This window comes from Haemorhous mexicanus, chromosome 3 (assembly GCF_027477595.1).
Source record: "Haemorhous mexicanus isolate bHaeMex1 chromosome 3, bHaeMex1.pri, whole genome shotgun sequence".
Taxonomy (NCBI): domain Eukaryota; kingdom Metazoa; phylum Chordata; class Aves; order Passeriformes; family Fringillidae; genus Haemorhous; species Haemorhous mexicanus.
In genome coordinates, this window is record NC_082343.1 from 62,389,665 (window position 1) to 62,519,211 (window position 129,547).

Consider the following 129,547-nt stretch of genomic DNA (forward strand, 5'->3'; position numbering starts at 1 on the left):
CTGCTTCCACTCTTTGATTTTAAATGGTTGATGCAATAAATGAGCAGCAATTAGACTCTGTAGGTTTTCATTCTTCAGCAGTCCCTAACCAGCCATGTAGCACACTGCACAACCAGCCTGGTCCCCAGGCGCTGAGGGAGGTCACTCTTCTGGGGCACACTGCATCCTTACCACATGGGCTGCAGTGCCTTCCCTTCAGGAAGAGGGCACACCACAGAGGCTGCCTCTCCAGGGCCAGAGCAGGGCTTTCTTCTTGTCAGACTTTACACTTGTGTCCCCTGTCCCATCTGAGGAGATGGTGCTTTCCAGCTATAGCAGCTCCCCCTGGGGCCCTTCTCTCTTTCTACCTCCTCATTCTTCTCATTCACAGCTGTCTCCAGCCACCTTGAAGGTGAGAAAAATTGCTGAAAATGTGGGAAAATATAAAACTGTAGCAGACATCCTTGAGGAAAAAGGCCTCTGAAAGCTGTAGATGTGACTTGACCATTGTTAATTCTCTGTATTGAAAACTCAAATTTAAAGTGAAGGGTTTTAAAGGAGCTTCTGGTTAAGATCTTCAGGTTGGCCTGAGCCATATATTTTTCTTTTTGGATCATGATAAAGGCAAGAGTAATCTGGTGAATAGGAGTAATCCTGATTCAGACTCCAGTAGAAATTAACCAGGTAATAAAGCTGGAGATGCCTGATTAGAGATATTCTTGCCTTCTTGCCCTTTTTCTGAAAGTGAATAGACCTTCATGTATATAAATTAGGGTTTGGGGGGCGGGGGGTGAGGGGTTTTTTTGTTTGGTTTTGCTTTTGGGGTTTTGGGGGTTTTTTTGGTTGGTTGGTTGTTTCTGGTTTGGTTTGGTTGTTTTTTTGTATGATCGTTTTCCTATGGTGCCCTGGAAACCTGCAGTTTGTGAAGAAATGACCTTTGTCCCTTAAGTAAGAAGATCCTTTTTCTGTCTCAGTCACAGCTGTGATTCCTTCCCTGCTACTCCCTCTGTCAGCATCCTCTTCCAGCATACCTGGATGTTCCAAACTCCTGCCTAGTACATGCCCTTCTCTCTCGGGCATTTCTGCTGTGAAAGGGCAGCAAAGGCTGCACTACCCAGCAGTAATGACACTGCAAGTGCTGGGCAGCTGCTGCTGGTCCCCAGCACAGCCAATGCTAGAGAAAAAGCAATGCTGTAGCTCGGGTTTCCCTCGTGCCACCACGAGCCATGTGGGAGGATGAAGTGATGCAGCGGCACAAGGGGCTGGTGTAGCTGAGAGCCCCAGGCCTGCAGTGTGCAGAGGAACAGGGGTAACACAACCAGACAGGTCTGTCCTGGGAAACACAACCTCGGGTTCATGTTCCAGCAGCGCCTTGGCAAAGTGCACTGAATAAAGGTCACAGAAATATCTAATAGAAAAGCAGGCTGGTTCTGGGCACAGGGAGAATGGACAAACACAGAGGAAGCTTTGAAAAGAAGGACAATAGAATGGATAGGAGCACTCTTTGAGTGATAAATGTGACTACCCTTGTAGCCAAGATGTACAAGTAGTGACGATTTCAACCCAGATGGACAGAGCTGTGCAGCAGTGCTTTCTTGTGCTGCATCAATGAACTGGCAAGGCATCAGCTGGAATCAGTCTGTGAGAGCAAGGCCAGGCCACCCCTGGCTACAGCAGCCACCCTCTCATAAAAGGGCTCTTTCCACATTTTTTGCTTAAGTGATCAGGCTGTAATGCTAATAAATGCCATCTGAGTACTGCCTTGTGAATTTAAGAGTTTTCAGACGTTAGAAAGAAAGATCCACCCATTCTGCAGGGTCTGTGAGAAAACTAGTGTGCATTGGAAGAGATATATATTTCATGCAAATAAATGGCGTATTCAGAACTTAAGAGTCCCACGCACCATTTGGTTTTGCAAAATCATAACTAATATACGCAACAAAATATTCCTGATATATGAATATGGGTGACTGATAGGAAAACTTTAGGATCTCATAATCCCCAGGTCAGAGCACAGATCTGCATTTTGACTAGAAGTCTTCAGAAAGTAGTATTTGGAAATGTCCTCCAGATTTTGGAAAGCTTAATTGGTAACAAGTGACAGGACAACAGGAAATGGCCCCAAGTTGTGCAGGGAAGGTTTAGATTGGACATTAGGCAAAATTTCTTCACTGAAAGGGAGGTCAGGCATTGGAAAGACTAACCAGGGAAGTGGTTGAGTCACCAGCCCCAGAGATATTTAAAAGACATTTAGATGTGGTACTTGGGGACATGATTCAGTGGTGGACTTGGCAGTGCTGGGTTAACGCTTGGATTCAATAATTTTAGAGGTCCTTTCCAAACTTAGCAATTCCATGATTCTGTGATCAGTGAGCTGTTAGCTCACCCACGATTATTCAGATAAGGATTTCTTCATACATTATTTTTATGCTAGTACTGCTATCCTGTGGGCACACAGCTTGTGGAAATTGGGAGTGGGGCTGCAGCCGAGCCACATCCCCAATGGGCTACAGCTGTGAACAGCATTGACAGCAATGAGCCATGGAATGCCCAGGTGTGCTGACCAGTCACCAAAGGGAACAGAGGGCACACAGGTGCAGTGCATGAGCAATGAGGGGTACAAAAGGTTGGGCTAAAGAACAAGAAAGTGCAGATGCTTGCAGCCTTCTGAGGTGGTGTGGTGGTACTCTGTATGGGCAGACACGTGAAGCCTTCTGATGAGGTATGGTGTTACTCTGCATGGGTTGAAGCTTCCTGAAATCGTATGCTGGTGCTCTTTGTACCGCGGCTGTCTCAACTGCAGTGCTCTCCCACACCATTGTTCTTGTTACTGCTTTGAGGAAGTATGGAGGAGACTTTTACAGTCTGAAGATTTAATTTTTTGTGCTGCAAAGTATTTGGTGGAAGACCAAAGGGTCTTTGTGTTTAAGTCTCAGAAGCCCAGTGCATACTGTGGTTGTGGTATGACTGCATCTTTGCAACACATTCCCAGAGTGTCCAGGGAAAAAGAGTTATTTCATAGCTGGGAGGGTGACATGGCATTGGGACTGACTTAACTGGGAGTAACAAGCCCATGGTGGTGGGCAGTGCCCCCAACATTTTCCACAGCAAGTACAAATGAATTTTCTTACTTGGGTAGATGAAAGCTTTGCCACCCAAACTTGGGGTCTTGGCCCCATATCACTGCTTGCTTTATGTCACAGTCAGTCACATGTACTCTTATCAGGGAAAAGATGTTCCTTGGCTCCCAAGCTGAGACATTCCAACACACTCAGCTGCCACAGCCTCCTTAGAGCTACCACCAAGATGGTTTTCCTTGCAGTAGGAGCCACTGAATTAGTAACAGCAGGAATCCTGTCAGAGCAAACTCTTTTAATTGACATGTTTATGGCGCTGTAATGATGGCGGTAAGGCAGAAATAATCTGACCTATCCTGACTAATTCAATCATATGAAGCCTTTAGAAAACTGACCCAACTGATCTAATCATGCTGTGGGAGTAGAGTAATGAACCATCAGAGCTTTCTGCATCTCTTTTTCCCCTACTCCCAGTTTCTAACAGGGATGCTGGATCTGGCTTTTTGTTCCTGTTCCTGGCATCCCCTCTTCACTTACCAGGACAGCAGGCATCTCTGCTCTGCCTACTGGATACAGGGACTCTGGCATGTCTCTTCTCCAGCCTTTGAACCTTACACATTTTTCAGAGGCACAAAAACTATTTACCTGGAAGAATGGGCAGCATGGTTGGAGATCTTCAATAGCAGGATTTCTCTGAGGAAGTTCCAAACATTTTCTCTGCCCTTGGTGTCAGCTGCTCACAAAAAGAGTTGGGGGCACTCCTGGCAAAATGCATTTTCCTTTCACATTCAGGATAGAAACATGTTAGTGAATATTTACAAAAGTATGACTGCTGTGTGTTTAGATTGTGTTTTACTCATGACAACTGAAAAAGCTTCCCTTCCTGAATAGACACTCTTTAAGACAGTTGCATGTGCTACTCAGCTGTACAATTGTGTGGTCATTGGGCAAGCCTTGCATAGATTGTCTAATATGTAAAATAGACTGGGGAAACAAATCCAAAGGAATACATTTACACAGTGTCCCTGTAACTTAATCATGCTTGCAATATCTTTCTTCCAATGCCTGAAGCAATGGTTTGGTGTAACAGATATGTGCATGTTCAAAGATCTGCTCTCCTTTGAAGTTGTGAGGAAATATGTCCTCAAAATGTATCAATTGAGTTGTAAAAAGCCTGATCAACTTTTACTGCCAATAGGATCTCTTCATTTTATCAGTCCTCACATTTGGGTCCAATTTCTTATTATCAAATAAACAGGCTGAATTAATGAATGATGAAATAACACATGCTGGTTTAGATCTCTGCACTAAAGCAAAACCCCCGCCAACATCAGTCCGGAGCAGAGACTGAAACAAAACTGAGACAGTGTACTGAGGGTTTGTGTTAATGGATGAATACATATCTTATTTATCTGTGTGTTCTGGGCTGATAGGTCACAAACAGTCTCTGTGACTGAACAAATGAGCCATAAGGTGAAATTTGTCTGCATGCTGCTCTGGACCTGCCCCAGGTTTGGTAAGGCTGAAGTCCTCAGAGTGGTCTGTGTCTGTAAGCACACACCTCCCTGTGTGCTCTGGTGGGTGGTATACATTAGCTATAAATAATCTTACTGTTTTTAAACTATCTTTTGCTTTAAAAGAAAATGGATGATAAATAGCAGTAGCATCACTTCTGCTTGGTCTACCATGCACTGGTTGTGTTGCTCAAAGGGACACAAATGCCACTGATGGCATGCAATAAGATGAGTGATCTTAAAATTCCTGTCTGTTGTTAGTGTTTCCATCTCATACCAAAAACTAGAGGGACTTACTAAAAAAAAAAGTGTGCAGATACATGTGAATCCCATTAACAACTAATCAACCATTTCATTTCTGTGAATAATAAAAAAAATCCTGCATGTTTATTCCATGTTTTGTTCTATACTTGGAAATATTTCAAGCTGCTTGTATCCTATTAGGATGTCACTAGTAACTCCTAAGGAAGTTAAGAAAATTCAGGGAATAAATTAAAAGCAGTAGATACAATCCACATTTAAAAAGAGTTTGTTGAGAAGGCGTTTCTGTATTAAGAGAAGTTTCAGATGCTGTGGAACAGTGATAATATAGTGCCAATAGTTTTAAAAATAATATAATTGTGAATAATGCAATGCAATATATATAGAGCAGCCTGCCACAAATCCTAGGAAAAGTAATAATTAGAAATAAAAATGGAGAGTCACTTCTGATAGGATTTGTTCAGCTCATTTCAGTTACCAGGTGATAACTGTGGTACTAATAGTGGCATGATTGCAGCATGAATGTATCTTTCCAAGTGGAAAATAAAAGATATAAAAAGATTCCCTAAGCTATCAGAGGAAAAAAAAAAAGGGGGAAAAAAAACCTTCCTGGAATGCAAATCCAGAGAAATCCAATCAGCAATTAGGATCATATTCTTACCACCAAGAGCACTTAGTGGGACAAGCTGCTTACAGAAATGAAGAAATCTCTTGTTTCCCAGAGGAAGCTGAATGCATTTGTAGGAGAACAGTGCAGGAACCCACAGTGCATGCTGGCCATGCAAAACGAGTGTGACTGCATGGGGCAGGGAGACAGAGCCAGTGACAGCAGCCCTGTCACACCACACTGCTGGGCATAGGCAAGACCCATCCACTCTCTGGAAAGAGGAAAATCACTGCTCCCTAAAATCTGATCTGCTGCCTTTCAGCATAGGTGCTTTAGTCCAGGTGGGGGCTTAAATGTAAAAGCTTTGAGATGTCTGACAGGTGCTATTTTGGTGATCTGCAGCCTGCTTCAGGCTGCAGATCACCAAACAATTTCCCTTTTCTCAGGGACTGTGCACCCAAAAGCAGGGCATGGACATCCTGGTACTCCTGTCACCTACAACTGCCCATGTGACAGATTCATATACCTCAGATGTCCTTGCAAAATTAAACTGGTTTTGTCTGGGTAATCCTTCCAGCATGTCAGTGAGGCAGGACTGGATGCACTGAGTATTCTGGCTTTGTTTTCTCTTGGTTATGATCCATTTTCTGTAATTGTCCAGGGGTTTAATTTAATGCAATGAATCTGAAACCTAGACAATGGCTACGATTCTCTGCTCTTCTTTCCAGCACATAATACTTGCTGGCTTTGATCTCTTGCAGCAGGTTTTAAATAAGCTACAATTTGTTGGGAATGGCTTCTGTAGGTGTCCTTTTTATCCATCCATTACCTGTGTGCAAGCTGCTCTGCCTCAGTTCAGCACTCCTGCAAAGCCAGTGCTTGCATGCAGTAACTGCAGCATTGTGCTGTCACTGCTGTTTCAGCCTGTGTGAAAACACCTCATTTCCAAGCTGCCCTTTAGCTCTGGCTCTTCAAAATGTGATGATTTGGGTTCTTTGCTTGTTTGGTTCTAGTTTTGTCATCCCACTTCTGACAGGCTGCCTTGTGCACTGGATGGAAGTGGGAAAGCACAACTTGCACAGTCTGTAGCTCCTGGGTGTCCAGTGGCACTTTACCCTGGAGTCCAGGGGCTCATCCCATGCCAAATGAGCTGTGGTGATTTTTTTTTCTGCCTTGCCTTGGCCAGCCCTTATCCACAGGGGATTTGAGCTCCTGTTTTGAAGAGTGAAGTGAGGACAAAAGAAAGCTGAGGAGCCCTGAGCAGCCCAGCTCTGGGCAGGGGAGCTGAAGGAAAGGGTTTGTTCTGCAGAAACCTGAACTCTCAAAGCAGCAAGGATCATGCTGTTTTTTCTCAGGATGTAATTAAATCTTCCTCATTTGTGCAAGCTAGAGTAGAGAGAATTGTATTTGTTTTAAATATTAGAAATGCAGAGGACTGTGGCTGTATGCTGTCCTTTTTGCTGCCATCATCTGGATGCCTTTAAGTATGCCAAGGAGCAACCCCCAGGGCCCCGGAGACCACCAGGTGCTTGGGTTCTTGGGCACTACTGGAATGTCTTTTTAAATGATAGATGGCACAAAGGGGCTCTGCAGGGAGGTGGTGAGTCTGCAACATGGGGCAGGGCTGGAGGGCCCCCAGCCAGCTCAGGAATTGCTGTGGCTCATGAGACACTCAACTTCCCTGAAGGAAGATGAAGAACTTGACCCAAGACCAGCTCAGTGACTTTGTTCCCACAGGCAAGGGCTTTGCACCATATTAAAACCATTTCTGACCAAGTCTGTATTGAAATGGGGTATCCCAGCCAGGGGGAAGGGTCTCCTGCCTCCAGGAAGCCTACTGCCCTCCCAACATGGTGTCAAAACCCCAGTGTGTGGGCAGGGAAAGGAGATGTCCATCAGAGCTGGGTTCAGGGTAAGGACACACCCCAAGCACCCCAGGATGCTCTCTTGTGTCACTGGGGCAAAGCTGACCCAAAAGGGGCAGGTGCTGGGGTGCCTTCCCCGAGGCTTTCACTGTTTCTAACCTTGCTCTGGTAACTCCTCTTCCTTTTCCCCACCAAGTGTTCAGCCCTCATCACTGTCTGAGATGAAGCAGGACACTGTAGCTCTGTGCCACAAAATTTGTCCTAGGCTTTGCCACTGATGGCAGCAGGGAGAGGGTTTTTTCGGTGGCAGGAGGGAGCCTGGGGCACCTGCATGTGCTCACAGGTGGACAAAGCCCAGCTCTGCCTGAACCACAACAGGTGGTAGGGCTGAGGAATAAGAAGTCCATGGAAACAAACTTCATGGACAAATGTGAAGTTCTGGGAAGTGGTGGGCAACAGCCAGAAACAAAAAAAAGATGGACAGTTTCCAATATTGATATTTACCCTCAGGGATATATTACATGACATTGGGGTTTCCATGCTGGATCGTGGGACTTCAGCAGGAGGATTTTCCTGCTGGAGATTGAGTCAGAAATTCAGCTGACATTTTCCAGTAGCATCAAGAAAGGCCTTTGCAATGGAGACCTTCACTATCAGAGCTTTTTAAACGTCTGTCCTATTACTTTTCAGGTTAAAAGAAAGTTTGTAACCATTTAACTTTCAATATCTGATCTTTCATACCATAAGTCAATGTCCATGCTTTATTCCTATTTTTACTTACAAATCACATGGCTGAGTCATTCTGGCAGAAGGATTCAGCACTGATGAAGTGGCATGCTGCCACTTCCAATGACTTTAGTCCTGTTCTGTGTAGGCTGGGGAACATGAAAACACACAGAGCTGGAAATTTAGCGTGGTTTTTCTTGACTAGGAAACTCAGCTGGCCTCTGTCCCTAAGGTTTAGTGCCCCTCTCAAATTATATGTTGTGAGACCTCACAGCTGGTCACTGCTCCAGTAACTCACCTAAAGACCCTTGAATGCAAGCATAAACAATTTCAAAACCAACACATTTAAAAGACATGGCATGAATTTGTTAGGATTTATTTTTAAAAAAAAAAGTGAAAGGAGTTTTTTATTTTTTCCTCTGTGCTAGTGAGTATTTAAACAACACCTTCTCCTAGACCTATAGATCTCCAGGCTGTTTCAAAAGTTAAAAACCCCAATAAAACAAAATCAATGTCATAAAAAATATTGAAGTGAGATTTTGAATTTGAAAATTGAAAACCAAATCCTACCCTCTGATGACTGCAGAATGGGAGCAAAACACAAGGCAGAGGCATCCCCCCATGGCAATCCCAGCTGCCTCCAGAGGGTGTGAACCAGAGGGTCCCTTTTCCCATGGGTCAGAAAATGTCCTAGGACAGAAGGCACCAGCTGGAAAAATGGGATGGGAGTGCTGTGGCTTTACAGCATAACAGAAAGCTTGTTTTAAATTAATATATCATAGTGATTTATTAATTTAGAACCGAACAAGGCAGGTCAGGGTTTTCCCATGGCTGCTCTCTCGCCTGACTCCAGTGAGGTCACCTGGCAATGGCAGACTCTTCTGTGAGACCTCAGAGATCCCAGTGTCCCAGTTAATGGCACCCACAGTGTGTGAGGGTGCTGTGCTTCCCAGCATATGCTGGACAGCAGCCTTAGAGGGCATGCTGCAGTATTTGTCAGAAATGCCTGCAGCTTAGTGAGGAAAGCCTCCCACTTCTCAGCCCAGTACTCAGTCTTACAGATGCTGGGAGGGAGGAGAATTGATTGACTAAGCATTCAGAGTAGATCTTCCAGGGCCAGGTAAAGTTGCTTCAAATTTTGCTTTAAATAAAATATTAAATAAAAATGCTGCTTTAAGAACAACCAGGTAAGATTAGTATCAAATAGCATCAAAATGCCAAAAACCAGTAAGGGGGTTTTGTTGAACAGCAAATAGCAACAGGAAATGTGCCTTTCTGTGCACAGCAGGGAGGAAGAGGAACTGATCAATAGGGGACTAATGAAAGTACCAAACAATTGGATTGCCTCTGGCATTGCAAACGGCAGGGCAGCTGTAGAGGAGTGTACATATAAACTCAATTTACAAGGTCAGAAGAGGACTCATGCAGCCTGCAAAGAAGTGGCATCAGATCACACTTAGGAGATTAAGAATATTTTAGCTGAACAAAGCTGCCCAGATGGAAAAACTTACAGAGATTACATGTTTGTTTCTTGGTATTTTCAGCATTTTTCTGAGGGAAGAAAAATGCTTTCTTTTCCAAGAAAAGAAAGGTATGAGCAGCTTCTCCTTAAAGGAAGGTTTCTGCTTCAGATTTTAATTTCAAAAGAACAACTAATGCTGAACAAATATTATGGGATTTTTAGCACTTGTTATTTTTTCTCTTTTTCATGTTTTGTTCTGTTTCACAGGTGCTGCTGCAACTGAAACTGCTGCATAGTTGAGTTAAATTGTTCCCAAAGTAGTTTCAGTCCAAACGGAAGCAGGAAATCCAAGTAATCATACGGAAGACTTTGTTCTAACCTAGGGACAAGGTTAAGGTGCTTTTCCAGTTGTGTATCTAAACACCTACTGATATCTCTAAGTGGATTTACCAGGATTACTTACTGCTGGCAGTTGAGATAGCTGCAGGCATGAGACTGTTTCATTTGCACTGAATTTACTTTAAATATTAAGATGACGGATTCTGTGAATTGAAGTTCAAGCATTTGTACCCTTGTAAATGAGTTTTGTGCTGTGGACTGTGTCTAAATATACAAGAAATTTTTTGCCTGGGTACATCTGGTTGTCATTTTGGAAAACATGATCCTAAAAGTAAATTTTCAGGTAGTTTTGTTCTGATTTAGAATAAACTCAAGTCAATAAAACTACATTGGTATATCCCAAAGATCTTCCCCAGTGCTGAGTTCTACATTTGAAAATGAAGACTTAAATTGGATTCTTGAATCTGTTACTCTTGCCACATCCCCCAGAAGGCTGATGGGACATTGAGTCTTTCAAGTCTGCTTTCCATAGTGCTAAAATCACAGGCACCACTGCCAGTACACTTAGCAGGTTTGGGCTTTAGCCATGGGTTGAACAGGGTTCTGATTCCATCAGCAGCAGAAGGGAAAGTGCTGTAACGACTCCTTGAAGGACTAAATAACTTGCACATTAAAGAAATGGAACCTCTGAAGAGAAAATCAATCTGGTATTTGATGCTTGATATTTAGTCTATTTTATAAAATATCATTACTGTAACTGAGTTTTAGAGATCACTGCAACTAAGATATGAAGGTTACACAGGAATGAAAAAATTTCCTGCTTGAAAACTGGAATGTAAGTCCAGATGGTGCAGAATGGATTTAGCATTACAGGAAATTGAAAGCATCTTTCTTTTTGAAGGCCAGAAACAAAGTTTCTGGTATAAAATATTATTACCTTCAGCATGCAGGGTTTTTCTTTTTGTGAAATTATTTCTCTCTCAGAACCTTATTTCCTACCCCTCAAATTGATCAAATCTAAATTCAGTAAAGAGTAAAGAATTGTTGAAATACTTGGAAGTTCTCCCATCCCCACCTTCTGATGATGAATGGCTGTCTGGGTTTGTGCCATAGTTTCTCCTGCACAAGCCTTGGTGGAAGTATGGAAGGAGAGAGCCATGCAATTCTACCTCTGCTGGGATCTCGGTTTTCTCCTCTGAGGTGAGCCCATTCTTGGGAGCACTCATTAGCCAAGTTGTTCATCTGAAAGAGAAGAAGGGCCCTTTTTCTTTTTGGTTGCGAGGCTTTGTATGGTCCAAGTTTCTTCTGGTAACTGTTGAATTGAGAAGTAGGCAGTTGCACATGAACTCAACTCTTTGAGCTTCTCCTGTAGGAAAGTAGCTTATCCATGCCAGATTTATCACACTTGTATTGATGAAGGATCTAGCACAGTTTTTACAGCACATTTTGGCACAGGGACCACTAAAATCTTCCAGCTGAAAGGGCACTCTACAGTCCACTAAGGTCACTGGCAGCAGGTGCATGTTCTTACTACTTCCTGCCATGACATTATAAGTAGTGTGGCAAATCCAAAGGTCTTGGAATTGAAAGCAACAGATACAAATGAAAGGTGCTGCTCATCTGCAGGTGGATGAGGTGCTAAGTCTGCACTGCTTTTCCTCCAAAATGAAGCAAGGCAGCACAACAGACCTGGTGAAGTCTGGCTACCAGAATGTGAGTAATTTCTGCATGACTCAGTTCCAGGATGGTTTGAAATGACCACACAGTACACCACTGCTTAAAATTAGTACAGATCCCAAGGATTTGAAAGTGGTAAATGTGGCATCAATATTTAATGAAACCCCAGGGGAAATTTTGAGAATTACAAGGAGAAAAATGTGCCTTATACACTGAGCAGATTAATGGGAAAACATCAGAAAATAGATAAATATGTCGTATATGGAATGAATCAACCTGGCTTTTAGAGTAAAAGCTGTCAGATCTATTTGAAGATACTAACAAACATACAATTAAAGATGAGCTAATCATAAAATCATTTTAACAATTTCTCTTCTCAAAGTGCATTAAAGAAATTAAGCAATTATGATTATAAAATTAATAGAGTAATAGGAAATGTAGAATTCCATAGATGTTTGTCAGTCGTCATGAAAATAATGTGAAGAATTAGGAGACACTTTTTGCTGATGATACTGAATTGATCACAGTAGTCAAAGCTAAGTCTACCAAGACCTGTAGAAATATTTTGTGAGAATATCAATAAATAATGCAATGGCTGAATAAATTCAATATTGATAAATACAAATCAACACAAAACCTACCTTAATTACACATTCACAATAACTGTCTGTCAATGAGCTATTGCTACCCAGGGGAAAGATCTTGCAATCATTGTGAATATTTCTCTGAAAATTTCACCTTAGTTCAGGGCAATGACCAAAAAGCTAAACTGAATGTTATGAATTATTAGTAAAGAAATAGAAAATATAAAAGGAAGCATCATCATGCCAGACTACATGTAACTCTGGAATGATAATATTGTCTTCAGTCACATCAGTCCAGAAGGTCTGTCCTAGGGCACAAGAGGTGTAAAAATGGCCAGCAGGGATAAAAATGCATAAATATAAAATGGTTTCCAAATGAGAAGAAAATATACTCTCAAATAGAAGAGAAATAGCAAATGGGTGTTCTGTGTTGGTAAGGAGGTTTAAATTCAGCTAATGTGCAAGGGATGAGAATAATTCCCTGTGCCAGGGATGGGAAGGATACTGCTGAAGCATCAAAGTCCCCTTGGGCTTTAAAAGAGCAATCTGCACATATTATCACCTTCAGTAGGCTCTTGTGAATTTACCAAGCCTACGATTGTATTTTTGTTGGTAATCCAATCTCAGCTTGATAACAATGCTTTTCCTGTATATGATCAAATGAATAGTACAGCAATTTTCCAAAGCCTAAGGAGTAAGGATAACAAAGGTCACATGTTTTGCAAACTGGCCAAATGAAACATTTATAAAATTCCATATTTTAAAAGACAGAGCTTTGCAGCTGGGGCTTCCCTAAAGTGGCTGTGGTTTTGGTATCAACCCACAGTGGATTTCCTGTCATCCATTCATCCCCCAAGCCATGTAAAGATTTTCCACCAACAAGATCCTTCTGCAGTAGATTCCACAGGTTGATTATCCGCTGTATTCTAAACCCTTCTTCTGCTTGTGCCCTGTCAGCTTCCTCTAATGTTCCTTATTGCAACACAATATTTTGAAATGATCCAGGCTGTTGAAGCACAGAGTAGTAACACAGACCCAACCTGCTGGCATGTCTTCAAGAAGGACCATAATTTAATAAAGGATAATAAGGAAAGGAGCATAACAGAAAAGCAATATGAATGATGCAGTCTTTCCAGTTAGCAGCTCTGGTGCACTAAAAAGAACCAGCCTTTCTCCTAGCTCTGGCAATGCTACTTCACTCCCAAATCCCAAAGTGGAAAAAAAAAAGTGTAATTTCAATTGTAATTATTATTCAGGCAACGTTTCATCCTGATCTAATAGCACACTAAAAAAGTTTTCTTTCAAAATAATTCTTTGTTTTCTGCAATCACAATCTATCATGCATCTATGTGGTCCAAAGTATTGCATTAGACTCTCTGGTCTAGTTGAAATACACTTGCCCTGGGAGGGTGTAAATTACCCAGATTGCCTGCCTGTGAAGAGGTGATCTTGTCCAAGGCACCACATCTATGCCAGGCACAGGCACATGGCTGTTCTTCAGTTAGAGGTTATGGTGCCTCAGCTGGAGGCAAATTGTCTCAGGGGATGAGGATTTGCCATGTCCTGTCTCAAAAAAGAGAGACAGAGTTGCCCACCAACCTGTTTCTGGGAACATCTCCCTGACCTTGGCAGCCAAACATTTCGGATTTGGCACAGCAATACAAGGACAGCTGTCAGTTTGAGTATCAAAGAGCTTGGCTCTTTGAGGAAGGCTTGCTACAGGATGCTAAGAACCACAGTGCAGTATGATCCTGGCCATTTCCTGTGCACACAGTGGGTACAGATTCTTGGCCTAGCAGGGCATAAGAGCAATCCAAGCCACTCTAATTTTGCAGCCCAGCTCTGCTTCTGTGAGAGCTGGGACTGTACCAAATAGCACTCAAAGTATTGTTGTGGAATAGGACTGAGTTTTTCTTTTGCTCATTAATTCACTTACAACTTCAACTGTCTTTTATTATCATCTTATATCTCTTCTCTGTTCTTCGGAAATAATTTTCATTTTTGCTAATCAGGCTAGTAATCACAGCCTTCACTTCCAGATGCAACTTCCCACTCACAAAATCCCTTAAGGGTTGATTGCTGGAAACTGGGAGGATGTGCCAGGGAACGAAACACTCAGCTGAAGCAGCCACTGCTCCTACAAGCAGGAGCATGGCTCTTTGTGCCATCTCAGCTCTTACAGTCACATGAGTAAAGCGGGGGAGAAATTTTTGGTTTAAAGTGATATGCTAATGCATGTAAACTACAGCCATGTGTACTAGCTGTCAAGGAGACAGGTTTCCTATTCTCATTTGGAAACACAGAATATTCTGAGCTGGAGGGGGCCCACAAGGGAAACAGTCAAAAACAGACAAAAAATGTTGAGTTTCTCTAATGCTTTTTTGGTCATAAAAACTTGGCTGAATATCCATGCATAATTTTTTGCATGATTTTTGATCCCATAAAAAGCAACACTGTGACTTGTGGAATGAATTTGTAAGTGTGCTTGCAGGTTTATTTTGCCATTATTTAACAGTGTTTATCCCAGAGGCTCAGAACAAGGTTTCTAAAGCTATTCAGTATTGGCCTTAGTATACTTTCATTTCTGTTAATGCAAATGTGATACCCTCGTTATATTTTTCCCATAGACTGCTGGGGAAATTTACCTCACTTGGGTAGCAAGGGCATTTTCCATTTTTAAACACACTCTAAAGTAGTATGATTAAAAACAAGGCTATTTTAGACATCATGCCAGCAGCCCACTCTATAAACAACCGCCTAATAAATATTTACTGGTTCAGTTTTGGGATTCTACTTCTTCCTCTGTCCTTTCAATGGAGAAATCTGGGTGATGAAAGACCCTCATGATGATTACTTAGGTTTCAAATCAGATTCTCTAGATCTGGTATTTCCTAGCCCAGGTTCGCTCAGCTCCTGGGTGTGCTGCCACTCTGAGCTTCTTTTTGTCTCCAATAAAGAGCCTGATGGTGTTCACATGAATGAGCAAAACTCTTCTTGTCCTGTAACTTACATGACATAGACTTCTGCAGCAGGAGAACAAAGTGCATGCAAGTGCTTCGTGCATAACCTGGTGTGTCTGCTTGTACAATTAATGAAACTTTGAGATAGCGGCTAAATCCACTCTAATTCCTTTTGAAATCTTCTTAATTTATTTGTGTGGTTTCCAGGCTAAGTTTTGAAAGGATTATAAAGTTTCTTTACTATCAGGAGAGTTTAACACAGGTGCTGCAACATATTCACACCAGACTGTGCTAGGTCTATGTTGGGCTTGTGTTTATTTTTAAACTGGTCTCACACAAGCCTCTAAATCTAAACAACATGGTTAGTGAAGGATGAATTTCACAAACAGTCGAACTGAGCATTCCCATGTGGCATAGCCCCCACCAAAGAAGCACTGCAGAATGACTTCCAAGTAAACCAGAGGAAGGAGAAGACTACGCGCAATAAGAAGATTTTTTCCGTGTGTTTAGTGTCCATTGCCACAGGGTTGCATTTGATTTTGTCCCTAGGCTTCCTGTGCCTCTGTGACTAATCCTCTGGGGACAGCTGTGGCTAAAGCAAACTTCTCTTTGGATTTCTCTGGAGTGAGGGAAGGAGACAGTGTGAGGAAAATGTCCAATATTTTGGCAGAGCCAAGGTCTCTGAGATTACATTCTAGAATAATGATTAACAAATGTTAATAATTTCTAACACTTCTCTGAAACCTCCTTAATCTAATTCTTGCAAGGACCAGTTTGAGTCTGGAATACCAATAGTAACATTAATCCACCCATGCATAAGCTAATGTAGTATTTGGATGGAAATGTCTGCTGGTGTGGAGAACAGCCCACATGACAGATGTGGATGTGGTGAGGCTGCTAGGCATGTTGTGTCTCTCCCAGCCTGGGAACAAGATCTCATGCGGACAGCTGCCCTGTGCAGCTCTGATGGAGGCTGGATGAAGGATGTGAGATGGGGTGGCAAGAGGTCAGCAATGTGTCACTGGCTCACACATCTGGTGGACCAGTACTGCTGGAGGGGGTGGCAGGTGGCAGCTCAGCACCATGGAGACTTTGATCCAGAGGACTATGGAGACTGACTTTTCTCCTCCTAACTCATGGCCACCCAACCAGCAGAGAGATTTTGGGAGGGGGAGCATATTAAAGCTTAGATTAGTAGTTTGTAAAACCCCATTTTTTAATGTGTTAGGTAATAAACGGTCATTTTATGCTTTTGAGTTGTGCATGTCCAGTTTGTGGAGTCTCTTTATGCCTGGTTAAAGATGTTAAACAAACTGAGCTGAAAGAGAGGCCATAACACATTTTGAGCCAAGACCTGATCATGTTCACTTTCCCAGCCCAGGTTTTCACGTGCTGGTGGTATAGGCTGCTGCCCCTGTTTGGTAGAGCACATTGCCCTACCCAGAGATCAGACTCCCCATACACAGTCTTTTAGCCTCTCTTCATGACCCTGGTGACTTCACTGACTACAGAGAAGATCCCTTCCCTTTGATCCCATGGCCTCCAGCCTCTGTTACTCCATCACACTCACCAGTGTAAATTATGAATGTATATAAATTATTAATTCATGTGGATGATCCAGAAACACTACAGCAGTAAAAAACCCAGAGACTTAGTAAGTAACTATGAAGGAGCATCTCTGCAGTTATGAGAGATGAAAAGTGGTCTTCCAAGAGTCTGAGGTTACAGGATGGCAACAAGACAAAACAAGACAAATTGATCTGTGGCTTCTCTGTACTTATCTTTTCTGTAACTAAATCCATCACTAAATCCAGTGATGTTCCATAATGTCCATGTTATTTTCAAAGCAGCACACCCCTATATACTGAAAGTGCAAGAGCTGTCTAGTATATAACTAAGAAAGTTAATTTCCAGTCTCTCAAAAAATGCATTACTTCATTTCCTTTTTTATAATCTTAACATACAAATTAAGTGGGTGCTCTCTGTCTTTTGGTGCCTTTCCTGTATCTCTAGAAAAAGTATTACCATGTCTACATGGAAAATTGTAGAATAAAAATGTAACAGGCAGGTCACTGACAATGTTATCTTGATGAGCAATGAATCTACTTTTCTATGTTTTCTGCATCTACCACTAAAAGCAGTTTCAGTTATGTTTCCTTGATTAACACTTACTTTAAGTGCAATGGAACTATACAGGTTAGACTTGTCCCTGCACTTGAAGTTTTACTGGGATGGATGGAGGGATGGATGGAGGGAGGGAGGGAGGGATGGATGGATGGATGGATGGATGGATGGATGGATGAAATTAAGAATATCTGTACTTACTAAAAAGTAAGGTTTTTTTGGTTTTTCCTTTTTGCACCTTCACTTGTCTTCACTTTTGACACACCTTCCTTGCCTGTGCAAAGTTATTAATTTAGGATGTTGCTTTTGCCATTCTCCACCCATTCCCTTAGTTAACAATCATTCTGCAAACAACGGGATCCATCCCAGTCCAGTGATACACCTAATTTTAGAGCACTGGTAAAGAAGGCTTTATCATGTTATCATATTTACTTGATGAATCTGCCTGGTTTGGCTGTGGATCTTTTTTGTTAATTAACCTATATAAGTTTGCTGATGTTTGTATTGAAATTTCCTGTACTTGGCAAGAACAAGGCTTAATGTTGCAGACATCACCTCAAGCCATTTGCAAACATTCAGTCATCCATTTGTTTCTGGAGGAGGGAGGTTTGTTGCCCACTCTGCTCAGCTGGCCTCAGAATTAAAAATCATTTGCAATTAATTTCCTGTAGCTCTCTGCACATTTAAGGATTTGACTACTTATTCCACTTGACAGAAGTTGGATAAAGTAAGTGGTGTTTTAGCTTCATGAAAATTGTTCCAAGTCATGGTCATGTAATAGTTTAATTTGTGAAAACCTTCTGAAGTTTTGATTCTTCTGTAAGTTTTCACATAGTGACAAGGGGTAATTTCTGAAAGTGAAGACAGTTCAGAGGACCTACACAGTGATAAATGGAGCTTCAAATGCACACTTTGTTCCTTTGCTTCTTCCTGCTCCTCTAGAGATCATCTCCCTGAACTCTGCCTTGACTTTACCTTGACTTAGCCTCTATCCTGCAATATTTCTTGTAACCCTTCACTTCAGCACTCTGCTAGAGTGACCACATGCTCATTCAGCCCTCTTCCTTGGATGTATCTGGTTGGAAAATGGGACTGGGAAAAGGGACATTTGCCTGTACAGTACAGCAGAGTGACAAACACGAGTGTTCATTATTTGACTGACCAGATGCAGAGAACACTATTGTTTTGCCTCATTACATCCTCTGTTCTTCTAAACATTTGGACTGACTAGGTTTTTTGGGGTTTTTTTTCAAACTGGCAGCTACCTTTCAATTTTATCATTACTTGCTCGTATTTCTTCTTTGTTTTGTTTTTCTGTTATGTTTTGTTTTGCTGAGTTATGACCAAAGTTAAATCATATCAGCATGTTTTCTTCTTATCTTCTGAGTGTTTCAGAGCCTGAAGTTCTCTGTATGGCTAAGAAATGGAAAAAAATAATTAAAGTAAAACGTATCTGGAAATGAAATGTTTTCTCTGAGTTTTAATTCAAATTGCCATTTTGCTAAAAATTCCCACTAGAATCTCTAGAGTCAATCTTGACCTCAAATCATCTCTGCCTTTCTTATATGAAAGAGAACCAATTTTTATTTCAGATAAGCTTCTACTGAAATCCCCATGTGTAATTTTTTAATTATCTTCTCTTAACAACCATAATTCTGCATTTTGGATTGGTTTAATCCTTAATCACCATGAGAAAAAAGGGGCTTTATTTTCCAGCAACGAGAAGAGTTCCTTGAAGAAACAGTTCCACATCCCAGTCTCTGCTAATGCATTTTTCATCCAAGAGTCACTAAACAAAGAACATAAACAGCAGTGGGACCAGAGACCACAAACCAGCAGTCAAACTCCAGTCTCTTGCTGCAGAATTATTTGCTTATCAATGCCAGAGCGCCCTTTTTGCTATGCCAGGAATGGCAGGCATATCACTTTTTGTTTTCCCTTGTACTGTTCTAATTATTGCTCCACTATGAGTGTGTTTTATTCCTCAGCCCAGGCGTCTCTTGGGACTGATTTTCATTCAGTACAAATGTTCTCATTATAAAGGCTTAACATGAGGAGAATATAAATGAGAAGATGAGTGCATGCTAAGAAGTTGCTTATACAGAAACTATTGATAAAAGGAACAGCAGAGTAAAACACAGGTCAGCATTAACATGCTCCTACTTCCATGGTTCAAACAGTTTCCATTCCCATAAGAATAGTGTGACTCCTTGCCTCTGAAACCAGGCCAGGAAAAACTTCGTTTAAGTGAAAAAAAAAAAGTGTGAAGCATTTCTATAGAAGATTATGGTACAGCACTAAAGAGCTCTTTGGAAGCATATGCACCTTCATCAGTCTCAGAGATTACCCCCTGTCACTATGTGAACACTTACAGAAGAATCAAAATTCCAAAAGGTTTTCACAAATTAAATTATTACATGACCATGACTTGACACAATTTTCATGAAACTAAAACACCACTTACTTTATCCAGCTGCTCACTAATCATGCAGTTGACCCACTCACCATGTCATTTCTGGGAGCTGCTTTTGTCCAGTGGTTTTGGGCTGGATCAGACTGTAGTCACTGCTAGATGAAGACTTCAGTGAACAGTCATGTAAGCCCTCCTTCAACCTCTGGCCCATTGAGTGAGACCAGAGGTGTCTCTGCAAAGACATCAATCTCCTTGGGATTTCAGAAACACTTCTTCCCCTCCTCCAAAGGGATGGAAACAGCTGAAAGCCACAGTAGCAGTTCAGCCTCTCATTTTTTCAGGCCCAGACAATATACCACTAACAGCTGAACAGTGGCAGAGGGTGTTCACTGATAAAATATTGTTTTGAAAAAGATTGCTAAAAGCAGAGTGAAGCAACCCTCAGGTGTTTGGCTACCAGGCTCCACCTGAGACAAAGAGATTTTTTCCTGCCTTCCACTAGGCTGCAGCCAGCTCTACAGGTAGTATTTCATCTGCAGTGAAAAAGTTTCAGTTTACACTTCATTCCACAAGCATATTCTTGGACATAACTGGAAAAAAGTTAAATGTGTGTTTTAACTAAATTTCAACTTAAAAGTTCCACTGAGGGCAGCAGCCCTGCTCTTCTCATTTTCTTGCTTGCTGACTACATAAAAATGTAGGATATCTCTCAAGACCTTTAAAAAGTCAGAATTCTAACAAGAATATGTGAGTCATGTCTAGACTGACATAAAAATGAAACGGTGTAATTCTTGTCACCAGAATGAAGCATGGCTCACACTCTGATCCATGACACGTTCACATGGTCTTTAGGCTAAAATAGCACACACAGAAGTGTGCACAGTTATAATCAGAAACTTCTATAAATATGTAATATGAAGCTTCTTGAATCCTAACCTACAGACTGTATAACCTTACCAAGAAGTAGTATTTTACCAAACAATTCAGTAGGACACCAATAGACATAGGGCATTATCCAGCGTGGGTCCCAATACCTGTATTTCTGGATAGAGCATTCAAATCTGACCTTAAGCTCCAATCCATTTCAGCTTTAGGTCACCTTAATTCAACTCAGAAACACCACTTAGCTTCGTTCTCACAAAGGCCTTGATGCACACTCAGCTGGTGCATTACCCCTCAGCTACCAGACTGAGCATCCTTATGCCACATGCACCTGTGCTTGGAGACGTGGGTTTCCACAACAGTCTGCCTTCCTTCATCAGAGAACTGGTGACTGTTAGTCAGGACTTACATGGATTTACTGTCCCTCTGGTTACTCGGTCAGCTCTTAAACTGCTCTCATGCACAGCCCAACAGTATAGGGAATTAACAGCAGGGGTTGCTCAGATATCCAGTGCATGCCTTCCACAATTCTTCTGGTCTATGCTTGGACCAAGCCTAGATATCAAGAAGTTCCTCAGTAAGTCATGGGCAGTTCCAGCTAGATCAGTCCTTGAAGCTGAGCTACTGCTTTTAAATCTGTCACAGACAGCTCTACAATCAGCAGTGTAGAAATACTCTTTGAGTATGAGCAAACTGGAAGGTAGAACTGAAAACAAAACTGGAAGGTAGAACTGAAAACAAAACATGGACAAACTTGCACCATCTGCTTTGAAATGCCAACACTTTCCTAGAATAACCTGTGCATCACTACCTTAAGACATTCCTCAGAAGAAGAGCTTATTTAAGAAACAGAATTGTTGTCTGAAAATGATTTGTAAGTGTGAGGAAGGCAACATTGCTCTGGTGGGTGTAGCTATGAGCTTCACACCTATATTAGGGTCAGTCTTTATGTATCTGCATTCTTCAGTGCTCATCTCACAGCTCCATATAAGAGATTTATCCTTCAGTTTGACAGCCAGGCTTCACTGCCAGTGGAAAAAAAACTTTGACAAAGCAAGAAGGGTAAGAAAATGAATCCAGATGCAAGGGTTTCCCCCCCTATTTTTTGAGTAAATTAACAGTCGTTCTTGTCAAAACCAGAAGTAAAGGCAATTTTAAGAGACCATGAATGGTTCAGAAACAAAAGCCCTGTTGATTTTCCTGTCTCAAAACATCTAAAAATTAAAGATAGGTTTGGTTTGCTTAAACACACATATCCAGAGTCTTTTTAGAGGCTCTGGAGAGTCCCCTATCCCACAGTTCTTGATCCAGTAGAACGTCCCCTTTATGGTTTGTGCCATATCTAGCAGACACACTCCAGTACATTTCAGATGATGCCTTTGCTCAAGCCCTCAACCCTCCCAAACATTTTTCAGAGCTGCTATTCTCGATGCCATCCATAGGAACTGAATGAGCAGGCTCTCAAATAATGAGGTCAACTATCAAAGTGCCTGGACATAAATTCAGTGATTAATTTCCACAGTTTTACTTGAAAAATGAGAATAATGATTGTTACAAGCTGAATTATATAAAAAGGCCCTTAATCATGGAAATGACTTGTATAGAGGAATGGGAGATGACAATCCATGATTCAGATATAATACAATAAATTGTTTTCCTGTTTTCACAGCTGACTGTCTGGTTTTGTGTTCTTATGTGCAAGTGTGATTTAAATTGCTTGATAGCCTCTAAAAAGCCACCTCCCAATAATCTCCAGGAATGATTTCAGACTGAGTTGTTGTTTTTTTTTAATCTATCATTCTAGAGCATTTTGACACTACTCTTTTAACTCACACTTCAAGAGTGGACCTCTAGGAAGTTGTAACCAGTATTTATTTCTAAACCTGCCCTACCCAGACCATAAATTAATCCCAAGAGTTTCAAAGATTTTTCCTTGAAAACAACAATGACTTGGGCCTAGTTTATATGCATGATTTCAGCAGCCAAGCGCCAGAGAAGCATGTTGGCACAACACCCTGAAGTCAACTTAATGGTGTGATTCACTGGAGCACTATTTCTCTCCCGTAACTCTGTTACCTGCAAGCACTTAATTTTATTCAAGTCCATTTGGAAACAGGTGAAAACGTACACAGAGTGCAAAGGAAAAATATTTTATTGTGAACATGGCATGTAAAAGATGGGTTTCAGAATATACTGTTATCTATCAAATGAGGAAAAAAAAGCTCTGACGTGAGATAAATGAACAGTGCTTGAGACAAATGAAGAACATGCACACAGCTGTTCTAACAGCACAATTCTGATACCAATCACAACATATTATATAGCTTTTATGACAATGCTTATAAAAATTGCAAATACTGGACCTACTCCTGCATTGCTGTCCATCATCCAAATCCTCAGTGAATCTTGCAGGTGTGTGGAGGGAACAATGAGAGCAAACTGACACCCCACCTCAGGCAGCAGAAGGTAGAGATGGAGGAACATCAAAAACAAAAGACAAAACCACTGTTCTACAAAAGTAAAAAGGCAAATATTATCCCAAGGAATATTATTATTTGCACAAGAAATCTTAATTGCAGCATCCTGACTCCATTAAAGCCAATGAGAGTATGCCATTGAGATCAGTGGAGCCTGAATTTCATACTGAAATTTAAAACATTCTTGCTTTAGTGTAAACATCAGCAGGAACTAAATGTCAGCATCTATACAAGTATTCAAGTGCTGTTTAAAAAAACAATAAAAAACATACAATGCTAACCCAAAATGCCAGTACATATACAAAAGGCAGATAATTAAAAGAGGAATTTTTTCCCCAAATATACATTTTGAAGTATTTAAAACCACCAATTTTTTAGTACTTGTACATCATTGTTAGGGAAGGAGTATATGAGAAAAAAAAAGAATTATTTACAATGATAAAGGAAGGGCACAGTGTTTGCTCACATCTATCTGAAACCAGTATTTTCTACTTTGGAGTCATGACATATACCTGCACACTCAAACAGGTTTCAATGCAGTGTTGAGAAGCGGCTATACTTCATTATTATGAAATATAACCTTTCTGTGCAAGTATTTCAGCATGATTCCTCAGGAGCCATTTATACCCATTCACATTTTCACTTAAAAAAAACCCAAACAAACCAACTGAAAAATTTCTTGCCACAATATCTTGTCTTCAAACAACCTGGTGAGATTTTCCACAATGGGAATTTACAGTCATGCATTTGGAGACTCAGAGTCAATACAACTTTTCCATTTACTGTCAGAGTTGTGCCTGTCTTCAAAGAGTTCTTTGCTAATTTTTGTGCGGATCTCAGGACTCGTTAACAGCTCCTTTATCTGATTCAGTCTGGGTAACAGGGTCTGCGTTTCTCTGCGTAAAGCTTCCTTTACTAAGTCTGCTTCATGGCTCTTTCCTAGAGGAAAACAACAATATAATACATTTTATAACAACTAATGTGATTTATAATCATTAATGTTCAGAGATAAAGAGATCATATCTGGTTTGGACAGTAGTAAGTGCTCAGTGTTTCGCCCATACTCATTTTTTATAAAAAGGTATTTCATCAAAAAATATAATTTACATCAACAAATGCTACCAAAATGTAAAGAATAGTACAGCATCACATTTAAGGGAAACTCCTGCCTTATTACATACTGTGTAATAGTATCTGCGATGAGTATCTGCAGTGGTAATTTTTAGCTTGGTATTGACTGCTGTTGACTAGGAAACAGCACGTGCTCTCACACGGAGCAAGCAGCCCTGCAGCGCTGCCAAACCCTCGGGCGCAGGGCATTGCTTCCACTTATGGCAAGGCTTCATCCACAGTCATCCACGACAATCCAAATGACAAATGCAAAATGTTCAGTTTCTCCTCAAAAGCAAGAAAGGGACTCTTGGTATCAAGAGCAAGTGAAGACTGGAGCCGCCTGCTTCACCACTCTTGCTTTTTTTCCACCGTCCATCCCTCCCAGCATTCAGCAGATTTTCAGCAGTACAAGCACTTATTAAACCAGTAGACAGTGTCCTTCAATTCAGAACAAACTTTTCATAAGAGACTCACAAAGCAGAGTGCCTGACACCCAGCACCACTTTGCAAATTTCAGCAGGGAGCGGAACATGTTTTTGTAGTTATTCTTGGTGGGATATTTGCTCCCAGGCTTTTTGCACAGGGCTCACTTGCTGTTATCATTGTCACTCTCATTCTTGCTGCCACTCGCTGCTTCCTCAGTTTTTGCAGGGCTCCCATCAGTCTGCCTGCTTTTGTTTTGTGTTTCTTCTAAATACTGCTGCACAGCCTTCAGCACTGCGTTCTCCACCAGCCTTTTGCTGAGGCTCACCAGCTCTGCATCGTCTGGCTCTGCTGCTTGCTTTTCACCTATGCATCACAACAGACAAGAGAAGGAATTCATTGCCATGCAAAGATAGTAGCTGTGATTGTATCAGAAGCTTCTGACTTGAGCTGAATTCTAAGTTATTAGCCTCTTCCTGATTGTAAAAAGTAATTTTTCCCCCCCTCAAGCTCCAAACCAAAGTGTTCCATAAAGATGTGTACATTGTATTAGATCAAAGATATTTCACTGCTCATGTTTCTTATAACACTCCAGCAAAAGTCACTGGCTAATGTTATAAGCCCTCATTCAGCAGGGAGGAGTAAGTGTGCAAATTTAATTTTTTTCTGGCCAACGATCACCAGTGACATCTGAGCAAAGATCACAGAATCACAGAATATTCTGAGTAGGAAGGGGCCCATAAGGATCATCAAATCCAACTCTTAAGTAAATGGCCCTTAAGGAAATCAAAATTGCAACCTTGGCATTATCAGCCCCATGCTCTGACCAAGTGAGCCAATCTCAGGGTCATATATAGCAGGAGGCATATTTATACTCTAGCAGCATTCCTAAATTAGGTGCCATCATTTTGTGATTTTGCTTAATAAATCTAAATCTATTTATTCATTTCTTGTAATTCAGGGGTTTCTCACAGGAAAAATTACTAAAACACTCAAAGAACAGGTTACAAATATTTTTCTAAACAAAGCATAAAACTAACAAAAAACATATAGTCCCTCCCTGCCTCTCTTCTGTCTTCTATCTTAAAGCTCTAACATCAAAAGATTCCAGCAGTCCATTCTTAAGTATCTGCTGATAAAAACAAGAAGCTGAAATTTCCCTGTTTTGCTAAAACTTCATAGGAATAACATATACAAACAACTATAGGCATAGTGAGGATTCTCTTATATCATTACATGTAATTTGAAATGGTGCTTTTCCACGAAACATTTTCCTAATAAACTATAAACCCTACTGCAGAATCCTCATTTCATGAAGAATTTGTTGCAGGAAAAGCAAATTTTATTGTCCAATTCTCACTGGTCATGCCATTTGCTATTTCACAGTCCCCTGCTTTAGGTAAATAACTGTTTCCCTCCATCTGTATTTAAAGGTCATACATTTCATGTCCTCTTCAGGCATTTGCATTCTGCGACCAGTAATAAGAGGCTGCTTAGTCACATGCATCTGGTGAAAGAGATATTATTGTATGCTCTCAGCACAAAGCTTTGTACTGTTCAATTACCTAAATTTGTCATTTTTCATACATGTAAATTTATTAAAGCTTTTCAGCACATATAGATAACAGTTATGAAAGACTTTTAGTAGTCTTCCTAGTGTACTGCACAACCTCAGAGTGATTTCACTGATAAAGCATAATTCATATGGGAATTCAAGGAGGAGAGAGAAAAGCAAACAAAACTCTTCATATTCAGAGGTAGTGCTTCTATTAGCTGTTAATATGAACAGCAGCTCTTCCAGTTCTGGGCCTCCACAGCACTGTTAATACGGGCAAGGAAGAACTATGCTCTCCCCCTGAAGAATCATCAGACTACATCTTGGTAATGCATTTCTTTACATTTTGGAGAAAGCATAGATAAATATTCTAAAGATATTAAAAGAATATCTAGGGGGATAGTTTTGATTAAAACCAAATATAAAAATACATCGTAAGAATGTAAATTTAAAGAACACATTAAAAACAGAATTATCATTTCCAAGGAAAAATATTTCAGGCTACTATGCAACAGAGGCAGAGGCACTATTCCCAAAACCAAACAGCTACATACTCCACATTCTGTGACTCACTGCTTACCATATCGCTATCTCTAAATCCTGGGTCTAAGTTAATCCTTTAACTTACAGGAAGGAGGAACTTAATTCACACTCTTCTCTCTCAGGGCACCCAAGGTATTTATGAGCAGCATCTCCTCACAGCTTTTCTGAATTGATCCCACACACTCCTTTGAACGAAGCCCTTAGATTACGGATTTCCTTTGCCTCTAGTAAAGATGCTCAAAAATGTGTTGGTTGCCCTGGTCTATTTAGTCACTAGAAAAAATAATTAAAATACTTAATGATTGTTTAAAGTAAAACTGGTTTCCAGTTGCAGAGTTTCTTGCTTTTCAGAATTGCTCATGGGTCACAGAAATCGTTACTCACACAGTGCTAATGATCTATCCATGCAACTCAGAAAAAAAAAATCAATGGGAAATATGGTGCACAGCCACTCTCACACTTGACCCTGCAGTGCTTAATATGCAGAATATGACTAATCAGTCACAGAGGCCTCCAGATACCACACAACAGTACTGATTATATTTACTCACAGGGTAATTTTAGTTGTAGTACATCATGTATTATGGTCTGAAAAAGGCCAGAGCTCTTCTCCCATGAATACTTTCTGCAGAACAGCTCTCATTTACAGATATATGTATAAAATCCATGCAGCTACTATTGCATTTATTATTTCAAAATAAGCAGGTAGCTCACTTATAAGTTCTTTCTCAACCATGAAAAAGTCAGATTTTTATAAAACTGTACTTTTATTAGTAGAATATATATAGCTACAGAAGAATGGGTTTGTGGGTTTTTTGTTTGCTTATTTTTAATATTTTGAGATATTCAAGGCTCATCAAAAGTCTAGGGTGAAGACTGTAGGATCTCCTAAGAGAACTCTGCACTCCCACTGGAAAGATATCTGACTGACATGTGAATGCAAATGCATGCACATCCTTGCATGAAGATTGTGCTTGGATTTATCCATGCAGCCACCTTGGTGAACAGGCACACGGACCTATATGATTCCCTGATGCTCTGTTTCTATTCTCACAGTCCCAAAATAGCAGTTGTGGGAGTGTCTGCAATGCCACGGTTGGCTGCCAGGGTAGCTGGGTACCATTGTATCGCTCCTACTCATGACTGCTGATAAAATGAAACAGGTCATGTAATAGCAATGAGTATTGAGCATCTATATCTACTTGACAATTTAACACACATCTATCCTGTTTACATCTCTCCTCCCATGCTGCAGCTGCTGCTCGCCTGCTTCTTTGATGAATACAACTCCTTTGCAGCAGGCAAACGCTTCTTTGAGTGCACTGTCTAACATTGTTGGAATTATTGGAATATCTGTAGAAGTCATTGCAGATATGAATGTTTTAGATTCAAAAGGGAGGTTTAAAAATTCACACTTGCTGTTTGTAATCTCTGTTCTGAAAAGTGAACAGATATACCACAGCACTGAATTTGCATCAATATTGTGACACTACTTTATTTCTGTGCCTGTGAATAAAAAAATTCCAGTCTTCTCCTCAGTGTTGTTCAGAATAAAAATGAAAAAACCTTTCATTTTGTTTATCCCAGAATTCTCTTCTATAATTTTCAAAATATGAGAACCAATTCATACTCTGTGAATGCATCTCAATGCATTCATGCTGAGCAGCGTTTTTTATTACTAAAACTGAAGCATACCAGTTGTCCTGAAATGACCATAATTTTTTACAAAGGGAACTATCAGCACTACAGAATTATTCAAAAGAGGCTTTATGATCCTACATCCTACTGCTAGCAGTTATGGACATGAACCACATGCCTGCAACCACAGCCAAGTTTGGATTCAAATTCACTGCTGTATCTTTCTACTGGACTAGATTTACTCTCCAAGTCTACCCGCCCCTACACATTACAAAATTGTGAGCTGAATTTTGAAATACTGTATTGGAACAAATCAGATATCATGGTCCTGGTACAGCATTTTCATGGCCCTAACACAGCCTGTTTAGAGTGCATATAGTAATCTCAGATTTGGAGAGAGACGGGACAGTTTGAATCTCTCTATTGTTCATATGATTAGCCCATGGATTGTGATTTTTTTGGTAACAGATTTAATTGAAGGAAGCAACAGGGGATCCCTTTTACAGGAAAAGCCAGTTTTACATCCTTTTACCAGCTATGCTCCAAGACAATGTTCTGCAATCCTTCCCTTGTGGCCTCAACACACTGGACTTTGTTCTTCCTTCCAACAACCTTTCTTGGCAATAAAACAATGATAACACGAGGAACATTATAAAAGAGACCCTTCGTATTTTGATTAGGTGACTGAGACCCGCTGAGAAATTTGGTAGCAGAGGTTCTGCACTGGGACCTAGGGAGGGCTGTGGTAACAGACATGCCTCTATCTACCTTTTGGGTTATTCCAGTAATAATTTCTAATACAGTTTTTGCAAACTCTATGAACATAAATATGAGCACGTGCCCATATCTAATCAACACAGTAAGGAGAGACAGGAAAGTCACAACTCTGAACATTTCCTTGTTAATTAAGAAGGACTTGCATGAAACGTCTCTTAAGTGGTCACTTAAGAAATTGACACAAATAAGGCACTGGGAGGAAGGTGAAGTTATAATCTCTTTATGACATGAGGGTGATGACATTTCTGTTGGTGGATGTTCCCACCTGATGTGGGACATCTAACAAACTTCTTTAGGTTTACATGTATTGCTCTGTAAATACAGGACAGTCTTACAAAGCAACACCAATCTGTCCTTCATGCTGAATACGAGGTTTCTAGTTTGCTGGAAAAGTTTTTTTTATTTAATTTGGCACACCATGGAACAAACCTGATAAAGGAGGAATTTCTGCTAAAGAGGAAATTAAGGGTGTTGCAGCTATTCAGGGAAAGTGGTGCTTTTGCCAGATTCAGTAATGACAACAGGAATACCTGCAGGTCCCTTTGAGCTGCAGACTTGGCAAACATGGCAAAAGTTTGTTTGGTTTCACACAAACCCCTGTGAAGCTCTGATATAAATTTTCTGACCACCTCTAAATGAAGAAGGAGGATATGATCTGCTAAACCTACTCATCCCACTGCAAGCACTAAGGGATGTGATGCCACAGGCAAGAGCCTCCAGAACAAACAAAATTTAAAAAGTATTATATAATACTCTAGTCCTGGCATACAGGGAGTTCTATTAAATATCTTGAGTTTATTTTTCTATTAAAAGAGACCTGTTGACAGAGAAATTCCCCAGCCCCTTTAATGCAGTTTAATGCTTAAATTGAACTAATTCATAGGAAGTGTAGTGCAACAGGCAGGAAAGATAGCAAAGTGGCTGAAGGAAACAAGATGGCTTAAAAAGCCGTGAGTTTTACTTGATTTTTCACACCAACACCCCGGTAGATAAAACAGGCCAAGTTACACAAGTGGTTTTACATAGCCACAGTAATATTCACTGTGCAGGATGGAAATGAAGGGTTGAGGCAGATTGTGATAGCAAACATCCAGGCAACATTATTCACCCTCCTTCACCATCCACAGTGCTGCCCAGTGCCAGCAGCTCTGGGGAAAGGCACCTTGGATCAGCAGGCTGATCAAAGAGAGCAGATGAGTTGCTCTGCCCTCTAGGATTTTGCCATGGGGGAAGCCTCCTGCTGTTTTCAGAGCTGAAGAGAGAGAGAGAGAGAGAGAGATCAGGCTTCCCAGTTTTCCCAGGGAAAAGCTGAACTCTGGAACACGATAGACATGGCAGTGCCTTGCCTTCAATGGTCTTCCAGAAATAATACTGAGAATGTAACACGCTATGGGTGACACACAGGCTGCTTCCCCATCAACCTCGGTCACCAGTGACCACAGACAGAGCTGGATGGTCTCGAAGGCAGAAAGACCTAGACCCTGCTAGGTCACCAAGCTGAGGGAGGTATAGGCCCAAAAACACAGCTGCTAATGAAAAGGGTATATACGAGAATTTTAATTGCCACACTCCAAATATTTTGGCAAAACCTTCAAGTCACTGCTTATGGACCTGTCAGCCACGACAATCAAACATTTTCTCATCAGCATGCCAAGGCAAGTCATTTAATAAACATTCACTTCTTGCTACTGTTTCTTTATCCTTCCCATAGTCATGGGAACTTCAGTGTCATGTCTTTAGGATTCATTTGTTACTATACAGCTTCCAAAGGGATGCTATTTTGGCTGTGACTTTTCCATGCTGCTGTCAAGCATACTAAAAAAAGCAATCTTTTTTGGCCTAAGACAGATTGTTAAGCAAGTGTTAATAAGTGAATCTTAACAAGCTGAACCTGTGTTGCTGTTCCTCCTGAGCTCAGAAAAAGGCTCCATACAAACTCATGTTATCACAGTCTCTCACATAGTACATCTCTTTCCCTGGGGAAAGCAATTATGAATGTACTTTTAAGTTATGGACAGAAAAGTCAAATTTTAATCAACATCCATTTTCACTTAATTATTTAAGTTGAAGAAGCATGAGTTGTCAAACACAGCTGCATACTGTTTGAACTGCAAAAGGAAGACGAAATCTTGAAAAAAAAAGAGATATGAGTGCAATTCAAGAGTATGTCCAACAGTGTATATAAAATACCATAATAATTTTAATTTTATTTAATAATTTCAAATACTGCATCATTATAATGAAAAAAAAAAAGGTTATCTGCAAGGTGCTTTTAACATCTCTGTAATTAGATTAGATAAAAATGCTTAATTAGATTCCGAATCTAATGGAAGAATGTTAGAGTCCCCTTTCTCAGTATGAGCATCTTAAATAGGTTTGAACTGGTAGCAAAACTGCATCCAAAGGCAGTCAAAATAGATAGGTCTAATCCTCTTCCTCCAGAATCTTCCTCTTGCAGGAACTGAATCCACTTCATAAGCTTCTTATGCAAACCACGAAATTATGTGTTTTCGAACACATGAGTAGGATTGTTGCTGTCTTTCCTTTCATGGATCAAGTCTATTAGAATCTGACCAAATCTGCCAACAGGTTTGGGAAAACTAACAAAACACGCTTAAATCAGTTTGAATTGCATTTAAAAGCACCCCCTAACATGAAGTACTTATCATGACCTTTCCTATCTGTATCCCCTTTATCTATCATAGATTTTGCCTTAAATAATATATTTAGTTTTGTTCCTTCTTCCCTCCCTTTTGTTTGCCACCTAACTTCCTAACTTTAAATGGAGGAGCTGGAATTTGCTATCAGTTTTTAAACTGATATTGTAAGATGTAGCTGTATAAACGTTCACTGCTCTACCACACAAAAGTTTGTAAACATGAAACTGACTTTTGATACTTGGAGAGTACTAGTACATAGAAGTTTAGGCCTCTCTTTAAATGCTCTGGCCTTGAACCCAGAAAACCACTGTTTGGGATCTTCTTCAGGACAAGCTCTTCCTCAACTTTTATTGCTCTTTAAAAGCCCTAAAATACCCACTTGTAAGAACATGGAATCACAGAATGATTTGGTTAGGAAGGAGCCTTAAAACTCATCAAGTCCAACTCCTGCTGTGATGGGCAGGGACACCTTTCACTAGACCAGGTTGCTCAGAGCCCCATCCAGCTTGGCATTGAACACTTCCAGTGACTGGGCATCCACAACTTCTCTGGAATCATCCCCCTCTTTCAGTTTAAACCCATTGTCCTTTCACCACATGACCTTGAAAAAAGTTCCTCTTGATTTCTAAAGAAAAATATTCCAAAGAAAAGGTAAGCAACAAATTCAGGCATGTGCTTAGTCATAATAAATTGCTCCATGTCATGGAGCTTTGATGACCGCAGACATGAAATCAGAATATCTGTAGATAAAGAGTTAAGAATGCTGAAGGTGTGATTACAGCTCACTTAATCTAATTCACAGAAATTTAAAAATTGTTGCTAGAGGATGGCAGAACAAAATCTGTGGGTAAAAAAAATCCTGAAACATTACCATGTCATAGAACTAAATTTAATGCAATCAATCCTTCACAAGAAAAAAACAGACCTTATAATCTAGAGCAAGAAAAAATTGAAATATTATGAGAGTACTAATTTTTCTCCCATCCTATGTTCTTTATGAATAGAGCAAATAACCTCGTTTACTGAACAAGCACCTAATAATCAAAATTAACATAATTCTTGAGTCTGTTTCACCATTAAAAATCAAGAATAACTGAGTCCTAATTACTGTTTTTAAACCACTGGACCTTACTTCCATATCCTTCCAATGTTAAATATCAAACATTATAAAAGCATTTTCTTTCTGAAACAACATAAAACTCCTTAAAAACCCCACTTCCCTACCTAATACAACACTTTGATGAGAGCAAATCCCTACAGCTCTAACACTGCATTCTAGGAAAATAATAACTCCCCCTCCCTTTCTTCCCCCATATTTCTACTTCCTCAAACTCAGTGAGTCAAAGACTGTTCTAGCAACACTTCAGTGAAATCAATCTGGAAAAATATGTCTGCTATGCAAAAAACTGAACTAATCATCACAATTTTTACCAATTTACTCTGTACCATAATGGATTGCTCATTACCATGCCTTAAAACTGATGGTTCTCATCTCTTTACATTTCTTTTTCCATTTGCAAATTTTCTCTCTACCTACATAGTATACAGAGTTTCACACCTTCTTCTTTAGCATCCCAATAATTCTAAATCTGTCCCATAACATCAGTAGAAAACTGCTTATTCATACCAGCTGGTCTTTTGGGCCTTTATTTCTATTAGGCTAAACAGTTCTAATTTGGAGTTTCATATATTTTCTTTGTCCTCTTATTTTAAAGCAGTATTGTTCTCAGCCTTTCCTCAATTCAAGAGTAAAAGAGTAATGGGTGGATATCCATGCCATAACCAGTTTTTGCATTTATTTTCACTCTATTCAGACCCAACTGTGTGATGAAAAGCTGGTACTTTAGTTTGCTCTGCCTTTATGTTTCCCATACAGAAAAGTTCTCCCATTTCTATATCTGGCTAGAGGGGCCAAGAGAAGTTTGTTAAGGATGAGGAGAAGAAAAGAAATAGGCAATGGTTTTCCTCAAGAGCAGGTTATGTCATTCATGATTTTGAGATTTCCTGAGACAGGAAAGCACACACAACAGTTGCTCAGCACAATGCAATGTGGTTTGAACTCCAAGAATGCAGATGTAGCTATACACTGAGGGTTACTATGTGGGGCACCAGAAGCAACCTAGAGCTTTTGAGAACTGGCCTGTCCTCATAGCCTCGGTGTAGCACCACAGGCATCCACACATTCTGCTGGAGAAGATTAAACTTGGACAGACTTTAACATATATCATGTTTTTATTGAAAGTCTAATCCTGTACTATTTTCTAATTTTATGTCTTCTTTAAAGGTTATGGTTAAAAAAAGGCAAAGGTAATAAAATGGATCTTTCAAAGTAAAATGATGCACTTCTATTGGAATGGACTTGTTAGTCACTTATGCTGAAGCAAGACTACAGGCAGTGACTCCAAGATCCGGGCTGTATTACACGTGGCCCTTCTTCCAAATGTTTCGGATCAATTGTAGCCGAGAACACACACACAATGTATGAATAAACACAGGTGGGGTCAACATAAATTAACATCTATGGCATTAAATCAGAGAATCAACTGAGCTTCAAAACACAAAAGCACTACAGCAAATTTCATTTTAACAGAGAAAGGTAAACTCTGACTTTAGAAGGGGGTTCAATCCCTAGAACTCACCTCATCACAGGCTACAGTTTGTAGAACTGCAAGACTAAACTCATCATTTTGTGCTGGAAAACCTCTCACATTGTATTAATGAGGTGTATGTGAAAAGCAAAAGAGGATGCGAGAGAGAAAGAAAGGAAAATCTTTTTGATGGCATTAGGCTATACTAGATGGTAATGGATTTTTAAGACAGAAAAAAATGTACATGTGCTGACTGTACTCAGCCACAGTAAGTGATACAGAAAACATGGCTGTCTTATATATGTTTTTGTTCAATCTTTTTGCGTTGTAGTAAAATGAAAGATTGAATAAAATGTCATTTAAAAATTATTGCTAGGATATGAAACAGAATAACACAATAATAGACCACAGGGTAGGACAATTTGCCTCTTAGCAAAAGGATACAATCTCTCTAGAGAGTGGAATGAATTATCCATGCCTGAGGATTATAACTCACAGGAAACTTAGCAAGTGCTTAGATCAAATTCACCTGAGATTGGCATACATTCAAAGGGATTAAGCCATCGGCAGAAAAGATAACGTTAATGGTGTATTCTGAGATTTGGGGACTGGGATCCAGAGGGGATACCTAGTAAGAAGTGCATTTTCCCTACACCAATTTAGGACAACCATTCAGGCAGGGTCCTGACAAAAGGAATGTCAGGCAAGAGCCTGACAAAAGTTTGGCTATGTATGCTAACATCAGAACTACAAGTCTAAAAGTACTGACTATTGTACAAGTTTGGCAGTGCCAAATTGGTCATTGGTACCGCCTATTTCTAGCTACTTAAGGCTCAAGGGCAGCCTGCACCCAGCTCATTTTTAAGACAATTTCCAGCCTCATGCTCCCCGGAATTACAGAATGGTTAGGGCTGAAAGAGACCTTAAAAGATCTAGTTCTAAGCCTTCTGCCATGGGCAGGGACATCATGCTAACTTACATAGCATATACAACCATATACCTCAAATTCCTCTAAATCCCAATCTCTTCTGTCAGTTCTCCAGCTTCTCAAAACTTATGGAAACAGAAACACTCAAGTTTTAGGAATGGCAAAATGATTTGGCATAAAACATTATTAAACCATCAGTAATCAGCTGCTGAACAAGGCATCAGTACGCCTTGCTATGATACTTTTCAAGTTATCTTATTTTCCACTTTGCCTATAATAATTTCACAAATAATAACAGACCAATGTCATCTAAAGGACAACCCCTCACTCGACCAAGGACCTGTTGTTTGTCTTGCCTTCTTTGTTTGTCTGCCCTAATCTCAAAATCTTGGTCACAATATTGCAAAATGTAGACTCTCTGCAGCCCAGCATCTGTCACTGACAGGAAGCTTTCCCTGAAATATATACAAAATGTTCTCTCTTGTTCTTATTTCACATGATGCAATAGAAGTAATCCCATGCTATCCTAACAGTTGCTTAATCATGTTAACCAGTTCCTCCTCCTGCCTTCTGGTTTTATAGCTTTTTTTTTTTTTTTCAAAATTAGCTAGCCCCTGCTCTCAGAGCTCCCCAAGATGTAGCTCTGCAGCTCCCCAGGCATTTTCTGAAGCACAGCCTAGGCTCCTAATTCACATTTTGAGCATTATATTCTTCTGGAAACACAGTACTTCCTCCAAACATCCATTTCCTCTGCTTCTCATGGAGCATCTTGAGCTTCTAGGACAAAAGTTACTCTGATCTTCCCAGGGCAGATTTAGCTAGCACTGCATGCATGCCATTTCTGCTAAAAGGTTATAGCTCTGGTGGCATACAACCTTGCTGGAGGAGAAAAGAGGTAGATTTTGGGGATTGTTTTTTCCTTCCCAGAAGTGAACGTTTCCACAGATGAAATCTGTTTTCACCCCTTTTTGAAAGAGGACCAAGTACAGCTTCCTGATTATTCCAGGTCAGTACAGAAGTGTCAAAATCGAGACTCTGATTATTAGTCCATATTCTAGTTTCGAGAGACCTTTAATGAAACAAAATAACTCATTTTCTCTTTCTTAATTATATGGCATTTTTTAATGGAGGCTATGCAGACCAATTTTGTAATTTTTTTTAAAATTCATTTTTTAATGGTTTCTGGAATTACGGTTAGAAAATGCCTGCCTGCTTCCAGGAATACCACTCTCCATTAACAAAGTCTTCAATTACCTAGCATTAAGCACCACAAATCAGACAGTACAAAGGGGAAAAAATACATTTAAAATACCAGCTAAGGAAGAAGTAGACAACTACCACATTTTGGTTGTGTAACAAACACTTTCCCACTCTCAAGTGTAGCTATTCTATTTCTGTAATACATGTTTTATCCATATGCTACAATTTCTACATTGTAAATACAATTTCTACATTGTAAGGGGATTAGGTTACAGTAGGACTTGTCATATAGCAAGACAATAGGTGGAAGAAAATGAATTGAATGGGTAGCTGTTCATATATACTAACAGAGAATGGTATTTCATCTTTAGCATATTGCACTTTCTATTTGGCTGTAATATGGATTTGCTTGTTGATCACTTTCAAACAGAGAAGGAAAATTCAGCTTGGGTTCTCTGTTGACATTTGACAAACACCTGTTCTCACAGTACCATGAAAAGCATCTCTGAAACCTGGTGTTTCATGCAGAGACACCTGCCTATGTTTACACAGGTGAGCTCTAAAATGCCATTACTTGTTGGCTCTAAGGCCAGTTAGCACAGAGTATCTCAGGTTCCACCCAGCTCTGTAAGCCTCTGAAATGCTGTGGCTGTATCCAAACTGCCTGCTGGGAAAGGACTTGGGTTGGTGTTAACTCCTAACCAGTGCCCAGGAGTTTCTGCAGCATGTTTGCCAGGCCCAGAACTATGCCAGGGTGGTGGCATGGGCAAGGCAGTCCAGGGTCCAGGTGCAGCCCCAGACACCCTGGCATGCAGTGCACTGCAGTCCAAGGCACCCAGAGCAGTCACAGAGCTGGGCTGTGTCTGTAGGTAGCAAAGCTGGGAAGTACATTGAGCCAAATTCTGCATTCGTGGAACAGTTACTTCTGTGGATTTCTCCTGGCAGAAGTTTTGAATTGTAACTCCAAAGCAGCCCAGCACAAATGAAAACAGAAGTATGAACTAAGAACAGTTTCAGAGAGTAATGCAGTAGTAGCTAGAGTAACATGTATGCCAGAGGACAGGATTTGGCTCCTGACTCCAGTAAAGCTGTGCAAACAACAGAATTTTCATTTCCTCTTTTACTACAATGAAATATGACTGCTGTAGTTCTGATTTAATCTGCAGAAGTAAGGAAATGGAAAAGCAAAATTCATAAATCTAAACATTTATACCTTCCAGTGCTTTTTATTTTTCAGGGCAGGCCTTATAGCACTTCAGAAAACCATGCAGCTCCTTCTACTGTTTGGTGTGTAAAGAGTGGCAGTGTCTATAGTGAATAGACAGAGGCACTGTGCCAGACTACACACAAATCTCAGTAAACTGAGACAGGAGCATGCAATAATGAATGAGAGCAATAGTACTTCCATAATGCAGAATAAGGTATTTGGATATTGTTCACTGGGAATACAGGGCAGCTTTTAATATTATCTGATAGCAATGACCTGTAATTTACCCTCTGAAAATCAATAAAAACATAGTGCTGTAGCCTTTGCTTATTCAAATATATCTAGAGTAAAGCAAACAAAGCTCCTCTGAGAACCCAGTCTTACTTTTGCTGTAGCAATGGTGTTACTAGGATAATCTTTAAATCATTTAAACATCTTAAAAGACTGAATATCTCACATCTAGGTGTATATGGGGTAGATACCAAACATATTTTCCACTAATGAGCAATAATGTTTAACCTGCAAGTACTTATAGAAGTATGAGAAATCCATTACACTTTCTCTTCTTTAGTTGAACATCTGCATACAGGACCATCAGGGAAATTACGCTCTTCAATTCACCCACAACATGTTTATGTACATTTACTTTTTCTTTTAGCCTTTATTTTCCCTTTTAAACCCCCAAAAAATATGGGATGGCAGCAGACACATTGCTTGGAAAAACTAGTGTAAAAGAAATTTAAAAGTGATCTTAATTTCTTTCCAGGCTCACTCTCTCTTTAAGAAATTGTGTTGGAAATCTCCTGCAAGAGCCAAGAGAGCAGACTACCAGTCTGACTTTTAATGTCCAGGGCTGCACAAACAGCATTTTACCCAAGCCCCTTCCCTTGCTATGTATGTACTTAGAAAGAGGATTCCAGATAGAGTTGGCAATTTTTTGGCTTGCCATCTGAACCAATCTTTCTGGTATTATTTATAGAAGGTCTGCTTTTAAATGGGCTGGCTGATACTTTCATCCATCTCTCAACAGCTCTGGACTCCAGGGGCTGCCAGTGGACTGTCACAGTCATGACACTTGGCAGGCCAGGTCCTTGGTTGGTATAAATCAGCACTATTTCTGCTTACTGCTGCTAAGGGTTTCACTTGACATTTTCAGTACTGCTTGATTCATGCCCCAGTTAATGTTTCACTTTCATGGTTTTACTTGTATGTTTAGCAAAAATCCTTAAACACTGTTAGCTTGTTTCTAATTGAATATTCCAACTGAAGCATCCTTTTAGACAGCTTTCAAGCACTGCAGTACCAAATGGTGTATTGTTATTGAAATTATTTTAAATTAATATAAAAATTATTAAAATTAACAATTCTGTCACTGGACATCAGAATTTTTTCTGAGATTTTACTACTACCAGAAAAATTACCTGCATAGTAATTTTTATTATGCAAAAATAAATTTTCTGGGCAAAAGCAACATGTATTCTTATTTGTTATATTGCAAATTGATAGACAATAGTTAACCGTCAGTTATTACCCACTTATAAAAGATGAAAAGCAATTATTCATTACAGTATATTTTAAAAGACTAATTCATTTCTATTTAAGCTTTTTGTCTAACTTTATGCTGGAGGTTTTCAAAACAAACTAATTGCATTTGAAAGATTTTGCCCCATGAGAAATTGCATACACTACTCTTTGGTCTGTTTGGCTTTTTTGAACCAAGAAGCAGCACAGTTTGGAATTTTAAATGCAACTTTCAGCTGTAATCTGCCACTGCAGCTGGTGGCCCAAAGTAATGCTCAGGGCTATTTGAGTATGATTGCAGCAGAATTTGCTCATATTCCAGATCATCATAAAGCTTCCTTTTTCCGACTGCCAGTGGAGTGTTTGGATATATTTTTGTGCCTTTTTCCCCCCTCTTACAAGGCAAGGGAATTACCTATGGTGGATGGAATTTAACTGGTATCTACATAACCTAAGAAATACAGGACTCAATTCTGCATCTTTTGAAGTCTTCTGACTCCCCAGACTTCTGTCAATCAATTTAACTGATGTATCATCAGTGTGCTCAGTAAGTTTCAGAAAATACTAGTGTTCCTTTGGAATCTGCTGGGTTTATTCATGTGGTTTTTTGAATGAAATACTTTCCAGAAACAATGAACAAAATGTCTGGCTAATGTCATGGCTAGAAACTTCTCCACATAAGCAACCTTCCAGTGCATGACTTCCCTACATAGATTGTCTAACCTTGTAGCCAAGTGTACTAAAATGTTATTTGGCCATAATTTTTACAATAGAGAGCAAAATCAAGAACATAAATCACAGAAATAATTAATTTTATCATTGTGCAGAAAAATAAACATTTTAAGGATGGTCTCTTTGCTTGACAGAGGATTATTTTTTTCTTTCCTTTACAGTACCATACATGCAATACCAGCAATACTGCATGGTACTCATCATCGCCTCTTACTGTGTATTTTATTTCCACTCAGAAAACTGCATAACCATAGTATAACTAATAATGCAACCACAATTCCCTCAAGCAGCAGCCTCTGTCAGCCTGACAAGCGTGCTGACTACTTCCAGCAGTGGTGACCTTTGTATGGACTCACTGGGATCACAGGCTCGCTTCCCATATCAGCAAAGAAGCCTTCAGCTTTAAACAAAACAGTTTTAATGTTGTCTCTCATCTTTGTTCAATGAAAAGTCCCATATAGAGTTATCCACTGCAGTACTAACAGGACTAAACAATGATTACCTAAAAAATCCACAGATGGCTCATACAATGCCCTTCACAGCAGAAAACCTTGCATCAGTTTTTAAATTTTCTTTCACATCTCTTAATATTTTCTGACCAGCATTTACTAACAATTATGTATTTGTCAATAAACTCATTTCTGAATTATAGCTTTGCAGATCAGAAGAGGATAGGAAAGCACACAAATATGAAGATAACCTTCCTGTGAAATACAAGCATGATAAATGCTACAGGACCTTGGAAGTTGGCCAACCAATAAGAAGTACAGGACTTTACCCTGCAGAGCAGCAGCCATATGAGGCAATACATCTGGGAGGGGTGGTAGAAGGGAGATACAGAGTCCACCTCTCAGAGCTTTGCCCTGCCAACTGTTTTTGCTGCAGTTTCTGAAAAGCACTCGGCTACAACCAGGCAGGGCTTCCTTGTTTTCTCTATCTGAGTCCAGGGTAGGTAGAGAGACACCATTTCACTATCCTGAGACTGCTACACTAAGCAGAAAGGCTGACCCATCTGACATCTACATGATTTAATGTTTCATCTACATGTACCAGTGGATCAATATGCACAGAGGCAGAACTTATTACTTGAAACATAGTAAAAACTCTTTCACTACACCAAGGGAGCAGTATACTCTGTTTGAGAAAAGATGTCTTAATTAGCTTTTCTGGTCAATGCCTCCTCTTCCCACTCTGCTAGTCCTTTCCACATGCATCAGAAACTTCAGCTCCTTGCCACTCCAGCATAGTCTGCTGGCAGTCAGGAGCACCTCCATGTGTGCACATGTTCACAAGGTATCAAAGCTGCTCAGCACTTTTCAAAACTGAGCCTGTGTATTTCTCTTGTGTATTATTCTTCACTAGATCCAGTGACACAATGGAAGAAGCTACTGTGGCTAATGTGACCCTTACCATTAGCTGCTCCAGGGTTTGTGAGAATTCCTTAATTCACTTAAAACAAAATTACCCAGGTTAGTCAGCTAATGATGGAGAAGCACTTAACCTCACTGGGGTGTTTTTGCCTTTATTAAAGGAGTGCTCACATAAAACCTGCTCTGCTATGGATCAGTCTACACAGCACAGATCACCAGCACACACTGCACACAAACAGGGATGGTGGCAGCAATGATTCCATGGGGTCTGTAATTTCTTCTGTTGGCACTTTTTAATTTAGAAGAGGAGAGGGTTTTATGGTCATTGAGCCATTACTATTTTGCTTATTTTTGTTTCTATCAACATTGATCTGTAAGAAGCCAGGTTAACCAGGATTGCATGTGATCACATATTTCTTGCTAGAACTCACTATGAAAGATGGCAGCTTGTAGCAACCTCCCACAAAATACAAGCAGGGTTATAAAATGTGTGGCCAGTTTTCACCTTGGTAGTCTTATTCAAAGATCACACAGCTTCCCCATCAGGGTAAAGAGGACTGAGATTATAGAGAGGGTGAAAACAAAAACCAGATAAGTTATGTATATCCTCCTCTGCCAGTCATTAAACTGATATAAAAGATACTCCCTCCCAATATGCTTGGGACCTAATGCAGTTCCAGAGGTATTGACAGTAAACTAATAGTAGCATGTGAATGGAAGACAGAGCACTTGGGCTCAATGTAGAAAATAAATACAATTTCAGTAACTTAGGAGGAATCTTTGTAAACACTTTTGCACAATATGATGCAACACCTGATAGCCAAAAAGGTACTTATCTTTTACACCTATGCAGAGCGATGGTTTGGCAATTAAGCTGAAGGTAAGATAGCCCTTGAACACTTAAGCTAATGGACAGTCTAGATACAACACACAGTGGCAAAGTGCCCACAAAAACATCCTGGATGGAAGCCAAAAGAAGATCTTAACCAGGCATTTTTTCCCACTGGCATCAGTGGAAGACAGGAAACAGTCTATTATAATGAGAATGGCTGCACAGTTACCTGGGCAGTTCTCGTCTTGCTACACAGTCACAATTCACTGGAGACTGGTTCTCTGCTGACACACTTTTTATGAAAAGTGATCATTAAAGTTCATTAAGGTTCCAACTCCATCAACATGGAGCCAATTTTAGTGACCCCATCTCCATTTCAAAGTCTCTCATCAGAGTCTTCTGAACTCTAGTACTATTTTTTTTAATTTTTCATCTCTTACTGGGATCAAGAGAAGTGTTGGTACCTGTCCCATCTAGCTAATCCTGGTCTTCTGCTTGCTACAGCTGAAATGAAATGAAACCTCTTCCTATCTTCTCATGAGTTATTCTTCAAATCCTTTAATACAAACAGGTTTAGTTAAGACTTTTCCTGAAGTTTCTCAGCATAGTGTAGTTATGGATCACTGTGGCCAATAGCACTCCAAATAAGGCTTTCAGCCCTAGATACATGCACATTTCATACATTAGTGTATATCATATAAAGATTAGACTTTTTGTGGAATTTACAATGTTCAGTATTTTAGAACAGCTACAAATTAACCTCAAGATTTTTTGCTTATGAAAAACAGAACTCCCTGACTTTGCTCATGTTTCCTTTCAGGAAAAGAAGTAGTTCTGTCATATCCCTAAATAAATTATGTAATAAACACTTCTGCTTTTTCCCACCATCAGTAACATAACCTAATCACAAGGCAATCACATTTGACTTGATCCATCTCCAGATTTTCTAGTTGCGATTTATTTTATACAAAATATCCTGTCAGGAAGGTGGAAGGGAGGCCAGCTTTTGCAGTGTGATAGATTATAGAGCAAGACAGTCTGCTGCATACTTGTCAAATAGCAAAACGTAGCCTATTTGAAAAAAACCCACAATTCTAAGTTTCAAAATTCCTTATACCCTAAAAAAAACTGGTATAAAAATTAAATTCAATAATTTAATGTCTTTCCACAGTCCATATATGCTGGTAGGATTTAAATTTGGGCTTACATATGTTTGTATCAAAGACAAAGGGAGAAAAAAAAAATTAATTTTCACTTTTCAGTTAAAGTCAAATGCCACCTAAAATTACTATAGATCAGACACAGAAGAAAATTTAGCAATATGTGTTCATATAATGTAGGACTATTTTATAAATGTAGTTATTAGTTTAAAAAAACCCAACCAAGAACCCCAAATATGTTGACATTTTAATTTCAAAGAGGATTGCCTAAGACATATGGAAACATCCAAAACAATTTTTAAAACTTCCCAATTGCACAGTCACCAATCTTTTTATCCTCTTTACTTCAAGATGACTTTGATTCTTCATTCTTGAAGCCACAAAAAGGCATCCACTTCTGATGGCTTTCTTAAATATCATTCCTCTGATTTAAGAGCCTGTCCTTCTATCATCCACCCCTTTGGTATCTCTTTGCACTGAAAGTGAACTTAACACCTTATTTTCTCTCCTAGATTTTTTAAAAATTTTTTCTTTTTTCTTCACTAGTGTGAAGATAATGAGTGTTCACTTAGCTAGCTGCATTACTGCGGAATTATTTTTGACAGCCACTGTCAGACCCAAGAATGGACATACATGTAAGATACTCATGATTCTACCTACATTCATGACAGTCTTCAGGCCCTAGTTGGGCTTACTGCCTCGGTCATCAAACCTAATGTTGGTTGCAGGAGGAGGAAGACTTGTGTAACTTTCAACTTTACACTGTAAGTATTGAATACTTAGTTTTGGTTTAGGTTAAATTTTCTTTCTTTTCTTCCCATAGAGAATGGAAACAATGTTAGCAATCTAATCACAAGCACTGTGAAGTTCTATGAGGAAAAAAGACAAACAACACCTAGTTGTTATTCAAAACAATGTTATGCATTTCAAGGAATGCACCTTTCCTTCAAATTGTTTGTTTTTTTCATCCACATCATGCACCCCTTTGTGTGTATCTTGTGTGAATGTATGTGTAGGAGGGAAGAAACAACATCACACAGGGAGATTGGCAAGACAGAATATAAGCACTGGAGAATGAGTATAAATAGGACTCACCAACCTCAGCTGATGAGTGTGTTTTCACATTTCAGGAAGAAGAAGGGAAAGGAATAGTGTCTTTATAGTACCACAGCAGGTATCACTACGAGCAAGCAAGAGTTAAAACCTCTCAAAACAGAAGTGAGAAGGACACAACCTGCAGGACAGGGAGCAGTCAGCATTGGACAACCTGGCAAATGTACAAGGCCTGCTTAACAACAGGAATTGACTTACTATTTGTGGTAGGCAAACCTGTCCTGCCTCTCATGACAGAAAGCCAGACAATGGAACTTTTGTACTACAGCTACATAAATGAAAAACAAATCATAATAACTTACACCAAACTGCAAATTTGACCAAGTCATTGATTTGCAAATGCAACTTTCAGTATCTTCAAAATCAATTTAAGACTTCAATAAAGTAGTTGCATTCTGTTCATTGAACTTTGCTTTACCCTCAAAAAACCAATTTCTAATTTGATACAGCTGAGTAACTTTTGATCAGGCCCAAAAGATCTGGACTACATATTGCTGGCCTGGCTGGATGTTGGAACTTGCCAGCTTGCTTGGTTCCTCTGTACAGGCTACAGAGCCCCAGACCCTGTGTTTATTTACTCACTTCCACAACTATTTACCCACTCTATGTTCAATATGCACTATGAGTATTAACATATAATAATAAAGTCATAGAATGGTTTAGGTTGGAAGGGACCTTAAAGATCATCTAGTTCCTGCCATGGACAGGGACACCTTCCATTAGACCAGGTTGTTCAAAGCCCCATCTGAACTGGCCTTGAACATTTCCAGGCAAGGAGCATCCACAGTTACTCTGGGCAACGTGTGCCAATGCCCCACCACTGTCACAATAAAGAATTTCTTCTTAATAACTGATCTAAACCTATGCTCTTTCAGATGAAGCCATTCCCTCTAGTTCTGGCACTTCATGCCCTTGTAAAAGGTTTCTCTCAATCTTTCTTGCAGACCCCTTCAGGTACTGGAAGGCTGCAATAAGTTCACACCAAAGATATCTCTTCTCCAGGCTGAACCCCCATTCTCTCCGCCTTTCCTCGTAGGACATGTTTTCCATCCTTCTCATCATCTTGGTGGCCTCCTCTGGACTCATTCTAGCAGGTCCATGTCCTTCCTGTGCTGGGATCCCAGAGCTGGATGCAGCACTGCAGGTGGGGTCTCACCAGAGCAGAGGGACAGAATCCTCTCCCTGGCCCTGCTGGCCACACTGCTTTGGATGCAGCCCAGGATACAACTGGATTTCTGGGCTGTAAGTACACATTCCTGGGTCATGTCCAGCCTCTCACCCACCAGCATCCCCAAGTCCTTCTCAGCAGGGCTGCTCTCATTCTGTTTATAATAGCTATCAAACAACAAACTGTTAAATCTCATCAAATTAAAATATGCAAAAGTGCTCACACTGCTATTCTCTGCCCTTTTAAATTAAGAATCACATTTTCTAGAATGCAAATAAGTTTCATATTCTATTTTGATTTTATGGCCAGCCTTATTTCACATCAGCAATTGTATAGTATGAGAATTTTGTATGCATTCAATATTTAACAGCCTTTTTAAACAATTTCTGGCCAGTACAACAAAGTCTCTGTTCCTTGGTTTCCCATCAAGTAGCAAATGGGCTACCACATATACAGCTATAATGACATATAACAAAGCTTATTTTGTAAAGTGCTTTCTTTTATGTCAGATTAAAAAGTGTCATGCTGTGAAGTTAAAACAAAAAACTTTAGACCAGAAATGAACTTACGATTAGATGATTGCAAAAAGCAGTTAAAAATCATTTGAGACCATTTCCAAAATGAAAAAGCACTTATTGAGCATTGACATAAGCAAATCATTACAAGGTCTAACTACAGGGTTATCATGCAGGCAATTCCTTCATGACCTCAGAAATAGAAGGAATTAATTGTTAGACTAAACACTAATCTTTATTTGAAATATATACTATTTGAAAAGCTCCTCCTTGAACGTAGACAGCCAAATTTTGAAACTCCAACTAACATCACAGGAACTTAACATGCTGAATTGAATGTCTCTATCCTTGTAGAAATGTTTCTCAGGCTTACAATGGTTACAGGACCATTCACTAACACAACAGAAAGAACAGGTTGTGAAGGTCCTACACATCTAAGTTTTAACAGTTTCTACTCATGCTTTACTTGTGTCTATCCCACAGTCAGTGGTGAGAAGAGATACTTTTTTTCCTTTCCTTCATTGCAGAATACCCTAGATCTACCCAGATCTGGGAATTGATTTCTATCAAGCATAGCAGGAAAACTGTTTACTAAGATAATATTCAGTAAATTAAATTGTATTGGTAGGCAGGACTAATAAGATTGTTTACAAAAACCATATTTAAGCCATAAAGCCTCTTGCCAGAAGATAGCACAGATATCAAACATTTCTATGGATTCAAGAGGAGACTGGAAAAAAATAATTAGAGACTCATGATTATCAAGGATGCCACCTCACTTCACAAAGTCCACAAATCTTGAACTGCTGCAGCCTTAGAATTTAGTTTTGAGGAAATATCTTCTTACACACCTGCCCTTTTTTAATGGCGTTAACACGTTAGGCATGTGTTAGGAAGGCAGATCCTAAATCTGGTCCAGACAACCACTCTTATGATCTTACCATAACCATAAAACTTGGCTAAATGTTTTCCATGGCTATACCTAAATTTGAAGAGAATAGAAAGAGATGTGAAATACCTAAGTGTCTGTGGATACAAGATGCAAGCAAGTGGCTGTTAAAACTTAATAATACAACTCAGCTTCCACTTGTCAGCACTTTGGTGTGTTTCAGTCATAAGCACCTATTAATCTCTAAGGTAAAATAGGCTAATTCTTTTTTAACAATGTAGATTGAGTTGAAGCAAAATTCAATTCACACTTGCTGTGAAATAGATCTAAACTCAAATTTTAAAAAGCACACTATGAAAGCACTGAGCTTTCACCTCACTCAACACAAAGATGTACAATGCAACAGTACCAGACAATACAATTACAACACTATTTGAAATTATGCTTCACATGAAATGAAAAAGATTCCTTACTGCATAAGAAACAAACCTTCAGCAATTCAATAACTGTCTGAGTTCACTTGAGGCACCTCAGCTAAAACAAAACTTATAGAAAAACCATAATGAAGTTCATACATTTTCATTTTCACTGCAACTGAAATGAGTCAGGTAGCACAGTGAGGTGCTGCTTACTGCACATGCTTGCACCTTTATAATGTACTTTTTGTTTCTCGTGTACCACAGCCACATGATTGTGATTTGCACCTGCATGTTTCCTAACCAGGATAATTTAGTAATAAAAAGCCTAGGTTAATTTCTAAACACAATTACTTTAGAGGTCACCATGATAATATGATAAGAAGAGGAAAAACGGATGTGAGACACATTCCCTTCGGCCTGTTCCTCGTGGCCAGCTTCAAACCGCCTCTCTGGCTGGGGCCAGATTAGACGCCCAGCAGTGCTTCCTCCCAGGGCACAGAGGGAGAAACAGATGTGGCAGAAGAGAGGGAGTGAGGCCAGATGAAAGGAAAACAATTTCCCTTCTCTCTGTTTTCTTCAGTCAATGAAGGGAAAAACCAATCAGGTTCACCGTGCTCATCCAATACTTCTCTCTTTCCTGTTTTAAGATTGCTCAGTCATGTTACTCCCCCATGAACACTGGTAAAACAGTGCCACATCTACCTTTTTCTCCTCATTTCAGACAACACCTTCTTACCTCACCCATAGCCAGATCACCTTGCTTCAGATTCCCCTCATCCTATAACTATCCATTTCTTCCTTTCCACATTCTCCAAGGGTTATGCCACACCTTTCAGTTGCTACATGCCAAAAGCAGACATCTCTCAAAAGCTTTTGTGACTTTGCACATCCATAATGACATGTCCTGAATGAGGTTTTTTTTTTGATTACACATAGTTTGAGGTCATGCTGTGCTAAATGTTATATTCAGTGTATCTTCTGGTCACTCACAAGAGCACATACAAAGAAAGCTGGTGCATGACAGGTGATGTCAGAAGAAAAGTTAAAAGGCAGTGAAGTGAGGGGACTGAGAGAAGCAGGATGCAGAATATGGTGCTTTTCTCTTTCTCTTGCTTTCTGTCAACAGAACAATTTTAAAAACTCAATTCATATTTGTTGTCTGTCTTCACCAAATCATATATTACAAGTGAGATGTGCTACTTACTTGCTCTTCATATAAAGACATTCTGTACTGGCTAGACGAAAAAATAGTTTCAAAGTATAAAATGTTCCTAGTCATTTCCCCAGTGCAAAATTTGTAACATTTACCCTCATACCATGACCTGGGAAGGAAAAACATTTTAAAATAACTGCCAACTCATCTTCTATCTGTTTTCTAGATTCTTGCACTAATGGTAGACCCATTTATTGTTTAATTGATGTATAAACTCCCACTTTATTTATGCCTAGACAGCTTCCTGAGAAACAAGAATAGAAAAGATACCAGATTAGAAAACTGGATTTTCTAGCCTACAGCTAATGAATTATGTGAATTTGGTTAAAACTGATTTCAGACACAATGTGACAGAAATTTGGCTGCATCTTCTAGAAGAAAGGTTGAAAGTATTTCACTGAGCAAGAAGTCGAGAGTAAATATTTTATTGTGTAACCAAATTTAGGACAAACATCATTTTCAGCACAGAATTTAACAGAAACAACATTCCAGTCAAATTAGCTAGCCTGACTCAATACACCAAAGGATGAAGAGATCAGAACTGCTCCCTCTGATTCAACTTATATTTACTCAGCTGAAAGCAAAACCAGACACTACCAGATCCATACATAAAGTGTGACTGTTCCTTCACTTGGTCATCTTAAAACTACACATCCAACCAACACCCAACTAGAAATCCTTTGTCATCTGTCAACATTGACATCAACAAAATCTCCATTCTTTCTATCTGTCGCTAATGAGCTTTACCATCAACATGCACATGCTAACAACGTCAAAACCTTCTCATCCCTCACTCTAAACCGCACTTGCCAAAAAGGAAAATCAAAATACTCACTTTGGCTACATTTGCTTGCAGAAATGGACTGACAGAATGCTCACAAACAAAATTAGACCCGATCACTTATCACTATTAGAAAGAAATCTTCATCTACTTGGTGAAAATATTGCTGCATTTTTCTCCACCCATTTTCTAAAAAGCAATCAGTTCATTTTCCAAAAGGAAAAACCCCGCAGGAATGCTCCCGCAGCTCCCTCCCCGCGGCGGCGGCAGCCAGCGCCGCGCACTTACTGATCTTCTCTTCCCCTCTGGAGAAGGGAAAGCAGCAGAGCTGGCCCATGGCACCGGCCGCCTCAGCCTCTCCCTCGTCCTCTCTGCTTGCACCTTAAGCAAAACCTGCAAGTCGGGCGGCGGTCCGTGCAAAAACTGCTTATTCCGCCCTGGAAGCGACCGGGAGACGGGGACCGAGCGGCGGCCCCGCCCCGCCCCGCCCCCGGCACGGCACCGCCAGCCCCCGCCCAGCCCCCGCCCAGCCCCAGCCCCAGCCCCAGCCCCAGCCCAAATCCAAGCCCCAGCCCCAGCGCCAGCCGCAGCCCGCGGGGCTGGGGATCACTGGCATCCTGCACCTGTCTCCCTGACATCCAATTTGCTTACAGACAGATCTTCCCTTTCCCGTCCTGACGTTACGGGAGGGATGGGCACTAGAAAATACAGGCAGCCGTCTGGCCGCCTTAAATAAGGCACGGGCCGGTGGGGCTGAGTGCCCCTGCCACCACTGCTCCCCTCCGCCCCACAGCCGAGTGCTGAGAAACGGGAGAAAATATAGTTAAGGACGTATTATGTCTATATATATTAGTATTTATAGTTAATATATGGGCTCTTTTTCTTTCCCCTCATAATGAAAAATGAAGTTACAAGATTAAGGAAGGAAGGAAGAAAGCTGTTCAAGCAGCTGGAGGAGCTGGTACAGCAGCCCTAGCCTGAGATGCTGAGAAACAAACGGGGATCACGGCTCTGGGTGTGGTGGGGATTTGCCGCCGACTTCAGCAGGAATAGAGCCGATCACCTTCACTCCAAGTTACTAGTCCTCCTTTCTCAACACGGTGTGTACTGCAGGTGTGGGTGCTGAAGGTCACCTAGTGGATGTATTAAATCTAGGATTCTTTAAGGTAATAAAATGCTAACAAGATGCAATCAGCTAGTGATTAAAGATAAAAAATAATCAAAGGCAGTCCTACAAGGATTAGTATTAGTCCTAACATTACTCAACACCAGTCATTATTAACTTGAAAGTAAATAAATTATAAAATCCCTAAGAGTGAAAGTTTGGCATACACCGTGAGAAAGGACAGTAAATCATCACAGCCTGTACAGCTTTGGCAAACTGAGTCTATTCTGCCCAAGTATGTCAGTCAGTAAAAAGAAATAAAAAGACATACATTTTGTTTAAGTATTCTTCCACTCACCAGAACCAAAACCACACAGCTTTCTACTTATTTTGTCCTGCGGTTCCTTTAATTTGAAGGAATCAAACATTATTGGGGTGATTACGCTTTTGGCTATCAAAGCATCTTTGCAGGGTAAATCTATGTGAATATCTCATCTTTTGCTGCAATTAGCTGTCAGCACAAGCTGTTCTGTTAAACAACAGGGAATGTACATGACATGTGGCTGAGAAGTAGCTCTCTGGTGTCCAATAAACTTGTATTGAAGCCTGACCCATGGTCAGCCATTCATAATGGCAAAATTCCCTGATGCCATGTGGCTCTTAAAACTCAAGCTCACACTGTAATTTTTGTTTCATTGTGGGAATTAATAAAATATCTTTCTCTTCTGTCTGGATGTGTATTTCTGCCAACATGTAGATTATTTAATACTTCAAGATTTCTTCATCTGTTTAGTTTACCAGAAATTTTCCAACAACTTTTGAAGTTAATGTTGTAATGGGCAGATAACACACACACATACATATAAGCAAAACTTGATCACACAAATCTTCTATCACCTGGTAAATAATGAAGGAAGGCAGGTGAAAAATTATTGGATTACAGACTAGAAAGTCTGCACGCTGTCCTGGAATAGAGTTCCATTTTCTTCCCTGGAGCTGGTACAGTGCTGTGTTTTGGATATAGGATAAGAACAATGTTGGTAACACACTGATATTTTAGTTGTCTCTGAGCAGTGTTCACTCTAAGTTAAGGACTTTTCAATTTCCTATGCTTTACCAGCGAGCAGGTGCACAAGAAGCTGGGAGGGAGTGCAGCCAGGACAGCTGACTCAAACTGGCCAAAGACATACTGCAGACTGTAGAATGTTGTGCCCTGTACCTGAAGCAGGGAGAATTGGCTGGGAGGCACCAATAGCTGCTTGGGGACAGGCTGACAACCCATTTGTCAGTGGGTTTTATTATTCTTCTTTTGTATTATTATAATAATTATTATTATTATTACTATTACTATTACTATTATTTATTATTATCATCATCAATTACTTTATTTCTGTTATTAAACTGTTCCTATCTCAACCCACAGCTTTTCATTTTTTTTATGCTTCTTTTCCCCATCTCACCATGGGTGGGGGTGGACAGGGAGTGAGTGAGCTGCTGTGTGGTACTTAGTTGCTGGCTGGGGTTAAATCACAACACAATTTCCTGTCCAGGAGATCCAGGAAAACCACGGTGTTTCATTGAGAGATCATCCATGTGCAATTGAAAAACCAGCCTTTCACAACTGCAGTCAATTTGCTTTTGAAAGTAATTTTTTTCTACATTCAGGAAGTAAAAATAAATCAGAAGAAACCAAATCCACAATCACTTTCCATTTAAAGCCCTAATCTTGCACCTAGTATCTCCTTTGGTGATGCCTGCAGTCACTGACACTTGAGCACCATTACAGATAGCCTGTGACAGCGATGGTTCTTAACATTTGATATTAACATGAAGGATGTTAAAGCATGCAAGTTTCTCTTTATCACATTGATGAAATAAAACATAAGGCTCAGATAACTTTTTTATTGTTCTTGCTTCCATTATAAAGACTAATACTTACATATGAGAAAAGAATCCAGTTACCACACAGGTGAAGGTATGAATTCTGCTGCTATTAATTTGCACTTTTAAAATGCTCTAGTTCATATTAAATGCTTTCCATAAAGCAAATAATTTAACCACTGGCAGAATTTCTTCACAAAAATGTCTACTACTTCACATTCAAACTACTATTTGATTCTAGAAATTATATGTTTATTTTCCCAAAAGTAAGAATCTCAGACAGGAAAATCCTATGAATATTTCTTATTTTTTACAGAGATATGTCAGCTTATCTCAGAAGAACAAGTGTAATATATTTAGCATATTTGTAAAGCATGGTTTTTCATAAAATTGGAATTGTCTTTAAACTACATAATATTAAAAAACTAAGTGTATAAGGCTGGTAGGTGGTAATTTTAATTCTTTTCCATTACTACTCTGTTATTAACAATAACTAGATCACCTACTGTTTAAAGAATTATTATCTTCCAGTAGCAGAAAAAAAAATCAGGACAGTATAGAAGTTTTTTAAGTAACTATAACAATTTTTACATTCTGCATTCAATGAAATTCCTTTGAGCTGTGTAGCTGCCTCACTTGAGGAGATGCTGTCAGCCTAACCCAGAGCAAAAAGAAAAGAACATGACCCATATTCTACAACATAAATGAAATAAACATAAGTGAAGACAGTCATCTAAGCATGGAGAAAGTATTTCTAAGAGTGAGCAGTATCTTCCATTCAGTTCAGGATCAAAACAAGAAGACAGACAACATTTTAGGCAGACCCCCCAGATATTCTCAACCAAAAAAAAAACTTAGAGGAAAAACCCAAACAATCAAAAATGTTCAAGTAATAAAACAAACATTAACATATATTTTTCAGTTTTATATAAGCATAATCTCCTTCTATATACACATATCACATTTATGTAGTACCTAAATGAATACAGAGCTCCTAGGGCTCTCATCTTTCCACAAGTATGTTTAACCAAGCAGTATTAAGAAGCACAAAGTCCTCTTAAACCCAAGAATCCCTCTGTTAAAACATGCAACAATCACAGTTCTTACTGATCACTTTCTAAGCAGTCCTGGCAATCCATGGATGTCAGGATGACAATAATCTATTAAGCAATTGTGGAATAGTCACAATCAGTGATAGACCACTGTCATCCATCTACAAACCATCTTTAAGCCAAAAATAACAAAATATAAAAGGATGAATGTGGGTACAAGGAAGAAACAGAGGATTCAAGGAGGGCCCTGGCTTTTTAACACTGGTCCCATCATTCTACATTCATTCTAACTTCCAGGATGAGGGTAGGGACCATCAAGTCTATTGAAACCTCCAGAGCAGGAGAGGGTCCATCTTAAATATTTTAAATATGAAATTCAGTAACAAAAGTGGGTCTGATCACATTTTCAGTGCTTTGCTAGCTCAAGGCCTGCCATTTGTTCTGTTTGGACACCTCTTGAAATTTTGGTGAGCTATACAAAATACAATTTTGATGGAAGTTACAGCAGAGCAGCAAAGCTTTCAGCTGTATCAGGCACATATGACTGGATATAAAACTATAATAACTCTAGCCACATGAGGCTTAAACAGCCAAAGCATTATTAAAAATGAACAGGCCCCAGAAGATACTGGTCTATATTTTGTTGGGAGGCAGAGAAACTGAAGGACACCTTAAGATTGAAATGGAGGGATAAAATTTTGCCAGGTAAGGAATGGCAAGTTACCATCCTTTATCAAGGATTGCTGTTCAGATTAGCCAAAAAAAAGTGGTTGAAATAAAAACAGCAAACAGAACTATCAGCCTCCCTGAGTAGAAATTATGGTTTTGAATCTTGGAAAGTCTCTCTCCTTACAGCAGATAAAGACTAAGAGAAACTAAAACGTATTCATTTTAAGCAGAGGCAATTTCAGCCTTCTTAATGCTCCTGAATACTGTTCAGCTGATCAGAAGGAACCAGCTTTTTTTAGATGATGCTTGTGGTGCAAATTATGTAAAAAGTGGGTGAGGAGGAAAAGCTGATCTGCATTTCAATTTAAAAGTATTTCTGCACTCAGAACCTAAGCTGTTCCCAAGCTTATGTATAAAAACACACTTACACATAGAGTGCAGAAGACAGTATATCACTGTAAGTTTCGTTTTGGGAGCACCTACCAAATCAGAATTACAATCCCCATTTAGAAGATAAAACAGAGATAAATAAATGATCTGTTGGACTTGCCAATATGCAAACATTTTCCTACTGTGTTTGACAGTGCAGACTATGCTCCCACTTCTTTCTGATACTTGGTTTGTAATGCATTGTATAATTTTAACAATTTTTCAATAGTGTCTTTCTGAAAATACTTCCAATTCTTTTTCTGGAGAAAAAGCTTAAATGATGAGCCTAAATTAAATTTAATGTATTTTATTTTCTTTCAATAGCTTAAGAATATTCCTAGAAATACGCATTATACAAAAAAAAAAAAAAAAGAAAAGAAAAAAAAAGAAGCAAATGAGTTGGCATTTGCATTATAAAACAGGAGTGCATATTCTTGCTATGCTTTTTAAAACCACATTAAAATCCTCCAGGGAACTCTCACCACTAATATGTGTTTTACAACACTGCCTTCTAGAGAGAGAATCTGGCTCCTACTCACTGCAAATCACTATTCCTGTGAGTTCCATTTCTGGAACACACTGTACCTTTCAGGAAAGGCTGGGATGCCAGCCACCCATGAGCCTGCCTTCTATTTTAAGTGCAACCTGAGGGCAAGGCTCAAGACCAAATCTGCAAACTGTACAAGTTGTTACCCTCAGGAACGCATTCAGAGCCACGTTTAGAACAAGCCATACAGCACTTCTGGGTGCAAGCCACAAACATGTCATGGCCCCCTTCTTTGCAGAGTGGATGTCACCACCTATAGTGTATACATCCCAAGGCAGCCGATCTACTCCTGAAGTGATTTGGCCTCACTAAGAGGATGTGTGTGAGAGGGACTTTTATACTGGCTTGCCAGTACAAGAATGTGTCCCCTTTGACATATAAAGACTTGTAGATAAGTCCCATGACAATGACTATGTGAAAAACCAGGGCAAGGTCCTCCTCACACTTCAGGGTCTTGCCAAGGCTCAGTTTATAAGCCTAAGCCTCTGAGACCTCCTAAGCATTCATTTAATTCAATATTTAGGTAGTTCCTGCAGTTTCTGTGGAAAAGAAAGATTAAATATATACAAACATGAGGACCAGAAACTGAAGGATAATTCATTATTGTGAGGGAAACGCCTTTTAAAATCCTGACTCTCTTATCTTAGTATGAATTATTAAATGCCATGTGTGCAAAAAACTGTAATAAAAGTCAAGGGAAAATTTTTGGTACTTACATATTTTTTTCATCTGAAATAAGGAAACTGAGCAGCTGAGATAATAAGGCTTGAAAAGAGTTCTGTTCCTAGTGTGCTGTCTCTCAATTCTATGGAGTGGTCAGTAGCTACAGACAGCTCTTATTGTCCAATGATGGCTTACTGAGAGTCAACCCGACTGTGAGAGGGACTTACCAAAGAAGTTTTAAGGAGAATATAAAAGATTCCTTTCACTTTCAAATTATTTACTACAGCAAGATAATGATAGGTGGTTTTCCTATGTGTGTAAAAATTAAACAAGAGTAAGATGTGGCAGTAGCAAGGGTTCAATGACTATGTTCTGACATCTACATAGCTAAATCCTAATTTCCAACAAATTATCACTATGCAGTTTGCCTGGTTTTAAGAGGACTTTTGTTTTTTCTCCAAATGATGTTTTGAATATTTTATTTTCCTGATTACATGTAGTGTTTCTAAATTATTATTTTGAAGAACTGGGAAACCCTGCTACCAAGAAAAAGAAGTTGGGGATCTACTCTTGTACATCCTTCCTTTGTTCTTCATTCAAACATGACGAATTTTTACATTTATGCACAAAGCACAGTGAGATATTTTTTGCAATGAGCATATATTTTTGATCACATTATGTTAAAATTTTCTTTCTGAAATGCTGAGTGTTGTGCATAGACTAGAAGAACAATTCTTGTTAAAAAGCCTGAAATGAGTTCTCCACTAAAAACAAGCCAATTTAATACACTTTTTTCAAAAGGAAAAAAAATTACAATTAATTGTGACTACTAATATTCTTTCCCATCAAAGACTGTCATGAAAGTCACTGAAATGCACTGACACTGTACCACAGTTCTGTGTATCCAATCTGCTACTGCCACTGACCCTAGTCAGTATTTTATTGCTGAAGTATTGTTCTTCATTACCATTCTTTACAGAAATTCTTCTCAGGTTTCGAATACTTAAATACATAAATAACTCACTGAATGTGCCCAAAATTTAGGTGGCATAAGGTTGCACAGGGAGGTCCTTACTGCAGCCCTCTTCTCACTCCCGTTGCAACACCCCTCAGTATTGCATCTTTTCCCTGATCTCCTACATCTGGTACTCCAGTACCCATTTGTTAATTTTCTGAGAAATTACAAAGTTCCTTTTCCCCTGCTTGTTAAAACTTCTGGCAAGAATGCAAGCCAAGACAGAATTAATATTTAAGGTGGTCCTTTCTGTAAAAGTTTTCCTTTATTTTAGCAGTACTTGATGGTACAAACTCAGAAAGCTCCTTAAATATGTATTTCTACAGTATGAGGAAAAATTAAATATTGAATAGACAGATGCCCTATGCTATTTGAAATTATGGAAATTGGTAGTAAAAGGGGTTTTTTCCCTGACTTTCTAGTGAGAACACATACCCTGTATTTTATGTATTTCTTCAACTTTTTGCCATATTATTCCAGAATGCCAGTGAAAATGAGGTATTTGTTTCTGTGCAAACAAGTACTTAGAATTAAAGAACAGACATGTACAGACCAATACTGGTTACTGTGTGTTACAGCTATGTTTTTGAGGCTGTATCAAAGGCTTTTAATGATTGATAGGGGGGGAAAGGAAGGTAGCATAAAGTCACTAAAGGAATCCATGTACAACTTGCATTGAAAAACCACAATTAATAAGGAAGGTTTTGATGTCATCAGCTAGACTGCACCTTAATATGGTTCACTGAAATCTGTTCATGTGTTGCCATTTGCATTAGTAAACTGTACATGGAACACAGATTAACCAATCTCTTTGGTCAGATTATAAAGAAAATAAATATTCTGAAAGAGAAAGATTAATGATTTCCTTTGAAATCACATACTTCACCTCAAAACCCTTCAGAAAATGAATTTCTAGTTTTGAATAAATTCTTAAATCCAGCCTTTTCTTCCACAGCCAACAGTCCTTCGAAAAGATCAGCTGCAGTGGAAAGAAAGTCTGTGAAAGGAGCAAGGAGCAAAAAGGATGCTCTGACCAGTGATCAAGTTCAGTCCTAATCAATCCTCAATTTTAAGAGATTGACTGGCATGTACACACAAAATCGGCAAGGAGTCAGGCCAAAGTCAATGCCCAGAGAATTCTGGTTTCCTCCATGCCAATGAGATGAGAAAGCAACTTAGTCTGCTAAGCAGTTAATTCTCCCCCAGTGCTCCTGTTTTGGCCACTGGCAGCAAGCAAAATATTCCCATCCCACACTTGCACCACACATCTGTGAGATTCCTCAGGAATATCATCTTTTTGAGCTATCTAAACCCATTCACCTCAGCAAAGAGCTCGCTATCTTGAGTTTCAAATAGAAACCAAGTATGGATCCTTCAGGCCACCCTCTTGTTTGAATTGTTTAATCTGATTAATATGCAGCACCATGGCTTTCATCTGACATGCACAATGCTACTTAAAGCAGTACATGCCAGGCAAAGCTCAAATCTATGTTCAGCTAAAACTGATAAACAAAGAACAATCTTTTGCAAACAACAAATGCACTAAACTGTTACGTTCTCTTCTGAGTATACCAGTTAAAATAAAACTTATTTCAGGAAAACTTTGCTCTCACTCCTTCCTAAAAAGACAAAAATTAGAAATTGGAAAATATTTCAGGATCTAGCTCACATATTCTTGAATATTGTGAACATTTAGTCCAGCAGTCATTTACTGACTGTAATTTTAAAAAGCTGTTTCTTTCCTTTTGCATTTTTCTTATCACTGTTTAAATTTACACTATGAAAGGAAAGGGGAAAAGACCATGGAATTTGAAATGTTCATCTCAAAAACAGGCACAAAAATGCATTCATTATTAATATATCTTTGCAGTTAGTGTAGTGAATAATCTGCATTTATCACTTCCAGTTGACCCCTTAGCATATGGTCTACCAACACATCACAAACACACCAACGGGTTGAGAGCTGGGTAACTGCTGGTGTAATTTTAACTAAAAGGCATTACACTGCCATGACTGCCTATGTGTGAATCTACCAGATTTATCATCACAAAGAGAAGTGCCAAATAGACTCTGCTAAAGGATCAGGACAGGCAGTAACACTGACTCATTTCTTACGCTATTCTGCTCCAAGATTTTCTTGAGACCAAAGCAGAAAACTCATTCTAAATGGAAAGAAAAGGAGAACTGGGAATGCCAGCCAGCTTTTGCTTTCTCAGATGACTCTGAACTCACTGTGGTTACTCATACACAGATTCTTGTTATTCCTTTCATACATTCTTTTCTAAAACCCCTAAGTAACAAAAAAATCAAGTCCTGTCCTAAAGTTAACAGACACTTAATCTAGAACCCAGCCATTCTTCTGCTACAGATCAACTGCCTCCTAATTTTGATTTAAACAAATAGTTCTGCCAGTTTTTCACTGGCCTCTAATTATAGATGAGATAAAATATTGGAACTTACTAAAATAATGTAGATGTAATTATAGGACTTACCCAAGAGACTCAGACATTAACAGAATATGCTTACAGATTTAAAATTAAAAGATATGCATTTTTTAAATAAATTGATATGTTTCTTTGTAGGTCACATAAGATTACTGACAACAATTAATCTGAATGTTATGCATACTTGGAAGAAGTAAAACGTAAGAACAAGTGAAGCAAAGATTATGCATTGTGATTTTCTATCACATCTCTATAAAAAGATATAAAAGTGATATCTACGTAATATAAGATTTGGAACTCTGAAAGTGCATAATCTCAAAGTTCTAGAAAACTATGGAGTCCAAAGTGATCTAACAGCTAGGAGCAATTTACTGGAAGGTTCTCAAAAATAAGCCAGTTAGGACTACAGCTCAAAGACTTTCTTGTATCTTCACCAAGAAACACGTTTATTGCCTTCCAATCTCAGTATTTGAGATTTATAAATATGAAAGAAGTGTGTTCTGGAATTTTAGTTTCATATATGAACACCTATTACCTATTCTATTACCTAAAAATTCTGTGCCATTTTGAGAAAAATATTTTCATTCTTAAAAAGGATTTGAAGAATTGGGAGACTGAGATACTTATTATAATAACTGAGTAAAATGTAATTAACTGAGTGGGCGTTCCCACATATTTCTATACCCCAAGGACACAGTGGTATTTATAAAGGTCATAAAAAAGGGAATGTGATTCTGCATTTGCTCTGTGAACAAGAGGATACAATATCAAATAAGTGAAATAACAAATTCTTTCTCTTTACCTCAATGTATTGAAAAGTATTTCTTTAAAAAATTTACTTGTGTAAGCAGGCATTAGATGAAGCAAAACAGTTTCTTTTTTTTGTTCTCATTCTGATTATTTCCATAAAACTTCTGTGTACTGTAAAACTCCTTGAGAAGGGAAAAAGACATTGTTTTTATCCTTAGCAATGACAAATATTTTTGGAGAGAGGAGAAATCACTGGTAATACCGCCAGTATCTGTTCTGATTTCAAAATTGCTATTTTATACTAATTGATAAAATAGGATTTTTCTATGTATTTTGATTACGATGTTAAACATTAATTTTTTAAGCGCTAAGGAACCTCTTACATAAGAATTCAAAAGCTAGCATAGCTTGAAAAATAAGCTCACATACAAAAGATAACATGCAACAGTCAAAAAAGATGCTCCTTTAAATGGACATTCATGTATGAGATTCTCTGTACTGGCTCCAAAGAAAAGGAACAATGAAACATGTACTAACAATAGTACATGTTGCATCTACAGTGAAAGCAGCTTGGATATATGTCAAGGTACCATAAAAACCCCATAGACAAAGGCTGTCCAAACCCACGTGTATAAAATTCTTTTCTGCTGTGCTTTTTTTAACCTCCTCCATGCGAGTGAACATCACCCACTGCTGGGGCTGAATTGATTGCAAGGATTTCAGCAATAAAAGAGCTCCTTAAAAGCAGTGTTTTACATCACCTTACTGTAAACATACATGCATGTGCACTATATGCAAACATACACACAGGGACATAAATATAATATGTATGTATGAATCCTATATATTGGTAATTTGTTTCTAACAAAAACTGAAAAAAGACAAGCATCAAACTGAGTATTTAGCCAGCAGTGATGCATCTGCATCCAGAAACTGAATAAATCCCACATACTCTCCTGTTGTCCAGTAGCAGAAATAGTCATGTTCAGAACTGGCTCAGATTGAACAGCCTGGGCTTAGGATCCAGAAATTGGACACTCCCTTCTCTAAATCAGTCGCAAGATTAAGAGTTCAGTGAGCATTTTAGTATTGTACTTGTGATCTCCGTAAGACTAGACACTCCAGGAAATAATCACAGGATTACAGAGTCTGATTTGGGGCAGTGGTGGGGCTCATTCTTTGACTCTGTGACATCTGAATTCTCTGCTGCTGTGATGAAGCTCCTTGAAGAACACTGGTGCATCATTAAGCTTCCATGCTAAGCTGCCATTTGTGGCTCTGCTAGTCTTTGGGGGCTTGAGTTTCCCCATGCTGAGAGAACAAAAAGTCCCAATGTCCAGTTGCATTTGCAAGCAATCTATGTATGTAAAAAGTATTTCCTCTTTAAAATAAATTGTGAAACCCGATTCAAATACCAATGGATCCCAAGGAGAGGTTTTGGATCCCAGTTGGGTGAGATGCCTAACTCAAAAATCAAAGCAAGACAAAGAGGTGTTGATGCCTGGCTTGTTCAATGCAGGATTCAGTTCAGCCTTTCTTGACTCTATTCTGAGATACTGAACTCCACACAACTGGAAATGGACGCATCTCATTCTGGGGCCAAATTCCTACAAAAGATATTAATCTAAAACCTTTTTATGACTTCTAAATTTCATTTATACACCAGGATATGTAACAATCCCCTCCTCTAATATGAAACAGAAGGACTTTTCAACATAATACACCTATGAAATGCACTTTTTAGCCAGTAGATAACATACATTCAGTATGTGTGGTATTTCTCAGTGAAAGAGACTGTGGGCCAGCACTGTGGACCAAAATTTGTTTGGGGAAATAGTCCTTAAAAGACAGTGTGAAGATCTATAGATTTCTTATTGTATTTGCCCTACTAGTACGAAGTTATTAATATAACTGCAGACCAATACAATTGAATTTGCACAAAAAAATGTATATGTGACAAAACACAAACCCTTACAGATTCTTCCACTATATTAAATAAACCATAAAGACAAAAATAGTCAAATAAAAATTCAACAGTCAGAATAGCTACTGCTACAGAAGAGAAACTTATCAGGTATATAAGCTGTTTATCAGTTAGCACCTGACTAATTCCATATATTTGTGCAGCACAACTAATTTAGACAAGATCCCTCCTCTAAACAAAGGAACGCTAAATATTTCAAATATATCCAAACAACCAAAAAAAATTCATACTAAGCTATTGCATTCTACTCTATAATTCTCACCTTTAAAATCTACTAGCATAAACCAATATTGTCCCAAGATAATTTTCTTTTCCTTCGAATCTCATTAGGTGAGCCTCACCACCACAGGCCCTGTACTACTTAAGTTCCAAACAGATAAAGAAGTGAAGAAAAGGACTGAAAGTAAGTGGAGAGTTTAAGACTGAACATGCAGAAAGAACAGTAAGAAATAACCAAATCTTTAAAACTTTAGTCCTTGTTCCTCATAAGCACCTGAATTAAGACAACAACACTGCCCAAGTTGGTCATATAAGCCAATAAAAGGCACCTGCTTATGATTCAGAGAAGGAGTAAAAATACAGATGACTCTTTATCTGGGAAATATTTGCCATAGTTCTCAAATAGCGAGGGCATTAGGGTTTAAACATTTATATTTCCAATTATAGATTTTGGTTTGCTCTGAAATGCATAGGAGTTTATGCATATATAGAAAGAGTTGTACTATAATATTTCAAACTCCATTTGGAGACACAGCATACCTTCATGTGTTTTGTATTCTCAGAAATTAAGAAAAGCTATCCCAAGACTAGGGATAACCACTACGTACGTTCAAACCAGTCCAAGAAATGAATTATGAATAAAGTTAAACCAGATATTCTGCATATTTCTGGGGAAAAAAATTAAAAAGAGAAGCTCTGACTAGTTAACTGCAAGACAACTGGAAAAAGGAAATAGTGTAACTATAATCTGGATTGTGGATGATATGTTATTTGAGATATTGTATACATCAGGAAAGGAAACTAAAATGTATAGAAAGCCGAATTTAACAATAATAAAGTTCATAAAGAATTCAACATAATCATCTGAAAAAGTACATCCCGTGCAAAATAATGATTGCTTTTAGTTGCTTTCATGTGAAAATAACATTTCTAAAATTAAAGATACACTAACAAATCTGCCCTTCTTCCAGACATGGTGTAACAACCTAATCAAGTGATGAAAAATTTTAACATCCAGTATGTTTTGAGTCTGCAATATGATAGGAATGGGGAAGGAAAACTATAGAGCTTGCCTGCATTTGAAAGATAAGACAGATTAGCATTGCCTGGGAATTTTAAAGTACTAAGAGCTGTTCCTGAATAATTCCATATGTGAACACTCTTATTTTGGAATAAGAGAGTGCTTTGTTCCTGTTCAGCTTGACCCACTTTCCAAAAGCATTTAATTAGGGGCATTTATATGTGTAAAAAAGGCTTTTGTTTGTTCTCTTGATTAAAACAATAAAGTTCAGTATCTAAGGTTTCTGATTTAAAACATCTTAAACATTAAAAGAAAAAAAAGCTATGGCAGCCTAGGTATTAAAATTCATTTGTGGCATTTTCACTGCTTCTCTAAATAAATGATTTAAAAGCCAAAAGGTTTTTCCAGCAGTTTTCAGTCAGCAATTACTTTCTGGTGTAATCCCTAGGCTATGGATGGCTACTCAGAATTCTGAAAGTCAAACCTTTTGCTCTTTGCAAAACATGAAGTAACAGCAGAGGTTTTTAAAAGTATGGGTCAATGTCTTGGGACTTCAGAAAGTAAACTAGTTACCTAAAGTAAAACCATGCAATCTAGGGAGGACATCCTTGCTGTGACAATAGCTGATCCAAATCCAGGTGAATAGAAATCTGTGCTGCCAACTGAAACTGTCAAGCTCAGCACTCTGGCAGCCACATATCCCCGGATATTTGCCCAGAATGCAAGCAGTGTGCACACACACTGTCTCAGAAAATAAACAGTACACATGTTCACATGTTTAAAAAGTTAAAATATTGGAAGCCTACCTTCAGATGTCTGTAAGTATGTCTGGTAAGTATGAGTATGTTTGCATGTTCAATCTATGCCTGGATACCACAGCTTTGGCCATGTAACCCTCCTGAGCTGCTGATGCTGGCACAGAAATTAGTACATAGCTAAAGATTATAGCATCAACCTAGTGGTGGCACCTACACTTGAGAAGCAGGAAGAACAGCTGCATTTAGCATTGACATCTCCATGTGATCCCAAGTTCTCCCTGTCACTTCCACAGCACAAGCGAGCAAGGTACATCAAACATGGGAGTAATTCCACATAGCTTATGCCATGGGTGGTTAGCACATTCAGTCCTGCAATGGAACAGGTAAGGAACTGCCACTAGCATGAAAGGCAGTGTAAAAACTCCACATCCTCTGGTACATGTGGGGCAAGGGGATTATGTGCAATGCTGGACTATCCCTGGGTGGATGGCTGACAAAAAAGGGTCCACAGGCAGACTCAGATATACTTCACTAAGAAATGAAAACTCTTCATGTATGTAATAGAGCAAGAAGTTTGTGAACTGCATGTTGTACCCTGCCAGAAAGGTCTTTACTACTTGAGTGACATCTTCAGCCTTTGTACCCAACATACCTGCCTAACTGTCCTATAAACAGAGAGGAGGTTCAGGTCTCTTAGCTGTCATCAAATATTAATGCAGATCTTAAATAGCTTATCTTCAGTGAAAAAACAGAAGATCACACACTGTATTCAGTAGGTACTGTGACAAAACTCTCTGTTGTGTTTAAGAACAGATTAAAACCAAGTAACTTGGCAGGCTACTGTTAAAACAATGATGTCATGTTTTAGCTTGTGATGATGTAATCTTTCTCTTACAATCTAGTGCTTCCATGAGAAACAGCACATTGTGACTTTGCTGGAAACAAGAAATGACACTACAAGCAAAATTACCAATGCATCTTTAAAATCTGTCACAATTTATCTTAAAATTATTTTCATTAAAAGAATCTACGTTTACAAATACTAGGGGCCTCAAAAATATTTTATGCACAGTCAGAATAAGAAAACAATTGTTTCTATCCTAGAAATACCTGTTTTGATAAATTGCTGAGTACTGTCATGAAAGAGAAATTCAACTTGTGGTATAACTCAAAACAAGCCCTTTTCCCCAACACCTGAATTTTTATGTCAGCATTTGTCATAATCCCTGAGGTATAGACCTCTACTGATCTGCAACCATATCTTATTTTAGTATACCTCATAAGGATTAGGTAGGAAGCCTACAGACTGTGTAACCATGCTGCACACTGGGTAAGAGTTCTACACTAACCAGAAACAACTAAGAAATGGTGACATTTGAACAGTGGAAAATTGGCTGTCCTTTCATTCAAGGACTTTCAAACTACTAAAAAAGACTCAGAAATTGCATTGATTATGGTAAATCAAACATACCTTTTACTTGATGTCAACACTCTACAAATAACCCGCATCAACAAAAGCACCTTTCTAGCTAGCAACATTTTAAGAATATAAATTAATTATCTTCTACCGAACCATTCAATGAAAGAATTTTATATATTTACTGATCTGTTCAATAAAAAATATTACCTATTTCATTCACTCCGCACCACGTAAGTGGTCTGTTTACTTTTTTGCAATTAAGGTATATTGAAATCAATGCTTTATGCATTTCAAAGTATTTTTAATATATTAAATTTAGAAATAAATTTGTTGTTTGAACACCAAGATCTGTTGAGGAAAGTAACTTTAAAGCATAAATACTTTTGACACTAAAAACCCGCTGGATGTTATTAATTTTTTTATAGCACACTATGTTCTGTTGTAAAAAATCAATTCTGCCTTTTTCATATACGCAACTAAATTTTCAGCTATGAATCACAATCTTGCTGACGTCAAGTAAGACTTTGTGCTCGCCTGTTAGATTTACTTCATCAGTTCAATCCCATTGTTTGCACATATTTTTGAAAACCATTTTGGAAAAACTTATTTTGACTTACTCTCAACTACTGATAACGGCTCTGGCATAAAAACACATCACTACTTCAAATACTCTTTTGTTGAAAAACAAAGGAAAATAGTCTTTTGAACAGAATTGCATTATGATATTTTAGAAAGAGTGTAGTAAAGATGAACCTGTACAATAAAGTAAATCTCATAATCAAATACAAAAAATTAATCTCATTATCACAGAAAGTGATGAGAATGTTTTTTGCTTGTTTTCAGTACTAGGAGATGAATGATTGAATTCTAAGCATCATGTTCCTGTCTTTGAAGCTCCCTGTCACTGTCTCATGAGGAGTTTGCCATACACTTGCCAACATTAAAGCTCAAATATTAGAATTTGCCTCGAAACAATTAAATATTATTCTGCAATGAAAGCTTCAATTTTCAAACCATATCAGTTACCTCCCTCTTAATTAGCTCCTTCCCCTTATCCAGACACAGTAAGTATCCATACAGCTTTTAGGTTGTAACTGGTATTACAAAACTAATACAAAAATACTATCTCATTATGAAAAATGCTATACTAATGATCAATAGCAGAAAATTACCAAATACAGAAGCAACTGTCCAGTGTAGCAATACAAGATGAGATACATTGCTAGAGCCCATCTATCAAGTTCTAATGCAGAAGTAGTAAAAAGGAAGCAATAGGGCACCACTCTGTTGTAATTAGGAAATAAAAAAGTATTTGATGTGTGTAAGAAACCCCTGGATCACTACTTTCTAGTTAGTGTCCATAAAGAGCCTAGCTTCTAGGTTAATAACCAATATGTGAATTTTTCTCTGCCATGTTTAAAAGAACCATTTTTATAAGTCAATATTCCACCACATGACTCAGCTGAGAAACAGTGCTTTAGGGAAAGACTTTACGGATGTGCATGTAATACCTGCTGCTTTTTATTTAGGCAAATAATTCAGCACACTGCATGCACAAGACTGCAGCAGTTCTGGATAAACTCAACACAAACAGTGATTTAATTACTAATTCCTAATGTTAAGAAAGAGCCCCAAGGAAACCACCCAAGACATTTTTATCCAGAAACACCATGACTACCATATAATTAATTAAAATTCAGTAGAAGTGCCACAGATATGCAAGAATCTAAAAAACAGTTAGTCAAAACCTAATAGGGTAGAGAAAGTAGAAGCTGGGCTACAAATAGACTATCAAGAAAAGAAAATTAAGAAGTGAAAGAAACAAGCCTAAGGGTATTTTGAAATTACAAAGAGGAAAGAGCAAATAACAGGTACAACTAAAGAATGTATCATTATTTTACAAAAAGGGATTCAGTGTCATGCAATTAAGAGGGAAGGTGAAAAGAAACCAACACTTAATATGTATAATCTTGCTGAGTGTAGAATCTGGACAATTAAAGCAGTATTTACCTGCTTACCATTGCTATTCCCAATGTAGAAAATGCTCAATTACCATACAAATAAAATCAATGACATTGAGGTCAAACCATCAGTAAAAAGAGAAGCAGGAGAGCATCTACAGGAGACAAATGGAACTCTTTCTTTCACTTAAGACAGTGCCACTATAAAAACCTTTCAGACAAACTGCCAAAACTTCATACTGCATACTGTATTTGAAACGTCTTCGTCCTTGATGATGAAGGTGAAGTGCTACTGTATTTTTTTACTTGACACTGTAAGTGCATTTTTATCAAGAGCAGACTGAGGGATGTTGACAATCTATCCAACTATCAATTGGTTTCCAATTCCTTTACTTTCAGTCTTCTGTTTCTTCTCAGTATTATTCAGAGATCATAGAGCGACATTATCGTATCTATTTTCTGTTTCAGGTACAGATGAGTCTTTTTTCTGTTCTTTCTTCTGCAATTCTTTCTTCCCCATGGGTATTCCCAAACCTATTGCTGACAAACTCGTTTTCAGTCTGGAGGGCTCATATGAAACCTATTATCAGAAGTATCTTAATCTTTGTTTGAGACATGGGTGTTGAGCAGCTGCCTGGCTAGCATTGTCCAATGTAATGTGGAAGCATAAACTTCACCATGAAAGCCTAATCAGGTTTATTAAAGGATCAAAAATGTTACTTAAATGGTTTAAATAGCCTAACACCAGCAATTAGCAATATTGATTTGTTTTGTAACATTAAAAGATTACAAATATAATGCAACTTTTTGCTATTTAGTTGAAAACTTGTATCTTTTTCTATACACATATATGGAATTAGCAAGGTAGCAAATTAACAAATACTAACAACTGCTCAAGCAATGTATCCATATTATGCTCACAGCTCAGCTATCACAGACCCTGTTTAGATCCTGCCTTAGACATTCCACTTATGCTCGGAAGATAGAATTCCTGCAGGTGTCTCCCATCTCAGAGAGTCTGCAGAATGACCTTGGTGACAAGGTCAGACTGGACACCAAAGTTGTACACAGATCCACTGAAAAGCAAATTGATCCACTAGTGTTCTGCTACTTAAAAAGGCATCTCTTTGAGGTATTACTTGAGCAGAAAGAAGCTTTACCTTTTACCATATGATTATGCTTTTATGCAGATAAACCAGATGTTTGTAGTCTGATATTTTATTTTCCATATTGCTACTGTCAGATTGAAAGTCCAGGTTGGTCCGTATTACAGAAATATGAATTGTGGCTGTGCAGAGAGTAACAGTAACCTGCTGTGTGGTCTCCACCCAGCTACAGACTTCTTGAAGTTCCTCTACCTCAGAGATAGTGTGGGGGAAATCTGATATATAAACTTCTTACAAGCCACTCAGAAGAAACACCACAGAAAACAGGTTGGCATGTGATAACTTTCTTTAATGTATATTTCATAATGTGTATCATTTCACATTATAATACTACAAACCAATTTTCTTTGAAACAAGTCTACAAAAATCTTTATTAATGGATCCTGAAAATAATTGAGATACTTAATGCTTAAGGTATATTTGACATAAGATTTACATAATGCTCTTTCTGACAGTCAGAGGATCTGTTGTACATCTTTACCACAATATCAAAAACTGACCAATCATTCAGGTGAAGGAGTATATAATGAAAAGCTCAACTCATTCCAGCATTCACTAGTCGGATTGAAAGCCACTCACCTTCTTTGGGATTTGAGGTGGCATACAATAGCTGAGGTGGGTGGTCCAAAGAAGGACACTGTTGCCCTGCTGTTTTGTTTGCTTTAAACAGCAAACTGAACTCTACTTTGAAGATGAAGCCTCAACATTCACACTATCACATCAATTTTTAATCACTATCACATCAATTTTTAACTCCTGAACACATACCCTGTGGGGCTAGCACACAGATAGAGAAAGCTTCTGGTGCAGATGTAGGCTCTGCTAAAGTTAGTGGATGCTGCTCTGTAACACGCTGTCCAAGCCTGATTACCTGCGGTGTATCTTGATGCAGTTCAGCAAGTATTGTACTTCTGCCTTTTATTCATATCAATCTCTTTTGGTTCCCCTATTTTTAAACACACTTTTAAATAAATGTGCAGCTGATATGTGTTGTGACCCTTATTAGCCATAGAATCATAGAATACGCTGAGCTGGAAGGGACCCATCGGGATCATCAAGTCCAACTCCTGGCCCTGCCCAGAACAGCCCAAGAGTCACACCATGCACCTGAGAGCATTGTCCAAATGCTTCTTGAACTCTCTCAGGCTGTGACCACTTCCCTTGGGAGCCTATTCCGGTGCCCAACCACCCTCTGGGTGAAGAACCTTTTCCTGGTACCCAACCTCCCTCACCTCAGCTTTTTGCCTTTTCCCCACGTCCTGTCCCAGGTCACCAGAGAGAAGAGATCAGCACCGGCCCCTCTGCTTCCCCTCACAAGGAAATTGTAACTGCAGTGGGGTCTCCCCTCAGTCTCCTCTTTTCCAGGCTGAATAGACAAAGTGACCTGAGCTGCTCCTCACATGGCTGCCCCTTAAGGCCCTTCACCATCTTTGTTGCTCTCCTTTGGACACTCTCTAATACTTTAATGTCTTTTTTACATTGTGGCACCCAAAACTGTTCCCAGCACTCGAGGTGAGGCTGCCCCAGTGCAGAGCAGAGCGGGACAATCCCCTCCCTTGCCTGGCTGGCCATGCTGTGCCTGATGCACCCCAGGACACGTTCCGCCATCCTGACTGCCAGGACGTGGTAGTAAACAAATCTCCACTGTGAATGGATTTCTGACATTAATTCTTCCCCTTTCAGGTCCTTTCATCTTATTAAATGCAAAACACTCAACCATGACCAAACTCTAGGTAATAAGTAAATTCTGTTCCTGTAATTTCTGTGTACTTCAAGGAAAAGATAAGTACATGTACATGTAGGAAGAACTAGACCTGGATACAGTGTTTTGTCTGTATTAAGTAGTTTTCAAAATTCACTATTTTTGACGTATTAATAGAACTATATTACCTCCCTTATTTTAATGTCCTATCTACCTATAATTGCTAAAACCACCATCCAAATCACATTTTAAAACACATCAAAAGGAATTTTTCTAAATTCATTAAAATAAAATTTCTTCTTCTTTGAAATTAAAAAATGAGTAATTTAAACTCCATTCCAATATAGTGTTTTCCTTCACTTGTTGGCTTTAAATAAATATATATTACCATGTACAAAACCAAGAAATTAAATGCACATATTTCACCAAGATGCATCTAAATCCATATAGAACTGGGAAAAATGGGGATAATAACAGTGCCCTTTCTTAATCTAATATTAGTGAAGAACATCCATTCTCTCTATTGCTAGAGAAAGTCAGATGAAGTGCTCACGTAAAAATAATTCAAAGCAGAGTTCTGTTTGGACTGTGAAAATGACACATAAATTCTTTACGCATGGCCATACCGGGATTGAGTTAAAGCCAAACAAGCATCTGATTCTTGCTCTGAATACTGGCTGATTGACTGCTGTTGTAAACCATTTAATGGGACCCACATTCAAAACGCCGCTGAAAGACTGTCTCATTTTAGCAATCTGAGATGTCAGTAACAAGACAAGTTCAAGAAGACAGATTTAAACAAATGTTTGGGAAAAACATATCTACCAAATATACTACTAAGCAGATTCTTTTTTTGTAATGAGTTATAATCCAAATTCCTTAATCATATTCCAGAATAGTCTGAAGAATATTTGTAAATAGTGGAGCCTCAATTTCACCCAAATGAAAAATTTTATACCATGTTAAATGATCCTGTAATTTCTCCTTCTCAATCATTTGGATGCATATAAATACTATTTTAAAGCACAAACACATACAGAAGACATTATATACATAGTTACATACACAAAGATAAACATAACTATGAGACATACATTACACAAGGTAATAAAAATGCTAACACAAATCTATAGATAAATAAAAATGTATAAATGTATCTCATTTTGATTTTGACTGATCTGAATTTTGCAATCCAGATTAGTCTGCAGTCCAGTTTTGACACATCCTATACTTTTTTCCTCTGTACTGCTTTTGATTTTTTTGGCAACAATTTAGCTAAGCTGAAAAAAGGTGACCCTAAGCACAAACAAAACATTAACAACAACCAGAATTTGTGAGGTGCTTGGCATGTTTAAGTTAAAGTCCTCAGAACAATCCTCAAGACAAGTAAGCACTTCCAGCAGCAATACTGCAGCACAAAGAAGTCTCCACAAGGGAGAAACCAAATCATCACCAAAGCCCTACATGTAGTCCTGAAACCAGCACTAACTTCTAACAGTGGTATTTCTGATTTCTGTTCAGACAAAGCAGGAAGATACAACTCTGACTTCTGGCATTGCAATAATCTAGCAAGGTGTCAGTACAATGTTTAAAGTTTAACGGTATGCTGAAGACTTATTATCAAATCAAAGTGGTACCACTGCAATTCTCTCTGTACATGAATGCAGTCCAAGTAAGGTCACCTCTCTGCCATACCAGAGAAATTTCACTTAGCTTTAATCATCCATAAATACTGTGTCTAACCTGACTTAGTCACACAGCCTGTCTTTAAAGTCAACAGAGAGATGAGCAGCTCTGGGGAGTGATACATCTCACTTACCTTTAACACTCATTTTAGGATGAGAAATGGAACAGGATTCTGGAGATGGATAATTGAACATAAACTTTAGCTGTCAGTGAGAACCACTGCACTGCACAGAGTTCCTGCACAGCCAAGGCTGAGGGAGAGACTTCTGTCAGACTCCATGGATCTTACAAGAATTGCCTAACACACACTCCAGAAAAAATGGCTTAACTTAGAGACACAACTGACCAGAAGAAAATTGTGATGTACTTACCGAAAACAATGGAGGACTCACAGTAGTAGTAACCATTTGGCTGCTTTTTTTTTAACATGGAGCAAAGATCAAAGCGGTGCAAGATCTCATCTCCAAAATAATGGTTTTTGAAATCTTCATACAGACTAGAGTCAATTTTTTTCACCTTTAAAAAGCAACATAAAATTCAGTTAGGCATTCTACTTGGAGACTGAATTTTCATATTTAATTCCTATAGTTTTCATTTTAACCATAAGTACAGTTAGTATGGAAAAGTACTTCAAGATGCAAAAAGAATAGAAAAATAATCATATGCCAAATCTTCCATTTTAGGGAAGCACTATCTACTGCAGAAGTTAACATTAAAATAAAAGTGTCATTGGTCCTCCTTTCTGCCATTTCCTTTTCAGTCCTGTAGGAAACAAATAGACATACACAATGCTACAACTGCTTTAACTTCCAAAGGTTTGCAACAGTGTTCATGGAATGTGCAACTGGCAATGCTTCTTGCTGTCATCACTGGGCATGCTGCTAGAAGGAAGAACCTCAAATGGTCATCAAGGACAGTTTTCTGAGTCATTAAAATCAGCCCACAGGAAAAAATGGTTGTATTGCACTAGCACTAGACTTTTTTATCTCAGTAAATCTAAAAACTTACTTGGATTTATAATATTGGAATCATTATGCAGTTTTGCAAATACGAAGCGGAACATAATAGTTCAGGAGTTATTTTAAGAGTTATGGGGTCCTCATTCCATTGCATTGTCAAAAAAATGTATGATCTTTGCAGATATTCAGTATTTTCTCCTTCAATCTACCTCCCTATAATGCTCTTTGCTATTTAAATAACATTATTCTATGCTAAGGAATATGAGGAGCCTCTAGCAGCTCCAGCCCCTACGGGTGTTCCCTACCGCCTGGCTGCTGGACTCTAGTCCAGAGTGTGGGAGACTCAGTCTTTGATGGATGTACCTGCTGCTTTCACCTCCTAGAGACACATACCCATGCTCAAAGGACATGGACATGGCTGGCTACATGGATGCCACTGCCTTCACCCGCACCTGCACACGGGGCTCACAGGAGACACAAGTGCAGGTTGCTCCTGGCAGGGGCAGAAGGTCAACAGCTCAGGATGCAGATGACTTTCTCTCTGTGTTCACATTTGTGCATTCCTGAAGCACCATCATGGCCCCTCTGTCCCACCAGCACCCCTGGCCAGATTGCCGGCCTCTTACTGAGTCCACAGGTGTCCCACTTGCTGCTGGCCCACCTTGAGGTTTGGCAGTGAACACCTGCACTCCCACACACACACAGTTTGGGGAGGACACAGACACTTGCCACTGGCAAACAGTTGGACAGGTGCACCCACCAGCCTCATTTTAAACAGGACTGGCCCCTTCTGCAGCCTGCACCGTCCACTCCTCTTTTATGTTTTTCCCCAACCCCTCCCCCTGCACACCCCCCATGCATTTGCACAGTCAACCTGCCAACATCCTGGACCCCCGGCTTTACATTCCCAATGGCTGCAAAGTCCTGGTTTGCCTGTGGTTTCTTGCCAGCTCATCAGTGTGAAAAGTAAAGTCTACTTTAGAGAAGGTCAAATGTCTCTTCATTTCCTTAATCGCTGAAATTATGACATCTAGTGGTGGACGCTTTTCATTTCAAGAAACGGAAATTTCAGAGTCTAAATCTCTGTGGAAGTCTACATTTATTCCATCCTCACAGTAATTACTTAACGTTTTGTATTCTATGGCTAGACTAGTCCTAATGTACTAAAGTTATTCTGGCATTAAATCATCATTCCTTGCTTTTTGGCTGACAGTTCTAGGAAATATAGTTAGACATCAATTAGTAGTAAAAAAGACCTTTCCAGCCAGGAGAACACTTGTCAAAAAAAGACCTTGAGGTCTTCTGGAATGAAATGAAGAAAAGATAAAAATCACAACTTCATGCTTCAATAAAAAAATAACATTTACAAGAGATTGGGATGTTGCTTGTCAAAGACAGGTTGCTAAGGTGTGAATCAAATGTTGAATACTCAGGAATTGAATCACGCTTGTGATGCATTACTGAAAGGTATTTGGAAAAGCAGCCATGGGAAAACTATGGTATTTTTAGTAACTGGAACAATTTCTGGAGTGCAGCTTGCAGTGAGGTATGAAAGGATGAAGCAATGCAGAAGCATGGGAAGGTCATGGCTCATTTCTTAACTGAAAGGGTCTGGAGCAGTAAAGATGCGGGAGAAAGGTAGTTACCACAGGGGAATAGTACAGATGCTGATTATAAGATAAGCTATAACGGGGGAGGGTGAGAAACAAGAATACTCGAGAGGACACTTTGAAGCATTTGGTGCTGGAAGGGGAGGAGGAAGACATCTGCCTCTCGAGGAAGCAATGTAATGGATGATGCTTATAAAGGACACAGCTGAGTAACGCGGGCCGGGAGAGGCACGGCACGAGGAGCTCTTGCAGGAGTGCCAGAGCACCAGGGAGAATGCCTTTGGCATCCCTGCAAAGTCTGGTTTTTCTGCCCGTGTCTCTGGGAAGGTGCAGCCAGCTATCCCAGCAGTTGAACCCCACGCAGTCTCCGTAGCCACTGCCACAGTCAGCCCAGGAACCAGGGGCAGAAAGGCTCCCGTGGTGACAGCGCAGGTAACAGAGAGGCAAGCAGCTCCGGGCTCCGTGCGCCAGAGCCCTCAAGCCCACACACACTGGGTGCTCCCTCCCGGCGGAGCCCGCCGGCGGCCCGAGGGTCACTCCTGCGGCGCGGCCGAGCCGCCGCCGGGACAGGGCCGGGACAGGGCCGCTGTGGGCGCGGCCCGGCTGCAGAGGCGGGTCCGGGCCCCCTGACGGGCCCTCCCGACGGAGCGCCGAGCTCCCGCCCGGAGAGGACGGGAAAGGGGACAGCACAACGCCTTAGGGCCGCAGGGTAGCACAGCACCTGAGACGAGCTGCCCGTCGGTGGTGAAGAGGGTGAGTAGCGAGCAAAGAAATGGGAGAGGATTAGAAGTGAGGTGCTGACAGGGATTGATCTGTCCCATCCCTTATGCGCTTCTATAGAAACTGATGCTGTGTGATGCTGCAGCATAAATATGGGGCTGCACTGCTGAGAGAAGCCATGGTCAGCACAGGTGCGTGTCACGAACTTCTGAGGGAGGATTATTTTGTGCATGGATATACATGCCCGTGCATGTTACTGTATTTATGGGTACTTGGGTCTACATAGACTTAAAAAAAAAAAAAAATAAAGGATACAAAGAAAAAGTGTAAAACTAATGCTGGTAGTTAACTCTTACTCCTTCCTTGGAAGCCAATAGTGGCAGTAGTTACTGGCTGTGTCACTCCAACATTTATAGTTAATTCCTCGTAGCATCTTATATTCTTCGGGGTTGGAAGAGTGACTTTCTGTTAACTTCCTGTTGTCAATTAAAGTTACTTCTCAAGACATTTTGGATGAGTTGTGAATAAAAATACCTCTTGCCAACAGATGAGTGTCACATCAGCCACGACCTGTGCCTTACCACCAGTGCTTGGGCCTGAGCAAGAGGAGCAAGAGAGCTCAGAGACACATATGTCTGTTCTGTGGTATGCAGGGCAGCTGGCAATTACTTACTATGACACAGAAGATTGCTCAGTCTACTTCATGCCTGACATACCTGATAACGAAGACCTCAAGCTACTGCAAAAAGTGATTGGGGAACTTAACCCTCAATGCATAGTGACCAGTGCAAAACAGGACCAGAATATTGCCAAATTCCTAACCAACCTAACAGCTACAGCTGGTGATAAAGACATAGGAAAACCAGAAATTGTTCTGTTTCCCAACATAGATTTTGGTCTAGAAGTCAGCAAGCAACGGATCCTGTCTAGGCAATTTCCATTTATCCCATCTCATATGACTGCCACGGAGAAAATTCTCTATTTGTCCTCAATCATCCCTTTTGAGAGTCCACTCATGATACGAGCCTTAGGGGGCCTCCTTAAATTTCTAGACAGAAGAAGGGTTGGAGTTGAACTCGAAGACAGCAGTATAGCAGTTCCTATTTTGGCCTTTAAAAAATTTGTGCTGTCAGATACTGTGAATATGGACCAAGACACTTACTGTGTCCTTCAGATATTTAAAAGTGATATCCATCCTTCTGTGTACAAGCTATCCAGTGGACTAAAAGAAGGATTTAGCTTATTTGGAATTTTAAACCGTTGCAGATGCAAATGGGGAGAAAAACTGCTGAGGTTGTGGCTCACACGACCTACCCGGAACCTGACAGAGCTGAACAAACGGCTGGATGTTATCAACTTCTTCCTGCTAGCTCAGAACCATGAAACAGTCCTCACTCTTCAAAACTGCCTCAAGAATATTAAAAATGTGCCTCTTATTTTAAAGAGAATGACCCTTTCCAACACAAAAGTTAGTGACTGGCAAGCACTGTATAAGACAGCGTACAATGCAGTGTGCCTTAGAGACACGTGCCGTTCTCTGCCCAGCACTATTGAACTTTTTCAGACTATTTCACGTGTCTTCACTGATGATCTGCACTACATTGCTAACCTGATCAGCAAAGTGGTAGACTTTGAAGGCAGCCTCTCAGAGAACCGCTTCACTGTTAGACCCAATGTAGATGCCACAATTGATGAGAAGAAACGAAAGCTGATGGGACTGTCAGACTTCCTTACAGAAGTGGCACGAAAAGAACTGGAGACTTTGGACAATCATATTCCCTCCTGTTCTGTAATCTACATTCCTTTGATTGGGTTTCTTCTCTCCATTCCACGCTTACCAAATATGGTGGATAAGACTGACTTTGAAATTGAAGGCTTGGACTTCATGTTCTTGTCGGAGGATAAACTGCACTACAGAAGTGCCCGGACCAAGGAGCTAGACAGCCTGCTAGGTGACTTGCACTGTGACATCAGAGACCAGGAAACACTCATCATGCACCAGCTGCAGACAAGGATCTTGGAGAAGTCTGAAGTACTTAACAGCGTGATTGAGTACACTGCGCACCTGGATGTGCTGCTAGCCTTGGCAGCGACGGCCCGGGAGAATGCCTATTGCCGACCGCGCTTTACTCACCGCCACGGCTTCCACATCAAGGACGGAAGACATCCACTCATGGAACTATGTGCAAAGACTTTTGTGGCCAATCCTGTGGACAGCGGCGAGGCTACCAGACGAATAAAGATCATCACAGGGCCCAACTCTTCTGGAAAGAGTGTTTACTTAAAGCAAGTAGGTCTTATAGTGTTCATGGCTCTAATTGGCAGTTACGTCCCTGCAGCAGAGGCAGAGATTGGAGTAATTGATGGGATTTACACAAGAATCCACAGTAGGGAATCAGTTTCTGTAGGGCTCTCCACGTTCATGATTGATCTTAACCAGGTTGCCAAGGCTGTAAACAATGCCACAGAGAGGTCCCTGGTACTTATTGATGAGTTTGGTAAAGGCACCAACACACTGGATGGCCTGTCCCTTCTGGCTGCTGTCCTGAGGTACTGGATCAGACAAGGAACACAGTGTCCACAGGTCTTTGTCTCCACTAATTTTCACAGTTTAATGCAGCTAGAGCTCCTGCCTGACACACCTCTTGTGGAATACCTGACCATGGAGACCCATCAGGATGGAGAGGAGTTGATATTTTTCTACCAGATCAAACAGGGCATGTCCACCATTAGTCATGCCGCCAATATTGCTGCATTAGCAGGAATGCCAGCCAAAATTATTGAAAGAGGAGTGGAAGTATCAGAACTGATTCGCAACGGAAAACCTATCAAACGTCTTGATCATCCTTCAAAATGTGATAAGATGGAAAAATGCAAGTCTGTTGTGGAAAAGTTTCTTTGCATAGACCTTGACGATCCCCAAGTGGACTTGGAAGAGTTCATGTCTAAAGAGGTTTTGCCTTCTGCAGCCTCAGTCCTGTAGCAAGGGTATGTGTAAATACATAGACTGCATCAGATCTACCATGGAGAGTCTGGTACTTTAAAGAATGATCACCATGACATGACACCTCACAGGACATTTAGCTTGTAACAAACTGTCTGTAGTTACATCCTTCCTTCTTCTTGTTTAAACCAAGTACTTGCATATCCCTGCAATCATATGGTGCATCATATGAGTGTATTAAGAGGAAGAATTTTAAGAACCTCTTCCAGCTGTTGGGTCACTCAGTTTGTGCATTTTCTGTCCCTGTTGCTGGAAACTTAGAATAAAAAATATACTGCAGAAAAATCACAACGCATTTCTACTGGTCTTAGAAGACTATTAAAGGAACGTGTTTATTGTTTCATATTCTCCCAAAGTGATGGTTTCAGCCATTTTAGGATCAGCATAAAAGATTCCAAATAAACATGTGGCTCAGACTCTTGTAGCAACAATTAACAGTTGTCCCAATACAAACCACTGACATAGAGGCTAGCGTAAGTGGCAGTGCAGAGGGATTTAATGGCTCAGTGGCTTTTCTTATACCGGATTTTCTGTCCAAATGCCAGAGATCCCAGGAGTTATAAAAAGGACTAATAAATAGAAAGAAGGACCTTAGTTTTACTGAGAACTGTTCTCTACTTTAAGGTTCTGTATGATACAGTTGTATCACGCATACTATGTGTCTATGCCACATGGGTATAAAGGAAAAATTACAAATCTAGGAATTTAAGAGAAATTTACATTTTCTATTCTATTTTCAGTTACTAACATTTGAGGATTAATACCACAAAGGGAGGATTCACCTTCACTTCTCTTGTCATGTAGAGGATCTTTACTGAACACAGTATTTTATGTATGCATATGCAAGAAAAATTCATTAACAAAGTAATGATGCAAGAGCCATATCTAAACACTATCAAAGCAATAACCTTTCCTTCAGCCAGGCAAGTGCCTGAAATTCCTCATGTAAATAAGACAGAGGAGACATTAGATAGCTTACTGTATCTTATACTGTATACTTATCTGGTATATCTGGCTGAAGATAGCAAAAAGATGAATATCAGCACTCAAAAAGATTTGAAATTAGAGACACTGCTTTGGGCTTGATTCAGTGTGGAATTTCCTCCTTGATGATAAAGGAAACTATTACCAAATAAGTACCTTATGGTATTTCAGTATGAAACTGGAAAGTGACAGAAGTTTAACATACTTTACATTAAAAAATACAATAATAAATTACGGAATTGTGCATTTAATGCTATTTCCAGTGCAATCATAATACTTGCTGTCTGCATAATATCTGGTATCGTGATGTCACCATTGAAGTGAATGGCAACAGTGAATCAGGCCTTGAACAATACTCAGAAGAGTTGCAAATACAAATATCTTTCTCAATAATATATTCTCTTTTACTAGCTATACATGCAGCATCTTTAAGATACACTATAGAAAAGAATATAATATACAAAATATTCATTATTTAGAATTTTGGCATTTTTTGTTGTCAACCAGTGTCTAGGCTAGGGATATACTCTGCACTAATTAAGCAGATGCCATCAGAGCAATTTAGCTGTCAGTCATCTTCTACTTATGAAATTCATTTCACAGCATTTGCCATTCTGGCAGTACTAGGAATCAAAGCATCTTCAAACATCATACAGCATTTATGAAGTGCCTCACAACACACCCTGAAATAAATAGGAATCTGGACAAATGGAAAACACAGGGCTTGTGACTGACTGTGGCAACTTAGGAGGTGAATGAGGGAAGCAGGAACAGAAACATTATCTTCAAATGCAAAATTCCAGATGCTTCTTATATTGTGCTTCATTAGGTTCTTTGCATAGAAGATAATGATACTAACCCAGGATTCTTCTCATTCAAATAATACTGGAAATAGCTGAACATGAGCCAGTAAATTATATCCCTTTGTCTCCTTCCACAAGGACATCTAGGAGCACACTATACTTCCTGTTTTTGGGGAAGTGTTCAGTGGCACATCTAATCTGAGAAATGTCCATAAGCATGAAGAATGAGTTGGTCCCACTTCTCAGTAGGTAAATAAGTCCTTGAATTTGAGAAGCTGAAGGGGGTACAGTAAACCAAATAGCTCTTTTCTAATCCACTTTATTTCACACTTCCATCCTTTATTAATATCTGTTTCCAAGTTTTTTAAAGTTACCATTGTTAGCTTAATGATGTGCCTTCAAAGTGAAAACTTGATTTCTTGAGATCTTTACTAGTTCTGAATTCTCAAACTCTTTCCTTTGTAAATATAATTTTTAACTTTGGAAAATTTAAAATCTCTACAGAATATATACATTTAAAAATGACTACAGTTATATTAAGGTTTGAAAACCAGCTTTTTTTTCCCCCAAAATATAACTTTGGTGAAATTTAGATGTCATTGAGAGGAGGGTGACTTAATAGAATATTGTTTCAAATAACGAAGCTTAAATTTAAAAAGTAAATTAATATAGTTATATAAAGCTATGGCTGAGAACTATAGTCAACCACTTCAGTACCATTTGCTCTTTTATAAGCTTGCTCATGTAACCTTCATCCACTTCCCTTTTCTTGCTTTTCATATTGTAGTAAGATCTGAAAATGCAATTAGACATTGTATCAAAATGTACTGCCAAATAATTATTCCTTTTATGATAGATATTTTTGTTTAATGTTTTCTGTAAATGCATGAAACTATCTAACTGCAGGAACACAATGAAAGAAAAAATTATGCTAAAGACTGATGTTTATGCCTCACACTGAATTGACAGAGAAAAATGTACAGATTTTTAATACATAGTATCTTTCTATGCAGTAGATCATATGCATTATCCAGCATTATAGAGGGCTCAGGAAGATGATTTGGAATGACATTGACCTGGTTCTGTCAGCAGCAGTGAATATCAGAACACAGAAGAGATGTATCGTGGCTAATATTTCATGGAAGGTAGATAAATGTAAATGAAACAACCAGCCAGCCAAAAAAACCAGCAAAAATACAGAATAGCAAAAATCCGACTCTGATTGTCTCAGATGTTTTAACCAGTTAGATCACTGAACAGCTAATATTCTAGAAGATCTGTGGTGTTTTAAAATTGGCATTTTAAAAGCCCAACTGTCATTTCAAGCAAAAGCTTCTGTGAGTTAAAAAATTTAATATCTATCATATACCACCTGCATGCTGTGGCTAAGTCTTTCTTTCTATTTTAGAGCAAGTACACATACATCAAGAAAATTTGAGGGTATCTCAAATCTCACTACCCTCTTTCTACTGATTTCAAAATATTACTTAATTAAAACATGCACCTTCAGCATTTTTAGAGACATTTCTAATTAAACTTTAAAGTTTAATTATTAACTTTAACCCACTATTAAGGAAAAATCAACTTAAAAGATTAGTTTTATGTACTTTAATTTAAAATATTTTTTCTGAAAATTATTTTCCTAGTCAAAGAATCACATAAAACATTCTACACAGTGACAGGAAAAAAATGTATGGACGTATACCTTGTGTTAAATAATACTCTACTACAGTTAAATTAGTATGAAATTAAAAAAAGGTATGCTAGTATTGCTTCTATCTATTTTAATCACAGTTAAATCCTATTTTCATGTATTTGTGTATTTTGTCAAAAAACCCAAATAACAGGCAGGAAATAACTGCCTGCAAGAGAAAATATAAAAGATATACTAAATCATATTATATACATTTATTAATATAGGTTTTCCTCATTACTCTGAAATTCACCAAAGCATATTCAGTAGGGAACTAACTGCCTACTATGCATAATCCAAACAGAAATTCTACTGTTACTTTGTTCATTTTCTCCTATACAGTAACAAAACTCAGCAAACAAACTGCATGCATAAAATCTGCCCCTTAATGGGAGTTCTGCAACTCTGAACAAGTACTTTCATCCTTTGGTCTTGCCTAATTTCCCAACAGAAAACAGACCATGATATTACTGCACCAAGATTATCAAGAGTGACATATTACAGTACAGGACTGTTCATACGGCAGATACATTAATTATTTCTTTAAAAACCAAGCATTAAAGTCTTACCTCTTCAGCTGGTTACGAAGTGGCAAATATGATGGTACAGCATAACAACACTGTCCATCTCCAAATTAAACTTTCTAGATTGCTGCTGAGTTATGTGACATGTGAGCTCACCTGCTTACGTAGCTCTGCTGATTTTGACAACTTCATGAAGGTCAGATGTGGTTTAAAAGCTCTTTCTTCTCCTGTCATGATCCCCTTTTCTTGAAATATCTTTTTCATAGTCTCTGACAGGAGGAGAAAACTGCATAAATACAAAGATATTACATAATATAATGCTTAAAATGTGCTTTCAAATGTAATTTTAGTCACGGGTTCTTCATGTGAAAGAAACAAGATGATGAGTACTAAAAGGTAGGGAGATCTCTACTTAATTTCAAAGGTACATATTATTTCTTCAGAGGTATATATTCTTTCATGTGAAAGTGGATATTTCATGTGAAATAATCTGCAGTTAGTATCAGTTCAATAATGGCAATTAGAAAGCTGTTCATGCTGTCTGATTTTGCGATCAAAATAGAAACTCAACATGAGCACTGTTCAGGAGTCACTCTCACTAGAAGTGTGGGAAACTTCAGGAAAATTCTGAGTCTGTAACAGAATTCTCAATTCAAACCCAGTATTCTGTGGTAATTCTATTATCTCTATTTGTGTAATCTCCCACTCAGACCAAAGGAAATTTGGAAGTGAAAGCTCTAAGTTTTGGCACTGGATTTACATGGCAGCATTAGAGAACATATTAGGTGTGCTGATGATTTTTGCTTGGGTTTTAAAGCTTCATTGTTGCCTTCTGAGCTAATTTCTTACTTTTAATGTACTTTTTCCTACTTTTATCTGTTTACAGTTCAGGCAAAACAACTCGACAATACTGACCTAGTTTACTATTTTTCAATTCATCTGCCCAATGTAATGTTTAATGTCTTGGAAATAAATGTCAGTGCAACTTTTGAATTATGTTCCATGGTTTTATTTAGATTAAATACTTTCAACATGAAAAATTTCTGTTTGAAAAAAGGTTTAGATAAAATTGAAAATACCTGTGGTAAAAATAATACTGGCAAATAGAGTATTTCTATTACTAAAAAACAGAAAAACTGCAAAGCCTTAAGCTTTTTATTTCTTTGCAAGTACAACTTCCAATTTTTCACTCAGTGTAGGTCTAGCTCACTCATTCAATCAAACTAAAATCAAAATAGGGGGGAAATTATCAATCCTATCACATAAATTTAATCAGTCCTTAACAAAACAGTGTATGTTTATTTAAATATATTATTTTTTTGCTTGATAGTTCAACAGTTCTTTTTCTGACACCTGGAAGAAACGGCATCACATTGGGAAGCAAACAACACCAGTACAGCTGACCTACTTGAATTATTTTAAATTTTGTCTGTGGGAGATGTTTCTAAATTTACACTGAATCCCCACTGAACTTTTTGGCTCCTGTATCTATTCTCTGAGAAGCACAATTTGGGGACCCATTGATATTGATGTTCCAGCAAAGGGTAAATCTTATCAGATCCAGGTTTACATTACCATGTGATGTTCTGACTCAGTCTCGTGCACAGCAGTCTTTTTTTCCCCTCTGAAAACTCCACTTTTTTTTCTGCCATCGCATCTTAGGCCATGCATTCTTATCTGACACTCTGCAATTAGGATCTGTGCTGATGAAGATTTGCACCTCTCCAGGTGTCCCCTCCTAACTCCACGAAAAGCTTAGTATCAGAGCAGAGATTTGCCAATGTGCCTCTGATCATGGGACTGCAAACCCAGGGATCTCAGCAGAGCAGACCGTCACACTGTGCTGTGACTGTGTGAGAGTTGGGTGGGACAGCTGAGCACCTGCATTTTATCCTGCTGAACAGAACTACCAGCCTGCCTGTCTTTGTTTTGTGCAAAATAGCTTTGTTCAATATCTGTTCACTTTATCTTTCCAAAATCCTCTTTCATACCTGGCAATTCCAATCAAGAAAAAAACAATGAAAACCTGGGTCAGAAGAGAAAGGCAAGAAGAGAGAGAGAGACTGCAGTTCCAACCTAACAGATTTATATGTGTGTAGGTGTGTGTCTATACATGTTCTCAGGGCATCAGACTTCTCACACAGCTTTGTCATGGCACAGACATATTAAACACCACAGGCTCAAGGCATTGGGCTTGCTGGGACTACAGACAACCCCAGTTTTGTAGAATTTAACATGTACAAAAAGTGTGACATTTTACTGGTTAAGGTAACTTATGAACATAATTAACACAATGTTTCCTTCTTCAAAAATAATGAAAAATGGAATGAAATCTGACTAAGTCGAGAGGAAAAAAAGAAATGAAGAGAAATGTTTTCCTGAGAGTACAGAAAGGTTCCAAGATAATGCAATGCTATTAATATCCATGAAGCTCTTTGAAGAAATGGCTACAAATAGGGATTTAACAGAAACTGGAAAGGACACATGGATGCTGTGGGCAAGAGAAAGTTCTAGGTTTGTGAGACAGCATAAAAGTGGATTTGTTGACCGGCAAATACACAAAAGTTAAAGTTTATGATGGAGATTACCTAAACTGAAATAAATTAGAGGCCAGTGATGAGAAAAATAGACAGACAATGCCCAGGCATCTTGACAAATGAGTACCCTCCATCTTTCCTCCAGACATTAGCATTACTACTTAGACTGAAAAATCAAACAAAATCTATGTTTTCCTTTATTAGCCTCAGGCTGACTGATGTTTGCAGCTTCAAAGTATACCCTAGAAATGTTAAAGCTATTTTTACAAACTCAGTGACTTCCTGGAACAAATTTTTGGACAGCTTTTAGACTGCCTTTCATGCAGTCTGAAGTACTCTGTAATATCATTTTGTACCTCATTTTTATAATGTCAAAATTACTGAATGTCATCTGCCTCTTACACTGGATGCAGCTGAATCCATTAGACAACTCTTTCCCTATAATTAGAATGGAAATGTGATATATGAAGCTTACTCAGAACCACTTTACATGGGAAAAGCTCAAAAATCCAACAGCTAGATCAATACAGAATAATTTATAGTAAAATTGCTTATTGAGCCATATTCTATAATACAAATGGCCATCTTCTTTCTGAAGACTTCATTAGATCCAGAAACCTGCTACATATGTATGTTTACTTCCAGACTATTAATTTCTGCTTGTCTCAAAACTATGTTCCTTCAATTAAAAGGCTTATAATTTAGAAACAGTATTCTGTCTTTTTATTGAATTTTTTTTGACTTTACACTTGGAAATGAAGAAATGCTGAACATAGATAACTTACCATTAGAACTATCATGTTAAGCCCTGCTAAAATTATTAAATTCTTAGGGAATTTTTAAGAGATGGGCCAAAAGATAAGCCAGAGTAAAGCCAGTTTCCCAGTAGTTCCTCCACTGCTCCTTGGTTGTGTATTAGTTTGACTTTTCTACAGTGAGCTGTCACTGTCCCAGACCACTGCCATGTATCAGCAAGCTATACTGTTATTTCAAGAACTCATCAGGAGTATGTATGGGTTGTTCTGTTTCTCTCCATCACCACACACATAAGAAAGATGAGTTCGTTCATAAAGCAGGATCCATGGAGCAGCTGGGTCTAGCAATGTCAGTACATAAGGTAAGCCTTACAAGACAGTGACAATGTGAAGCTAAAGTCCTAAACTGAAAAAGAAACTTAACTAGAACTTCCTAATAAAACTTATTAGAATGGCTTGAAGCCAGTATAAGACTTCCTTCAAGTTTGTTATGACCACAAAAAGAAGGGAGTGATAGTACCTTCTTTTAAACTACAGTAAGCATATTGCTTCATTTCAGTGAGCTATTTATCAGAGCTATTGTAATTCAGTGTTAGGCAGCACAATATGAAAAAGAATGTAGATTAAAATCTAAAAGCATTTGCTGTCCTTGTTTTCAGTATGATTTCAGAGAATCATTTCATCATTTCAGAGAATGCTTCCAGTCCCACCTAACTAAACAACAGCAATTTGGACTGTCACCTTTTTGTTCACTTTGTACAAATCAGTTGTTCTAATGGAAAATTACAATACCTTTGAGTTCCCAATTTTTTCATCGTGTGAAATGACCTAAGAACAACTGACAAGAGGCAAAATTAATTTATCATAGCTTCAGCCATCTGTAACTAAAGCGAACTAAATTAACTGAATTAAACTATTTCCCTAGGCTGCCTGAAGGGAGGGCAATGCAATTCACCCTCAAATGGATGCTAAATGGGTGGATTCATGATTTTTAAAGAAGCTCATCCTCTATGAGCTTTAAACTATCATCCTTGTCAGAACAGACTGTTCCTTTCCAGCCCCATGCCGGCCGCTGCTCCTATCTTTTCTGCCAACGGTTATCTAGCTATACAGTAAACTTCATGGGCAAGCTAAATAAGCTAAAAATTAGCTGGCAAAGGTAAAAATGTTAATTTTCCCACAGCTGAATTCTCCATGTGGCTGCACAAGGGGTCAGATTGCTTTGGTGTGGTGGCAATGTAAGTTTATGCTCAAGTAAAGCTGTAATGTATCTAGAGAAGAAGATGGACAGTATGACTCACTTTCCATTTCTCTCACTCTCTAGTGTGAACTGCTAGGAAATCAACTCAAAGAGATTAGACTAAATGCCATTTACACACAAATAAAGTTAAAGAAAATTACTAAGTCAGTTGTACTGCATGTCAGCCTAACTGACTGTTGTACTACAGGGCAGCCCTAACTGAATTAAAATATTTAAGACAACAAATCAACATTTCTTAAAAACAAAGAACCAAAAGCAAATGAAATATTTGTATGTATAAACAGAAGAGTAATTTTTCTGTTTGTGAAATACAAGCTCCCTCTCATGGTCAGACCATAACACGCATATTAATCCATAAAATTAACATCTGCAAATCCTGTAGGTAAAAAAACAGGATTCACTTGTTCACTTTTATCAGCCTCAAGCAGCATTTACATTGTAGTTATCAAAATAAAAACTAAGTACTTTGTTACTTTTTCCAAATTCCTTTAGTATTTGCGCTGTTTTTGGCTGGGTACTTTTCTTCATAGTACCTAGTATAGGGTTATTTTTTGGATTTATGCTGAACAGAGGTTTGTTAGTTCAGGGATGTCTTGGTTACCACTAAGCAGCACTTGCACAGAGCCAAGACCTTTCCTGTTTCTCAGTCCACCTCTCCAGCAAGCAGGCTGGAGGTGCACAAGGAGCTGGGAGGGGACACAGCTGGGACAGCTGACCCCAACTGAGATATTCCATTCTGTATGGTATCACCCTCAGCATATATAGTGCTGGGGAAAGAAGAATGAAGGACGATGGCATTTGTCTTCCCAAGTCACTCTTAGTGATGGAGTCCTGCTGAATCACTGAAGGGCTGAATATGTGCCTGCCCATGGGAAATGGTGACTGAATTCCTTGTTTTGCTCTGCTTGAGTGCATGGTGTTCACTTTCCGTATTAAACTGTCTTTATGACAACCCACAAGTTTTCTCACTTTTACTCTTCTGACTCTCTCCCCCAGAACGGCTGGGGAAGAGTGAGCAAGTGGCTGTGGGACTGAGCTACCAGCTGGGACTAAACCTCAACAGTCCTTCAAATATTCTGTGGTGCAGCAAAGCAGAAAAAAGAAAGTTTGTCAAGATGTCCTGTAATTGTATATGCCATTGTAAGCGCACAATTTCTAAAATGACTTTGACAAAGAGTTATTAAAATACTCCTCAAACTTCTGTCAGAACTGTTTAGCACTATTCCTGGTAGATAATTAAATGATGATCTTTTAATAGATTTTTGGGAAGTAACTAGGAAATCAGAACAAACAAAAGATTCACATTAGCTCTGCTTTTCCTGGACTTCCATCTCTGGCAAACCTACATCTACACTGGTATTAGCAGACATGCAATGACCACGTTCAGATGTTAGGATGTTATTATCAAACAATTTCTCTATATAATTTATGGAACTAAATGGTTTCCTACCATTTGGAAGCTAATTTAACTTCATCTATTTTCTATTGACTATGTTTTCAATATTTCTCCTTCATTCATGTACAACACAAAATAACAACATGAAATCAAAATTCACCTTAGAACATAGCAGAAGCCATACATAATCTTGAAGTAGTGAAACAGTGATTGCTTAATAAATTCAACTGAAGTCTTTGTAAAAGGTCAAACCAGCTGCATTTCAGAAATGAAACTAATGAATTGCTAGAAAAAAACCACTGTATTAATAAAGACTTTTTCAATTTTTCCTTCTGTACTGGACTGCAAAGAGGTAGTATGACAGCAGCAGTCCTTGCTACTCTGCAAAATGGGTTATTGCTCTATTAAAAAATGGTGTGACCTCACATTCCTCAGAACACAAAAGATAATTCATCAATAATGAAAAACTCTTTTAAAGAATCTTTCCAAGGAATAGCTGGAATTGCTGGGATAGTTTTAAAGGACACCAACGAATTACAGACAGTACTGTTCTTTGAGAATTTTTATTAAGTATCTGTAAACAACATAGTTTAAGTATAGACTCATTGGCAGATAAAAACGGGACCAAAACAAGGTAGCATGGAGTCTTTACATCCCATTTACAAATTTGCACTATGTTTTCCACATATACTAAATAAAAAGTTATCAGAGAACAGCACTGCCTGTAATTCATTAACATAATTTTGAAATATGCAAAGTAGGCTAGGAAATTAATTATATAGCATTTACAGTTGTTAAAGGTAAAATAATATTGACAAAATTAGCACAAACTTATCTTTGTGCTCCATTCTCATTTAGGTTGTTGAGAAGTCTTTATAACACTTAAACTAGATTGACAAGTTGTACCTGCTATTTCCTTAAGTAGTGCTGTATGATCATTTTCTTCCAAATTCACAAATCCAACTTGATTTCTGAAGTGATCAATTCCTTGAAAAGACAAATCCACTCTTTTTCCTTTCAGGAGATCATCTACAAAAACCTTGCTGTCTGATAGAGCACCAACTGCTCTGTTGAGACGAAAGAAAAAGACCAATATCAAATATATTTCTGCTGTTAATATGGCTAATAATCCTTATATCAATAAATGTAACAAAGATTTTTTAGTACCAATTTATTATCTACTGTGGTAATTTGCACTAACTTCTATCAGTACAGTTGTTGTTATTATTGCTACCACCTTTTTATAAAGGTAAAGTGGTTCATAAACTATGCTGTAAAACCAAAAAAATAATAAAAGCAGACTTAGCAGTGAGTGTAATTCCTCAAAAGAGTTTATCTCAGTCCTCAAGGTATCCAGATTCTAACATGACAGTGTCCCTATTACTTTGTGAATCCCATTTAAAAAAGATGATTACTTAGAAGCATTTAGTTTTCCATTCTTAAATTAACTTTTTTCCTGTCCTGCTTTGTCAATTGAACTAAGATTCTTCTTCAGTCCAAGATACAACAGTCTTAGTTAAATTATAAACAGATGTGACATTACATATATAATGATAAAATTATATGGAAATTACAATTAAGCCCATGGAGAACTGTTATTAAAAGAAGCATAGTCTCAATTTACATTTACTTTCTGTAAGAGCTAATAGACGTGTACACTATAACTGCAATAACAGGGTAGAAACCTTTTAATAATCATCTTAATTAGCCACATCAAGTGCATGTACAATTACATGAAATAATTGTTTTGACCCGCACTAAAACTGATTTAAATTCTAAACAAAAACCACATAAACATTTTAGTGTTTTCTAAAAGATTTCTCATATCTCACAGTTTTAATTCTATTCAATTAACCTGAATTTAATCTTTTCCCCAAGTCAATGCAGACTTTTTAAACGCTAGATGGCAGTAATAGGTTAAAAATGCTCAAAAGAGGTATGTTTACTTTTTCTGTCCTAGCTGGATGAAAGCAATCACCGATTTCTATGGTAGGTTAAATTATTTCATTGAAGCCTGTACAATTCCAAGAATCTCTACACATTCTCATTGTGTTTAACAAGGTGGACTCTTGATGTGAAATGTGCATTAACTGGAACCTAGGGCAAGTCAAGAAACACATGAAGGTTGATTACATGACAGAATATCCTTCATTGATAGAACCCTCCTGTAGTCTTTTTAGAGGGCTTTAATCTATAAGCTAGAAGTACTTTAGCTCCTTTATAACCACTGTAAACACCAATGGCATTACTTGTTCCTTATAAAAGATATTTTACTGTAAGTGTAGTCTCTGTCACTTACCTACCCTCTTATCACTGTTAGACAAGCCTGTTCCTGTGTCTTCCTTATGTGCTGTACTTCAAGATCTTTCAAAAACACCATCTAATACTGGTTTTACCTGTCAGGTTACTTCACATGTAAGCAGGTATAGATTTATTTACCAACATGAACCTAAAAATTGGTCCAAAACAAGTACAGAAATTTCAAATGCACTGAGTCAAATTAAGTTAAAGCTTGCAGAGGACTTATAAGTATTGATTCATTAATGTGTCTAAATTCCATCTCTGGATTTTTACATGTGAGAACTAGTCCACAGAAAGTCCATGGAAAACTCTGTTCCTCAGCTGAACACAGATTTATATTTCCATACTGCAGAGTCTGCTGCAGAACTCACTGACCAGACCAAGTCGACCCAATGAGAACCATGAAATGTCAGTCCACACAGCGCAGTGTGCTTTCAGTTTAGCACTGTGGCATTCAAGATCTAGTTCTACTTTTTCTTTTATTTATAATCTTGCAAACACTAAATTATGTAGAAAAATAGCTGGCATCTCACTCTAGCTATCTTACTTTTTGTATTCTATCAACCACTTCATAACACCTAACAATTTTTTTTGTAAGAATAATGCGCAAAGACAAACATTTGCACTGAGTCAACAGCTAAAAAACAAAACAGTGTTATTTTCTTGTTATTCCATACCAAATGGTATTTACAATGCCAGCTAGTAATTACACTCAGTGCAATTAATCCAGAGATACCCAAAAAGTTTACAAGCACTTTGATCTAAAGTCAAAAAAGGAAATAAAAAAAAAAATCAAACAGCATAATCTAAGTGAACACAAGCTAGAATTATAGAGGCAACGTCTGTTTTTTTCCTATATTGTTGTAATGTAAATATTGTAGCACTTAAAATTCACCAAGTTTCTTTTTAGAAATTTCTGAGTTTTAATTTTGATGACTTGTTAGAAAAAAGCGATATTACAAAAAAAGCCAAACTCAATTCTGCCATTCCTGTTACTTGTAATGCAAAGGTGAGATTCACAGAGTCTCTGACAGAAAATGAGCAAGAAAATCTTGACACTATAATCTCATAATTAGGCATTTACTGCAAAGGCAGGCATCCTGATTTCTAGCACCTGATCCCATGACTATGCACAGTTAGCATAGAGTAGAACTTCCTGGCTTGAAGGGAGTGCTGTCATGAGTCTTGCTTGTTTGCTTTCTTTCTAGTTTCAAAATTTCACATTCTTGATTTCATACAGTCCTACAAAAAGAGATGTATAGTGTATTCATGAAGGCTAGACCACAGTCAATCCCTTAGGAAACTCACATGGGAATTGCAGGTCTGGATTCCTGTAGAAAGAGCGGCCTAGAATACAGATCTTCCATTTTCAGGGTGAAAGCTGTATGTACTAAAATACCATACAAAGGGCTTTGTGCTGAATTGAATGTTATGTTTAGCACATTCTTATCACGCATTTGACTTCAAATAGCATTCAACACATTTCATTTCTGTATAGACAGAGGCACTATTGTGCAAACACAGTTGAAAAACTGTAGATATCTAAGTAACTCAATGGATCCAAACCTAAGGATCTGTGAACTCCCAGATGCCCAGTTGACTAGCTGCACTTTGTTTGAGAGATTACTCTCCCCCTACATTACACACAGGTTTGTTCGCCAGCCTGGATCCTGGTTTCTTTCCATTAACCTGGTATCAAAAATTGGTGGAGCAAGAAGGCAGCAAATTCAGCATTTTACGCCCAGCAGATCTCCCAGAAGATGAAACAAAAAGCATTAATTATTATTTTTTTTTTTTTAAATCTCATTAAAAAGAACATGCAATCTAGAATACCTGAGGATAGCTGAGCTAGAAACCTATAGGAAGCATCTGGCCAGGAAAGGGGTGAATCTCTGAGGAAGCTGCTGCTGACTAGAGGACAGTTCTGAGTGCCTGGACTGTAGAGTTCTGCTGGGAGAGGCAGAGAAGAACTCTGTAAGTCAGTGCTTCGGTGGCATTCAGACAGTGAAAGCTGAGAAGGGGCTCACAGAGTAGCAGAATATCCTGAATTGGAGAATATTTGTTTTGGTATACAGTTTGGACTCTTAAAAAATATTCACAAAGAAGCACATGTGCTTTGAAGTACTATCCCATGCTTCTTTTTTTGAAAGTTTGCTTCAAACCCTTTAAAAAAAATCTCACATAAACAGCCGGTGGTTGTTCTCACCAATTTTCAGGTGCTATCACAGTTTACTCATTAACCAGGCACATGGAGAGGGGAGGGAATCTACCAGATCTAGTATCCTTTGCTTGCCTTTTTATTCTCTGCTCCTGGCTGTTTCTCTCCCCTTAGATCAGACTGTTGATGCTGACAAATTTGCATCTTCACAGTAGAAGACAGGTAGGAGTATAGAGATCTCAAGGATATAGCATTCAAAGAAACTAAGCATGTAAAAACAAGGCAGCTGATTTAGATATACTGATCATTCATTATTTTTAGGTGTGTCAAATGCTTTCAGCCAAAATACTTCTACATTTTAGAAGCATGCCCTTGACTACCAAATGGTTCCTACATTCTACCTTGGATTTTCATTTTCTTATGAGCAATCTGCACTTCAACAGTTTTTTAATTCCCCTGTCCCCTATATCAAAACATTATTTTAAAAGAATTACTTAAGCAAACATGAGATCTATGTGTGCAAGTTCAGCACACAGTAGGAAAAATGCAATGGAAAAACACACTTTGTTCCGAGTTTATGACATATAAGTTATGAAAATGGCTAATATTAAGACTAGCTTTTTAAAAACAACATTAATTAAATGCTCAATAATCCTAGTACATTAGGGCTGTGTATGGCACAAAAAAGTGACAGTTAACCTTGCTAGTCTCTTTATGAACACTTAATACTACTATATATTTAATTAAGCAAAAATAGTAGTATATACTTAATTTACACTAAATACCTACATGCCAATTTCTTCTTCACTGGATAAATGCATCACTAACATGGTGACATGCAATGAGCCAGAGCGAACCATTGCTTTGGAAAACCTTTGATCCTTTTGTATTATTGCATCTTGGACAGCCTGAATACTGCCAGTAATCTGGGAAGAAAGACACAAAAACAACAGTTAGCCACTACAACAATTACTGTATCCCATACGCAAGTGAACAAGAAAGCACTCAAACTAAAACCAAACATTTATGTTAAAACCATTCTAGCAGAAGAAAGTTTTATCTGCTGACAAAGCTGCGCTAATTGACCCGAGTAAAGCCAAACTGGATACAAATAGAGTGATTCATAAATCACTGGACACTCCCCATCACATCTTAATAGGAGTTTCCTTCCATAAGTATCATAAACTCCTGAAGCAGATTAAGATCATCCAGTTTTACACTGCCAGTAATACCAACAAAAAGTTTCTTCAAGGAATTGCTCGGCACACTCTGCTAAATGTCTGTCTTGCTATGCGCAGGTAAGTGACTGAAAAAACCTGATCTTTGCAGGACTGGGCACATACAAAAGCAGTATATTCAGTAAATAATTTGTAGAGATATCTGATTTGCAATTCTGATTATACTGTCCAATAGACAGATATAATGTATACTCCCTTGAAATGTATTTAGAAAAATTTCCTTGCAACAGGTATAGAATTCTAATTTCATCAGTCCTTCTATTTAAAAACACTGGAATTATATTTTTAATTTTTTAAATTTAAAATTCAAATTTTAAAATATTTTTAAATTTTTTTTAAATTTTAAATTAAAATTAAAATATAGTTATACATGCTCTATAAATTGTATCCAAAATGTGCTTGACATTTGTGCTTGTTGTATTGTAGCAATTTAAAAAACAAAACACCAAAGACCTGAAACAATTCTTGAGTATGTTAGTGAAAATTAGATCAAGTCAAATAAACCTGAGCATCTGACAAAACGAATTACTTCTTAAAGCACAGTGAACAAAGACATTACAGACAAATAATCTTTGGTGTATAAAATCTAAAAGAAGCATGTTGAAAACGCCAATCTCGCTTTTTTTGTCATTTACTTATTTGAAATTCAGTAGTGAACACTTCACAAATGTACTGTACAGACTTGACTTTTATAAAATAAGCACAAATAGCTCTTAGGTATAAAAAAAGCATTGGTATATTTTGGTAGCTCTGTTAATTATAAGGAACATATAAATTTCCTGTCGAAAAAAACCACAATCTAATGGGAGTATTCAGTATTTTTCTGACTGAATTTCTTAAGATGAGTTTTGCCATGCAGAAGTTTTACCTAATGAGCCATAGATATCTAGTAGTGTCATATAAATATAACTAAATCATAACTCAAATGAACTGATGCTAGCAAGGGTAGGGAGAAGGATGGAAGGTAAAAGCTACTTGCCAGAAAAGGGGTATGGCATTTACAAAACCACAAGTGTCTTAAGTATTGTAGGACATATGAAGAAAATTCCACCAACATTTTATCATAAATCATTTTGCAATAAGATCATCTTCCTTCATATGTCAGAACTGATCTTATCCCAGATAAATAACAGTTTCATTGTTTCAGATACAGGAGGAATTTAATCCATATTTAAGCAAAGAACTGGTAATGTGATCCCTGCTAATTACAATGTCTTGACTGAAAAATTATTTAAGTTTATAACTTAAAGCAAAAAAAAAGAAAACTCAAAAATTAAATGTGTCGTACTAATTGCAATTTTATTACATTTTCAACTATTGCGTCTAAATTTAATTTGCACTGTTAGCTGGCAAAAGAAAAAAATATAAATGTAAGTGTACAAGCCCTTCAGAGTACAGAAGACAGACATGAACTGTGTTTTCACAGCAGGTAAAAGCATCCTAGCTCTGAAAGAGATCAATATAACTCAGCATTTAGTTTAGCAGCCAATACCTCACATCCCCATACGCCTATAGCTCCCTTCAGTAGTTCTGCTACAAAAGCATGTTCTTTCAAGGCTCACTCATTCATGCAAGCACCAATGACACAAAAAACTGTAGGAAATTAATACCTCTGAGATGTCAATTTTTCTGTCCAAAACTGGACAACAGGTTGAAAACCCAAAAATCCCAAATGGATAGGCTCACAGCTGTATACACTCTATTAGGAAACTGAGCTAAAAACCTAACAAATAATATGGCTTTGGAACAAGATTAAGTCCAAAGATAGCCAGTTATCAGTTCCAGAGAAAAGTTATTGCTGAATCCATCAAGAAAGTTTGAAAAATCCTGCCCTTTGGAAAAAGATAAAATAAAAAGAAGGCTGAGCACATCCTCGCTCTCTGGCTAAATGACAATGCTCTACACAATCAACATTAGTTGGAAAGAAAAAAAAGTATTCAAGTAAGTTTTTTTGAGTTTTAGAAACTTGTTTTTCAGATGTTTTCCCTGAAGTTATGCAATCAAAGTGTAACACAACAGCTGTTAAACAGGTGTGCCATCACAATGCATATCACAATTTCAGATTTGTTGTTTTCTCCAATAAATCTAAAGGTGCAATTAACACTTGAGTGTACTATTCTAATGAAGCAAACTAGGACTCTCCCAATGCTATATAACAAGCTTTGACCCACTGTATAAATAAAAATTTTGAATTGCTATTTAATCTGTTATTTACATTACCTTAAAAAGTATTGTTTTACATTTCAACTGCTATCATGCTATTTATTTTTAATTGAGATGTCCTAACTTAATCCAAAACCTTTTTTTAAGGCAGATCACACTTAACAATTCCTTCCTCTGAATTTTTTTCTAAAAACAAGTTCAAAAAAAAGGCCTCAACTACTCATTTCAAGATCTCCTCTCCATTACTTGAAGTACATTATTCTGAGGAGTAATAGTAACACTGTTTTGCTTATTACTAGGATACTACTAGTAATAAATGTAAAGCTGTAAAGATTTAACAGATCAATAGTAATTATAGTCAAGACTGGAGAACCCTGAAAGGCTAACCTTCCAAGCAAAGGCACATCATTTGAGTCATAACCTTAAAAAGAAACCCAAACAAATGGAAAAAGATACAATGATCATAATCTATTTAACTATTTTTACACAAGTAATAATGCAAAGTTCAATATAAATTCAAAATTAATGGAAGAACACTTTTAATTTCTAAAGATTCAAAACAGTTAAAATAAAAAAAAGGAAATTGTTCATTTTCCAAGAGGAACAGCTGATTAAATGTTTCAGAGGTATCCTTTATTACAAAATTTCCTCTGTGTAAAGCTTAAATTACTTCATAAAATACAAATAAACAACACTTAGGCTTAAAATACTTCACTGGAATAAAATAAGCCCTTCAAAAAATAAGGGTGTCTCATTACCAACTGAAATACTACCAGCAATTACCAGATTCACTCTGGCTATCAAGAAATCAGGTGTCTAAATTTTGGCTAATATTGCCTCTAAAAATTCCAATGTGTATTTTCTACTGTCAGATCAACTCTTCCTCTAAGGCAAGTATAAACTAAACTTTCTAGTAATAAGCAAATTTAAATTTAATCTCTGCTTTGAGATTAAATTTAAAGAGTTTCTTTACCTCTGTAAATGATATGACTAAATAATGACATATAAAAAATGATATGATTAAATAATGACATATAAAAAACCAAGCATAGTTAAGATCTTCCTAACCAACCCTTGGGCATAGTAACAATCGTCAGCAGGAATTCTTAATTACCAGGTTATATAACCCCTACATTATTCTTGCCCTTGTTAAATCATGGAACCTGTTAAGCAGATCTGGAAGAAAAGATATTTTAAAATAAGATGTCACAAAAAGATATCCTACAATATTTGTAATGAGCGATCCTGGATCTTATAAAACAAGCCTTTAAAATCTCTTCTTCACATATTATGTTCTGAAGAATCAAAAACTGCAGTGTCATTCTCAAACCTATTTTAGTCTCATTTCATATTTTCTTAATCTTCTTTTACTTTTTCAGAGAACTGATAATACAAATGTATTTAAGTTAAAATGAGTTAATGTGTTTTAATATGAGTTAAAATTCATCCAAGATAGCTTCTGATATTAAAAAACCCCACAAACTAAACTTGCAAATGCTGTTAAACTGCTGGGTTCAACTTTTTAAACATAAGGCACCTACCTTCCTGGTTTCAGACACAAAAGATATCAAAGATATATCAGAGACAACCTGCAGCATGTAAGAAATAATTTTAATTTATTGCCTAAATGAGACAACTTATGTAACTGCAAGGAAATACATTTTCTTAAAGAGTTCTTTGCATTTTCTGAATTTATGCGAACAACATCTCACTAAAACAGCTGTTGTTGAATTTTAAATAAGATTAACCATTTTACTGGAAAATGCTAAACTACAAACTGCCAAGTTAAAACAGTAACAGATCCAAATATATATTTTTATCTATAAAGAAATCTAAAAATATTGCTAGAATTTTTCCCATTAAATTAAATAGGAATGTCTCTCTTCCTTATTCTACATGAACAACAAAATAGGCAATACTGAACACTGCAGAGGGGAAATTTCAGCCAGCTTCAGTAACATCCATAAAACTGATAAACCGAATAAAAATGTAAGTATTTTTCCTCCAGTCTTTCTTAGAAAAGTAATTTTATTCACAAAAAATGTTACATAACATAGCATTCTTCAATGAATAGACTGCTAATGTTTCTTTAAAACTACCTGAAAAAAAAATTTTTTGCACAATATCAAACACTGTTCTTATAAACACATGCAGGTTTTGAAGTAATTCTGGTTATACCAAATTAGTATAATAAAGAATATCACCTTTGGATTAGTAATTGGAAGAGAAATGAAATAATTTGGCTGATACTGTTTGTTCTTTTTCTTCTTTCTCTCAATGCTTTCTTCAATTTCCCTTCCAATAGTCCGCTTTCTTTTCTTCTTAGTACTTAGTTCAGAAGTTGCACGCACTGAAGAGAAAAAGAACAAAATCACTTTCAGCACACAGACATTTAAACAAAGACACTCTTAGTATCACACCAACAGCAGCTAGACTTGAGTCAACTGGCTGGAGCATGTCTTCCCACTCACCTGCTCTGCCCATGCTCTGAACTGTCTGTCTGGGATCCAACCCTGGCTTGAATTAATGCAGCCATGCAACTGAAGTACCACACCTGAACTATCACCCTACACCTCTAAGCCAGGTTTATAAGCTGCTAACATAGATAGACACACAGCTTAGCCAACATATGCAGCAGGACAACAGGCCTGCAAATTGTCCATATTTGAACATGGACATGACTGTAGAGCAGAAGGGCCAATATTAAACTTCAAAAATCCCATGCATTCTGTATTTGGAAATATAAAACACAGCAATACATAGGATTATTAAAGCTAAAAGTTGTAGTAGACTAAGACTAACCAACCAATAGCACATGAACCAAACCCAGCCCAGAAGGAAATATCATCCCAGCCAGATTTGCTATCTACCTCCTCCTTTTCCAGAGACACCTTCCAATATAGTGAAAGAAATCTGTGTGTCCTCTTCACACATAACTGTGTTTCTCTCAGCTCATTTCCTTGAGCCTTACAGACCCTCTCCCACCACATGGCCTGATACACACCCACAAGGTGACCAGGCTGCAGACATCCACTGTCTAATCAGAAGTGTACTTCCAGCCTAAAGCTGGTAATACACATATGGAAGGACAGCTCACAAAACCCATCACCTGAGAAGCTCACATACAGTAATGTGAATTGACATACAAAATGTCTTTATTCTGTGACTCATTGCTCCACAGGACAACAAAAGGGTGAACTCTCAATATGCTCAAGTACTGCAGGACTGAATAGCAAAGAGAGAAGCTCTGGACTGTAACCTGCTTGCAGGGAGACTGTTCCATGTGCCTGGGCCATGTATCCTTGCCAGCAGGTAGGACCAAGAACTGAGTGCATGATGTATCAATGCTTTCATATTTCTTCTGTTTAATGTACTTACTAGCATGTTCATCTTCAATATCTGTGTCCACAAATGGCATTTCTGCCATTAAAGAATCTACTGAATCAGCAGCACATGGCTCTTCACTCTGTTGTGTTTTTTCCTTATTCTCTTTAAAGATTTTCTTCTGCTGTATATTTTCCAGCCCATCTGTAATATATTTAAAATAACACACTGGGTCTTAGTTTTTTATATAAACAGCTAAGAGGCATGATACATAAGCAGCATAACAAGTAAATATTTCATTAATTATCAGCAAATAAATATTGACCTATAACCCTGCAAGGATCCTGTTCTTCTTCTCTGTCAATAGATCAGTAAAAATACTGTAACATTTATGTGAAATAGCAAAAAATAGAGTTCTGTTTTCTATATTTTAATAACCTAGGGTCTTGTTTGGTTCCAAGTAAATGAAAACTACTGCAAAAAAATACTTATAACTGAGCATAAAATATAATATCCTTCAGACATCAAATAAAGTTCATTTTAGATAACAGCAAAGGCATATGAAATTCAGTGCAAACATTGACAAATTAATTCCACTGTAAACACACTGAAAATGAGGCATGAAGAAGCAGGAAGGGAATCCTATCATTCCACATATAACAAAGCATTCTCAGCTGACTCTATCATTCAGGAATGAGATGATCACTCTATTCCTGCATCTCCCATTCAGTATAGCATGTTTTACACAGCAATGATCTGAATTTCTCGTTCTAAAAACTGACTTTTAGTTTTTAAGCTAAGGAAGAGAGTCAGTGTAAATGAAAACATATCCTGCAAGTACAAAGGTATACATGAAGCTCTGCCTCAGAATAATATCACAATTACAGAATATTTTAAGTTAGACAGGACAGAATAATGTCCACTAACAAGTTTTTGAAAAAGTCTTTTTCCCAAGAATACTAACTGAGCATAAGTCATTTTGTTATGTCTACTTCATGCTTCTGCATCAGTAAACTCTAATATTGGCATATTAAGTCATACCTAAAAAAAAAAAAAAAAGGAAGAATAAGCAAAATCTTCTCTAGCAGCAAAAATGGGCATATAATCAGGCACCCAGCAATACTCTTTTGGGACAACTCTACAATGGAATTACTGTAGTGGAAGGAGCCATGTGTTACAATTGCAGTTTATCCCAGGACAGCTCATTACTACAGACAACAACTTTCAAAGCTCCTCTCAGGACCAGTGTGGATGGCCCAAATCTGGCCTAAGAGGAAAATTCAGCAGCAAAAGTGTACAATATGTTCTCAAGGCATGCAAGGCTACACATGTATAAAATCGATATTACAGACCCAGTGTGGGTGATTATCACCCTGCGGAATGTTTCTTACACATATCACTTTATGCTAGGGAAGATAAATAAAAGAACAACCTGATTAAATGCTAATTCACTCCAGGCTAAAGTAGGGAAGCATAAATCACTCTGTGGTTGTAGTCTGACACCTAACTTTATCCCCCCAGGCTATTCAAAGAAAACAAAGTATTTAGATTTGTTACTTGTTCCCTGCAGACACTAAAGAACTATGCATAACAAACAGTGCTAAAGCAATAATAAAACTATTACTTAACATTTAGATTAAAGATCACACAAAACAGATTGTTTCTGGTATCCATGAGCATACAGAAAACAACCCTGGATCCAAAGAGATCTCAAAGTGAAGGACAAGACAGAGGTCCATGAAACTGACAAACAAGTAGGTCAGACTGAGGCAGAAAACCTCAAAATTCAGCAGTGCAGAATCATCAGCTGAGAGCAAAAGGGGTTTGTGAAGGTAGCATCAGCTACAGAACAAGGACTCACATAAATCTGAGGGGTGTATATTGCAGATTACAGGTTTCCTTTGCTCTGTCTGCTCACAATAGTAAAGGCACAGCTAAATTAATTAACAATGCACCTTCAGTAAACTGAACTGAGCAGGCACTATGTCTAAATTCTACAGGTTGTGATTCTACAAAAAAAAAAACTCCCTCACTTTTTTGAAAATAATAATTAAAGAAATCACCAACAAAATTCAAGAGTTGCATTCTAGTCACTAATACAACTAGAAAAAAGGTTTTTCAAACTTCTTGACATAATGTTGATAATCTGAAACCTAAAGTACAAAACCAGCTTCTGTAGGAACTCCTTGACCATCACCCTGTTATAGGATAAGCTCTTTTTTCTTAATTGCATGCTTAATTATATTTGCCCAAATTTCATACATGAGTAGGTGTATCCATTATTCCTTTATTTGTATTTAAGTGACTGCTTATCTTCACCAGCATTTGTCATCTGTTCCAGCAGAAAAAAAAAAAATCATGATCCACCAACCTCATAAAGGAGAGACCACAAAAATAAGGAGCAATAAAACACATTTGATTGCCCTCTGATACCAGCTGCCTTCTCTACATATTCAGATTATTGTTTCAGATAGAACAATCTTCTATTATTTGACATATAAGTATCACAGATCACAGTGAGACTTGATCTTCAGGCACTGTTCCCTGTTCACCATGTTTATGTTAATGTGTTTAATAGGTTTATAACAGAATCAATTAGATTGGAAAAGACCTCTGTGATCATTGAGTCCAACTTATGACTGAACACCACACTGTCAACAAGGCCATGGCACTAAGTGCCATGTCCAGTCTTTCCTTAAACAGAACCAGAGACATGAATCCAACATCTCTCTGGACAGCCCATTCCAATATCCAACCACCCTTTCCATGAAGAATTTCTTCTGAATCTCCAACATAAACCGCCTCTGGTGCAGCTTAAGTCTGTGTCCTCTTGTCCTGTTGCTGGCTGCCTGGGAGAAGAGGCTAATCCCCACCTGGGAAGGCTACAGTCTCTTTCCAGGTAGCTGTAGAGAGAGATATCCCCCTGAGCCTCTTACTCCAGGCTAAACACCCCCAGCTCCTTCAGCTGCTCCTCAGATTTGTGCTCCAGACCCTTCACCAGCACCACTGTCCTTCTCTGGACACATTCCAGCAACTCAGTCCTTCCTGAACTGAGGGGCCCTGAACTGGACACAGGAGTTGAGGCGTGGCCTCATCAGTGCTAAAAACACTGAGACAAGCACTGCCCTGGTCCTGCTGGCCACACTATCACTGATCCAGGCCAGGATGCCACTTGCCTTCTTGGCCACCTGGGCAAACTGCTGGCTCATGTTTCATTGACTGTCAAAACCCGTACCCCCAGTCCTTTTCCACTGGGCCACTTTCCAGCCACTCTGTCCCCAGCCTGTAGTGCTGCAGGGGATTGTTGTGGCCAAAGTGCAGGACCCAGACTTGGTTTTGCTGAACCTCATATCATTGAAATCAGCCCATTGATCCAGCTTGTCCAGGTCCTTCTGCAAAGCCTTCCTAACCTCCTGCAAATCAACACTCCAACCCAACTTGATTTTGTCTGTGAATTTGCTATAGGAAGACTTGATCCCCTCATCCAGATTATCAATAAAGATCTTGTACAGGACTGGACCAAACACTGATCCTTGGGGACACCACTAGTGACCAGCTGCCAGCTGGATGTGGCACCATTCACCACCTCTCTCTCTAGGCCTGGCTGTCCAGCCAGTTCTTAACCCAGAGAAGAATGCACCTGCCCAAGCCAGGGCTGACAGCTTTGCCAGGAGTGTGCTATGGGAGATGGTGTTGAAGACTTTGCTGAAGTCCAGGAAGACAACATCCACAGCCTTATTTTCATCCACCAGGTGCATCACCTGGTCTTATAAGGAGATCAGGTTGGTCAGGAAGTATCTGCCTTTCCTAAACTTGTGCTGGCTGAGTCTGATCTCTAGGTTGTCCTGCCTGTGCTGTACGATCACACTTAAGATGATCTGCTCTGTCACCTTGCTGGGCACTGCAGTCAGGCTGCCAGACCTGTAGCTCCCTAGATCCTCCTTCCAGCATTTCTCATAGATGGGCATCACACGGGCCAGCCTCCAGTAGCCTGGGACCTCCCTGGTTAGCCATGATTGATGACAGACAGATAATGGACAGCAGCATAATGAGCTCTTCTGCCAGTTCCTAATCACCCTAGGATGGATCCCATCCACATCCATACCCTTGTGAGCACCTAAGTGGTTAAGTGCCTTTAAGTACTGTTTGCTTATCCTAGTACTTTTCTCATCAGCCTTGTCACTGTCAACCTGGACAGCCAGCAGTAGGTAGTAACCAGTGGGCAGAATTAGCTCAGGGAGTCTCTTGGTAATATCCCTTACCTGGGCCACAGGAAGTCATCAGACTTTCCTGTGGTATGGGTCCAACCAGCATACAGGGCCCTCAGTTCCTCTCAGAAGCAAGTCACCCACTACAACTACCCTTCTTTTTTTCTTAATACGTGTATTTGTGATCCAGCTGGTTGACTCCATTCGTCTGGAAGACCCTCCAGATAAACCTTCTCCACTGTTGTCTGCCTGACCCTCAAGATCCAGGGCCTCCTACCTATTCTGTAAGGGCACCTAGGAAGGCAAGGGATGCCAGGAGCAGATTCTTCCACCCCTCTGAGCAGGGACCTTATTCCATTCCCCCCCATCTGCCTGATGGCAAGAGGGCTGGAGCTCCTTGACACTTTCGAAGCTTTCACCCGCTGCTTTCTATTCATATTTTTAATAATAAACGAATCCTTTAGAGACAGCTTAACTGAGAGCTGCTGTAGAAGTAGACATTCTTAATGTCGACACATTTTGAACCTACAGTGCTGGCACTACAGTTACCACAGCTAAGGAAATTAATAATAATAATAATAATAATAATAACAACAACAATAACAATAATATCATTTCCTGTGGAAAAATGGTAGGGTTAGCATTCAGCCAGGTCACATACACAGTTAGTGAACTAAAAAGAAAATGAGTAGTAGTAAACTTAGGGGAAAGAAAGGTAGATTTACTGTTCAGTCAGGTCGGATGCATACACTGTCGGCAAGCCTAGGGACTGAGCGGGACACGCAGGGAAGCGCCAGAGCCCTATCGATAAGAGCCCTACTTCACAATTAAAAACTTAATAATTAAGTTGAAAAGTTTTCCCCTACGCCCCAGCGCCCGCCCGCAGCCCAGGGGGAGGCGGGCACGGGGTCTCGCCGGCGCCGGCCCTCCGCCCCCACTCCGCCGCCTCTCACCGGGCTCCGGGGCCGCGCCGGCCGCGCTCCGGACATCGGCCCCGGCCCATGCCGCTCCCTCCGCCGGCCGCAGCGCCATGGGCACGGCCCGCCGGGCGAGCAGGGCTCGGGCCGCCGCCGAGCACAGCGCGGGGAGAAGCCGCCGCAGCAGCGGCCGCATGCCCGGCCAGGGCGAGCACCGCTGCCCGCCGGGAAGCTGCGGGGCCGGAGCGGGTCTGGCGGAGCCGCCGCGCCCCTCGGGGAAGCGGCGGGGGAACAGGGCCGTGCGGCCGTGGAACTACAGCTCCCGGTAGGCTCCGCGGCGGGGATGGGGCGGCCGCACGGCCCCGCCCCTCCGCTGCCCCGGCGTGCGCTCCGCGGTGGCGGCATGCAGCGGGGCCGCCCCTCACAGCGGGCGGCGGGGGCCGCGACCGGAGGGCGTCGATTCGAGCGCTACTTTCACTCGCTATCTTAAGGAGGAGTGGCTGCCCCAGCGCTTGCCCCCGCGGGGGGCTGCAGCCAGCGGGATTTGGCGTCCCTCAAAATAACAGGCTGTAGCTTAGGGCGGCGATAATTAGCAGTAATTTAGCAGCGGAGAGTAGCCAGTCTTGCTGTGAATGTGCTCTGCTTTCCGCAGCCCCGGGCGCTCTGACCGCTGGCAGAAGTGGCTCCGTACAACTGTACAGCTCTGGCTCTACAGTCTCGTGTTGGGAATGGCCTCAAGGGTGATAAATTTCACAAAGAATAGAAATTTTGAGTTTACCTACAGTTACCGAATAGACCTTAAAAACTGACTGGCAAAGAGAGATAAAAGGACGTAAAGGTATGCGCGCAAGATTATAAGAGTGGCTGGAACCGGTGGAGAAACAAAAAGGGCTGTGTATGGGAAAGGCTGCTTGTCTGAGGGAAGGAAGGGGAGATGGTCTTTTCCTGCTTAAATAAAGACTTAGTGCCTCTCGGAAGCCAAATGAAGCCAAATCCTATCAGAGCGTTGGGTGGGAGAAGCCAAGCTAAATGCCACCTGGTGCTTTTGCTGATTGGCTTATCCATGTAAACCAGATTTGAGGGAGCAGGTGGAATGTGTGCACATAAAGATTCCTACTTTCATTTGTGGATAGAATACGGATGGTGTTATGATTCATCAGTAGAGGGGTGATATTAGTTGTAAATTCTCATCAGGCTGAACTCTTGCGCTTTTAACTTTGGCAACCAGCCCGCTCTTGAGCATCGAGTTTTGGCTAACAAGCCCTTGAATCTTACAATACATTTCCACCAACGTTATAGCTAGCAAGTCCTTAATTTTATACCATACACTTCATTATGTTCTCAACTTGCAAAACAAGCTACTCAAAGGTGCTGGCCCAGAAACCACAGCACAACTCCATGAGCTCCCTACACCCACCGCAAACTTCAATCTGGGAGGTAGGATATGCCCGCCATGTTTTGCCCGGGCAAAGCAAGAGGGGAGAGAAATAAAGAAAAGGGAAAGAGAGTACAAAGAATATCACAGATCCTCAGATCCTGCATTGGTCCTGCTGTGTTGGAGGGTCTGGAGCTGGGATCACGAGAAAGAAAGTGAAAGAGAAAGAGTGTGAGAGGGCCTGACCTGTTTTCTTTTATAGATAACCTGGTGCCAGCCTCTTACATAAACCAGGTCTTTTGCCCTGTTTTGTTGATGCGTGCACAGCCAGTCCTTGGAGCCCTCCCACAGGAGGTGAGTGGGGACAGGGACACTGAGCACAAGTATCAAGGTGAAGCAGGAAGTTGGGTCAGAACAGTTCTGCCCCACCTCTACATCTTTAGATCGCACCTTTCCCATTGTAACAGTCGCAATGTTTGAGACAAAAAATGCTTATGTCTGGTTTTCCATAAATGGAAAAAGCAAATAAATAAAATAGGATGGCTGGAGGAAACAGCATGTCTGCTGGAGGTTAGAAGCTGGTTGAAAGAAGAGTGATAAATGAGGCCAGTTTCTGTATTTGGCTACTTCTTTTACCATTATTTTGATCCATTTTGAGCTGTTTGCCATTCACATTGAATTTTTATTTGATTTGCATAGTTCTGTAGCGGCAAAAGATTAGATGAGATGCAGAAGTCCAAGTTCTGTGAGATCCAAGAGAAGCTTTAGGATGAGGCTGCTGGCTGTTTTGAATCACATTTCATTTAAATATCAGCTATCATTAGGAGACTAAATGCATAAGTGGTCACATCTTCCTAGCCCATTTCCATTGTGAACTACGGTACTTCCATAAAACTTTGATTCTAGAGAGTTATAGATCAAATACTAGAAAAAAATGGTTTTGGAATTAGGTGTCTTTTTATAAATACGAATTTAAAAAGGAATTTGGATCTGAAACTGCTCCAAATCAATTCATTAAGTTTTTTGCAGAAATCTTCAGCGAGAAAACTTCAGGAAAAAACACTTCTGTTTGAAAAATTGACTGGGGAGTCCAATGCAATGTTTAAATTAAGATAGCATTTAATAGTGCTCTTAACAAATGAAAATGCAGTGCATTTTATGGAGCTAAAATTGTCTATAACCAGCACCCACTAGCCTGGCATTAAAATGATAGATGCCTATAGATGTATTCTTTGGTCACACAACTTGCCTGAATATACCACCTCCAAGATGAGAGGAAGTGAGAAATCAAAAGTACCTCAGCTAGAGCTGGTAGCAGTTCCCATGAATTGTCCCTACAGGTCACAGAAGTGGTGTTGGAGGGAAGCATTCGATTGAGGACTAGAAAGATGAAGTAACAAGTTGTGACTTTTCTGCCTGTCCAAATACTGCGCAAGTTTCACAGAGATCACTGACCTGGTGCCTGGCAGAAACTGCTTTTCGTTACTGCTTAGGTTTGGACTAAAGCCAGCACTTTAACAATTTTCTGTGGCCTTGCCTTTATTAAAGAAAGTTTCTGATTAACCTCTCAGCAGTACAGTTGTCCCTTCAAAGGAAAAAAAAATCACATTATGACAGCTGAGTTACGCTGGCAGAAAGAGGAAGCAGGGTCAGCTCTGTGGTTGTATTTGCTTACACAACTGCACTGCCAATGCCTGTTAGCCTCTCACCTACCTTTCCTTCTCTTAATGTATCCACCAATTTCAGGCAAATTCTGTAGAGTGTTAGAGGATTCAGAGATATGATATTCCCACATCTTTCCTGAAAGTGGGTGTTTTGGGAGAAAAGAAAGATCAATTTCGGTCCCAGATGAGGGAAAGAAGAAACAGTGCTGTGTGCCTGTTTTTCCAAGGGTGACTGTCCATGAGTTTTGGCCAGCTCATTACACTGTAGGTTAGGGCACATATTATCAATACATATTATGACTTATCTTAGTCAAGCAAGAGATACGGGGGAGCTATGAGCTAGGAGTATTTGGAACATGACTCACTGAGGGAAGTTAGGTAGTAAAAAGGCAGGAACGGGTTGTGTTGCAGGGAGCCTAGAGGAGACGTTGGGACATTGTGTAGGACATGGGAGGGAGTTGAAGGTATTGTAATGAGAGAGCATGGAAGCTGTAGGGGAAGCTTGGGTTGTTGTGATAAGAAGGGAGGACCTAACTGATACAAAACAAGTTTTCATTAATGTCACTACTTTGCAGCATCTTGTTTTCTGACAAGCGAAGTAGAATAATAAGCTGTGACCTGATAGTAATAATAGATTTGCCAGAGAAACAAAGTAAACTGAGCTGCAGTACTACAGATGATGGAAAAGGAGAGCTAGAGGAGTGCCTAGGATAAGGTAATTTAATGCAAAGGTCAAAAAGCAAGTAGTCTGGAGTCTCTACAATAACTGGTATAAAAGGAAGAAGTGCATGAAGATGCTATCAGATATAGTTAATAAATAGAAACTGCATTTGATTGACAGCTGACATGAAAAAATAATATAAAGGGATATTTTCATGATCTGTTGATCACAGGCAGTTCATTTACATTTCAGGGGGAGAGAACAGAACAGCAGAAGGCAGCTGAAAAATTAACTGCTTACCAAGAGGAGCAGCTCTTGCTACCCTCTGGATAGTGACCTGTTGTTAGGGAGGTGGGCCAAAGATCAGCATAGACAAACAAATGCTGTTAATGTCAATGTAATATTTCAGACACTTCCAGGTTCCTCCAGGATTTTTTGAGGAATAACATCTGTTGGGTGGAGAGAAGATTCACCTAACAAAGTGTGTCAATAATATCTTTGCCAACTGCCTTGCCACCCTCATAAGGATGGCTTTAAACTAGGTTGTTGGGAGATGGAGAAGCAGTCCCACCAGACCTAAGCTGGAAGAGAACTGGAAGAGCTAAAAGCTGTTGTGCAGACAGAGAGGTAGTGGTAGATAATGGGAAAGCAGGTGCAGGATAGCATGATGGCAGAGATTGCCTGGCATTTAGGGGGACCCCAATAGGCTTGAAAAGTGGAACAGCAGATGCTTGCTACGTAAAATTCAACAAAGACAGTTGTAAAACCTTGCATCTGGCACCTGATAGGTTTTGGCAAAAATGGTTGGATGCACTTCTGCCCTAACTTAATGGTCCATGACATGTTTGACCAACTTGGACTCTTCACTGGGTGTTACTGTTAGGTGTAATCTCTAGCCTGAACTCCTACAGTATTTTCTCCCTGAACATAGCATTTATTAAAGCTAATTTATTGCTTTACCCCTTCACCTTGCAAATTGTATCTATGCTTTTCCTCATCTAATCTTCCTTTCACTTTTCAACACAGAAAATCCACCAGAAATCATGTAAATCCTCATTCTGCAGCAGAGTTACATCATCCTTTCCTAGTCAACAAAATCAGTCTTCCTTATGTTGCTCCATCCACCATCATGTTGAAAGAAGATATTAATTTCTTTAGTTTTGTCTCAGAAGCAAAAAATTCTATCACTGTGGTATACATCACTACATTTTCTAAAATGTAAGGTAATTAGAATACAAATAATATAATGGAGTATCTCTAGTAGTTCATATTTTGTAATGTGAGTAGATAGGTTTCTGTTTGCTAAATATTTCTATACATGCAAAAAAACTATAAAATAGAAAATAACTCTAAGTGATTTTGATTACCACAGTCTTGTTTTTCTGATTCTTGACAAATATAGTGTGGATTGAAGCAAAAAGTTGCCTGTCCTGGAGATCGTTAAGCATGCTAGTCTGCAGGGTGAAGACAACATTCAGTTTGATAGGAAATCGTCACACACTTGCAATATAAGGGACTGTACACTGAAATAAAAGCAGATTTCATTTTCACTTTACTAAACCCACTTCAGATTTTAGCTCTAGAGGTCAAGTTAGGTTTGATCTGGAATGTCCAGTTCCCTGGAGCTGTTCTTTTTTTCCTGACTGAAAAAGAGGTTTGAAAAAAGCATGTGCAGGGGAAAAGTGGATGGAAAGTGTTTAAGTAAGAGAAGACACTGCCTGCAATTAAAAAGTTTAAGTGAATATGCTCAACTACATGTGGAAGTCATGCAGCTGACACTAACTAGATCCTGCATTCCTTGAGCAAAAGACACTTTACTGGGAGTCTTAAGGAAATAAAGAATGCAGTTTTGAATCCAGAATTCATATTATTCCAGATGTGGGTGGGGGAAATAAGTATTTACTTACTAAACTGAAAAATCTTGATTCTATGCTGCCAGTCTGTTCTGTTTCTTGCTTTCCTCTCTGCTCTTGTTCTTCTGTCTCTCCCTTCAGACACAAGCTTATTTTTTAGCTCTGGCTTTCTACCTTCTCAATCTTCAAGTATTGTACAAGCACGCTGTATTTGTGACCACTATGCAGGCTTTGTGTGTGGCCTTTTATCTATTTCCTTCCCTAATCCATAGATTTTCTGTCAAGTTAGGATGTCTGTGGAATAAAGGCAGTATCTTTCCTGCATGTCCAATTAAAAAAAAACCAAATCTATGTTCCTAATTGCCAGAACATATTAGAATTTTTCCTGATGTTCAGCGCATCATTCTCTCTTTATGCATTTCTGGTCTGTACCTGCTGTTTTTCCTAAGAGGAGTCCAGACATTAGTTCACAAGCACTACCAGAGCTTCTGACAGTTGCTCAATTAGGTTAAGCTGTGAATGTATGTGCTTTGGGACTTTTCACCAGTCAATAAAGGCAGAAGCTTATGTGAACTGTAATTTGTATAATAAGTAAATAGTTGTTCTAGAGATGCTTTACTCCCTCCATGAACAACCAGGATTGTGTGTTGCTTAGGCACAACTTCTAACTGGCATGTTGGTTAGAAGGCTGATGTTGGGTGAAATGGATCAATGTTGGTTGTTGATCCATTTATGATAACAAATTTGTTATCACCTGGTTTAGAATTAGGAAAATGACTTCATGTTTTAGCCCAATACTTGCTCTGGCAAAACCTTTTGAAGCGCAGACAATTAAATTAAACATCTGCTGTCTAACTGGAAACACTTGAGTCAAAACAGCCTTTCTTGATTGTTATACTAACCCTCATTATGATGGAAGAACCTGCTATGGCTATGGCTAATGTTGCAAAGCTCGAGTGCTCAGAAAACTTCACGCAGTGTAGGTTTTGTGATCCTGCCAAGTTAGAGCCTACCTAGGAAGAAATAGTTAAGCGGTGTTCTTTTATGTTTCACATGAATTTTGAAATTGATTTACTCCTGGTGTTGCTGGGTGTAACCATGGAAAAAAATCTCACCCACTTCTCACATCAGCAGTCTCTTAAGATGTCTGTTTATGTTTAACCTAAAGTCTAGAACAAAAAGGCAGTGATGCTCAAAATACCTTTCCTGCGAGATATTCAGGAAAACAGTAACTTATTGTTTGAAGAAGAAAAGCGCCCCTGACCTCAACAGAAATGAGAGATCTCAATTCTAACGTTGGTTTAGCTACCACTCACACTTGGAGCAAGGTGATGTGGAGCAATGTTTCTGTCACTGAAATCTCTTAATAGTTATTGGATCCATCTGTATGTATGGATCTGAGGCTATTCACAACCTCTTTGCTGATGATGGAGTTTCATGATCCTCTTCTTGAGGCTCAAGGTTTTCATTTATAAAATCACAAGGATGAACTAGTTCAAAGCTCCCTTATTTACAATCATGATTTTAACCTAGATCAAAGATATTAACTCATGTCCACATTTTAGTATGACAAAGCATGAAAAATAAACCAATTAAAGAAAAACACATTCTGACTAACGGGGAAAGAGACACATTTTAATTCTCCAGATTAGCATACTGCTAATAGATTAGTCTTTAATAGATTATATCATACAGTTCTTATTCAATACTGCAGACTTTTGTTGAGCCACTTTCAATTCACATGCATACTCTGGGACTAGATGAACTGCAATAACTGAAAGGGAGGAAAACATTTGCATTTCCTGTAGTACATCTAACTTTCAGTCCAGGCTAGAACAATATTTTAAAAATCCCTATTGAAAGAACCATATTTGGATCATTTTGTCAGGCATCCAGTCTGTCGCCATAAGCCAACATGTGACTATTATCATGTATCTGTGATAGTGGACTAACAGCTGTTTAATATAGCTAGTATAAGGTGAGGAGATGGAGGGGAAAAACATCTCCCCAGGGCTCCAGAAGAGCTGTAGTTCATTTGGTCTGATCAAAGCTATTTGGTCTTACCACAAGAACTTGTACCCATGTAGGAAAGAAAAAAAGTGGTCTTATTTGGTGTTATTTTTATTTACTTTCTGGATGACTTTCATTTTAAGAGACCTGGACTTGCTTATATGTGAGAGAATCAGTCTACAGCTTAAAAGTCATGAAAGCTTACACATGCTTTGATACACTGAAAGGAAGGAGCTCAGGCACACATTAAAATGAACTCTATCAAAAACTCTATTTTTGGTGGGCATCCAGGGAATCGTTGAATTTTTTTGACACATAACTCATACTCGGTTCAGAATATTCAGTATGAGATATACTTGGATTGTGTTTTGGCCAAATGCTGGAACTCCCCATGAAACAAAGCATGATGGGGTGACAGAACTGCTGTCTTTCTAATTTGCACTGATTCCTAAAAACATCATCAAGATTTTGAGCAAAAATATAAGCGTCAAAATTGAAAATAACTGACAAGTTGAAAATAGCAGACAAATAACACTATGGGACATGTAGGTGTCTTTCTGCTGTGTCTTGGCAAAATGGTATCTACAGTCCTAAGAACAACCTTCCTCAGAACACAGCTCTCTTAGACAGGTAAGGTGCATGGAGACTTTCAAAAGGGTGAAATCATACCCAGAAAAATGTTGCTTTATGCTTTTGTGACAGTTGGGAAGGCAATAATAGGATCCTTCACTTGAGGTAAGTTCAGTGAAAGAACTAATGCTTTCCTGAAGAGATGTAATATAGCAAGGATCTCTTCTCTTAACTGACGAGGAGAAGGACCTTCAGAAAAACAAGGGGGGAAAAAACCAATCTGAATTGCTGAAGGATATGATGAGCTGCGCTTGTGTCAAGTGGGTCTACAGCAGGCTTTACCAATTTTATACTGTATTTGCAAGACTCCAGATACTCATGGGATGTAGCACTAATGACAGTTGACTTCTCATATCTGTGTAATTAGAATGATAATTAGGGGGATTTCAGAGAGGGGAGTGTGATTAGGTAGAGTTCACTGACTTCTCATGGGATTTGGCAAACTAAGGGGCCTTTGTGCCTTTGAAAATAACTCTGTATGTACTTGCTTTTGTAAATGTTATGTCTTACCCATTCATCTCCAGCCTCAGTCAATATTCTGTTTACATTTGTTGTGTAAGTTCTTTTAAAATTGCATGTTCTACAGTCCATTGTCTGCCTTAGAGTTGAATCTCTTTTCACTCAAGTCTCAAATGACCCAAGGCCCATAATTGTCCTTTGTGGTTAGTTGACATCTTTCAAATCAGGGTCAAACTTCTGCCATTGAAACCTTGTTGCACTTGATTTTTATGATAACATTGACTCATGATTATCCCACGTTTCCGTATTGCTTTTGGAGGATTTGTTTTATTCCTTGACCCCTTTATGTATACCTTTAATTTCTTACTGTCTTCCATCTAATGAACAAGTACCTATCTTTATCAAATTCACTCTCAGTTTTTTTTCTCCTTCATATTTTTCAAATTAAGATCTCAGCCTGACTTTGATGATCTGTTTGTGGATGTCTGGCTTTCAGTCTATGTGCAGCATCATTAAACATGGTTTGTCCTCGTCCTCACTCTCCATATTCCTTCAGTCACCAGGAGGCACAGCTTCTGCCAGTCAGTGAGTTCTTATCACATAAGCATTATGTTTGTCTCAAACCTCTGAAAGCTCTTCTCTCAATCTGTCATGTGTTAGGCAGAAGTTAACTTTTTACCTAAAAGAGAGTCTTGTCAATATAAACTGTAATCCTTACTATAGAAATTCTTGTCCAGATCTTCACCTTATGTCTAAAGTACTGGAACTGGTTTTTATGTGTGTGGGTTTTTTTGTTTGTTTGGGGTGGATTTTTTTTTTTTGTGGCCTTGAAAAATGCAATTTAATTCTAGTGTACATTGATTTAGAATGTCTTTGGAAAGGTAATTTTTTTCTACAATTTCAACTTTTGCAATGTCACCTATCTTAAATGCCTCTTCAGTTTCTGTATTTTAGCACACAACTTTTGCAATGTAACCTATCTTAAATGACTCTTCAATTTCTGTATTTTAGCACACAACTTAGATGTCTTGGCTTTTATTCTTTATGGTTAATGCCTGCCTAAATTATCTTGTGCTTAATACTGAGAAGGTTGATTTCTTTCTCTGAAAGGTTTGTAACTTAAACAGGAGCTATTACTTGTGCCTGCATAGCTCAAGAGGAGCAGAGTCCAGATCTTAACAACTGGCCTTGGGTACTGGGACCTGGATGGCTGTGTTTGATGTGGCTGTACATCTGGATGGGCTGTACTGGGCTTCTCGGCCAAGCAAACAGCCCAAAGAGAATATTGTACTAATTAATTTGTTCTGCTCCCTGTGTGAATTTAAATCATTCAGAAGCAGCTCAGATATCTGTGGACAGTGCTGTGTTAGCACTGTGCAGACACGGAATCTATGGCTTTTTCCTGCACTCCTTCTTCTGTTTGGAAAAATACCGCTGTTAGCACCAGAAAACTACTTTGTTGTTCTCCTTTAAACTGTTGTTTACTATGATATTGCCAGAGAAAAAATCCCAAACAACAACAGCAATAATCCTTACAACTGCTGAACTAATAATGCACTAAGACAATCTTCTAAGCCGTTTAATGCTTGTCATATGGCTCCCTGGTGTATACGCCAGTCTTTCTATCTCAGATGGAGCTTCCCTGCTTTACAACTAAGGAAATGGCCACCACTAAAATCTGTGTAATGAAAACTGGACAAGGTAACTTCTTGTTTGTGTGATAAGTATCAAGCCTTGACAAAAGAGCTGGTATCCTTTGTAAACCTTTATTTTAGAATCTCATTTTAAACTACTAGTAGATCATTTCAGAAAAACACATAAGAATTCCAGTAAATCATATGTCATAAAAGACATGTCTTCTTGTAAATACCTATTCCTGAATCTTTTAAAGTATTATTACTTGAAAAGTTTACTGTCCCCCAGGTATATTTATAAAGTGATTTGTTGCATCCAACACTGTTGAAAATGGTCCAGTTTAATTGCATGAGAATGACATCTATGTTGGTTGAAATCCAGGATGTAAAGCCTTAATAAAAGCTGTACTAGAAGGAATAGTCTAGAGAATTATAAAGTGGTTTATATTTTATTTTAATCTGCTTTTTTGAAACTGGCATTTTCATATACTTTCTCTAATTTACACCATAAAAAAGGGAATGTGTATATTGCCTCTCTACAATGAGGACAATAGAGTATTTAATAAGTCCTTTGCAGAAAAAAGGGGGTATATGCTTACTGTGATTATGCTGTATAGAGATTTTACAGTTGCTACAAGACCACTAGCACACTGGAAGGAGACAGTAGCTTTTGGAATACCAAGGCAATTTCTGCCAAAAATACTGTCCTCTTAGGATCAGGAAAAAACTCTGTTGTTGTTGTGTTCCTGCTTTTACCCATAGACTGTACATGCCTAACAATGAGTTAAAGTTGAGAATAACTACATTTAACTGAGTTAGCTTATTCCAATTTCTTGACTATGTTGATACTTCTGGGTGTAAACTGAAAATAAAGTGTCTAAGTTGTTTGGAAAAATGCATATTTCCATACCAAAAACTATCTTGTGCTAGTTTTCATAGGCCTTGTTATTGAGTATTCACTGTGGGGTTGCTCTATGCTCCTTACTCCAGGGAAAGGAATCTTTGCCAGATTAGGACTTAATGAGAAGGTCCTGTACATTACAAACCAGACATGGAAAGTTATTAGGAACTGGCTGAACCCTACACAGGGGCTGACAATTCTTCTCTCTCCTTATATATTCTACCAGCGCCTGATTATTTTTAGGTATGTGAAACTTGTGTCTTTAGTACTGCCAAACTGTGTGCCCCTGTTTCCCTTGTTAGTGCCAATTTTATGGGAAATGGGTCACAGTCTGCACTAATTGACACTGGCTTTTTAAAATTAAAAAAAAAATTGTACAAGAAAATTTTAAATACTCTCCTAAAATATTTGCCTAAACTATGCATGCAAATGTAGTCACAGTAGAATTGAAAGTTATTGGTATCCTTAATAATTTCTCAAAAGATTGGGACAGTTAAGTATGGAGCAATTTTGATTTTGTCTTTTGGTCCTTTAATAATTCTTTTTCCATAGTTATGATTGGAATTTGTAATGGTAGGGGAGATTCTGACAGATAACGTTTCACAGATTTTACAGCTCTCCTAGAACAGAGTAGCAACTATTGGAGTTTATTCAGTGCCACAATGTCGAATTCATGGGATATTTTACTTCTGATGTCAGTAGGGCCTGGATTATTGCCCTGGTGCTGTGGTTGCCCAAGATGGAATTCTATCCACCCTGCAGTAAAAGACAAACTTGCTGTATCTTCAGTCAGAACAGAATTTCACACTTCAGGAATAATTCAAAATTATTCCACTTTGGTAGCAGATCTGCTTTAAGACTCATCTCCCAGCTCCTTTCCCCACTCCAGCAGTGCACATTTGCCCCTGCACTTCTGAAGCAGAAGAAATGAGAATGAGAACATTGAAAAAATTTGGATTAACAATACCTTAAAAAAATTAGTTCTGTGGTGTTTTTAATGTGTGTAATTTTAACGAGCCACCTTATCCTAGAGTCCAGAGACAACTCTGTCCACAAACATCTTTGTAGATGCAAAGTACAATGTAGATTTGATCAGACTGGGAGCAGTAAACAGAGCTCATCAACCTGACCTGAGCTGGCTTTGCTGCCAAAAGCAGTGCTACACAGTTCCACAGCCTTCATGTGTATAATAAGTAGCTTGTACACAAAGGGAAAAGAGGCTGTGTTGTTTTCATGATACATGGAGAAGAAAGAGAAGAGAAATTTTGGACAAGAAGATGGTGTTTGTTGGGTTTTCTTACTTACTACACTCCTTGGATATCATGAAGAACATGCCCAAAGGTCAGAGAACTGTGGTCAAAAGTACTGAGAATATCAGAGATAAAACCACATATTAGAAGTGATTTGATAGCCTAGTTTCCTTAGACCCATGCAACTGCTTTCAGCCATTGCCCTTTATCATTTGAAGTCAGTGACCAATTTCAGCCATATATGCAACAGGATAGTCATCTTAAAGACAATGAATGCCTTACAAGCTTTGTAAAAAAAAAACCCCTACAGTTAGCAAGAAGAGAAAAGAAAATAATTCTTTAACAGAGGGAAAGGTTCTCAGCTCTGCTACTATGCTTCCTCCTGGTTAGCTGCAGTTTATCCTGTCTTTTGTCTGAGGCAGGTGCCACGCAGAAGAACCTGAGATCACTGCAGTGGGGAAGGAGATTTCAGGACCAAAAGACATAAAATCTTTACCAAACCAGACTCTAATAGTTGTGGTGCTCATCCAAACATGTTGTTTCCTCTTAAGCAGCTACAGCACTTTTGTAACATGAGTAGAAAGCCCATTAGCTCAGGATTCTCCGGCAAGGCAAAGCTGATTTTCATTGTGAGATAAAAATAAAACTGTTTAAAAAGAAGTAAAGAAATAACTTCCTAAACAGCTTGAAGGAAACAGGAGAAAAGACCTCCCTTTTTTCTTCTTCCTCTTTGCCGGATACAAGGCTTACAATCCCCCGGAGCACAACACCTACAAATGAGTGGAATTTGATAACTCATTTTTAATTACCGCCTTTATCTGCACTTCTGTAAAACAAACAAATTAAAAAGCCTAAAACTGGGCTTGCACAGGGAAAACCTAGGTGTTCATACGACTAAATTCACCACACTTCTCTCTGCACTGTTTCTCTTTTCTTTATTCTGACTTTTGAATCTGCCCTGATGCCCTCATCTGACACAGCAACTACATCAGGGAGAGAGAAAACAGGATAGGCTTTCACTTTTGTCTGGCAGCACAAGCTTGCATTCTGTGCTTCGGAGGTTTTCAGAGGCTCTTTATTCCATGTAATGTTCCTGGAGTGGAGAAGCGTATCTTTTGTTCTTCCTTATAAAGGGATATTTTTATACACAAAGATATACAGTACACTGAATTACAAGAGTTTTTATGTATTGGATTGTGAGGCTTTAGCAGAGAAATTTCTGATGATTCTTTAATTCTGCCTTACCCAAAGCATTTAACTTCAAAACCTTTAAAGCATAAATGAATCAAAGTCTCTGAAACATATCAACTAATTGAAGTGACATCAAAACCAAGATGAGGCTCTTAATTTAAACAGGTTCCACTCCTAGCATGCTAAACATGTGGCCTGCCTATATGTGCTAAGCTGCATTGTCTCAGTATACATATGTATGGCTTTATATACTTGCAGGTAATTAAAATGAGGGAGGACAGACGTACATCTTCCCTGCAAATAGAAACAATTCTTTTATGTTTAAGCATATCTCCTGTTGTTTTAAATGTAGCTTCCACATTTTTGCTATGACATTGTGTACATCCAAAGTGACGAAGTCTGTATAGGTCTTCTGATTCCTTTAATATCGTTTCCATATTAGATAGCCAGATGGTGGAGAGCGATAATACTCTGTACTAATCACTTAGGAAGTCTACAGAGTGGTGCTTTGAGATTTAGACCCACAGCCACTGCCATCACTCCTTTGATGGAAAGCCGCAGATACTATTCCAACCAATTGAATGTTTTCAAATATATCAACACTGAACAAATTATCTAAACAGGAAAAAGACTGACAAATACCATTCAGTGCTAATGAAGAGAGGGTTTTGTCCAAAGGAAATAATTGCATTCGCAAGGATCAGAGACCAATGTGGAATTATGCAATAGTATTTATACACATCTAAAAAAGTATTTTTGCATTTTTTTATAGCTATCACAAATAGAAGAGACTTGCATTGCTAAGTTACTTCCCCCCAAAAAAAGAAAAAAGCTTAGGAGCAGAAATCATTATCTCAATTAGTTCCTTAGTGTTTGATTTTTAATTCCACACTGAATTTAATTCCACACTGAATCTGTTCTGCCAGTTGTAGGCTTTTGTAATTCCAACAGACCAATCAGCAAAAACCTTTTTTTCCTACAGTAATATTCATTTATGTAGAGGAATACCTTTTTGCTTATGTTTCTACCTTGAAAACACTTGGTTTCTTTTCTGAATGATGCATTGTTAGTCTGTGGGCGCATTTTACAGGAATGAAATGTCAGATGCACCCATTCCGAATGTCATAGACTTTTTAATATGCTTGCTGAGATTTCTACATTATAAAGGGAAAATATTTCTCTGTGAATTTTACTTTTATTGTTAAGCATTTCATAAAAAGCCCACACTGCAGGCTCTACTCCAGGCTGGCAACCAGAGGCTCTGGAAAAAGAGACTGAGGCAGCACTGATCAGCACTCAAATATGATAAGCAAGTAGACTAAACATGTAAACAAGTCCTGTGCTGAGTGCTTTGTTCTGGTAGCCCCAATTGTCATTTAAGTAGAGGAACAAACAACCCACTTCAGGCTATCTAGTTTATTAATTGTAGAACACTTTAAACAGTAAAAAGAAAACACAAAATAATGTTAAACAAAAAGGTTTGTAAGATACTTCGCAGAACTGGGCTGCTCTAGTACAATTTTCAAACTGCAGCAATGTTTTACTCCAGCCCTATGGTGAAATAAGCATCTTTGTCATCCTGATATTTGTACAACATTGTACTAACATTGCAAAAATGGTGGACTTTATAGAATTTCCCTCCCACCTATCCAGCATTATTTTTTTTGTGCACTGAACAAATATTTACTCAGCATTTCTGAAAATCAGACTCTTTAATACCTGAGAACAGAAGACTGAAGATGACATTATTTTAAAAATATTTCTGTTTCTTCTTAATTCAGTGTGCATTTTTCCTCTTACTATGCTTAGTAAAAGAATGTAATAATGTTTTGGATAACACTACTTAATTGCTAATTTTAATTAGATTTTTCTCTCCTATCCTAAATTCCCTACTCTGTATTACAGTATATATCACTGTAGATTCATTAGTTACATTACCATACTATGTGGCATTTTGCGATGCTGCCCAGTCACCCTGAAGCCAGAAAGCTTGATTTTAACCTTGAATGACTTCATGGAGTTATTCTTCATACACACTAATACATTAAAAAACAAACACTGGATCATAAATCATAAACACATACTACTGGTACAGCATGCAGTTGTGAAATGTGCATGGGAAATAAACAAAGCATTAAGGAATGTCTTTAAAATGAGGATGGAGCAGGCACACAGAGAGGAAGAACATGTAAACAAGTGGTGGAAAAGAACAGATGTGTGCTGTTTAGACACACAGGCAACTCGCCCGAGGGAAGTTTGGATTATTGAGCTAACATGGCAAAGATACATAGTCTGTTCACATTTAAATCATAAGAGGGTTTGTGCATGTTGTGTGAAGTGTGTTCCCACTACTTCTCTAAAGTAGGTGGTTTCTTAGTGTATGCCAGTCACACATAAAGCAAATTTGCAGCTCAATTTGCCTAGGAATTTCCTCAGAAATGCTGGTAGATGCTGCATCTAGTATAAAATTCAACAGAGATGCAAGTTACAGAAGCCTCTCCAAGACTGCTGCACAAAGTCAATCAAAAAAAAAAAGCTTCAGTAAGGTTGGTAACTTCAACAGGCATTAATGGTTGTGATTCCACAGATACAGCATCACTGTACATCCCTTTGCATTTTTCAAAGAGTAGAGAATACAGTTCAATTCTGTCATTACTGCATGCGAGTGGTCCTGGATATACTTCTTGTTCCTGAGGCCAGCTTCCCATGACAATTGAGCACAATAAAAATACCCCAACTGTTGGGTGAGAAGGGAAGAAGAAGAAAGAGGTAATAGCACCAAAGACTCCGATGAACTTAACTTCTCCTGCCTTCACTGTAGTTACAATCCTGGTAAAAAGGTAAGATGTACTAAAGAGGAATCGTAAAATTACATCCACATTAGAAGAGAAGAAATATGCATCTCTTCTGGTTCTATTTAAAGTCTGTTAATGAAAAATGGTACATACAGCACAGCAAGCCACCAAGAGTACCTAGAGAAGGAATCTATTCTATAGAAAAAGCAGCACTTTGTTCATATGAAATTACTGTTAGAACTAAAGACTATAGCATTACTCAGTAGTTTGTTGCCACAAAAATTAGTCGTCCATACAACGCAGGCTTGCATATCTTACCAGTGTCAGAATCTTCCCTAAGCTTGTCCTTGCCACATTTTATAACTTTGCTGAAGCTTTAGCAGAGTAGGGGCTGAATACAGGGAGGGTCTTGCAGCTGTCAGACAGGAAAAGGAAGAGAAGGAGGAGGTTGCAGAGGAGAGAGGTGATGTCAAGTGAGGTGCAAGTTTTAAAAGGAAAAGGGGTGCCCCAATTGGGACTGAAGGAATGGACAGACATGACTTTCCCAGAAACTCCAGGTATAGTATTTTCCTAAAGAAAGACAACTTAGGGATTTGTGGTGTGTTTGTCAGGTGCAGAGATGCAGAGCTGTTTGTGTGCCTATTCACATGCTGTAAGCCGGCTTTTAGGAAGGCATCTGGTTACTCTTTCTCCCAGCATGGTTTCCCCACTGTCCTTCCCACAACATCCTATTACTCCTCACTTGATCTTGAACTTTGCACCCTACTGCTTGGCTCCGGCCCTTCTTATCAAACAAGAGAAAACAGTGCAGTGCTGCCAATCCTTCTGCAGGGCCTGTGGGTATGTTTTTGCATTGGTGATGGCAACAGTGTGTGGGAGCTATGCACAGAGAGACTGTGGACTGATGGGGTGGAAGGGGGGGGACAGAGGCTGCCACGGCCTTAGGTACCAGACACCGGACACAGGAAGATCAGAAGTTGTTTGAAAAGCCTAGTAAAGAACTTTTCCAATTTTCCTGATCTTGCTACAGTAACTAATCTGCTGGCTCTCCACAGAAAAGAGAAGGAAAAGAGACAATATAATGGTGATGCATAGCGAAAAGAGCAAACAAATGGTGAGATTAAAGAATTTCAGTGCATCCTTTAAATTGCTTCTCCTTTTGAATTAGTCACAACTACTTTTGAATTGAGCCATGCTTGGCAGAAGACTACTAGTAGACCTTGAAAAACAGGGTGATTGAAGCCTTCAGGAGCAGGGAGTCTAAGGCTGTCAGGCTTCCTGCAGGATAGAGGCTTACAGATTGTATTTGAGAGAGGAAGAATAAGTAACACTGCTAGGCTGGAAGCCAAGCCACTAGAAAAGAGTTGTGGAGTAAAGGGGAATCCAGGCAAAGTCCCTGAACACCACTGCCTCCTGACAGATTTGTGAGAGGCTGCTGTTGTGCAAAGGAACGGCTGAATGTGCCGAGTGATACTCAACCTCCCTTTCCAAGAATGTGAAAAGCTGGCTATAAAGTGTACATGCAGAATGTTGTATAAAACTATCCTGTGAGGTAGGCGTAACACTGTTTATATTTTTATACTGGTACTAAACAAGGTTGACAGCACATGAGATTACAGAGCCATGCTTGTCATGGGTTAAACTGCCCAGGGTTTGTAAACAGTGCGTAAATATGCTATATGATACAGCAGCACGTCACTAATCCACGGTAATGCAGGGAAGCCCCAGTGCAGATTAGTGGGGTTTGTGGATTACGGGCTGAGAGGGCATTTGAGGGGAAGTCAGCCATGTCTCAGGGCAAACTCCCCGCTCCACCCAGCAGCACAGTGGAACTCTTGTCACTGGAAGGAGCTGCCAGGGGCACCTCCACTCTGCTTGGCTCCAAAGGACATTATGAGCAATGCTGATGCTGTTATTGCTTCTTTTTCAAATTCTGTTGTAGGCCTGCTCCAAACAGGGAATTGCACTCCTAGTCTCCCTTGAATCACTTTAAACACTTAGCACACACCTGCTGTGCAGACAGTTCAAATCAAATTAAAGTGAAAATTGTGGTGCATATGGATTTTGCAAGGAGTTCTAACCTGATCTGTGCACAGCTTAAATGGACAGATGTTGTTCTGTATGCACAATGCAAAAGTTAGTTTCTGAGAGTTTCTAGGCTAAACAGTACTGATGTCAACAAATACATTGTTTCTGATTTTATACATATAATGGCTGTTCCACTCACCCAAAATACAATATCACTCCCTAATTCACAATAATCTAGAATTATGTACAGTAAAATAATTTTCCTTACTAACAGTACAACCAGTCACATACACTTTTAACTGTGAAAGATGCTTTTACTCATACAAAACTGAAATACTGCTAAATGTCATACGGATAATAGTCAAAGTTAGTGTCATGATAAAATATCAGTAAAGCAATCATGCTGATTAAACATTTTATGTTTAATAAAGCAATCATGCAGTATTAAAATAATTGAAATTGGATATTTCAGCCTAATATTGATATTCATTGTAATATCTTCCTTTCAAGAAACAAAATGAACAATCCACATTTAAAAAAGAAGAGTGCGAAGTGTTTGGCTGTGTGTCAGACAAACTTTATATTATCTGAAAATCAGGATGTTCATTATTTTTTATATAGGACATCACAGATGTCTTTGCAATGTCATGGCTATACATGGTATGCTTTTATAATGCTAAAAAGTTACCTGAGGCAAAGACTTGAGATAGATGATTTTAAAGAGATCAGCTCTTCGTGAAGCACATTTTCCCCTCAGCAGTCTATAGGCTCAGACAATGAGTTTGTCCATTTTAAGTTTATTGACCTTTGTGAATAAGTACTTGAAAACTGCTAACAGATTTCTTTGAAAATCAATGCCAGTTGTGAAGCTGTTTGTTATCTATACAGTGTTTTTTCTTGAGTGTGATTAATAAAAAAGAAAATTACATCAGTGAAATTGAAAAGTCAAATTAATTAAAAAGTCAAATTAATTAAAAAGTCAATTTAATTAAAAAATTAAATTAATTAATGAATTAATTAATTCATTCCATTCTCCTTTGGGAAAGCAAAATTAGGAAGAGATGGATATTTTATCTGGATCTACATATCTGAACTACATATATAATACTGTAGTTCACCACTGACCAATTAAATTTCTAATAGTTAATCTTGAGAAAAGATTGTGTGGAATTCTATGCCCATATTGTAGTATGAAAAAAAATCAAGCTAATTTGCTTCTTATACTTATTTTGGTGTAAGCTCACTCAAGTAAAGCAGTTGATTCACACTGTTGGCCATATTACAGTGTAAAACATACAGGATAAAATAGGGGCCCCCTGTGCTGTCAAGAGAGGTTGATTTATAGTGATAGGGTGAAGCCAGGGTTTGACCTTGGTTTCTTTTGTCACCATTAAGAGTCTTACATGAAATACTGAGACTTAGAAACATCAACATAAGTACCAGTTTTTCTGTAAAACACATTTTTCTGACACATTTTCTGACAGCAGCATATAAGGCCTTTTCTCAAGCAGTTTGCTGTAAAGGTAGCTAAGCCTAACTGGCTGCATGGGAAATCTCTTGAGGGCAAAACTAGTTTCCAGTTTTGCAAACAGACATAAATATGAACTAGGTACCAAACTGTCTGCAGGACCAATCAATATAAATGTTAACACCCAGTATAGGGTAACTTGTCTGTAGCCAGGTTCTCCAAATCAACTTCATTTGTGACATAGATGGGGCCCCACAAGCTATTCAAAGAAAACATTGCAAAAGCTGCTTGCCATTTAATGATTGCATTAACACCATTATCTACTATCTAATCGATGCTGTGATTGACAACTTTGCAAATCAGATTAGCTTTCAGTCTGCCTATGAGTATAGCGTGGCTAGGAATGGAAAATTGTGTGGACACCAATTTATGGAAAATGAACAACATTCAAAGGTATGAAATAGAAAATAACTGACATTGAAGATTAGTTCCAACAACTATAGCTCAAGATATACTAAAATCACTCCTGTGATTTTATTCACATCTTGTGTTGCATCACTCCAATGTTGCTCACATACAGTGAGGGGAAGTTCCCACCCAATGACATCATAGTTTGTCTTTGGCTACAGCCAGCCACATATTTTTAAAGAGGTCCTGTTTGTTCCGTAACTGAACTCTTCACCTTTTGATTATATGTTTTGGGGGGGAGGGGGGTGGTTAAAAGGAAAAAGCCTGCTAGTAAATTTACTTGAACTTGGCATTCACAGTCTCAGACTTGGGTGGGCTGCATTCCCTCCTCCGGTTACACCCTACCTGAAATCCTTGTATGTTAAATCACTTGACTAGTTCAGCCTTAATGATTGGATCATACTCTGGGAAGCAAGTTCAGAGATACTGGAAATGTGTGCTTACAAAAACACACATAATTGTAGAAATATATGTGGATAAACTAAGAGAGAAACACCGAGACTGTGGAAAAAAAAACCCCACAGTTATTTGGAAGAAAAAAATTATCTCTTAGTTGTGATGAAGTGTCACAAAACCACACATTACTGCTACCCTTCCAGTGACACATTTTTATAAAGAGAAATGCCTCCCCCCTCCCTCCCTCCCTTCCTCCAAATCAGGAAACTTTAACATATTAACGCCAACCTTAATATTCCTATCTTCTTCAGCTGCTACAAATGCATTCTCTATTAAAAATATGTATGAGAAAAAGGTATTTCTGTAAATATCTGGATCTTCATATCAATGGAGTGAGCTATTGATAAGCATGAGCTATTGTAGAAGTTTTGTGTCACAATCAAGTGAAGTGGATTTATTATTGCATTTACAGACACACAACTTTTGTGTTTTCCCTAGCAGCAATCTCAGAGATGGAGTCAGCAGGCAATCTTCTAATGGTCTGTAGATAATTGATAGGATGCATAGTGCTGCTTTCTTGCTTCCAGATATTTGGAGGAGTAGCCAGGAAAAGTCAGGAATCTTATTTGAGCACTTGGAATGGGACTGATATAACTATCTTAACTGCCTCTTGTATGCACTGTCCTCACAGAAAAAGTGAAGGCCAGAACCACAGCTGGAACAGTTAGGAAAGACTAAATATTTTCTTAACATTACTTTTCCATTGGAGCAGTTTCTGTGGTTGGCCCTGTTTGTTCCACAAATGAAACCGGAGGTGATCCATGCCACCAGGACACTGGCCTGGGAAAGCTTGCTTTAGAACATCCTCAGCACATATCCTAAAGAAGAGAAGCACAGTGGATGCTGGATATGTTCTTTATTTTGAAAAATTATCACTTCAGAGAACAGGTAAGTGTTTGGTTATGATATCAAACATGTGGGTTTCCCCCTTTGCTAGAATTATGAGAAGAAATGGCTAAGTACTAATTGCTACTGGGGATTTTTGGTGTGGGTTTTTTTTTGGGGGGGAGGAGTTTGTTGATTTGATTTTGTACCTATGTTGTGAATTCCTGTCTTTTTGCCATTGGAAAGCTTCAAAACTTAGCAGGAAAATAGTCAGGGAGTGGTAGAAACAGAATTTTTGGAAAGTAAAGAAACATTCTGTTCAAAACTCTTGAAGAAGTTTGACTTTATTCCTTTACAAGTATTCTGATCTATATTCTGATTTGTCTTTATTGAAGTAGTGGTGCCAAGGCTCCTACTCAGTTGTTAGGTTAGCATGGAACTCATCTAATTAACCAATGTCCTCTTTTCTCATTGTGCGGTCTGTCACAATGGGATATGCACTTTCCAAACCGTTCTTAGTGAATGGTTTGGCTTCCTACCACAGGACACTGTGATACAAAAACTTATTTAAATAATCCTGGTGAATCTGTTCCTACAAGGTGTTTAGTGATTTATACTGAGTTACAATCATCCCATTTCTTCTATCTTTGCTAAGTGGCAAGGTTTCCCACATCTTGATCTTAGAATCTTAAGATGGATGATTCTAGGAATATCTACAACAGACACTATGATGGTGATGTAAATATCCATTTTACCATTGAGGACAATGGGACCAGGGTGGGACCTTAACCTATTTGGCACAGCTGTCATGAGACTCCAATAAAAATAAAAAACCATCCCTTTTAGCTTACATTTTCACAATTCTATTTATAAGATCCATGAAAATGCCTTTCAAATGTGATAGTTATCTACAGCTTTTTTCAGCTAAGTGAGAGCCCTCTCTCACAAAACTTGACGATGACACAAGCTCTCTCAACTGGAGTCCAGAAACTTTCATCACTGTTTAGTATATTAGAATCAGAAACATGTTAACAGAGATTGTATACAAATTGAGAAGGCACACCTCCTTTGCCTCACCTAAGATGCCTCTGGAGTCTCTGTTGGTTGGTTTGGTGCAGCTATGAAATAAGTAACTTATTTTCTTTCTTAATGGCTTTCATCCTCTATTTTATTGCCACACAATCATGTTTCAATTACATTTCTTTAGGCATAACTGATTTTGAGCCCTACTTGGCCTGCCAGGTTGGATCTTTCCATCTGTTGTGGATGTTTGCTCTACAAACAAAATCTAGGTCTTCAGCAACACTTGCCACTTACCCATGCCAATATTTGTTATCCGCTTCACTGCTCAGTCGGTAATGATGCCAAGCAGCAACATCAAGGGAACACAGGCTTTTCACATCAGCAGTCCCTTTGAACTACTAGTTGTTTTTTGCTGTTCAGTGGAATTTATGTTGTGGCTTTGATTTTGACACTTAACAATACTACAGAGTCAAACAAATGGGCAATCTACAAAGACAAAAGAAAAGTATAACCTATGGGTATTAATTTCATGACCAACGTGGGGTATTTCCTATGTGATTCTCTCCTCCCTCTCTCCTCTTCCCCCAGCCCCCCCAACCCCTTCTCTCTAGTTGAATGAGAAGTTTAAATTCATTGTTTTTATCTTACATAAACTGCTCATCTTCAGGATTTTTTTGTTATTTTATGGTTTACCTTTAACACTCCTGACTCCACAACTTCTATTGCTATAAAAGGTGCAAAGGCCCTTAAGGTGTGCCTTTTTTTCAGAGATAAAAACAGGCTCTTTTCTTTAATGGGATGGCCCAACAATGCACATCTACAGAGACATGTCCTAACTTGAGGCCAGCCCTTAAGCCAGTATAGCACTAACCAAGAAGAATCTTAGCAATTCAGAAGATGCAGTTATAGGAATGACTCCTTTAACCAGTAATGTAAGATCAGAATCTTACTAATTCCAAAACCCCACAATTACATTTATCAGCTTATAAATTACCATACAAGAGCTGTCAGAGTGGGATTGCTGCATTTCTCCTCCCTGCCAGCACCACAGCTGGGGTGTGAGAAAACTCATGCCTTCACACTGCAGCAGTATAATTTGTCTCTTGTTTTGGGCTCTATCTTACGTGTCAAATCTGGGGCCAGAGATAGTCCACTGCACTGTTCTACTGCCAGAAGCACAAAGCAGAATCACACATTAAAAAAGTACCCGGTCAGAAGGGGCATTCCTTGACCAGCTAGCTAATGTAGTGGCAGCATCCACTCCTGGAATGCCAAAGGGTACCTTTCACATCATTCATGTGCATAAAGTGAGCTCCAGACACTGCATACAAATGATTTTACTGGGCACATGAAGTCTCCTGTGCCAACAGGTTGAAAATATTGTCCATGATAAGTGTCTTCATCAATTATGCATTTTTATCACACTAAAATTGCAGGGAAAATGATCTTCTCCTACTGTACATTTTTATGCTGTAGCATACATTCTATTCATTGTGGAAGATATTTTCAGCCATTAATCCAATGCCTTAGAACCTTGCTGAATGCCAGCAGACTTGCGAGCAAACCAACATCTGGGCAAAAAATGCATTTCCTTTCCAGAAAGCAGCCTCCTAGAAGCTTATTCCCATCTACAAGAAAAATTTATGGAAGAAGGAGAGACAATTTTCAGGACCAGCTTCCAGACCACTCAGGAATCTACTCATCTTAGGAACCACTCAGGAATCTACTTAGAAACCACAATGATGTTGCTGAGTAACTAAAGTTAGTCGCTAAATATAACTAACTAAGTGTAACTAAAGCAGATATATTATTTTACCAGGAATAGATTTGGCAGTTTTCTTGTGTATACTTCAGCTATTTCTGGGATCTTTTTCTCATTCATTTTTCCTTCGAAATCTCTGAAAAGGAGACATCTTTACATGCAAGAAGGAAGTATTTTTCCTTAAGTCGTTTTCTGTTAACATCACACAATTTATAATTAGAAATTGATATTTTTCCACTATTTTCTTTTGTAACAGAAACTGCTCATGGTTGTGCCAACAGATTAATGTGGAGACTACAGAATGAATATTATAAAAGTGTCATTTAGGTAAAGCCAGGAAGCAAAGTGGCTCAAGAGTTGTGCAAACAGACATTTTGACTACAGATTTCTGGTCCATAGGCAGCAGCTCCTACGCTGCAGCCTTTCTATCCCTTAAACAGCGTATAGGTTGTATCAGCACTTTAAAGAAATTTTGCATATTGAGTGCAACAACAGATTTGAAACAGTTCTTAGCACTGTAGCACTTAAATTTAGATATAAACTCAGAAAAGTGGAAAGGGGATCAAGGAAAATATCAGAAACTACATTATTGGCTTTTCTCTGGTGCTAGTACAGGAGAGTACATGTCCCAAAAATGTTGTGTGTTCCACTTGAATATGAGGAAAAATTCTTTACAGTGAGGGTGGTTGTGGAATCTCCTTCAATAGATATTCAAGAACTATCCTGTGCAATGTGCTCTAGGATGACCCTGCTTGACCAGGGAGGCTGCATCAGA

General features: G+C 38.8%; 2 protein-coding genes across 3 annotated transcripts; one reads left to right on the forward strand and one right to left on the reverse strand.

Moving 5' to 3' along the window:
- Positions 1-22,604: 22,604 nt before the first annotated feature.
- On the reverse strand, positions 22,605-104,594 carry AKAP7 (A-kinase anchoring protein 7). Of its 2 annotated transcripts, none has more exons than XM_059842087.1 (8): positions 104,356-104,589; positions 99,249-99,398; positions 98,075-98,220; positions 93,259-93,395; positions 88,917-89,077; positions 82,218-82,330; positions 72,136-72,280; positions 22,605-23,886 (listed from the first exon to the last, which is right to left on the reverse strand). In XM_059842087.1, exons 1-8 carry the CDS (start codon positions 104,513-104,515, stop codon positions 23,687-23,689), a joined length of 1,212 nt encoding a protein of 403 aa, XP_059698070.1. In that variant the 5' UTR covers positions 104,516-104,589; the 3' UTR covers positions 22,605-23,686. The 2 variants fall into 2 exon arrangements, with proteins under 2 accessions (XP_059698070.1, XP_059698069.1); XM_059842086.1 differs by lacking the exon at positions 22,605-23,886 and adding an exon at positions 24,594-24,849 and having other exon boundaries at positions 104,356-104,594.
- Positions 75,601-78,071, forward strand: MSH5 (mutS homolog 5). The gene has a single exon (XM_059843375.1). It carries the CDS (start codon positions 75,601-75,603, stop codon positions 78,034-78,036), a length of 2,436 nt encoding a protein of 811 aa, XP_059699358.1. The 3' UTR covers positions 78,037-78,071.
- Positions 104,595-129,547: the final 24,953 nt, after the last annotated feature.

Coding starts and splice junctions, on each gene's coding strand:
- AKAP7 (XM_059842086.1), bottom strand. CDS start 104,515: ATGCGGCCGCTGCTGCGGCGGCTTCTCCCCGCGCTGTGCTCGGCGGCG. Junction 99,399..104,355: donor CGGCGCGGCCCCGGAGCCCG/GTGAGAGGCGGC, acceptor AATATATTACAG/ATGGGCTGGAAAATATACAG. Junction 82,331..88,916: donor ACTACTTAAGGAAATAGCAG/GTACAACTTGTC, acceptor TCCTCCTGTCAG/AGACTATGAAAAAGATATTT.
- MSH5 (XM_059843375.1), top strand. CDS start 75,601: ATGAGTGTCACATCAGCCACGACCTGTGCCTTACCACCAGTGCTTGGG.